Below are 144179 nucleotides of genomic sequence, written 5' to 3'. Positions count from 1 at the left end.
AAGGGGCTCCACGGTGATGGAGGTTTACTGCACCTAAAAGATCAGACAACATCTAGGACAGGGGTCTTCAACCCGCGGCTCTAGAGCCACTAGGGCGGCTCTTTAGCGCCGCCCTAGTGGCTCCTGGAGCTTTTTCAAAAATGTTTGACCTTTTTGTTCCCTTTTTATTTCTTTTTTTTCCTCTTTCTTTTTCCTTTTTTTCTCTTTTTTTCTTCCTTTTTCCTTTCCTTCGAAATTTCCTCTTGAAATTTTGACTTTTTTCTCGAAATTTTGACTTTTTTTTCTCGAAGTGCATAATGAAAATAAATCTCCCCCCAGTTCTAACTAATATAGAAACATGCAGCACGTGTTTCTTCATTCTAATTCTGATACAAGACTTTTCATTTTTTGTGGCTCCAGAAATATTAGTTTTTATGTGTTTTTGGTCCAATATGGATCTAAAACATTTTGGTTTGCCGACCGCTGGACTAGGACGTGGCCTCAGGTTTCTGTTCTGATAAAGCTTTTTCTGGGGCTGCTGAATAAAGCGCAGGAATATTCCCCTCCTCGTTAGCGGATGTTTCCCCTTGATCAAAACCTTTAGAACCTCCTGAGATTCCTGTGATTCCTCTGATTTCTGTGATTTGATTCCTGTGGTTTGATCTGTGTGGTTTTTATCTGATATACAGACTTTACAATCCGCTGGTTTTTAGAAGCTAAAACAACCGTTCCAGGTTGTTTTATAATCCGTCGGTTCAGCAGCTTCTGTCATGAATCTGCTGCAGACAAGCATGTGATGAACGTGTGAATTCATGTCCCCATCGGCCTCCATTCATCATCACGTCCTGCCGGCTAACGCTAACGCTAACGCTTCTTTACTGGCACATTAGGACGTGTTGACAAATCAGTCAGTGGAGAATAATGGATAAAACAAGATACTGACACACACAACGCTAATGTCAACACGACAGCAATGTCAACATAATAAATGTCAGTTCCTGGAACGTTTCTTGCCTAAAACAAGCAAAAGTAAGTGCATGTGACGTAATAAAACAAGAGAAATCAAAGGTTTAAATGTTGTTAATGTCCATTTTAGACTAAACGTGACCCAACTGAGGCTTTTAGCTCCTTATTCAGTCTTTTACAGTTTTCTCACCCACAAATATTCCTCTGCTTGCGATAGATGAGGTTGTGGTTGGTTGACCATCACATAGATGAAAGTCGAACCAATAATTCCTGCATTACAATCAAATATCCATTTGTGTTTGAGCCGAACCGCCCAGGAAGCAGCTAACGCCTCGCTGTAGCCCCTAGCGGCTAATGGGAGGCTGGACGATCAGAGCTAACGCTGTAGCGCCTAGCGGCTAACGGGGGGCGTGGAGGATCAGAGCTAACGCTGTAGCGCCTTGTGGCTAACGGGGGGATCAGAGCTAGCGCTGAGCGATGGAAGACGACACGGCGTCTCGTTAGCTCCAGAGGTGAGAAGGTTTCAGGCTGAAGTGCTAAATGAAGCTGCAGTCGACGCCTCCGGCTAAAAACTATTAATATCAGACCTTTAGATGTTTCTGAGACGACTGAACCCCCGACCGCTAACGGAAGAAAATGGTTAGATAGATGGATGTTTTCTTCACCAGGAGAATTTTACAAGAGAAACTGAAAATTACAGTCAACAATGAAAACAAATGAGAAAACCAGTTGAAGGAAAGTTTATCTGTTCAACACAAGGTCATTCAAAGTATTTTACATCAACATTAAAAGCAGCAATACACAATTAAACAGTAACAAATAAAAAGGGCAGTAGATCCAGCAGGTTCATCTCATTCTTACAATGGTAATAATTACGTTTCTATACGGTCAAAACGTACAAAGGCCTGGACAAATACAGGATTACTAAAGTAATCTGTAACGATTGCTACGGTGAATTAAACCAGTTTGACAATTCTACGTCACCATGCCTGTTTCCAGGTTTTATTTCCATAACTTCACGCGGTATTTGAAGAGTATTTAATTTAAGAGTGTGCAACCGTCCTCCTGCTTGCTCAGACGACCGGCCCCGAAGAAGAGACGTCTGCGACCCCAAAACATGCTGAAAGTGTCAATAACATTCATTGATTGAGCAGCACATGCATCTTTGAGCTGTTGATCTGTTTAGCATCATCATTTTTAAGAACAAAAAGGTACTAAAGTAAAAACACGGTTCTGTCTTTTCTTACTCTCTGGTGCTAAACCACCTCCTACACTGCAAAAACTCTAAATCTTACCAAGATTTCTGATAGTTTTCTGATAGTTCCTACTTTCTGCTATAACTTCTGAATGGTTTGATATAAAGAGTCATGGTGGTTCATCGGACTCGGTTTTGAGTCCTTGAACATAATTGGTGAAAATTGCACGTGTGAGGGCCCGTTCATCGCTGCTTGCAGCTTTAATTATTATTGTTATTTACTGTTTAATTGTGTCTTGCTGCTTTTAATGTTGATGTAAAACACTTTGAATGACCTTGTGCTGAATTGTGCTGAACAGATAAACCTGCCTTCAATTGGTTTTCTCATTGTTTTCATTATTAGCTTTTATAAACTAGTGCATTTAGGATTCTGAATGAAACAAAATACATAAATAAATCCATATGAGAAGTTGCCTGAGTGTAAAGAAAATAACTGTACACAAACATACAGCATATTCCACATGTCATTACTAAATATCATTCCATACAGTATATAAGCACATACACTTGAATGACAATTCGGACTAGTCACAATGTAATTATGACTAGTCACAATGTAATTCTGACTAGTCAGAATGTAATTGTGACTAGTCAGAATGTAATTCTGACTAGTCACAATGTAATTCTGACTAGTCACAATGTAATTCTGACTAGTCACAATGTAATTATGACTAGTCACAATGTAATTATGACTAGTCACAATGTAATTATGACTAGTCACAATGTAATTATGACTAGTCAGAATGTAATTATGACTAGTCACAATGTAATTATGACTAGTCACAATGTAATTATGACTAGTCAGAATGTAATTATGACTAGTCACAATGTAATTATGACTAGTCACAATGTAATTATGACTAGTCACAATGTAATTATGACTAGTCACAATGTAATTATGACTAGTCACAATGTAATTATGACTAGTCAGAATGTAATTCTGACTAGTCACAATGTAATTATGACTAGTCAGAATGTAATTATGACTAGTCAGAATGTAATTATGACTAGTCAGAATGCAGTTGTAGAAATCTGCAATGTTAATTCCGGATAGCCATTAAATGTTAAAACGGGTTGCCATAAAGGCTGCCCTGTTTCCCAGAACAGACTGAAACATCTGGTAAACATGAGTTTCTGCAGAAACATGACGTTTCAGGGTGAAGGAAACACGACAGGGGCGACGGTGAAGGAAAAACAAAGAGGTTAAATCAAGTTGAACCGTTGGATTTCAGCGGTTTCAGTGTTTGCAACACGAGAGGAAAAGGGAATAAATGTGATGAATAATAGATGCAGCTTTTCCAGAAACGTGTCGTTTGTCCCGTTGGTGACCCGTGTTGGTGACCGGTGTTGGTGACCCGTGTTGGTGACCCGTGTTGGTGACCCGTGTTGGTGACCCGAGTTTGACCTCGGGGTCGCCGGGTCGTCCACTTTAATATTTTAACATAAACCCCCAACGAAGCACTTTACCCCCATGAATTATTAACAGTAAGAGAAACGGCTGATTAAATATTTACAGGTGGACGATGTTGGACCCGCTGAGATGCTAACTGAGATGCTAACACGACAGGACGAGGACGGAGAGGTCGGAGAGGAAACTACGTCTCTGTAAAACAGCTGGAAACGATTCTGAGGAAACAGAGTTATCACCCGCGACGGCCCGCCGGTTACACTGCAAAACTCCAAATCTTACCAGGAATATTTGTCTTATTTCTAGTTAAAATGTCTCATTTTTTTATTACACTTAAAACAAGAGTCGTTACCAGAAAAATAACTTGTTATTTGACAATTTTCACCTGTTTCAATTTTTTTTTCACTTGAAATAAGTAGAAAAATCTGCCAGTGGGACAAGATTTATCTTCTCATTACAAGCAAAAAAATCTTGCTCAACTGGCAGATTTTTCTACTTATTTCAAGTGAAAAAAAAAAAAAATAAAAATTAAGAAGAAAATTAAAATTATATATATATATATATATATATATATATATATATATATATATATATATATATATATATATATATATATATATATATATATAGTGTTTTCCTGAACATAAATGTTCCTCTTAGTTCATATTTCTAACTTTGCTTTGGAAGAGTTTCTGAATGCTGTCAAACATAAATTGTGCTGTTTTAAGGTCCAGTAAATCTCTGACGAATAATCTATTTGTTGGTTCTCGATAATCTGCTTTGTTTATAACTCTAATGGCTCTTTTTTGTAAGATAAAAATGGTTCTGATCAATATTCCTATTGATTTAGAAACCTTTGCCTTTAAATGATATGATTTGATTTGTCATATGAACCTAAAAACAGAAAAAGCAGTGTGAGGAAAGGCCAGTGTTCCGGGTTTCTGGTGTAATTTATTCAGATATTCAGATTACAGGTTGTGATAATGAAGTGGAGAGGTGGGAGTTCAGAACCGGAGAGTCACAACGACCCGGGAGTCGGTAGATAATTAGACCTCATACCGGCGGCGTAAATGAGAATTATGATCCGCTGTCACCGCTTCTCCGAGTGGAAAGAAAAGGAAAGAAAAGAGGTTGAGATTTCTGGAAGTGAGTGATTTCCGGGCCTTCGCTCTGCAATTACCCAGTCTCGTTATCAATTACCGAGTCTCGTTATCAATCACCCGCCGTGGCAGGAGCTAATTCCTTCTTCATCAATTACCTGCAACACTTCTGGACAGCGATCAGACGACGGCGGCTCTTAAACCTTCTGCTTCGAGTCGTCGACACTAATGGATTTAAAAACTTCCCTCACGCTGGAGTTTCTGCTCAAGAGCCAGTTCCAGTTAGTGGAGGATAATTTAGATAATCAAGTCAAAAAGCAGCGACAGGGTCTGATCGGCATCCAGATACAACCACCGTCTGGTCGCTAACGGCTCCGTGAGGACCAGAACCAGGACCAGAACCAGAACCAGAACCAGAACCAGGAACCAGTGTTGGGACTAACGCGTTAGTTGTATCTTTTTCGTGTGTGCGTGCGTGCATGCATGCGTTTTTTCGTGCGTGCGTGCGTGTGCGCGTGCATGCGTGCGTGCATGCGAGTGTGCATTTTTTCGTGTGTGCGTGCGTGTGTGCATGCGATCGTGCGTTCTTTAGTGCATATTTTCGTGCGTGCATGCGCTTTTTCGTGCGTTTTTTTCATGTGTGCATGCGAGCGTGCGTTCTTTAGTGTGTTTTTTTGTGCGTGCGTGCGTTTTTTTGTGCGTTTTTTCATGCGTGAGTTTTTTTCTTGCGTTTTTCGTACGTGTGTGCGTTTTTTTCGTGTGTTCTTTTGTGAGTTTTTGCCGTGCGTTTTCGACATTTTTACTTTTTTCTCGACATTTCCACTTTCAGCTTCAGTCCTCAACGTCCTCAACGTCCACAACGTGCGTGCGTGTGTGCATGCGAGCGTGCGTTTTTTCCGTGCGTGCGTGTGTGCGTGCGTGCATGCAAGCGTGCGTTCTTTAGTGCGTTTTTTCGTGCGTGCGTGCGTTTTTTCGTGTTTCGTTGTTATATCATTGCTGTCTATTGTTCTCTATTATATTGTAGTATTATAGTAAAGTAATGATAATGTAATACTATACATTATAATTACTATTATTACATACTGTACATACATAGTAACAACTTAATGCTGGCGTTTGTTTTATTTTCAAGTAGGTATGTGTGTTTTATAAGTAAGTTTATTGAAACTCTTGTTATATGTAAGAATTTGTATTCTGTTTTTTACTTTTATTGTACTCTTTTTCTGCATGTTTGAAATAAAATCTTCAAATCAAATCAGATTATTTCCTCCTCTCTTTATCAGATCGTTGTTGAGCAGCGGTTCGTTGGGTCTCGTTCCTGCTGAATTACATTTCACATCCAATCCAATCCAATCCACTTTATTTGTATAGCACATTTTAAAAACAACAAGGTTAACAAAGTGCTGCACAATGAGTAAAATAAAACATGATAAAAATAGTAAAAAGCTAAAAACAGAGTAAAATAGATAAGAGCACATAAAAGCACGACATAAAAGACAGGACAGAGACCACACAACTCTCACGCTGGATTAAAAGCCAAGGAATAAAAATAAGACGAGATTTAAAAATTTCTACTGTGGGGGCCATTTTAATGTGGGGAGGTAGCTCGTTCCAAAGCTTAGGGGCTATAACTGAAAAGGCACGGTCGCCCCTGGTTTTTTGCCTTGTTTTCGGAACAACGAGACGCGACTGAGTAGAAGACCTCAAAGACCTCGAGGGAGTGTACACATGTAGGAGGTCCGAGATGTACTTTGGTGCCAACCCATTTAGTGACTTAAAAACAAACAATAGTATTTTAAAATTAATTCTAAAAGAGAGCCAGTGAAGGGAGGCCAGAACGGGGGTGATGTGGTCATGCTTGAGGGTTCCTGTTAAAAGACGAGCAGCCGCGTTTTGGACTAACTGTAAGCGAGCAAGTGAGGTCTGGTTGACACCAGTATAGAGGGCATTACAGTAGTCCAAACGGGTTGAGATAAAAGCATGAATTACTCGTTCAAAATCATTAAAAGATAAAACAGATTTAATTTTAGATAAAAGCCTCAGATGATAAAAACTGGATTTTACTACAGAATTAATTTGCTTGTCCAGTTTAAGATCATTGTCAATTTTGACGCCGAGGTTGGTGACTGTGGTTTTTAGGTAAATGTGTAGGGAACCCAGATCAATGGGAGGGCCATCACAGGCCCGATTGGGTCCAAACACCATGACCTCAGTTTTACCTTCATTTAAATTTAAAAAGTTTAATGCCATCCAGGCCTTAATGTCCTTTAGGCACTCTAGCAGAGGCATCAGGGAGCTGTTGTCATTTCTTTTGAGGGGCAGGTAGATTTGAGAGTCATCTGCATAAAAATGGTAAGAGATGCCATGCTTTTTAAAAATCAGTCCAAGAGGGAGAAGGTATAAAGAAAAGAGGATGGGTCCAAGAATTGAACCCTGGGGGACTCCACAAGATAAAGGGACAGAAGACGATTGGGAGTCACCAAGTCTGACTGAGAAGCATCTCTGGGACAGATATGACCTGAACCATTCCAAGGCAGTTTCTCTGATACCAACACAATGCTCTAACCGAGAAATGAGAGTTGTGTGATCAACTGTATCAAAGGCAGCAGTAAGGTCTAAAAGCATAAGAATCACAGAATCACCAGAGTCAATAGTTAAAAAGATGTAATTAAAAACTCTTAACAGTGCAGACTCAGTACTGTGGAAAGCTTTAAACCCAGATTGAAACATCTCAAGGATGCCATGCATGTCTAAAAAGGACTGTAATTGTAAAAGTACAGCTTTTTCTAAAATTTTCGACATAAAAGGGAGCTTTGAAATGGGTCTATAATTTGATAAAACTGAAGTGTCTAAATTTGGCTTTTTAATCAGGGGTTCCACAGCAGCTTCTTTAAATTGCGCCGGGACAACACCTGAAGCAAGGCTACTATTAATAATTTTTTGGACATTTGGTCCAATAGTCTCCCAAATCTCTTTAAAAAGACGAGGAGGGACAATGTCAGTGGGGCAGGATGAAGGTTTGAGTTGGGTGACAATTTTAGTTAAAAATGACAACGACACAGGCTCAAACTGATTAAAAACAGATGAACAAGTGACGGCTATGGAAGGGTCGAAAGAGGGGGATGAGATATGGGCTCTGATAGTAGCAACCTTGTCAATAAAATAGCGGAGAAACTTTTCGCACATCGTATCAATAATTTACCACTTTCCACAGAGACATTTATGACGTCTCCGTTTGGTGGATATTATATTCCTCATTTCCTAAAAAGACGAGCCCCAGAAGAGTTTGTGAATAAATGAACTCGTCATCTCTCATCACGCGTGCGTGCATGCGAGCGTGCGTTTTTTCGTGCGTGCGTGTGTGCGTGTGTGCGTGCGTGCATGCGAGCGTGCGTTTTTCGTGTGTGCGTGCGAGCGTGCGTTTTTTCGTGCGTGCGTGCGTGCGTGCGTGCGAGCGTGCCCTTTTTTTCGTGCGTGCGTGTGTGCGTGCGTGCATGCGTGCGTGCGAGCATGCGAGCGTGCGTTTTTCCGTGCGTGCGTGCGTGCGTGCGTGCGTGCGTGCGTGCGTGCGTGCGTGCGTGCGTGCGTGCGTGCGTGCGTGCGTGCGTGCGTGCGTGCGTGCGTGCGTGCGTGCGTGCGTGCGTGCGTGACATTTTTACTTTTTTCTCGACATTTCCACTTTCAGCTTCAGTCCTTTCGGGGTATGTATATGTAAGAATTTGTATTCTGTTTTTTACTTTTATTGTACTCTTTTTCTGCATGTTCGAAATAAAATCTTCAAATCAAGTCAAACCAGAATACCTCCTTCTTTCTCCATCAGATCTTTGTTGAGCAGCGGATCGTTGGGTCTCGTTCTCCCTGAATTACATTTCACATCGTATCAATAATTTACAACTTTCCACAGAGACATTTATGGACGTCTCCGTTCTGATATTATATTCCTCATTTCCCCAGAAGAGTTTGTGAATAGATGAACTCGTCATCTTCATCTCTATTTCTGTTCTCTCGTTCCAGTGATTATCCGTCTCTGTTTGGGTTTGACGTTTCTAATCAATCAAATCACATATTTCTTTACTTATTGATGTTCTGGGATGAACTTCCAATTAGATATTCCAGTCCCGTTAATTAATGTTTCTGCCTGGTGAAACATTGATAATAAAAGATTTAAAGTCTTTCCTGAAGAACCAGACGGTTTTTCAGCAGATCAGATCAGATCAGAGTTTAGTTTAGCGTTTGTTAATCAGAGACTATTCCTAAGGTTCTAATCATCCCTGAATCCCTACTATGTACCAAAACTCCAGGATTCAGGATTGTTTGTCTTTGTCTTGGGTCAAGGGAGAAAAGAAGGAATGAAGGAAGGAAGTAGGAAAGGGAGTAAGGAAGGGAGGAAAGATGGAAGGAAGGAAAGAAGGGAGAAAAGATGGATGGAAGGAAGGAAGGAAGGAAGGAAGGAAGGAAGGAAGGAAGGAAGGAAGGAAGGAAGGAAGGAAGGAAGGAAGGAAGGAAGGAAGGAAGGAAGATAGAAAGAAATAAATATTCCTGGTAAGATTGTGAGTTTTTGCAGTGTGTTACAGATTGATTTGTTCCTGTTAGAGATTGATTTGTTCCAGTCCAGATTATCGTTGTTCCTCGTAGGTTTTTATCAGACGGAGAGTTAAAACCTGAAACTGGATCGGTCTCAACGAGTTTTATCCTGAGCCGGTTTAGCCGCTAAAGCGGCGCTGCAAACTTTCTATCGTCTTATCTCCAGCCGCCTGTTGTTCTGCGATAATATCAGAAACAGAAAGGGAATCTGTGCAGCGTTGGGAGGATTTCCCAGCCTGTCTGAGTATCTTTAGTATCTTTAGTATCTTTGGTCGGTGGAAACGGTTCGGTGGAGAGAAGTTTGGTCCGGAGGAAAAACCTCCCTCCTCCTCCTCCAGGTCCCGCTGGGATTAATCCGTCCTCGATAACGGGAATGAATTTATTCTAATCTCCTTATCTGCGACTGCGTTTGGCTCGTAGGGAAGAGACACATTTCCACCTTTATACACACCAGATTCAATTCACCGAGTCAACACGGTTGTTTAAAGTTGTTAATTAAAAACACACACATGTGGAGTCGTCTTGAGCCGTCTGTCCTCCGAGGGAAAGTCACCTCTGCATGGAGGTGGTCGTCATGGAAACGCTGCTGCTGCTGCTGCTGCTGCTGCTGCGTTTTTGCATGCGTTTTTTCGTGCGTTTGTGCGTTTTTTCGTACGATTTTTCTTAAATGTTTTCGTGCATTTTTTCATACGTTTTTTCGTATGTTTTTTCATACGTTTTTTCGTACGTTTTTTCGTGCGTTTTTCGTACGTTTTTTCGTACGATTATTCGTGCGTTTTTTCGTGCGTTTTTTCGCACGTTTTTTCGTGCGTTTTTTGGTCCGTTTTTTCGTACGATTTTTCGTACGTTTTTTTGTGCGTTTTTTCGTACCTTTTTTCGTACCTTTTTTCTGTATGTATGTCAAACCATTCAAAAGTTATGGCAGAGAAAAGTATTCTAGGGGGCGCTGTTGAGCCATTTTGCCACCCCTATTAATACAAACCATGAAATATCAAATTTATCACCAGGCCTGGTTTGCATGCAAAATTTGGTGACTTTTGGAGAACTATCAAATATGAACCAATCAGATGAAGGGGGGCGCGCTTTTTGGCGTCTAGCGTCGCCACGGTAACGCTTTTGAAAGAGAAAAGTAATGCACGTCGTCGCAGGATGGAGACGCACATTTTGATGTATAACACACCTGGGTGCACGTTACAGTTCGGGCCGTACTAACTGCCGAAGAAATGGCATTAAATTGCGCCAAAATTACGCGATTAAATCAAAATGTTCAAAATGGTCGACTTCCTGTTGGGTTTAGGCCATGGCGCCAAGAGACTTTTCTTTAAGTTGCGACATGATACAGGTGTGTACCGATTTTCGTGCATGTACGTCAAACCGTATTGTGGGGCTTGAGGCACAAAGTTTTCTAGGGGGCGCTGTTGAGCCGTTAGGCCACGCCCATTAATGCAAACCATTAAATATCACATTTATCACCAGGCCTGGCTTGGTACAAAATTTGGTGACACTGTAAGTGCTTGGGCCCTAATGAAATAAAATGATAAGAAAAGAGGTTAAATAATAAAAAGCACAAGTTGTTAAAAAATTAAAGGCAGTAGAGTCAAGTATTTAATTTAGGAGTACGCTTCAGTAAACAGTAATGTTTTAGCCCTGATTTAAAGCAGCCAAACCTCCGCTACAAGTCAAACATGCGTTTAATCCGCCTGTAAATTCAACGGTAAAGGATAAGCGTCGTTATCAGCAGAGCTGACACTTTTACAAAGACGTCGGAGAATGAAAACCTCTCTCTTAGAGAGGAAAGGTGTGACAGAAAACCATCGGAGCCTCGTTTATTCCTTTAATAGACTCGCCTGAACTCCAGATTAAAATGTCAGTTTCGTGAAGGGAAACCTCAACACGACCCTTGAATGTGAATTAATGAGATATTTAACTGTGATTCCCTCTCTTTCCCTCTCGGGCTGGTGATTCAGCTAAGCTGTAACCAACATCTCGTGCATGCATGCGAGCGTGCGTTCTTTAGTGCGTTTTTTCGTGCGTGTGTGTGTGTGTGTGTACGAGCGTGCGTGCGTGCGTGTGTGCGTGCTTTCTTTAGTGTGTTTTTTCGTGCGTGTGTGCGTGCGTGCGTGCGTGCATGCGTGCGTACGAGCGTGCTTTCTTTAGTGTGTTTTTTCGTGCGTGTGTGTGTGTGTGCGTATGTGCGTGCGTGCGTACGAGCGTGCGTGCATGCATGCGTGCATGCATGCGAGCGTGCTTTCTTTAGTGCGTTTTTTCGTGCGTTTTTTCACGCATGAGTTTTTTCTTGCGTTTTTAGTGCGGGCGTTCTTTTGTGCGTTTTTTCGTGTGTTTTTTCGTGTGTTCATGCGTGCGTGTGCGTTCTTTAGTGCGTTTTTTCGTGCGTTTTTTCGTGCGTGTGTGTGTGTGCGTACGAGCGTGCGTGCGTGCGTGCGTGCGTGCGTGCGTGCGTGCATGCGTGCGTGCATGCGAGCGTGCTTTCTTTAGTGCGTTTTTTCGTGCGTTTTTTCACGCATGAGTTTTTTCTTGCGTTTTTTCGTGCGGGCGTTCTTTAGTGCGTTTTTTCTTGCGTTTTTTTCATGCGTGTGCGTTCTTTAGTGCGTTTTTTCGTGCGTTCTTTAGTGCGTTTTTTCGTGCGTGTGTGTGTGTGTGCGTGCGTGCGTGCGAGCGTGCGTTTTTTCGTGCGTGCGTGCGTGCGTGCGAGCGTGCGAGCGTGCGTGCGTGCGTGCGAGCATGCGTTCTTCACTGTGTTTTTTCGTGCATGAGTTTTTCTTGCGTTTTTTCGTGCGGACGTTCTTTCGTGCGTTTTTTCGTGCGTTTTCGACATTTTTACTTTTTTCTCGGCATTTCCACTTTTTCCGTGCTTGCATTTTTTTTCGTGGAACCAGGAACCAGAAACCAGGACCTTCAACAGTCCTCTCGGGGTACCAGGGGCTTCGGACGTCTTAATTCTTACTATTTATGATATCAATATTTTCAGATATGCGTTTTTATTCATTAGATAAATTCAAGTGAAGGGAATATTCCTGGACAGTTCAAGACTTACTATAAATCAAATTCACAGGTTTGTTCTTATTCAACTGGACGCAGAGCTTCATCCTCCTAAATTTCCGGTCAATGTTCGATGAGATACAAGTCAAACATGCGTTTAATCCGTCTGTAAATTCAACGGTTAAAGATAAGCGTCGTTATCAGCAGAGCTGACACTTTTACAAAGACATCGAATGAAAACCTCTCTTTTAGAGAGGAAAGGTGTAACAGAAAACCATTGGAGCCTCGTTTATTCCCGTTTATTCCCTTAATAGACCCTCGGGCTGAACTCCAGATTAAAATGTCAGTTTCGTGAAGGGAAACCTCAACACGACCCTTGAATGTGAATTAATGAGATATTTAACTGTGGTTTCCTCTCAGGCCTGGTGATTCTGCTAAGCTGCGAACCAACATCTCTGTCTATTCAACATCTCTGTCTATTCATCTCCGTTTGACACTAAGCAGGAAGTTCAGGAGAAACGTCTAAACCCGCGACCGAAGGTCAACATCGTTTCTGTTCCGGTCAAGCTAACGCTGAACTGACGGCTCTGTTGACAGTCCGGCGTTGAGCTTAGAGGATTAATTAGAAAACTGTCCCGCGCTGGTTGAGCTTTTTATTGTCCGGCTGTCGGACAAATCTCTCTTTTATTTTGACAGTGAAGTCGTAAATACTTGGTTAAAGAAGTAGCAGCGTTTCTGCTGCGCTGGATATCAGAGGGAGAAGATGAACCCTAAACTCGGCTTTGAAAGCAGAAACTGATGATGTGAATGAATGATGAATGAATGAATAAATAAATAAATAAATAAATAAATAAATAAATAAATAAATAAATAAATAAATAAATAAATAAATAAATAAATAAATAAATTAATAAATTAATAAATAAAAATAAAATAAATAAATAAATAAATAATGACAGAAAGATGTTCAGAATTAAAGAAGACGTCCATCGTGTGGCCTTGATGACCGAACCTCTTCCGAGTCTGAAGCTTTATTCTTCCGTATAAACTTTGGCGCGTAACTAGTCCCGCAGCTTTGAGAAAACGCGAAAAGTAAAAACGTAGAAACGTGCGCCTTAAGCGTGGATCGAGTAGTATGACTTTTATTAGCGATTGGTGCGCACCTTTTCGCGCAACGTGCGAAAACATGCGCTTTTGGCGCCATCTGGAACGCATTAGGAGAACTTTGGAGCCTCACCACTCACACACCGTTACTCGAAAAATTCTGAAAAATTCTGTGTGTGGGGCGGAATGTAACACTGTGGATGGGAGGAGGAAAAAAAAAGCCCAAAATCACCTTTTTTCTGAGTCACGTAACTTTCTCATACTTGCACGTAGAAATGTCATTCAAACTTCAAAACGGAGGAAAACTTCTCTTCTCTCCCTCCAAACACCAAACAGTTTTTTCCTAAAATGTACACTTTTCAAGATATGAGCACTCAAGCGAGGACTGGAAATCACTTTTTTGTCAAATCTAGAGTGCGGGAAACAGTGAAAAAATAACCTGAATTTTTATTTGTAACTCGAGCTCACGGCCAAACCGTAAAAGCTGGACAAATTATTTTTGGTCAGAATGTTGTAATAGGTGTTGGGATTCATGAAATGTGACTTTGACTTTGAATCTGCTGGGTTCTGTGTCTCTCACAATGTTTTAGTTTTTCTGCTACGAGCTACAGTTTTCTCACAAATCAGAGTTATTTGAGACCTTGTCAGAAGCCAAAATCTGGGCTTTTCTCACAGCCAAACCGGAAGGTTCTAAAGTCGAGGTTCTTGTTGCCGGGGCAACCAGAGCTCAGCTGCTGACTCATTCAGCCAGAACTGGTCACATGACTCAATCAGAACAGACTTCATATACTTTAACCTGGAAAATGGAGAAATCTGAACCCTGACCTTTTGACCTTAGATGATCAACAGTCCTGCTGGGAATAGGTTCATGGTGTATATATATATATATATATATACATAGTGTAATGAGCTTGACATAATTTGGGAGACGAAGCTTCAAAGTCAGTTTTTAAGCTTAAAAAGAACAAATCTCTCCAACAGGACGACTTGATTAACCAGAGTGAGACACCTGCGTCTCTGAACGTCCCATTAATCTCGTTACCGTCCCGTCCTCCTCCTCTCTGTTAAATATAAAAAAGAATGGAGTCGTTGAGTTTCTTTGGCGTATAAAAGATACGAGCTCGTCATTAAAACCCTTGTAAGCCTTTAGAGCTGAAGAGGTGATTTCACGCCTGGTTGGAGCTAACGCTGAAAAACCCCCACACATACCGCCCCCCACCGGTGATGCTAACCCGCTAACCCTCCCCCCCACATGGATGGATGAGGTGTCTGAGCTAATGAAGCAGCTGGATCTCTGATAGAAGGAGGTGGAGGAGAAACCAGGAGAGACCAGGCTGCTCTTGAAGCTCTTGAAAAGTCAAAATTTTGTGAAAAAAGTCAAAATGTTAAAAAGTTTAAATGTCGAGGAAAAAGTCGAAATGTCGAGAAAAAAGTCAAACTTTTGTGAAAAAGTCAAAATGTCGAGAAAAAAGTTGAAATGTCGAGGAAAAAGTCAAAATTTTGTGAAAAAGTCAAAATGTCGAGAAAAAAGTTGAAATGTCGAGGAAAAAGTCAAAATTTTGTGAAAAAAGTCAAAATGTTGAGAAAAAATGTCAAAATGTCGAGAAGAAAGTTTAAATGTCGAGAAAAAAGTCAAAATTTTGTGAAAAAAGTCGAAATGTTAAGAAAAAAAGTCAAAATTTTGTGAAAAAAGTTGAAATGTTAAGAAAAAAGTTTAAATGTCGAGGAAAAAGTCAAAATGTCGAGAAAGAAGTCGAAATGTCGAGAAAAAAGTCAAAATTTTGTGAAAAAGTCAAAATGTCGAGAAAAAAGTTGAAATGTCGAGGAAAAAGTCAAAATGTTAAGAAAAAAAGTCAAAAAAAGTCAAAAAAAACTGATGCTAACAGCAGGTTACAGACACACAGACATGTACACACACATAGTCACACACACATAGTCACGCACGCACGCACGCACGCACGCACGCACGCACGCACGCACGCACGCACGCACGCACGCACACACACACACACACACACACACACACACACACACACACACACACACACACACACACACACACAATTCAATTCAATTTTCAATTCAATTTTATTTATATAGCGTCTAATACAACAAAAGTTTTCCAGAGATCCAGAACATAAACATAAACATAAACATAAACCCTCAAGCAATTATTACATAAACAATGGCAGGTAAAAACTCCCCTAGTGGGAGAAAAACCTTAAACCAAACAGTGGCAAGGAAAAACTCCCCTTTAGGAGGAAGAAACCTTGAGCAGGACCAGGCTCATCAGGGGGGACCCTCCTGCCGAGGGCCAGACTGGTGGGTCAGGGACGGCAACAGCACAGCAGGCAGGTGGAAGCAGCAACGGGATGACCGGGGGTGGGGACCGCAGGCAGGTGGAAGCAGCAGCGGGATGACCGGGGGTGGGGACCGCAGGCAGGTGGAAGCAGCAGCGGGATAACCAGGGGTGGGGACCGCAGGCCAGCACGCAGCTCCCGAAGCTCCGGCCCAATCAGCAAGTCCCAGGTTGGGGTGCAGGGTCGGGGAAAGGTTGAGAAGGGGCAGGGCCAGGGAGAGGAGTCTTGACGGACAAATCTCTCCCCCGCCTGCCCGGGCCGTTACCCTGACCGGGCCGTTACCCTGACCGGGCCGTCACCCTGACCGGACCGTTACCCTGACCGGGCCGTTACCCTGACCGTTACCCTGACCGGGCCGTTACCCTGACCGGGCCGTTACCCTGACCGGGCCGTTACCCTGACCGGACCGTTACCCTGACCGGGCCGTTACCCTGCCCCTCTCACTCCCACGCTGCAGGATCCGGTGTTGTGCATTCAGAGATGCTCTTCACCGTCAGAGGATGCTGCACCGTGTACAAAAGAGAAAAAAGAGAAGAAAAGGGGTGGGCAGCACAAGAAACTACAGGAGCCACTCTAACACACTAGAGTTTACACTACCTAGGAAACTCTAGGATACTCTGGATACTCTAGGAACTACGAGTAAACCTGCACTCTGAGAACGGAGAGCTCTTCCAGGAACATAAGGCCCTATCAGGTCTTGTAAATACTGCGGAGCTAAGCCGTTTTGGGCTTTATATGCAAGTAATAAAATAAAAAATAAAAATATAAAAACACATAGCCACACCTAGCCTAGCCTAGCCTAGCCTAGCTTAGCTCAGACTGTGATTGGATCTCCAGACTTGAACGGTTGCTGCTCGTGTTTCTGCCGGTTTCGTGTCTGTTCTGGTTTTTATTTTTTGCAGATTTCCAGTGTTCGACGTGAGGCCCCTATGTGTGTTCTGGATTAGCAGCTGATGTGATGTCACCCCTCCTTAAATGGGTCAAATATTCAGCTGCTGATTTTCCCTCCGGTTTGTTTGGGGCTGCAGTTTAAAAAAGGCCCCGTTGTTTCTGTTTACCTCCGACTTCCTGCTCATTCATCAACCGTTTTCCACAGAATCTGCTTCTAAATCAGACTCTAATGATGCAAACGCGCCGGAAAAGTCCCCTACAGAACATCTGCGGCTCCGTAACCGTGAAGACATTTAGCTTGTGATTAATGTGTATTCCTAGAGCCGCGGCGCTCCTTTAGCTCCTTTAGCTCCGTTAGCGCCGTTAGCCGCCGACCGCCAGGCGAGATGTTCAATCAACTATGCATGACTCCACCTTAATGGGTTTTTACCGGAGGCTTGTGTTGGTTATTAGAGAACCGGCTCATGTGGAACAACCTTGGCCTCCTGGGAGGAGAATTACACCAGTTCAGAGGAGAAACCCACATCATGGCACCAAGAGCCTTTTCCTTCTTCCCTCACACCTCCTTTAGTTTAAAATGAGCCAACTGTGAGATCTAAAAGGGGCATTTTCCACCTGCTCTTTGATTTTCAAATGTCTTTTCTTTTGGCTTCATAGCAGTAAACTAAAACCTTCGCTCAACTCTCCCATCCCTCATGTCTTTAATAATACAAACACCATGGAGTAATCAGGGTTAATGCCTTGCTCAGGGGAACAAGGAGGTTATTCTTGGTCTCCATTCCGGGGCTTGAACCTGGATCCTCCAGACCCAAGTCCAGACCCAAGTCCACCTCTGTAACCACTAGACTATCACTCTAAAACGTCTTAGATTAACAATCATGAGGGGTTTGTACAAATACTTACATTACTTTTTTACATGTTTGGTAGAATCTGATCTCACAAAAATCCGTGAAATGCCCACGACCTCTCACCACTATTTTCTGTGGTATATACACGGAAAATTGTATAATTCCGTGTGGGCACCACGGATATTGTACCATGCAAAGTCAAGGGGAGGTTGGAAGGTAGATACATTTAATTTTTTTTTATTTATTTATTTAAGATTTTGCCTTCGATACATATGTGCAGTGAGAGAGAGACAGGAAATAGGGGGAAGAGAGAAGCGGAATGACATGAAGTTAAAGCTGACATTTTTGCAGAGCAATTGTTGAGATTTTGGTTATTTGTTTAGTTGTTGCCGCTGGTTTTTTTTCCTCAGGGAGCTGGTTATTTTTGGAAAAAAATATGTTGAAAGTAATGCATATTGTATTGTACAGTAAAAATGGAAAAAAAAGAAATGTGTTGCACACATGAAGCAAGCCCACTCACATCACTGGAAACATGTGGGGATTAAAGGAGTCATGTTTGTAGAGCAAATGTTCAGATTTTGGCTCCTGTTTGTTGTTGTTTCAATCTCTGGGAGCTGGTCAGGTTGAAAATCTATTTTTACACAGATGGACAGTTTTTTCGCACATATGTTCAATATATGAAATAAATTGCAGTCGCATTTGAATGCAAAAGATGTGTCTGTGTTGGGGTTGGGGGGGGCTCGAAAATTCTGTTACGTACAAAAGGGGGGCCTAGCAAAAAAAGTTTGGGAACCACTGCATTACAGTATATTAGAGAAATGTTGTGTTGGGTTTGGGCTGGAACCAGATACCAGACGACAAACATGCCATCAAACACAGAAAATTAGCTTTTTATTTTCATATGTCCTGTTTAAAATGACCCACACACATTTGAATCCACTAAATCTTCATTATTTGTGCAGCGGGACAGAAACGTGAAGGTTTCTAGTTAGCATGACGGCCGTCGCCGCTAATCAAACCTTCTGATTGTTTCCAACCGGCTCATCAGTAAATAAACAAAGTGGTTTTAATTAATTCCGTCCTGCAGCTTGTGTCTAATTAGGCTAACGAGCAGGAAGGTTATCAGCTCTTCATGATCGTTATCAGACACGGAGATACAGCTTTATTTACTCCCCACGTCCCCGTCAGCGCTAGAATTATTATTATTTACCTCTTTACTCAATAAAACCGGCTCCTGGATGAAAAAGAGCATTTAATCTGCCCCGTTCACGCAAATAATTAAACCAAAAACACGTATTAAATAATAAAATAGAGCTAAAAACAGCTGCAGGCCAACGCAACGCTGATTAGCATTGAATTAAATCGTATTTTATTCTTCATTAAATATCCAAACGGCCACGGGGAAGGTTTATCTGCTTTATCTGCTTTATCTGGTTTATTAAGTACAATATTCAACAACAAGGTTCTTTACAGAGACGTTAAAACTTTATCAGAGCAGAAAATAAAAGCAAAAACAAGTTCTTCATTAGATTTTCTGATAGATTTAACAATCTTATTTTAACACAATCACTGATTTAACTTCTTTAGATTCTTTATCCAGATACACTTTTGTTTCTGATGGCTCGATTTTGTAAAATAAAACTGGATTATTGGAAGTTTTACATGTAGTTCCTACAATTTCACTAATTTTTTTGTTTTAATCTTCAGGTTTTCAAGGTTTTTTCAGGTTTTTTTCAGGTTTTTTCAGGTTTTCAGGGTTTTTTTTGTTTTAATCTTCAGGTTTTCAGGTTTTCTTCAGGTTTTCAAGTTTATTTAGTTTTTTTCAGGTTTAAGGTTTTTTTCATTTTAATCTTGAGGTTTTCAGGGTTTTTTCGGGTTTTATTTCAAGTTTTTTCAGGTTTTTTCAGGGTTTCAGGTTTTTTTTTCATGTTTCCTCTAGTCCAGGTTTCCTCGCCTTTTTTTCTTGACATTTCGCCTTTTTTTCCTTTTTTCGTGCGTGCGTTTTTTTCGTGCAAGCGTGCGTTTTGCGTGCGAGCGTGTGTTTTTGCGTGCGTGCGTTTAATCAAATATCCAAACGGCCACGAGGAAGGTTTATCTGGTTTATCTGGTTTATAAAGTACAATATTCAACAACGAGGTTCTTTACAGAGACGTTAAAACTTTATCAGAGCAGAAAATAAAAGCAGAAACAAGTTCTTCATTAGATCTGATGTTTTTAACAATCTCCTTTAAACACAATCACTCATTTATCTTCTTTAGATTCTTTATCCAGATACACTTTTGTTTCTGATGGCTCGGTTTTGTAAAATAAAACTGGATTATTGGAAGTTTTACATGTAGTTCCTACGATTTCTTCGCCATAAGTCAGATATGTAACAATCAAAGAGTTATATCATTAATTATATGATGAATATAATGCATGTTGTTACTCCAGGAGACGTCTTTTTTCAACGTCTTTAATAATAAATGAATAAATAAGATGCCCAAACTCAAGTGTTTTATTGTTGAGAAAAGCATTTGTAATGTATTTATTCATTTCTAAACAGGGACAGAGCAGAATAAAACATGAATCTTGTACAACAAGAGAATGTGCGTCGTGTCGTGTTCTAGCACAGGGATCAGCAACCCGCGGCTCTAGAGCTGCATGCGGCTCTTTAGCGCCGCCCTAGTGGCTCCTGGAGATTTTTCAAAATGTTTGACCTTTTTTTTCCTTTTTTCTTCCTTTTTTTCTTCTTTTTTTCTTCCTTTTTTCTTTTTCTCTTTTTTTCTTCCTTTTTCTTTTCCTTTTTAATCTCGACATTTCAACCCTTTTCTTGAAATTTTGACTTTTTTCTCAACATTTCGACTTTTTTCTTGACTTTTTTCTCAAGATTGTGCTTCAACATTAATCTCGACATTTCGCATTTTTTCTCGAAATTTCAACTTTTTAATCTCCCCCAGTTCTAACTAATATAGAAACATGCAGCATGTGTTCCTTCATTCTAATTCTGATACAAGACTTTTCATTTTTTGCGGCTCCAGACATTTTAGTTTTTTGTGTTTTTGGTCCAATATGGATCTAAACATGTCTGGTTGCCGACCGCTGCTCTAGCAGATTCCTGTTTTCCACCTGTAGTCGTGGGGCAGGTTGATGGAACGGCACGTAGAAAATTAGTGTAGGAGAAAAATAAATACATAAAAAGGGAAAATAAAATAAATTATTAGGTAAAACAACAGAACATGGCCAATAATGTGAAAGATTCGTGTTTGTTTGTCTAGAGAACCAAAAGAAAACTAGTGGAATAGAATCACAGGTTAATACAACTTTTAATGTGTCAAGTACAAGGTTTTCCGGCCGTTTCCAAGGCTTGATATTCCAAATTCTGCAAAGTGGAAGAGAGAAACTGTCCAGCTCGGTTAAATTGTTATGTTTTGTAGCTGGACATAAAGACCGGGGTCCCGGTCCGACGTCCGTCTGACAAAAGTGGAGAGAAAAATACACGTTCCACACTCATCATTTTCCCCTTTTCAAGACAAGACGACAGAAACCTCCCGGCTGCTTTTATGGCTTTTATCCTGCCATTTGTTCCGACGTTAACGTCTCCCTCACTCTCAGAGGTCGTGGAGGTCGTGGTGAAAGTGGCCATTAGTGAATCTGAGAGACGGAGAAACATTTACACCCACGGGTTTGTTCATGTGATCCGTGAGTCTGAATTCAGGTCTGAACCAGAACAGAACAGTCCAGGGTTCAGTTATTAGAGCAGATAACTGATAACAGATAACTGACCTGCAGGAGACGTTAACAAGTGTTCACTACATTCATGCTCCTGGAATTATTATCATTATTGAAATCACTACTCTAGTGATATTGTAGAGAACGGACACTCAGATCTCTGGTAGGAGGTAAAAATACCAGTTTAGAGTCCTGTATGGGCTACAGGTGTAGATTATTCACAGTTGGACTAGGACAGAAAACTCAAGTGGAGGACCAAACAAGCCAAGCTGCCAGGAACTACTTTAGTTTTCTGTTTCCACTGCAGCAGAACTGAAAACACTAAACTAAACTAAACACTTAGGACCAATAAGCCGTTATTGTTGGGTGGTTACATTTTTCTAAATTAAAGGAGCTTGAGGCCGGATTGAGGCAGGATTTATGAAAATAATTTGTATACGTTTGAAGTTTTCTAGTAATAATGTCAGATGAAGCGTTCCAAACCCAAAAGAATGTTTCCTCTAGTGTATCTCTCCTTTGCCTTGAACAGGCTGTTGCTGCAAAATGTGCTGCAATTCGGTTCCGAATTTCCCGCGCTGTCCTGCGGATGTGACGTCACATGACGCTGCATGCACGTTCTCCCCGTTCTCCCGTGCCGGCTTCACTGTTGGCTGCAGTACCCCCAACGGCCGTCGTGGTGAAGGGTGGCGCTAGAGAGTCTCATTTCTTAAAAGGAGCCTCAAGCTCCTTTAAAGGACCAAAATATGATTTTCTACCTTTCTGTTTTCCCCCGTTGTACCAAGCTCGAACCTGACCGTGCAACGGACGTGAACGGACGAGAACGGACAAGAACAGACGAGAAAGCAAGCACCAACTTAGTTAAGGTGTCATGAGGAGGGAAGGAGAATACGTGGTTTAATACCAGGAACTTGATAAAAAATCTCAAGACGCATCATAAAGCTGAGGATACGGAGGTTGCTAATGCTACTGCTGATGTTACTGTTACTTTTTTTCAGTTTTCTAGAATGCATTTACCAATTTTATTTCTTTGTAGACGGTCGTTTATTTTTATTAACTGACTACTATTCTATATTTTCTCAGGAAAAATATCACTGCTAAAAAAGATGATAGAATATATTTATTGGGAGAATTTCAGTTTTGAATACGAGGATAGTGACAAAGTAAAACAGTTAAAAAAGAAGCCTTTCTGTGTGGAGTTTGCATGTTCTCCCCGTGTTCCCTTGGGTAGCTAATGTTCTCTACCCTCACAAAAACATGCAACAGTCCTGGGCTCTACTGCCCCCTCTGGCCAACCGGGGAACAGATGGGGTGGAGGATCCGGCCGGAATAACGTGATCCTTCCACGCGCTACGTCCGGCCGGAGAAACCCCACCCTGTCTGGTGGAAAGATGCTGCTCACTCCTCAGGATAAGGAGGAGACCTGAGCTCAGTGCAGGGCCCTCCCGGGGTTGGTAGAGGGAGCAATGCACAGGACTGTTAGGTAGGAGCACGGGGTGATAAAATGGGGAAAAAAATCGGGATAAAAATATATTAAAAAAAAAAAAAAAAAAAAAAAAAGAAGTGCTGACTTTTTCGGCACACTGGCGTAAATATCCGCGCCAATTTTTAAAAATAAATACACTTAATTGTACTGGAAAAATCTCTAAATCACAAAGAAACTCTCGGATGTAATAAGAAAGATTTTACTTTTAATTAAATTTCCTATAAAAAAAACATACTTGTTTCTGTTTATCTTTGTAAAATGATATTAAAAGTATCTTATACATAATTTGAAAAAAAACGAGAAATTTCAAGAAAAGATCCTGAAGAAATATATTTTACATAATTAGAGTGTAAACAAAGTGCATATTTCCTTTAAAATTAACTAAACTGATATTGGTAAAAAACAATAGTAAAAAAAAAAAAAAAAAAAGAAAAAAAAAGAATTAGAAAAAAAAATTTCGCACCGTTTTTGTTATTTTGAGCGTGCGGCCCGCGAGAAAAGAATTTGTCAAATCCGGCCCGCCAAAAAAAATGAGTTTGACACCCCTGACCTAAGCCGTTATATATAGCCGTTAGCATAGCAGAGCGCTAACCCGTTACCTAGCGCTGGATGAGCAGCCACTGTCAGCTGGAGACGATACGATGCTTCATTGATGTTTTATATGTTTGATATTAAATGTAGAATTTTTATTTACAAAGAAAGATATTTTTTTGTTTAAAACAGTTATTCTACTCATTTTATTCATTTTTATTGAATTTATCTGTTCCAAATAAAACCTTTATCTTCCAATTCATTGCATTTTACATTGCATTTTCAGCCGAGTTATTTTAGTGGCAGAAGCATCGTATCGGTACTCGGTATCGGCGAGTACACAAATGAAAATACTAGTACTTGGTATCGGGGCATCGCTAGTGAATAGAGTTGACTTTCAAAATAAAAGCGCCATAAGTGAGCTCTGAAAAACCTCAAACGGGGAGAAACCGTCCCAGAAACTCCCTCTTTACTTCCAAACATGCTCTAAAAACCAGAGCCGTTTGAAACGTATTATCTGCAGAACTGTGAGGATTTAATCACGTGTTGTAGAGTCAGCAACACATTTAATTATCCATAAGGACATAAACGTCTCTGGAAACAGACGTTCTGCTCTCCCTCACCGTTTCTCCCTCATCGTTTTTTCTGTGAGGGGTGAAATCTAGTTCACAAACGTTGAGAAATTACACAAAAAGATAATTGACACATTTATTCTGGCACCGTTTCAACTCTTCCCTCCCCGGCGGTTTCAGCTAATGAGAAAACAAGAGGTTGTTGACACGATGGAGCGATTTAACGCTGAAGGTGAAGGTGAAGGTGAATGTGACCTTCAAACGGCCACTTCAGTCAGAGCAGAGAATAAATGTGCTGTAGAAAATAAATGTGTTGTAGAAAATAAATGTGTTGTAGAGGTGAATGTGTTGAATGTGTTGGAAAACGAATCTCCAGACTCACCGTGACGTCTGCACAGAGAGGTTTTATTCCTAATTTAGAGGTGGAAAATAAAGCCTTATTTCAGACCTTTTCACTGAGAAAAATACATATAACATATAAGTTAATATAACAATATCTTTTAAAATGTAATGAATTATGATTTGACATTTGGAAAGGAATAGAATGAAGTTTGAATAGAATTACAGGTAATTACAGGCACTACCTGTAAACCCTTGATTTGATTTGAAGATTTTATTTCGAACGTGCATGTTAAAAAAGAGTACAAAATAGTAAAAAAAAAAAAAACAGAATACAAAGAGTGCCGCCCTAGTGGCTCCTGGAGCTTTTTCAAAAATGTTTGACCTTTTTTTTTTGTCTTTTTTTCTTCTTTTCTTTTTTATTCTTTTCCATTTTTTTCTCTTTTTCTCTTTTTTTTGCTTTTTTTCTTCTTTTTTTCTTTTTTCTTTTTTTCTTCTTTTTTACTTTTTTCTTTTTTCTTCTTTTTTCCTCGAATCTCGACATTTCAACTTTTTCTCGTAATTTTAAATTTTTTCTCAACATTTCGATTTTTTTCTCAACATTTCGACTTTTTTCTCGACATTTTGACTTTTTTCTCGACATTTCGACTTTTTTCTCAAAGTGCATAATGAAAAAATAAATCTCCCCCCAGTTATAACTAATTATAATATATATAATATATATAATTATAACTACATTCTAATTCTGATACAAGACTTTTCATTTTTTGCGGCTCCAGACATATTAGTTTTTTGTGTTTTTGGTCCAATATGGATCTAAAACATTTTGGGTTGCCGACCCCTGGACTAGAGACACAAACAACAACCAGTCCAGGTCCCTGAGACTGAACCAAAGCTAGGCTAGGCTAGGCTATGCTAGGCTAGGCTCCTGAATCAAAGCTAGGCTAGACTAGGCTAGGCTAGATTAGGCTAGGCTCCTGAATCAAAGCTAGGCTATGCTAGGCTAGGCTAGGCTAGGCTAGGCTAGGCTACTGAATCAAAGCTAGGCTACTGCCATTATCTTTCCCCCAAGGACAGTCTTTCTCCCAAACCGTCTCTATCGGGAGTAACACGGTCTGTAACCAGCAGAAAATGATCCATCCACTCATTTTTGGCATTTTTAACCAACAATTGTGGAGGCGGGTGAGCAGGTGAAGAGCTTTTCCAGGGACACCGTGATCCTGGTAGGTGTCTAGGTGTCTAAGGTGAGCAGGTAAAGAGCTTTTCCAGGGAGTTTTCCAGAGTTCTGCTCTCAACTGGAGAGGAAAGAAGAAGCAGGAACCTGCAGATCAAATACATCCTTGATATCAGAAAAACTAGAGTATTGCTTGGTCATTATAAATGTCTTTAAGATAGTGTAACTCCTTTATGTTCCCATTGGGGAGCAGAGACACGTCTTCCAACCAATCAGGAGGCTTTATTATCAAATATTGGAGAAAAAGTGAGAGATATGGCCGTCTGTTTATGCTAATCGCCCAAAATCACCAGATGAGAAATAATAGGACCAAAACATAATGATTTTGTGTTTGACAACCGCTATTTTGTGTTATTTTATAACTTTACTTTCTTTTTTTAAATTACCTTTATTGGAAAATGTTTTCTTTAGTTTTTCTTTTTACTTTGTCTGCATATATTTATATATATATATATATATATATATATTTATTTTATTAACATATATATGTATATATATATATATATATATATATATATATATATATATATATATATATATATATATATATATATATATATATATATACACACCGGTATGCATTTTAATATGTAATGTGTATCATATATTTATTTTATTATTATTATTTTTTGTTATATTTTTTTATTTATTTATTTATTTATTTTTTGTTGGTTTGGTTTGTTTTTTTAAATTAATATTACATTAACTGAAATTTGATTTCTTAGGAAAAAGGAGATATAAAATAAGCTTATTCTTCTTTCCCTTTCATTCAAGGAAAGAGATTTGCTGAAATAAAGAAAATGAGAGACTTTCTAAAAGCTGCAAACATTTATATATATATATATATATATATATATATATATATATATATATATATATATATATATATATATATATATATATATATCTTTGCAGCAGCTGCAGGAGCGCGTGCTAGTCGTAGCTGTGATTTATTTATTTTATTTGTGATTTATTAGCCACCGCTCGCCGCTACTGTACTACATTTGAAAGGTACATATTGTTCTTTCGCCTGCTATTGATTTTTCCTGCAGTTTAAATGGATGGCTTTGTTTGGCAGTGAAAAAGTGAACACTTTCACCTCGCGATACAGAAGTGTTTAACAGTCCTAAATCTATATTTCATTAAAAGGATGACACATTGCAGCCCTTTGCTCCGCGGTTAGCGCCCGAGCTATAGATCTGAAACCGTTAGAGTCGTGTAAGGTGATACTTTACCTTCTCCTTTCATTAGAAACGTAATGAACATCAGGGTTTATATGAATCTTTATCACTCCCAACGCGTTAGAGAGAAAATTCATCGTCATAATCGCGATGCAGAGCAGAAAAACACCGTTTAGAAATGTTCTTACACCAGACGATTTATGTTCTGGAACAGAAGTGAAGAAGCTCTGGAATCTATCTCACTTAGATGAATCTATCTCACTTACAGCTCAGAGTTCCCTCTTTTTCTCCTGATAACAGCACGGAGAGCAACAATTTTTCCATTTTTCTTTCCCCACTTAGCGTCCAGCTCACGTCGCCAGAGACAAACACAGACCTAACAAGCTGCAGTAGCAGGAGTCAAGAATCAGCCCCGATAAATAACCTTTACCCCAAAACACGTGTAGCATCGAGTCAAGAATCAGCCCAATAAATAACCTTTACCCCAAAACACGTGTATTAAAAACCTTTACCCCAAAACACGTGTATAAAAACCTTTACCCCAAAACACGTGTATAAAAACCTTTACCCCAAAACACGTGTATAAAAAACCTTTACCCCAAAACACGTGTATAAATAACCTTTACCCCAAAACACGTGTATAAAAAACCTTTACCCCAAAACACGTGTATAAAAACCTTTACCCCAAAACACGTGTAGCATCGAGTCAAGAATCAGCCCAATAAATAACCTTTACCCCAAAACACGTGTAGCATCAGGTCAAGAATCAGCCCAGATAAATAACCTTTACCCCAAAACACGTGTATTAAAAACCTTTACCCCAAAACACGTGTATAAAAACCTTTACCCCAAAACACGTGTATAAAAACCTTTACCCCAAAACACGTGTATAAAAAACCTTTACCCCAAAACACGTGTATAAATAACCTTTACCCCAAAACACGTGTATAAAAAACCTTTACCCCAAAACACGTGTATAAATAACCTTTACCCCAAAACACGTGTATAAAAAACCTTTACCCCAAAACACGTGTATAAAAAACCTTTACCCCAAAACACGTGTATAAATAACCTTTACCCCAAAACACGTGTTTAAAAAACCTTTACCCCAAAACACGTGTAGCAGGAGTCAAGAATCAGCCCCGATAAATAACCTTTACCCCAAAACATGTGTTTAAAAAACCTTTACCCCAAAACACGTGTATAAAAAACCTTTACCCCAAAACACGTGTATAAATAACCTTTACCCCAAAACACGTGTATAAAAAACCTTTACCCCAAAACATGTGTTTAAAAAACCTTTACCCCAAAACACGTGTATAAAAAACCTTTACCCCAAAACATGTGTTTAAAAAACCTTTACCCCAAAACACGTGTAGCATCAGGTCAAGAATCAGCCCAATAAATAACCTTTACCCCAAAACACGTGTATTAAAAACCTTTACCCCAAAACACGTGTATAAAAACCTTTACCCCAAAACACGTGTATAAAAACCTTTACCCCAAAACACGTGTATAAAAAACCTTTACCCCAAAACACGTGTATAAATAACCTTTACCCCAAAACACGTGTATAAAAAACCTTTACCCCAAAACACGTGTATAAAAACCTTTACCCCAAAACACGTGTAGCATCGAGTCAAGAATCAGCCCAATAAATAACCTTTACCCCAAAACACGTGTAGCATCAGGTCAAGAATCAGCCCAGATAAATAACCTTTACCCCAAAACACGTGTATTAAAAACCTTTACCCCAAAACACGTGTATAAAAACCTTTACCCCAAAACACGTGTATAAAAACCTTTACCCCAAAACACGTGTATAAAAAACCTTTACCCCAAAACACGTGTATAAATAACCTTTACCCCAAAACACGTGTATAAAAAACCTTTACCCCAAAACACGTGTATAAATAACCTTTACCCCAAAACACGTGTATAAAAAACCTTTACCCCAAAACACGTGTATAAAAACCTTTACCCCAAAACACGTGTATAAAAAACCTTTACCCCAAAACACGTGTATAAAAACCTTTACCCCAAAACACGTGTATAAAAAACCTTTACCCCAAAACACGTGTATAAATAACCTTTACCCCAAAACACGTGTATAAAAAACCTTTACCCCAAAACACGTGTATAAATAACCTTTACCCCAAAACACGTGTTTAAAAAACCTTTACCCCAAAACACGTGTAGCAGGAGTCAAGAATCAGCCCCGATAAATAACCTTTACCCCAAAACATGTGTTTAAAAAACCTTTACCCCAAAACACGTGTATAAAAAACCTTTACCCCAAAACACGTGTATAAATAACCTTTACCCCAAAACACGTGTATAAAAAACCTTTACCCCAAAACATGTGTTTAAAAAACCTTTACCCCAAAACACGTGTATAAAAAACCTTTACCCCAAAACATGTGTTTAAAAAACCTTTACCCCAAAACACGTGTAGCATCAGGTCAAGAATCAGCCCAATAAATAACCTTTACCCCAAAACACGTGTATAAAAAACCTTTACCCCAAAACACGTGTAAAAAAAAACTTAACCCCAAAACACGTGTAACATCGAGTCAAGAATCAGCCCAGATAAATAACCTTTACCCAAAACACGTGTAGCAGGAGTCAAGAATCAGCCCAAGAAATAACCTTTACGCCAAAACATGTGTATAAAAACCTTTACCCCAAAACACGTGTATAAAAACCTTTACCCCAAAACACGTGTAGCATCGAGTCAAGAATCAGCCCAGATAAATAACCTTTACGCCAAAACATGTGTATAAAAACCTTTACCCCAAAACACGTGTATAAATAACCTTTACCCCAAAACACGTGTATAAAAAACCTTTACCCCAAAACACGTGTATAAATAACCTTTACCCTAAAACACGTGTATAAAAAACCTTTACCCCAAAACACGTGTATAAAAAACCTTTACCCCAAAACACGTGTTTAAAAAACCTTTACCCCAAAACACGTGTATAAAAAACCTTTACCCCAAAACACGTGTATAAAAAACCTTTACCCCAAAACACGTGTAAAAAAAAACTTAACCCCAAAACACGTGTAACATCGAGTCAAGAATCAGCCCAGATAAATAACCTTTACCCAAAACACGTGTAGCAGGAGTCAAGAATCAGCCCAAGAAATAACCTTTACGCCAAAACATGTGTATAAAAACCTTTACCCCAAAACATGTGTTTAAAAAACCTTTACCCCAAAACACGTGTAGCATCAGGTCAAGAATCAGCCCAATAAATAACCTTTACCCCAAAACACGTGTATAAAAAACCTTTACCCCAAAACACGTGTAAAAAAAAACTTAACCCCAAAACACGTGTAACATCGAGTCAAGAATCAGCCCAGATAAATAACCTTTACGCCAAAACATGTGTATAAAAACCTTTACCCCAAAACACGTGTATAAATAACCTTTACCCCAAAACACGTGTATTAAAAACCTTTACCCCAAAACACGTGTATAAAAAACCTTTACCCCAAAACACGTGTATAAATAACCTTTACCCCAAAACACGTGTATAAAAAACCTTTACCCCAAAACATGTGTTTAAAAAACCTTTACCCCAAAACACGTGTAGCATCAGGTCAAGAATCAGCCCAATAAATAACCTTTACCCCAAAACACGTGTATAAAAAACCTTTACCCCAAAACACGTGTTTAAAAAACCTTTACCCCAAAACACGTGTATAAAAACCTTTACCCCAAAACACGTGTATAAAAACCTTTACCCCAAAACACGTGTAGCATCGAGTCAAGAATCAGCCCAGATAAATAACCTTTACGCCAAAACATGTGTATAAAAACCTTTACCCCAAAACACGTGTATAAATAACCTTTACCCCAAAACACGTGTATAAAAAACCTTTACCCCAAAACACGTGTATAAAAAACCTTTACCCCAAAACATGTGTTTAAAAATCCTTTACCCCAAAACACGTGTATAAAAACCTTTACCCCAAAACACGTGTATAAATAACCTTTACCCCAAAACACGTGCTTAAAAAACCTTTACCCCAAAACACGTGTAGCATCGAGTCAAGAATCAGCCCAGATAAAAAACCTTTACCACAAAACACGTGTATAAAAAACCTTTACCCTAAAACACGTGTAGCATCGAGCTGGAAAACGTTTTATTATTATTCCTTCCGTTCTCACCCCAAACCAGAACCTGGAGTTGAAGCAGAGAAGCTAAATTAATGGAAGTTTCTGTAAAAGGTTTCAGTTTATGGAACAATCTGGGAATGCAAGTCAAACATTACATTTAAAAGAAGAATAAAAGCCAGTTTGATGAAGAAATATCACAAGTTTTCTTTTTTTTCCTTTCTCTCTTTTTAGCTCCATTGTCATATTTTTTTTCTTTGAATCAAAAAAGAATTCAACTGTCTGTGTTTGACGACAGCTATTTTGTGTTATTTTTTGTGTTGTTTTTTTTTCTTATATTTATTGGAAAATGTTTTTTTGTTGTTTGTTTGTTTTATAATTGTTTTACATTTTTTTATGTATTTATTAGACAATTATTATATTTAAAAAAAAAATGTCCACAGGGAAACGAACAAGTGGTTTTGTTTTTTGTTTGTTTGTTTCTCTTGTCTTAATTACGTTCATTGGAAACATTTTTTTTTATTTTCTTATTACTTTGTCTGCATATATATTAATGGTATGTATGTATATATATATATAGCTGCTCTGCTACGCATATATAACGTATAGAACGTATATATATAAATAAATATTTTATATTTATCTATTTATCTTTTTGTTAGTTTTTTTTTTAATTACGTATATTGGAAAGTGTTTTTTTTAAATTGCATAATTTGTCATTTGTTTTTTTTATTATTATATTAATTGAAATGTGATTTCTTAGGAAAAAGGGACAGATAGAATCAGCTTAGTCTTCTTTCTGTTCCCTAATCCCTGTAATTATATTGAACTGTTAATGAATAAAGTAATAAATTCCCGATCGTCTCACACGTGAACTGAGGGTTTTGTTTCAGGAAACAGAACCAGTCGTTTCTCCGTCTGTCCGTCTCCGGAGGGTAAACACGTCTGACATTTCTGATGACCTTATCGTCTAATCAGCTGCTTGTTTTGCTGACGGAGACGGAGAAGCGTGAGATTCTCATTTCATCGTTTACAGCGATGCCGGTTAGCGAGTTAGCGCGGCGTCCTTGTTCCTGGAGGTCAGACGAAGCTCCGGTTCAAACGGGACAAACAAAGGAGAGACACTGATCTGAAACGGACACTTTCACATTAGAAAGCATTTAATTCCTTTTACCAACCGTTCAAACGTGGCTCAAACACAGAAATGTGTTTATTTGTTTGATTAAAAGGCTAGTCTTCCTGGAGTCCAGACAATAAAATACAAAATCAAACATACAATCTTAATTCATAAAGTACATAAAATAAAAAATACAAATCAAATTACAAATAATAAATTAAAGCTGGAGCAGCGATGAACGGGCCCTCGCACTCATGCCCCCCGGGTTCCCCCCACATTCCCAGGTAGCGTCGCCACCCGTCCCGTAAAATACGGAATTGTCCTTTATTTGAGAAAAAAATGTTGCCTTTATTTGTTATGACTTTGGTGATTATGGCTCACAGTTTATGAAAACCCCAAATAAAAAATAAATTAGAGAATATTTTATGAAATCAATAAACAATTCCATCATCAAAATTATAACAAATAAAGGTTTAACATATCTTGCTTTGCATGTAATAAGACTAGGTAATATATAAGTTTAAGTTTAAGTTGAATTATTGAAATAAATTAACTTTTACACCATATTCTAGTTGAATTATTGAAATAAATTAACTTTTACACCATATTCTAGTTGAATTATTGAAATAAATTAACTTTTACACCATATTCTAGTTGAATTATTGAAATAAATTAACTTTTACACCATATTCTAGTTGAATTATTGAAATAAATTTACTTTTACACCATATTCTAGTTGAATTATTGAAATAAATTAACTTTTACACCATATTCTTCACCTGTAGGTTTATATTATACATCTGGGTTGATGTGGACATACGTAGCATAGCATGCTATTTCAGTTGCAGTTGCAGTCATGCAAGTTCAATGCTATTAAAGCACTTTAAACTTTAAATCAAAGCATTTCGTGTTTTCAAATAAAATAAACACATTTTTATGCAGTTTATACGTTTTGGGGCTTTTTTTGGCTCCTGCGCTGCTGAAATCGGGGCGTCGCTTATTTCTATTTCTGAAAGGTGGCGACCTTATTCCCAGGTCAATAATACTATAAAAAAATGCCTTTGCTGTTCACATAAAACTCAACTTATCATCATAAGCAAATCAGAAATGACACCACCCACGACTCTCTGTAAAACTATTCAAAAGTTATAGCAGAAAGTAGGAACTATCAAATATGGACCAATCAGATGAAGGGGGGGCGCTTTTTGGCGTCTAGCGTCGCCACGGTAACGCTTTTGAAAGAGAAAAGTAATGCGCGTCGTCGCAGGATGGAGATGCACATTTTGATGTATAACACACCTGGGTGCACATTACGGTTCGGGCCGTATTAACTGCAGAAGGAATGGCATAAATTGCGCCAAAATTACGCGATTAATTCAAAATGGCCGACTTCCTGTTTGGTTTCGGCCATGTCTCCAGGAGACTTTTCTTTAAGTTGTGACAATATACAGGTGTGTACCGATTTTCGTGTTCCGAGTTTTCAGAAATGATGGTTTTTGGAGACTTTGAGCTTCGTTTTCGTGTAAACGAACGGACAAAACGAATGAAAACACCACCGTTTTTGCTACGTGTAAACGGGGCCTGAGTGAAAGAAAGACTGAGTGACAGCGTAAACTTTCAGTTTTTCAGTTTGAGCAACTGGAAAACATCTAAAATTATGATTATTATGAATGAATGAATGAAAAAAATAAGAATTAAATCAATAAACAAATGCTTAGTATTGTCAAGAAAAAACGAAAAAAACGGATGCTGCAAACAAAGGTCTTATTAGTTTGTGATAAATAATTGTCTCTCTGTGGGAAGTTTCCATTATTGTTTCTTTGCCTCTTAATTATGTTCCGAGGTTAATAATGATCCTTTTTTTTTAAACGTATTACGTTTCATCCACTTCAGCAGCGTTTTCTGCCCCGACTCGTCATCTCTCATTAGTTAATGAATAGTGATTGGTATGAAATGACTTCAGCCGCTCCGCTAGCCGCTCCGCTAGCCGTCCATTAGCCGTTAATCAGCAGCAGACGAACAAAAACAAACCTCTGTCCGTCGTCCTCCAGATCTCCCCCTTCCTAAAAACACAATCCCTCGTTTGCATAATTAATTATTTAAGGGCCAACGGAGGCCGATGTTTGCTCACCATCAACATTCATTTATGCAGGACGTTAACCGGTGCAAACCCTTTAATTTATTCATTCACCTGCTCTTTTCTGTAATTAAAGACCAGGTTTCAGGTGGAACTCGTTTCCTCTTCAGTTTATGAACCGACATCAGACAGAAGTTCAACAAAAGCAGTCGGTTAAACTTTAACCTCGGCGATTAAAGTGTGTCCAGCAAAGACTCATCACTTTTCCTTACTTATATTTTAGTGGTTAGAACCGTGATCTGGTATAAACTCTCATCCGAAGACATAAATACACTGCAAAACTCACAATCTTACCAGGAATATTTGTCTTATTTCTAGTTCAAATGTCAAATTTTTAGTCAAAAAATCTAATTACACTTAAAACAAGAGTCATTACCAGAAAAATAACTTGTTATTTGACAATTTTCACCTGTTTCAAGTAAATTTTCACTTGAAATAAGTAGAAAAATCTGCCAGTGGAACAAGATTTATCTTCTCATTACAAGCAAAAAAATATTTTTTAAATTGTTGTTTTTTCTTGTCTTGTTTTAAGTGTAATGAGATTTTCTTAGACATTTTAACTAGAAATAAAACAAATATTCTTGTTAAGATTTTGAGTTTTTGCAGTGTAGAAGGTTCCCCCCTCAATAATAATAAAATGTTCAATAATAAAAAAAAATGTCAATAATAAGAAAAAAGAAATAAGAAAAGAAATAAAATGTAGTTGTGATGATGGTTTGATAATAATAGCAATGAAACAACAACAACAGTAATAAATAATGATAATATTCACAATCATGATTATAGTAGTAATAATAATATATAATAGATAGTAATAATATATTTAATATATGATCACATAACAATATAAAAATAGTAATATATACTAGATATAATATATAATAACACGATATATAATATATGATCATATACTAGTATAATCATAATTGATAATAATAATCAAAAATGTTTGACCTTTTTTCTTATTTTTCTTCTTTTTTTCCATCTTTTTTCTTTTTTCCTTTTTTCTCTTTTTTTCTTCCTTTTTCCTTTCCTTTTTAATCTTGAAATTTCGACTTTTTTCTCATTTAGACTTTTTTCTCAAGATTGTACTTCAATATTAATCTTGAAATTTCGACTTTTTTCTCGAAGCGCATATTTGATAATAATAATTGATAATAATAATAACAATATAGTAAGAGTTATAAGTGGCAACAAATGAAACAAAATAAATTTTTAAAACAGGATCATTATTTACCTCTTTCTTTAAATTCTAAGGAACATAATTAAGAGGCAACAGAAACAATAATGGAAACTGAGATAATTATTTATCACAAACTAGACCTTTGATGCAGTCGTGGTTTTTACCTGTTGAACCGAAGAATAATCAAATCAAACCAACATATTTTAGAGTCGTCTTCGTTAACGGCTTAATTAAAATCCTGCAGAACTTCGGGGGATAATGAAACGACTGCAGAATCGTAAATAATGACAAACTAAAACATTGATTTGAGCTAATGAAACAGCGAACCTTGATTTTAACGAATGGAGGGATAAATGGAGCACAAACAGTCGTTTTTATTGTCCTACTGTTAAACAGTTTAAGTGGAAATGATCAGGTTAATTTATTGTATCTATTTACTTTCTGGATTCCTGCTTGTAAAAGCTAATTAAAGCTAATTAAAGCCGTACAGGATGTATGAATATGTTTCTGTCTGTATTTGTTCATCAGTTTGATCCAGTTTGTCGTGTTTCATCAAATCATTAAACTGAACCTGCGACGGTGAAGTTTAGATCCATCTGTTCTGATTAAACCTGATTAAATCCTCAGATATTCAGATGTTGCTGCTAAAACAGCCAGGAATCTGTTGTGATTAAACCTGATTAAACATGATTTAAATGTTCAGATGTTGCTGCTAAAACAGCCGGACAGGAATCAGTTGTGATTAAACCTGATTAAACATGATTTAAATGTTCAGATGTTGCTGCTAAAACAGACAGGAATCGGTCCCCGGACCAACGGGAGTCTGGGATCAGTCAGGAGTCGGGACGACTAATGATTCTCTCCTGAATTCTTGGCTCAGAGTCGTTAGCAGAGATAATTATTCACTGCCGTTGCCGTGACGCCGTTGCCTCGACGCCGTTGCCGTGACGCAGTAGCCGCGACGCCATTGCCGCGATGCCGTTGCCTCGACGCCGTAGCCTCGACGCCGTTGCCGCGACACTGTTGCCTCGACGCCGTTGCCTCGACGCCGTTGCCGCGACGCCGTTGCCGCGACGCTGTTGCCATGACGCCGTTGCCTCGACGCCGTTGCCATGACGCCGTTGCCTCGACGCCGTTGCCGTGACGCCGTTGCCGTGACGCCGTTGCCTCGACGCCGTTGCCGCGACGCCGTTGCCGCGACGCCGTTGCCGCGACGCTGTTGCCATGACGCCGTTGCCGCGACGCCGTTGCCGCGACGCCATTGCCGCGATGCCGTTGCCTCGACGCCGTAGCCGTGACACCGTTGCCGCGACGCCGTTGCCGCGACGCCGTTGCCGCGACGCCGTTGCCGCGACGCCATTGCCGCAACGCCGTAACCGTGACGCCGTTGCCGCGACGCCGTTGCCGCGACGCCGTTGCCGCGACGCCGTTGCCGCGACGCCGTTGCTTCGTCGCCGTTGCCGCGACGCCGTAGCCGTGACGCCGTTGCCGTGACGCCGTTGCCTCGACGCCGTTGCTGCGATGCCGTTACCCTGACGCTGTTGCCATGACGCTGTTGCCGCGACGCCATTGCCTCGACGCCGTTGCCGTGACGCCGTTGCCTCGACGCCGTTGCTGCGATGCCGTTACCCTGACGCTGTTGCCATGACGCTGTTGCCGCGACGCCATTGCCTCGACGCCGTTGCCCTGACGCCATTGCCTCGATGCCGTTGCCGCGATGCCGTTACCCTGACGCTGTTGCCATGACGCTGTTGCCCTGACGCTGTTGCCCTGACGCTGTTGCCCTGACGCTGTTGCCGCGACGCCATTGCCTCGACGCCGTTGCCGTGACGCCGTTGCTGCGACGCCGTTGCCCTGACGCCATTGCCTCGATGCCGTTGCCTCGATGCCGTTGCCGCGATGCCGTTACCCTGACGCTGTTGCCATGACGCCGTTGCCTCGACGCCGTTGCCGTGACGCCGTTGCCTCGACGCCGTTGCCGCGACGCCGTTGCCGCGACGCTGTTGCCATGACGCCGTTTCCGCGACGCCGTTGCCGCGACGCCATTGCCGCGATGCCGTTGCCTCGACGCCGTAGCCGTGACACCGTTGCCGCGACACCGTTGCCGCGACGCTGTTGCCGCGACGCCGTTGCCGCGACGCCATTGCCGCAACGCCGTAACCGTGACGCCGTTGCCGTGACGCCGTTGCCGCGACGCCGTTGCCGCGACGCCGTTGCCGCGACGCCGTTGCTTCGTCGCCGTTGCCGCGACGCCGTAGCCGTGACGCCGTTGCCGTGACGCCGTTGCCTCGACGCCGTTGCTGCGATGCCGTTACCCTGACGCTGTTGCCATGACGCTGTTGCCGCGACGCCATTGCCTCGACGCCGTTGCCGTGACGCCGTTGCCTCGACGCCGTTGCTGCGATGCCGTTACCCTGACGCTGTTGCCATGACGCTGTTGCCGCGACGCCATTGCCTCGACGCCGTTGCCGTGACGCCGTTGCCTCGACGCCGTTGCTGCGACGCCGTTGCCCTGACGCCATTGCCGCGATGCCGTTGCCGCGATGCCGTTACCCTGACGCTGTTGCCATGACGCTGTTGCCCTGACGCTGTTGCCCTGACGCTGTTGCCCTGACGCTGTTGCCGCGACGCCATTGCCTCGACGCCGTTGCCGTGACGCCGTTGCTGCGACGCCGTTGCCCTGACGCCATTGCCTCGATGCCGTTGCCTCGATGCCGTTGCCGCGATGCCGTTACCCTGACGCTGTTGCCATGACGCTGTTGCCCTGACGCTGTTGCCCTGACGCCGTTGCCGCGACGCCATTGCCTCGACGCCGTTGCCGCGACGCCATTGCCGCGACGCCGTTGCCTCGACGCCGTTGCTGCGACGCCGTTGCCCTGACGCCATTGCCTCGATGCCGTTGCCGCGATGCCGTTACCTTGACGCTGTTGCCATGACGCTGTTGCCCTGACGCTGTTGCCATGACGCCGTTGCCTCGACGCCGTTGCCCTGATGCCGTTGCCCTGACGCTGTTGCCGTGACGCCGTTGCCTCGACGCCGTTACCTCGACGCCGTTGCCGCGACGCCATTGCCGCGACGCCGTTGCCGCGACGCCATTGCCGCGACGCCGTTGCCGCGACGCCATTGCCGCGACGCCGTTGCCGCGACGCCGTTGCCTCGTCGCTGTTGCCGCGACGCCGTAGCCGTGACGCCGTTGCCCTGACGCCGTTGCCTCGACGCCGTTGCCTCGACGCCGTTGCCTCGACGCCGTTACCCTGACGCCGTTACCCTGACGCCGTTGCCATGACGCCGTTGCCCTGACGCCGTTGCCTCGACGCCGTTACCCTGACGCCGTTGCCATGACGCCGTTGCCTCGACGCCGTTACCCTGACGCCGTTGCCGAGTTCATGTAAAAGATCCTTATTAAAGTAAATAACGCATTTGTTTTGGTCCTTCTGCAGAGCTAAGTGCTACTTTAGCTGACGAGTTTCCCAGATGAAGGTTTGACGTTCCGATCATATAATCCATCTGGTTTGGGTTTCCTGCTCATGTAAACATCCAATTAAATCTGCTTTTCCTTCAGCGCCGTGTTGATCTATCGTTACGGAGCAGATGCTGCTGAATATCTGAAGATCTGAATATTTGAATATCTGAATATCTGAGGTCTGGGATTTGGTCCAAATCCGTCCTCTGATGGTTGGAGACCAGAGAACGGAAGGAGGAGGAGGTGAAGTCTCCTCTCTGATGTTTCCCAGTGGGAGGAGTTGGTTCGGCTCATCAGAGAGTCTGGATCTCTGTTTATGACCCAGCAGGTTCCCCAGGTTCTCCGGAGATCGGGTCAGGGTCTCACCTGGACCCAGCAGGTTCCCGAGGTTCTGGAGACAGAAAAACCCACGAAGGAGGAAAATCTGGAGGAGGCTGAAGTTACTGTCTGGACCAGCATCTCCAGGAGGAAACAAGGAAACCAGGAAACCCAGGAAGATGGTAGAACATTTGGTGTCGTTTTGGTCAACGAAAATAAAGAAACATTTTAGCAGATTTTTTATTTTGTAATCAACATTTTAGTCTGGATTTTTATTTGTCGACGATACTGCATTCTATATCTTATTATCGTTATGGTTTTCCTGGTTTCCCTGGTTTTCCAACATCCCCTGATCTTCTCCCTGAGAGTCGGCAGGAATCTCTAAAGCTAAAAGCTTCTGTCTCCTCTGTTTTTACCCAGAATCCTCGTCTGCCGGTGATTAAATGGCTCAGCGGCTTTAAAAATGAGAATCATATTACTTTTTATTAATAGACTTCTTCTACTCCGCAGTCCGGAGAGAAAGAACGACATCTCTGTAAAATGAGAGGAGGATGAAAGGATGAATAACCAACTTCTCAATTCTGTTTTCAAATTATTTCATCAAATTGCCAATTAAGGGAACGATCGGGGGGTTTGAATCCCGTCCCTCCTCTTCATCGCTGCTCTTCCTCTTCCTCTTCCTCACCACTCGTTTTCCTCCTCATCGTTTTCCTGGACGACCTTCATCCTCGACTCTGTTCATTAACTCTGAATTAGACTTTGGTAATAAAATATTTACCTGCACATGCAGAACTAAATATTAGCTGCTGACGGTGGAGAGGAGAGATAAAGAGAGATAAAGAGATAAAGATGTCTTCTTCTTCCATCCATCCCTCCATCTGTCCCTCCATCCATCTCTATCCTCCTCCTCCTCTTCCCCTCACGGCAATTATATTAAATGGATGGGAGAAGTGACTCAGGTAATATCTGATGCTTTGGCAATTGGCATACATGCTTCTACTGCTACATTTTTTTAATTATTTTAAATGATTTTCAACGATTCTAAAAGATTTTAAAAAATGTTTTTGATTTTAGACGATTTTTAACGATTCTAAATAATTTTAGACCATTTCAAACGATTTTCAATGATTCTAAACGATTTAAAAAATTTTCTTATTTTAAGTGATTTTCAAATATTCTAAACAATTTTCAAAGATTTAAATTTCTTTTTTATTTTCAACGATTTTCAACGATTCTAAACTGTTTTAGACGATATTAAACGATTTTTCAACGATTTTAAACCATTCTTTACGATTTTCAACGATTCTAAATGATTTTAAATGATTTAAAACAATTTTTAATGATTTTCAACGATTTTCAACGATTCTAAACGATTTAAAACCATTTTTTATGATTTTAAACGATTTTCAACGATTCTAAATGATTTAAAACGATTTTTTATGATTTTAAACGATTTTCAACGATTCTAAACGATTTTAAACAAATAATTTGTCATTTCGTAGCCATCCATTTCAAAATCAGTACCCCGATTCTAAATAATTTTAGACCATTTTAAACCATTTTCAATGATTCTAAACGATTTAAAATATTTTCTTATTTTAAGCGATTTTCAAAGATTCTAAACGATTTTGAAAGATTTAAAACAATTTCTTTTGATTTTCAACAATTTTCAACAATTCTAAACGATTTTAGACGATATTAAACGATTTTAAACAATTCTTTATGATTTTAAACGATTTTCAACGATTATAAACAATTTAAAACGATGATTTTAAACGATTATAAACAATTTAAAATGATGATTTTAAACGATTTTCAACGATTCAAAACGATTTTCAAAGATTTAAAACGTTTTTATTTTCAACGATTTTCAATGATTCTAAATGATTTTAGACGATATTAAACAATTTTTCAACGATTTTAAACAATTCTTTATGATTTTAAACAATTTTTAATGCTTTTAAACGATTCTAAACGATTTAAAACGATTTTTAATGATTTTCAACGATTTTCAACGATTCTAAACGATTTAAAACGATTTTTTATGATTTTAAATGATTTTCAACGATTCTAAACGATTTAAAACGATTTTTTATGATTTTAAACGATTTTCAACGATTCTAAACTATTTTAAACAATTAATTTGTAATTTCGTAGCCATCCATTTCAAAGTCAGTTCCCCTGTCATTGTTAAACCGAGTTTCAGATATTCAATTATATTAAATGGATGTGACTCAGGTAATATTTGATGCTTTGGTAATTAGCATAAATGCTTCTACTGAAGTGAATTATTGATATTTTATCTTGAGCGTTTATGTCCTGATTGATTTGGTCCTCAGTGTAGTAAACTTAAACGTTATTTATTTAGCAGTAGTAGTAATAGTAACGGCAGTCGTCGACCATGTTGTGGAAGAAGTTGTTTTCAGGATCAATGTCATTTCCAAAGTCAGATTGGTGATGGTCGTTGTGTTGGAATGTATTTAGCTCGATCCCTCCGTGATCTGCAGATAAAGTTAAATAACTAGGAGAGATAAAGACGTCGTCTTCACCCCCCCCCCCCCACGGCCCGGGAGGAAGAGGAGGAGAAAAACCTGTTTATGGAGGCAATAACGATGATTAGTTTCTCTTTATTTCAGGATGCCTCCCTCCCTCACGTCCAGGAGAAACTCGGCCGGTCGGAGTCGCCGTGTCGTTTCCTCCTGATTACTGATTCAGACGATGCAGGAACTTCTTCTTCTCTAATCCCTCCAATGTCAGAGAAGCATCAGCACATTCCTGTCCTACAGTCAGCAGAAAAACAGATGCATCTTGGGAGTTTAGGGGGCGGGGCTTAATCCCCCGGGGGTCACTCGTCTATCTCAGCAGTTTCTGCAGAGCGGTGGAGCGAATCGTTCTTGGGGAGATGGAGGGATGGAGGGATGAGGGAGGATGCTGCATCCATGGACCCCACCCCCTCTCCACCATTTATTTATCTATTTTATCAGAAGCTGCAGCCGCCGAGCTGCCAAGAAGTCAAACCATCCATGGACCCCAATATCTCTCTAACTCCGTCTCTGCCCTCCTCCCCCACCCCATCTCCACCGCCCCCTCGTCACCAACATCTTTCTAACTCCGTCTCTCCACCCTGTGATTTTATCAGGAGTTGTTGTCGGACCCAGATGCAGGAGAGCAGGAGGCAGGAGTTCTGAAAAACTGTGATTTATTAACTCAAAGAAAAGCACTGAAACCTGAAAATGTAATAAATTCTCAATAATGTAATAAGGTATTATATTATCCGTAAAAATGTTGTTACAATATCAGTCAGGATATTTTATTAGTGCCACGGCTTGCGCCAAGTGGCACGCCTCCTCCATAGCTATGCAATAGCTAATGGGGAGATCATTTCCCCATGTATTTGTATGGCCCCATTCAAAGCGAATGGAAAAATTTAGAGGAAAAAAGACAAAATTCACCTTTTTTCTGAGTCACCTATCTTTCTCACACTTGCACGTAGAAATGTCATACAAACTTCAAAACGGAGGAAAACTTATCTTCTCTCTCCAAACCTGAAGCTGTTTTTTCCTAAAATGTACACTTTTCAAGATATGAGCGCTCAAGCGAGGACTGGAAATCACTTTTTTGTCAAATCTAGAGTGGAGCTCTAATTTTTTAGAGTGGCAGAGACACTAAAATATTTACCTTAATTTTTATTTGTAACTCGAGCTCACGGCCAAACCGTGAAAGCTAGAAAGATAATTTTTGGTCAGAATGTAGAAATATATGTTGGGATTCATAAAATGTGACTTCGACAGGCGGGGTATGCACAAAATTTAAACAGCGAAGGCTAAAGCTTCGCCAATTCCTGCCTCGGTCTCCATTGACTGTAATGTAATAAAAAGTTTTCTTCAAAATAATCTCACTTTTTTTTTTAGAACTGCAGTTACTAACACATTTTAAGGAATATCTGAATAAAATTAAGATTGTCAGAATCTGCCGTGTTCTGTGTCTCTCACAATGTCTGCTAGGAGCTACGGTTTTCTCACAAAACATTATTTGAGAACTTGTCACAAGGCAAAAGCTGGGGTTTTCTCAAAGCGAACCCGGAACATTCTTCATTTCGAGGTTGTTGTTGCCCCTACCAACCAGAGCTCAGCTGTACTGATTAGACTGAGCCAGAACTGGTCACATGACTCAGTCAGTACAGACTTCATATACTTTACCTGGAAAATGGAGGAATCTGAACCCTGACCTTTTGACCTTACATGATCCCCAGTCCTGCTGGGAACCGGTTCATGGGATATATATGTATATTATTATTATTATACATATAAATATTTACATTTGTATATTATATATACAAATTAGCCCCGCCCCTAATTCTGATTGGCCGATACGTTATAGTCCAATATCTTTTGAATGGTTTGACATACAGAGTCATGGGTGGTGTCATTGGACTCGGTATTGAGTCCTTGACGTTCATTCGGGCAAATTAGCCCCGCCCCTTCTTCTGATTGGCCGATATGTGAATCGTTCACCTTTATTGCTTGCAAAATGTAGACAAATGTGCAGCAGCCCACCGTGGCACTCTCAAAATGTCTGCGAGGAAATTGTCTAGTTATTATTATTATTATTATTAGTATTGGTGAAGTTATTACCTTATTGGGTTCTATTATATTTTCGATTGAGTTATGTGCACATTTTATTACATTTTCAGGAAATGATGACATTATAGGGTTTATAAACTCCTCCTGTTCCAGACTCTCCACCATCTTGAGTCTCTCGTCACAGCTTATGCAGATGATTCCCAGATCTACGTTGAACTCTCATGATTAGGATCCTTTTTTTATTTTCTAATCTACATTTTAGTCTGGTTTTTATTCGTCTACGATATTGCAATATATATGTAATTATCGTTATTGTCATATCACCAGCATTTTCGTTGCGTCTTGTCACAGATTACTTTTGTAATCCTGTATTTGACCCGGTCTTTGTACATTTTGACCGCATAGAAACGTAATTATTGCCATTTTAAGAATGAGATGAACCTGCTGGATCTACTGCCCTTACTGACTAACAACTGCAGCTTTTTATTAATTTACCTTGTTTCTTATCATTTTATTTGTTATTTAGTGTTTAATTGTGTCTTGCTGCTTTTAATGTTGATGTAAAGAACTTTGAATGACCTTGTGTTGGATTGTGCTGCACAAATAAACTTGTCTTTACCTAAAAGGTTCACAAGTGTTTTTAAAGTACGATTTCAGACCAGAAACCCTGACAAATCAGAACCATAAAACCCAGAAACAGGAATCGTGGACAAGTTTCACGCTTAGGAATAAAACAGACGTCTGACACTTATTTATTCCTACATCATCGTCTTTAAAAGCAGCTCCATGTGTCACTTTTACCATCCTTTATCATAAATGTATTTGCTGAAGTGGTTTTTCCTCCGAAGACTTTGAACAAAGAACTAATGTCTGAATCTGAGGAATATAATATAATATAATATAATATAATATAATATAATATAATATAATATAATATAATTAATATAATATAATATAATTCATATAATTAATATAATATAATATAATTAATATAATATAATATAATTAATATAATATAAAATAATATAATTAATATAATATCATATAATATAATATCATATAAAATAATATAATTAATATAATATAATATAATATAAAATAATATAATTAATATAATATAATATAATATAATATAAAATAATATAATTAATATAATATAATATAATTTAATTAATATAATATAATATAATATAATATAATATAATATAATATAATAAAATATAATATGATATAATATAATATAATATAACCTTCACCTGGTTGAGACGCGACAGTTAAATATTCAGGAGGACGGAGAGACGGAGAGACGGAGAGAATCAGCATCTTAGCAGAAACCAGCGGATGGAGAGATAAAAAGGGCTTTTTAAAACATGCAGTAATCTGAGTGTAATCCCAGCAGATCCTGCATGAGGAAGAAAAACTAATCCCATGTAATGATAGTTGATCCTGCAAAGGTCCAGTCAGGAGCGAGGGGGGAGGAGGAGACGGAGGAGGAGACGGAGAGATGGAACGAGGAAACCTAAGTACGTCTTCATAACTTTCACCCTGAAACTAAATAATGTGCCGCGTTGGCAGAAACCGAAACATGAATCTGTTTCATTTTTAACACGGATTAGCGTTGATCCTCGTATCGCAGGATTATCCATTCAGGGACGAGCTGGAACTAACTGATTAGACGACAAGAAACACAAGTGCAGCGTTCATAGAACACCAGTATCAATAACTTGTGTCTACGATGAATCAATGCTGCACTTCTGTTTTAATATGGAACTTTACAATCCAAAACTCCATTATATCAGTGTGTGGCAGGGTGGAGAGGCTGATTGGGCACACCTGTGTCCAATCAGCCTCTCCACCCTGCCTGCCTTCATAAGGAGCAGCTGCAGCAGCAAGGGCTGCTGGGAGAAGCTGCAGGAGGTGACGGTGTGTCTGGGTGAAAGAAGAGAATAAAGAGTTCCTGCTAAACCCTGTGTCCTGATTTACAGTTTTCATAAAAAAAGAAGTGAAACTGAAAAAAAATATTTGAAACTGAAAAAAAAGAAGTGAAACTGAAAAAAAGATCTGAAACTGAAAAAAAGATCTGAAACTGAAAAAAAAGAAGTGAAACTGAAAAAAAGAGATGTGAAACTGAAATAAAAAGTTCTGAAACTGAAAAAAAGATCTGATACCAAAAAAAAAATTGAAACTGTAAAAAAGGTTTTTTTCAGGTTCAAATTTTATTTTCAAATTAGCAAAACTTTTGGCCTTGATTTGGCTCCATATGGACGGCCTGTAGTTCTGGACTCCTCTGAATCTCCTCTGGAGATTTACACTTTTCATTAAATGGCATAAACACCATTTGGTTATTTTTTCAGTCTTTATTTTCAGATTTCCACCACATGTTAAGGTGAGAAACCCTGTCCTCCGAGTCATAGATGATAACGGGACTGAGATCTAATTAACCCTCCAGCAGTAATTATTCCCACCGGCGGCTCGTTTATCGATGACGGAAACCCAGAGAGTTTCTGCTGGGACGAATCCTCCTCCCCGAGACGAGCGGTTAAACTCTAACTCTAACACGCAACACGCACCCTCGCACGGCAAAATGTCAAGAAAAAAGGCGAGGAAACCTGGACTAGAGTAAACCTGAAAAAAACCCTGAAACCCTGAAAAAACTTGAAAAAACTTGAAAAAACCCTGAAAAATAACCTGAAAAAACCTGAAAAAAACCTGAAGATTAAAACAAAAAAACCCCTAAAAACCTGAAAAAAATGAAAAAAAAACCTGAAAAAACTCTGAAAACCTGAAGATTAAAATGAAAAAAAACCTTAAACCTGGAAAAAAAACAGAAAAAACTTGAAAACCTGAAAATCTAAAAAACTCTAACTCCGCTTCAATCAGCTCTGGAGAGATGGATTTAACGTCAAGATGGTTTTTCCTGAAGACGTGCGTCCGCCGCCTAAAGAACAAGGAGACGAGGCTCGTCCGGGACCCGTAAAACAACAGCATGTGCTCCATTAGCGGGGATTTCATTAGCATCTGTCCTGTCGGTCAGCCCCCGTAGCACTCGCCGTACTACACTGGCGCCCAACGTGGGGCCCGACAGGATGGAGGCGCTGGCCCAGGAGCTGGCAGACTTGGCGGCCCTGATCCGGAGCCAGGCGGAGCGGCAGACTGCAGGGTGGGGTCGCCCGCCTGCTCTGCTCGCGGAGGACCGGCCGTTCACCTTCACCTACTGAAGGGAGAAAAAATATGTTTTGTGTCCTGAGGATGTCCTGAATTCCCAAAACACAGTCTGCACCTGCTGTTTAGTATTATTGTAACTGCTTGTTCACACGGGAAGCTCAGTCCCGTGTGAACCGAGCCTTAGCGTGTGAACCGAGGGGCTTATTGTGAGAGCTTGCGGGCGGGCTTGAGTGAAAGGTATAAAAGACAGAGAGCCGGAAGTTCCAGTGAGAGTCTGCTGTGGGTCTATTGCACAACGCCCAGCCGGGGTTTTTGATGGCTGCCTCTGCTTGGACTGTCCGGCTCTCCCAGTCCTCTGTGTTAAGGTAAGAGTTTAGGCCAAGCCCCTTGTGATTGTATGTTGCTCTGTCATTTGCGGGGGATAACTTGACACAGAGTTATCCTAGCAAAGGGCAGGTGTGTGTGAGTTTTTTTGTGTGAACTGCTTGTTTGCTAATAAATGTTTTCATATCTTATAGCAAAAGCGAGTGTGTGTCTGATTCATTTTTGCACAGCCGACCGCTCTAGAACCTAATTGAGATTTCTCCCAAAACACCTACCCGGATGTGCGGCGAGTGGCGCACAGGTGACGCGGCTGGAACAGCTGATGGTGCACAGGTGTGTCTAATCACTCTCTGTGTATTTCAGTCGTGTGCGGGCCCTGGAGGCGGCAGAGGAAGGAGGCAGAGCGGAGCTCTGCTGCAGGAACAGAGCTGAAAGTGCTGTGGGAGATCTGTGGCTGAATCCGAGTGATTTCTCCTGGAAACCCGGCGTCTGCTGTCCCGTCTGGTGACCCCGTAGCAGCGAGCCTCGCTACACAGTACAATCTACAGTCGTCTGCAAACGCCACTAGACGGGAAACAAAGGGACGGTTTTCTACATAAGAGAATCAGCGCCAGGCAGGAGAAAAATAAAAATAATAGTTTAGAGGAGGAAGATTTATTTGTATTATGCACTTTGAGAAAAAAGTGGAAATGTTGCAAAAAAAGTTGAAATGTCAAGAAAAAAGGCACAATTTCGACTTTATTCACTTTATTCGACTTGTTTCTCGACATTTTGACTCTTTTCTCGACATTACGCAGTAATCTGTGTGTAATCCCAGCAGATACTGCATGAGGAAGAAAAACTAATCCATGTAATGATAGTTGATCCTGCAAAGGTCCAGTCAGGAACGAGTAAGTAAGTAAGTCCTCATAACTTTCACCCTGAAACTAAATGTGCCGCGTTGGCAGAATCCCAGACGGCTTGGTGACGAATCTGTTTCATTTTTAACGGCGGATTAATGTTGATCCCTCGTATCGCAGGATTATCCACTCAGAGACGAGTGCATGAGTGTCTGTTCTGAAATACATCCAGATTCTCTAACAGCTGCATGTATTCATGTATTCATGTGTTCATGTGACCTCATATGTCATCTTTATATCTTTATAAAGCTGATCCTCCTCTCAGCAGCCGCTGCATCCCCAGCGTTTCCTCCTCCAGCCGTTTTCTTCTTCTCTTTAATTTCCTGCTGCGTCCTGTCTAGGCCTGTGTGGAAAAAAACTATTTTCCGATTCTAAATCGATTCTCGTATCTTTTCCTAAAAATCGATTCATATGTCTAAAGATCAATTTTTTTCTCATCATTACAACTTTTGTTTTTTTTTTAGTTTATGCCCAAAAGAGGAATGTTTTGTTGGACACCAGAATAACTGGTGCCATGTTTTAGCCTTTAAATATGTTTAAAGGTATGAAAACATTAAAAGGTAAGGGCAGTAGATCCAGCAGCTTCTATACGGTTATCTATACATATAAAGAGTTCACGGAACACCACCACCCGCTTCATGTGTCTAACCGTTTTTCCCCACTCAGCGACACACCCGTTGAGAAACCGACCCTGGTGATTGGAGACTCTATTGTGAGACATGTGAGGCCGACTCCAGAGACCATAGTTAGGTGTATCCCGGGGGCCAGAGCGGGCGACATAGAAGCAAATTTGAAGCTACTGGCAAAGGGTTATCGTAAATATGGTAAAGTTATCATCAATGTCGGAGCAAATGACTCCCGTCTTCGCCAGTCGGAAGTCACTAAAATGAATATTGTCTCAGTGTGTAACTACGCCAAAAGTATGTCGGACTCCGTAGGTTTCTCTGGCCCCCTCCCCAATCTGACCAGCGATGACATGTTTAGTCGCATGCTCTAGCTCCGTCGCTGGTTGTATCGGTGGTGTTCAGAAAACGATGTGGACTTTATTGTCAATTGGGAAACGTTCTGGGGAAAGCCCGGTCTGATTAGAAGGGACGGCATTCATCCCACCCGGGATGGTGCTGCTCTTGTCTCTAGTAATTTGGCCTGTTTCATTAGACCCTCTCCCTGACATCGCAGGGTCCAGGCCAGGATGCAGAACTGTAGTTTAACACACTTCTCTGCTGCTTCTCGAGGACCAACGCCTGCCAACAAAACTGTAGGATTACATGATGTAACTGGTAACTCTAACCAGGTACCTAGCAAAATAGAAGTGGTCTCTGGCGTTGCAAAAACATTATAGAGCGAGTTCAAGAAACATGACCAAGACAAACAATTATGCAAAAAGGAACATTTTATTCTAACATCAAACTTGTTATAATAATACTATGCAGTACATAATTATATTTATGTTTTACACTGAACACAAGCTACTGCAGATACAGACAGGATGGTCGGCAACATATACAAATATGACAGTAGTTGTTGGCACGGATGATTTCTGGTAAAAAAACGGTGAAATAAATACATGTAACTCACAGTTACTAACCCTAACCCATTCGGGTAAAAAGGTAAAAAGGCTAATTAATCAACAGAAAATTCAAATCAAAAGTCGTTATTGGGGAAAAAAAGGCCAAATAAACGTGATATTTCATCAAATATCACAATGTATCACCACCTGGAGAGAATGGAGCTTTAATGTTTTCTGGGCAGTCGGGCAGAACGATCGCCCCTTGAAGGAGGAGAGGAAATGTCGTCTCTTGTCGTCTATCAGTTAGTTTCCTTTATGGATGTTGTAATAATAAATCAGTTCCCTGGCAGCTGCTCTGCAGGTCCCGGCGTCTCCAAACGTCTCCCAACGTCTCCAGAGTCTCCAAACGTCTCCAGAGTCTCCAAATGTCTCCAAACGTCTCCAAACGTCTCCAGCGTCTCCAGGTTCAAACATCAAACCTCTCACCTGTTAGATCTTTTGAGGACGTATGAAATATGATCAGTGTAAAGCAGAAGGAATAATGATTTTTGAGGCATCGCTGGGATTGAGATTGATCTCCCCACGGCTCTAAACGCTTCAGGGAGGATTTAAACACAGTTGGTCCAGACTGGAGGAGATAACAGAGAGCTGGAGCTCCCCCTGCTGGAGAACAGCTGTAATCACCTCAGAGATAATCACATCAGCCCTGGATCACGGTCACAAAGCAGTGTTATTAGTGTTTATTATAAAAATGTTGAACTGAAGATGAACTGAAATGAGAACAGAGAAGAAGAAATCAAGTCCTGGTCAGATTTTAGGATAGATGGTGTAGAAGCTAAGCCAACGCTTTCAGAGCTAGTAGCTCTTCATGCTAAACTAGCAGCTGAGACCTGGAGGAGAGAAGAGAAGAACTGAAAAAAAAAAGATTTTTTTTTTAAATTTTTTTTTTATTGTCATCGAATTATGGAATCATTTTTCAAAATGTTTCAAAATATGCCTATTTGTGGAAAGAATATGTAGTATTTAGTTCCATAAAAGCTTGTTATTAGTTTTCTTCCTAATTGTCCTTGTGGTCAAGAACCCCCAACACTAAAATGGTTTGGCCGCTGATCAAAATTTGATGTTATCATTTAATTCAACCATTAGAATGGTCAAAATGTCCGGTCAGCACAAGTCTGGTGCTCAGAAAAGAAGAGAAAAGAGAAGAAGAAAATAGAGGCCTCAGAGATTCTCTACACTAATATTTTAAAAAGGTGGTGACGGTGAAGCTGGAAGTAATAAAGTCAAGGTAGAGCAAGGTAAGAAACAGTTACAACGTTTACCAACCTTGTAACTTAACCTAACTGGCTAGCTCTAATGCTAACGTCCATTAGCTTGTATAAAAACCTGAAGAGCAGAGGAAGAGGAGAAGGAGAGGAGAGGGAGAGGAGAGGAAGAGGAGAGGAAGAGGAGAAGTAGAGATCGGGGCGCAGGGGGCCCATCTTAGATTATTTTGTCCGGGCCCCGGCAGGACTGTCAGCTGGCCTGACTGGGGCCCAACATGAGTTTCTGAAGGGGCTGGACGGCCTGTAGTTGTGGACTCATCACTCCTCCTCTGGAGATTTACAGTTTTCATTAAATGACATAAACACCATTTGGTTATTTTGTCAGTCTTTATTTTCAGATTTCCATCATGTTCAGGTGAGAAACCCTGTCCTCCGAGTCATAGATGATAATGGGACGGAGATCTAATTAACCCTCCAGCAGTAATTATTCCCACCGGCGGCTCGTTTATCGATGACGGAAACCCAGAGAGTTTCTGATGAATCCTCCTCCCCGAGACGAGCGGTTAAACTCTAACTCTAACACGCAAAACGCACGCAAAACGCACGCACACACGCAAAACGCACGAAAAAAAGCACGAAAAAAAGCACGAAAAAATGCACGAAAAAATGCACGCTCGCACGAAAAAAGGAAAAAAAGGCAAAATGTCAAGAAAAAAAGGCGAGGAAACCTGGACTAGAGTAAACCTGAAAAAACCCTGAAACCCTGAAAAAAACTGAAAAACCCAGAAAACCTGAAGATTAAAATGCAAAAACCCAGAAAACCTGAAGATTAAAACGAAAAATAACCTGAAAACCTGAAAAAAACCTGAAAAAACCTGAAAAAAAACTGAAGATTAAAACAAAAAAAACCCCTGAAAACCTGAAAAAAACTGAAAAAAAAAACGTAAAAAACTTGAAAAAAAACTGAAAAAACCCTGAAAACCTGAAGATTAAAATGAAAAAAAAACCTTAAACCTGGAAATAAAAACTGAAAAAACTTGAAAACCTGAAAATCCAAAAAACTCTAACTCCACTTCAATCTGCTCTGCAGAGATGGATTTAACGTCCAGATGGTTTTTCCTGAAGACGAACGTCGGCCGCCTAAAGAACAAGGGGCTCGTCCGGGACCCGTAAACAACAGCATGTGCTCCATTAGCGGGGATTTCATTAGCATCTGAGGCTAAGTGGACGTGACCAGCGACTGCTTTAACTCCACAAATGAAATGCATTATTCCCCCTGAGAGAGAGAGAGAGAGAGAGAGAGAGAGAGAGAGAGAGAGAGAGAGAAAGAGAGAGAGTTCACCGCTACGAAGTGTTTGCTTGTGGGTTCAGCAGGAAAAATGAACTGTATTGATTTCTGGAGGGAAGTGAAAGAAGAAATGTGCGGCGGAACGAGAAAGAAAAGAGAAAGAACACTCTGGAATCAGATGGAGTTATGGATCGTTGTGAGTTACGGCCGTGGCGTCCCGGACTGGGGAGTCGTGAATTGATGCCGTTTAAACGGCCGTCAGAGGGGGATTCTGCTGGGATTGGTGGGCTGTGATTGGTCGATGTGCAGATGGATGGCAGGTTGTTAACAGAATCTACGCAGACGGAAGGTAAAAGGCCGTGACTGATCTGCCTCTGGGGACAGGAAGTGGCTGTTCGGTCACATGACCTCACTGTTACAGATGTTAGAGTCACATGACCTCACTGTTACAGACGTTAGAGTCACATGACCTCACTGTTACAGACGTTAGACTCGGAGCACGAGGACGTCACTGGAAAACCTGTCAAGTTTTGGATTTAAAAATACAGGAAATGATCCGCCGCTGTCCCACCAGCCCAAACAAGGTCCAGTATCTTACATTTTTAGATAGATTTACGAGAAATCCAAAATAACTAGCTGTCAACCACTTACAAACTACAATTATGCGCTCATTCAATAACCATGTCTGCCTCATTCTGCTGCACCTTTCACTTTTTTTAAATTGTATTTATGTTAATAAGAGCTGTCATTTTCCTATTTGCCTATTTACTGTACAGTGTGAGCGAAAATAACTGAGTCAAATTCCATGTCTTGTTTCACGAGACTTGGCCAAATAAACATGATTCTGATGCTGATGACCTGACAGTTGTACCTTTGTTGACACTGAAATGCTGTGGACATTCCTATGTATGTAATTCCTGTAATAAAGCCTAAATGAAAACACAAAAGGGAATTAAAGCACACATATCTATTTTAAATATGTTCAGTTTATATTCACATTGATTGTCTTCAAGTGAAACATTTACATTTTATTTTAATTCATCATTTTCACTCATGCGGGTCTCTGGCGCCGCCCTGGTGGTGCTAACAGACATCGTTTATTCCCCCATGAGAAACACTAAAAATGCAGATATAAATCTTTCAGAACTTGTAACTGAGCCTCGTCCTGCTCCCCTTTAGAAAAGTTAATTTGGTTTTCCATTTTTAGAGATATTTACACAAAGTCTTCACTTTTTTGGCAGAAATGTCTTCTCTCTTGTTACATCCATCAATCTGTGATTTGCTTTTCCGTTTTTACCGTTGTTGCCGCTAATCTCGCGAGAACGGTGACAATTCAGTTTGCAGTTTAAAAATTATATAAAAAAAAAAAAAATATAATATATATATAAAAAATATATATGATATATTAAAATATATATGATATTGTCAAGCCCTTGTCAGGCTGGTGTGGTGAGGACCTAGATGCAGGAGAGAGAGGGAGGCCGGAGGCAGGAGCTCCCAAAAAAAACAAGGGTCCACTCCAAAGAAGGCAAGAATCAAAAACAAAGTGCTGCCCAGCAGGACCAAAAACTCAAAGAAACAGGGACCAAAAACCCGGAGGAAAACCGTGGCAGGAAACATGGAGGTAGAAACAGTACGGACCGACAGGGAACAAGGGATTGACCAGACCAGATATACTCAGGGGACAACGAGACACCACGAGACACAGGTGCAGACACAATCAGGGCAGATGGGACACGGGCGGGAGAAACAGAAACTGAAAGACTCGGGGAGGGAAGTGTCAAACCCTGACACATATATAGATAGACTGTTTTACTTGGTTAATTGTCTGTTTTACTTGATTAATTGTTTAATCTTTTGTATTGTGTTTTATTGTATTTTTGTGTATTTATATAACTTTGTTTTTTTTTTTCATCTTAGCTCCCTCCCCTTACCCCCCTAGGCTGCACTTGTAAATAAGAAATTTGTTGTTAAATTGCTTGCCTGGTTAAATAAAGGTTAAATAAAAAATAAAAATAAAAAATATATATTATATATTAAAAATGCATATATTAGGCTTTTAACAAAACGGTATTAACCATTAATATATATACGGATAAAAAATAAATAAATAAATAAATAAATAAATAAATAAATAAATACATAAATACATAAATACATAAATACATAAATAAATAAATAAAAACAGGAGACTCGGTTACTGACGTTGAAAAACATCAGAGAGCGGGTTCAAGAAACACATGACCAAAACAAACAATTATGCAAAAAGGAACATTTTATTCTAACATCAAACTTGTTATAATAATACTATGCAGTACATAATGATCTTTATGTTTTACACTGAACACAAGCTACTGCAGATACATACAGGATGGTCGGCAACATATAAAAATATGACAGTAGTTGTTGGCACGGATGATTTCTGGTAAAAAAATGGTGAAATAAATACATGTAACTCACAGTGACATCGACGTTTTACATTCAGCTTGAGACATGAAACGAGCGGACGCTAACACTTCTCTCAAACATCACACTTTAAACAACCTTTAAAGGTCAGGCCCATACAAAAAAGGTTCAGTCAGATAAATCTGAAGGTTGACACTTGAGGAACTAATGAAGCTCCTCTGATATTAATCTGGGTTAGTTTAGTGTTATTAAAACTGTTTTTCAGCTGTTGCATGAATGATATGACTGTAGTTCTGCAACATATTAATACTAGTATTATATTGAGATTCAACAGCAAGTATTGCAGCTAATGATGCTGTAAGGACCAATCACCTCCCAGAATACTTTGCAAAAACATCGTGGCGCAGAATTAGCAATTAATTCCAGGGCAGCAAACAGAGACGGATGAAATCGGTTTTATTTTTTCCCACATTCTGTTTTAATTTTTTCCATTTTTCGATCTATTCTGGTTTTTAATTTTTGAGAATTATTTTTTTTTTACCATTTTATGCAAATGTAACTCCAAAACGGTATATAATGCAATGAAATATACATTAATCAATTAATTAAATTAAAATTAAATTAATTAAATTAATTCAAATTTAATTTGGTTTTTAGCATTTTATGCAAATGTAACCCCAAGACAGTCTATAAAGTAATGAAATATAGACAATTTATGGAATTATAACTGAAAATATTACCGTTTTCATACCTTTAAACATATTTAAAGGTAAAACCATGGCACCAGTTATTCTGGTGTCCAACAAAACATTCCTTTTTTTGGGCATAAACAAAAAACCAAAGGTTGTAATGAAATGATGAAAAAAAATCGATCTTTAGACGTACGAATCTCCGGCAGATTTAGCCCTCCGGCGTTTTGAGACGCGTCCCGGACGAGCCCCGTTCGATTAAAGTCAATCTCTGTGACACTCGCTAACAGCCTCGCTAACAGCCTCGCTAACAGCCTCGCTAACAGCCTCGCTAACGGCTTCGCTAACAGCCACGCTAACAGCCTCGCTAACGGCCTCGCTAACAGCCTCGCTAACAGCCCTCGCTAACAGCCTCGCTAACAGCCTCGCTAACAGCCTCGCTAACAGTTTCGCTAACAGCCTCGCTAACAGCCTCGCTAACAGCCTCGCTAACAGCCTCCGCGCGGAAAAAAGAGCACTTTGCGATGTCATCACTTGTTCTCCGAGACAGCACGATTAGAGGACGAGACAACGCCTGAACGGATAAGACGGACAGCTGAGTTTTAGTTTCTTTTCAGCAGGAAGCGGGACGCGACTTTCAGACCGGAGGAACCGGAGGAACCGGAGGAAGTGGTGCATATTTTTTTAACAACGACAGCAACTTTGTAAAAAGCTGGTGGAGGTTGATTCGAGGTTGTCGATTAAAGTGCACTTGCCAACAACAAACCGGTGCAAAGGTTAAAATATAGTTCTCTATATGTACATAACTACAGAGGCGGCCGCGGCTGCCGCGCCGCTAGCTGGAGGCGACGCCTTCGCAAACGAGGGACGAACGGCGCGAGGCTACAGCACAGAAATGACGAGAAGGTTTGATGGTGAGCTGAAAGGACGACTGAAGCCGTGACACCGTGACTTTCACCGTTACAAATATCATTTTAAAGGATGTTAATTTTTCCTTGATGGTTCAGAAGGGTCCAGGAAGAAAGTGATGGTCGCTAAGCCGCCATATTGTCATGATTGGTGATGGAAAGCGCCTGGCTGTCGGCCTGCTACATAATTCATCAACAACATTAGGCCCCGTTTACACGTAGCAAAATTAATTGGCTATACAATGTGCCAGTCAGTGGTGTAAAGTAACGAAGTACAAGTACTTCGTTATTGTACTTAAGTAAGATTTTTGAGAATTTGTACTTTTATTGATACTTTCACTTTGTACTTTTACTTTTACTTCGTTACATTTTCAAGGAAAAAATCGTACTTTTAATCCGCTATATTTAAAATTGGACACGTCGTTACTCGCTACAAATTAAAGTCTTACATTAAATGAAAATGTAGCCGTGAGAACAGACAGCAGGGGCTGATTTATGATTCCGCGTTACACCGGCGCACAGCTACGGCGTAGGGTACGCAGCGACACACACCCTACGCCGTGTCCTACGGCGTAGGGTGTGTGTCGATTTAACGCGGAACCATAAGGCGGACGGGAAGGAAGGGGGGCGCGTGAATTGCCCGTGATTGCCCGGGGCGGCTCCGTGACGAGACACCTGGGGCGGACGGGGAGACTCGGCCTCCCCGAGAAGGAGACGCATCTCCCGGGAGAGTTGCGCTGCAGAGGGGGGCCGGAAAGGCCGGAGGAACCGCCGTCGCGTCGAGGACCGATGAAGACTGAAGCCTGAATTATCGGTCGGCGTTAAATCGCTGCGTACCCTACGCCGTAAGGTACGGCGTAGGGTACGCGGCGACACGCACCGTACGGTGCGTGTCGCCGCGTACCCTACGCCGTAGGCTCTGCGTTGGTGTAACGCGGAACCATAAATCAGCCTTGAGCGGCAGCCGACGCTCAAGCCGACGAAATTAAAATGGGGTAATGGAAACAAACGCCAAAGGGGTCAGAATAATATCACCATTATTTAGAGTTGTAAGCAAATTCTTGGATTCTTCATTTCTTTGCAATCCTTTTGAAAATAATTTTGTAATCTGAATTTTGTACTTTGTACTTTTTACTTTTGTACTTAAGTACATTTTACACCATGTACTTTTGGTACTTTATTATATTTAATTTGAGGTACTTTATTATATTTAATTTGAGGTACTTTTATACTTTTACTTAAGTAATTTTCAAGCAGAAAATTTGTACTTTTACTTAAGTACAATATTTTTGTACTTTTTCCACCTCTGGTGCCAGTCATCAGGGCGATCGCTTTTTTTCATGACAAAAGCCGGACGTGCGCGTCATTTCCATACAGGCGCTCATTCGCTATGAGGTCGGTGGAGGGGACAGGAAGCTCCTGATTGGTCGGATGAGCTGTTAATCAAGGTAGAGGTGTAGGCTCCATTATGAGACCGCAGTCTCCCGTCTGCAAACGTGTAGAGCGGAGTTACATACGTAAACATGTGAACATGTGGTCATATGATGACGATCACAATGAAGCAGCGGCTGTTTGTGGATATTTACTGGTATAATCAGGTATTTCTGGATATTTACTGGTATAATAATGTATTTAGGACTAAATACTTTACTGGCTTGGATCTACTGGAGCTTTTTGGCTGTAACCTACGACGGAGTATTAGGGCCAAACTAAGACAAAAAAAATGGAAATTACGAGAATAAATTCATAATAATATGAGAATAAAGTCGTAAAATTACGAGAATAAAGACATAATATTACCAAAACAAAGTCGTAATATTTTGAGAATAAAGTCGTAATATTTTGAGAATAAAGTCGTAATATTACAAGAATAAAGTCGTAAAATTACGAGAATAAAGACATAATATTACCAAAATAAAGTCGTAATATTTTGAGAATAAAGTCGTAATATTACGAGAATAAAGTTGTAATATTAAATATATTATAAATATATAAATATAACATCACAAGATGCTAAATATTCCTCATTTTAACACAGGGAGAAGATGCTCTTCCTGTTAGAATTCTCATAAATTACGACTTTATTCTCGTAATGTTACAACTTTATTCTCGCAACATTATGACTTTATTCTCGTAATTTCCTATAATTGTTTTTGTCTTAGTTTGGCCCTAATACTCCGTCGTAGTAACCAGACCATTTTGTGGGAATATTTTTGCCTGGAGGAGTTCTATGAGGCTTCATCGGTGAGTTGCGTCATCTGCGCAAATATTTGCTTGTTTGTCATGCCGATACGTACCAGCTGCTATGATTATAACCTGAAATCATTTATATTGCTGGAATCACAAGAATCTTAGCTTCCTAAGCAAGATTTGTAAGGTTTGTACAAGATTTGTAAATGACGTGGTTTTGTAAATTTTGGACTGAGTGTGCACGGAATATGGACTGGACGGCCCGCGGGCAACGGGTTAAAAACACTTGTCATGAGGGTGCAGCGTATTTTTATCCCCAAGCTGGCAGAAATCCGATCCGTATTTCCAAAACAAAGTTGGTTCAGCAGCAGCTACAACCAATAGCTACAACCGCGAAAGCTGTTATTTATTTATCGTAAAATGGTTAAAAAGTGGCACCTGCTACCCAGAGAGAATCACAGGAAAACATTTCCTCCCAAAACCAACCGTAAATTGTGAAAAATGTCTGCTTTGGATAAATGTGGATGGCCGAACCGTCCACCGTGCTATCAACTAAACACATCAAAATATCAAATTTTTAGCCGAAAACCTGTTTTTTAATCTCACTCCACAGTACCTGAAGTATTTTTATTTATATCTAGTTGCTGTTGATTTTCTTTGCTACAATAATTGGAAATAAAGTTATGTAAAACCCTGTTTTTACAACGGAAGTGGACGGGAGAGACGACTGTTTTGTCCGACCTAGCAACGGGGACGACGTAGCAACGGGGGCGACCTAGCAACGGGGGCGACCTAGCAACGGGGGCGACCTAGCAACGGGGGGACCTAGCAACGGGGTGACCTAGCAACGGGGGGACCTAGCAACGGGGGCGACCTAGCAACTGGGGCGACCTAGCAACTGGGGCGACCTAGCAACGGGGGCGACCTAGCAACGGGGGCGACCTAGCAACCGGGGCGACCTAGCAACCGGGGCGACCTAGCAACCGGGGCGACCTAGCAACCGGGGCGGGGCTTGACAAAGGGTTCAATTCTTCAAATGATTCGATTTTTTAAAGCGTTACAGTGGATCAGCTCAGTTGTTGGACTCTGACTAGATGATGGTTGTGATGGTTTGAGAAACCTTGAATTAGCTGACTAGCTCTTAGCGTGGTGGCGTCTCTACAGGTGGAGGTGACGGAGGAAGTAAATAGGTGGCGCTGCAGAGCGATGCTCGGAAGACGAAAGCATGTTTGCTCGGGGACGAATCTGATCTGAAAGTAGTTCCGTTATTAAGAAGTGGTCGCTTGTGGAAACTTGTTTCTAAGCCCCGCCCCTCAACAGGAGTCGTTCAGTTACAGATTCAGTTACAGATAAGCAACAATGAAAATCCACCAGGCTGTGAACGCGTCAAAGAAAAAGAAAGCCGAACTTTACTGGATCAAACAGTACAGAGGAATTATTGCACAACTTTGTTGCTGCAGCTCGGTTGTTTTCGTCTTAATAAGAACAACCACCTCACGTCCAGGCGGCGCTAGTTTAAGGTGGAGTTAGAGGTGGAGAAGATCTGTCCAAACAGAATTGAAGAAAGCACGAGATTATCCCACTAAATAAACCTCCAGTGACGCTAACAGGCTGCGTGGAAGTCACTACGGTGTAGAAGAGAAGAATAACGGTCGTGATCTCTGATCTTTTCAGATCCACCTTTAATTTTTCACATCTCCTGGAACTGAGCGGGTTCGGTTTAAATAACTACACGGGTTTAACGAGTTTGTCTTCAGTCGACAATCCAGGACTTCAACTGTTGGAGTGAAACAAGACTAAACTCTGATGTTTTCACAGACTCATTCAATAATGGTTCCTTGATTCTTCCTCCTACAGGAGATCCTTCAGACCTTTTTGGGAGATCCTTCAGACGTCTACGTGAGCTATCTTAGATCTCTACAGGAGTTTCTTCAGACCTGTACAAGAGATCCTTCAGATAACTACGGGAGATTCTTGAGTTCACTACAAGAGATCGACCAGAACTCTACCGGAGATCGTTAAGACCTGCACAGGAGTTCCTACGGACGTTTACAGGAAATCACTACAGGAAATCCATCAGATCACTACGGGAGATCCTTCAAATCTGTACGGCAGATCCTTCAGACATCTAAAGTGGGTCCTTTAGATCTGAAGAAGATCCATCAGACCCCTACAGGAGCTCTTTTAGATCTATACAGATCTATGCAGTTCCTTCAGACGTCTATGGGAGATCCTTCAGACATCAATCCTTCAGACATCAATCCGACCTCTACAGGACCTTCAGACCTGCACAGGAGTTCCTTCAGACATTTACGGGAGATCACTACAGGAGATTCTTCAGACGTCTACAGTTCCTTCAAATCTGCACAGGAGATCACTACAGGAGATCCTTCAGACCTCTACGGTAGATCCTTTAGTCGTCTACGGGACTCTACAGTTCCTTAAAACCACTACAGGAGATCTTTCAAACCTCTACGGTAGATCCTTCAGACCTCTACGTGACTTTATTTCTGCCTACAGCAATAACTCTCTCTATAATCAACCTTTAAGAGACTTAAATCATTACTACTGACACAATTACTTTCCCGCCGTGTCTAGACCTCCATGACGGCTGTTCGGGGGTAAACTGGTCTGGAAAGGTCCAGGCTGAGGGTGGCTGGACCTCACATCACCTCCATGACATCTGTCCGGGGGTAAACTGTTCAAATATCTCACGGGTTGGCCAGTCCCCGTTAAAGAGGTTGCCATGGAAACCACACCCGAAACAGGGATGGATCAGGACAAAATGTTACGGCTCGCTAATTAGGATCGAAGGCTAACGAGCCAAATGTGGTGACGGAGGTACGGTGGGCGTGTCCCGGTTTGCTCCGCCCATTCGTCTGTTTATGGGCGGAGTCAGCTCCGGCCGCTATAGTACGCGGGTTCGTCCTGTGTACGAGGCGCGATTGGTTCTCGTTAGCCGCTAAGTTCTGACACCGAAGAATCTGAGATGTTTCAATATAAACGTTTGCTGAAGCAAAGACAACGAGTTTGGTTGAGTTGACACTAAAACGCGAGTGAAGCGACATTTTTACGCTACTTGGCGGTCGCACGACTACGGGAGATTATTAGGGCCACGCAGGAGAAAAAATATTTGAGAAGGGAAGACTTTTTATTATTGTGCAATTCGAGAAAAAAGTTGAAATGTTGAGATTAATGTGGAAATACAATTTTGAGGAAAAAAGTCGAAATGTCGAGAATAAAGTAAAGATTTTGCGACATAAAGTCGAAATTTTGAGAATAAAGTTGAAATGTCGAGATTAATGTTGAAATACAATTTTAAGGAAAAAAGTCGAAATTTCGTGAATAAAGTAAAAATTTCGTGAATAAAGTCGAAATTTCGCCTTTTTTCCTAACATTTCAACTTTATTCACAAAATTTTGACTGTTTTGCTCGACATTTCGACTTTTTCTCGACATTTTGACTTCTTTTTTTGACATTCCGACTTTTTCTCAACATTTCGACTTTTTTCTCGAAATTTTGACATTTTTCTCAACATTTCGACTTTTTTCTCGACATTTCAACTTTTTTCTCGACATTTCGACTTTTTCTCGACATTTCGACTTTTTTCTCGACATTTTGACTTTTTTCTCAAATTGCATAATGACAAAAAAATCCTCCTCCTCTAAAATATTATTTTTATTATTTTTCTCCTGCCTAGCGCTAACACTTCCGTAACACGTCTTGCCTACACCGGCTAACACTTTCATTTTCATTAAATGGATAATTATTCACATTTACATGAACGACATATACTGTTAGATACATAAAAATAAATAATTTTAAACAATATATTTGTTATTCTTTTCTCGATATAAAGAAACTGCTTGTTTTTTTGTTGTTTTTTACAATAAAACTCTTCATGTACAGTTTTAATCCTTAAGGATTAAAAGTCCGCCGGCGACTCCGCCGGTCTAAAGGGACAGGAAGTAAATGCTTTAGCTTTAGCATCCGTTCGTGTTCCGGCTGATTCTTTTGGTAAGGCTGACGAAAACATCTACAATCAAAGCTGTCGTCGTCGTCGCTCCGTCTCGCAGGGCGACTCGTCCGCCTCCGCTAGCGGCAGCCGACGGTCGCTAGCCCAGGATTCAATACTTTACAAGTTCTGTACAGGCTAGCGGGAGCAGCTCGTCCTCCCGGTTAGCTCCGGTTAGCCCCGGTTAGCCCCGGTTAGCCCGGCTAGGACCTTCATTTGAAGTAGTTGAGCCCGGCCACCAGGAAGAACTTCTCCAGGAACAGCTCCGAGTCCAGCACGGCGATGTGCGCGGCGCGGCCGATCAGCGTGTTAGCCGTGTTGGGCAGCGCGTGGAACACGTTCTGCCGGATTAGCCGGCACTCCTTAGCGTCGACTAGCGGCTGCAGCAGGTTGTTGATCATCTCGGTGTAGACCGGACCTTCGGAAATGAGGGAAGACACGGTCAGTACCAAGTAAAACACTTTCTTTTTTGGTATATATTTATTTATTTATCTATCTATTTTATTATTATATATTATTATTTTATAATTATTATTATTTATCATGTTTATGAAAAGGATAAAATATATAAATTAAAATAAATAAATACAAAAAATATAAAGAAGTAGAAGTACCAACATAGTATTAACCATTTATATAGCAGACAAAGTAAAAAATGAATAAATGAATTAATTCATAAATTCATAAATTCATAAAAATAAAAGTATCAGTATCAGGCCAAAGCCCGGGAATGAGCTGCTTTCAAAATAAAAGCCTGAAGACATAACGCTGGCACCAGGGTTCAGTCAAAAATAAATAAAAAAAAATAAAAAATGAATAAATAAAGAAATACATAAAGAAATAAATAAAGAAATATAAAGAAATAAATTTTTAAAAAATACACCAAAAATAAATTAAATAGAAATAAAATAAAATAAAGCCTGAAAATACAATGCTGGCATCAGAGATCAGTAACAGACTGAAGCCCGGGAACTAGCTACTTTCAAAATAAAAGCCTGGAATCATAACGCTGCCATCAGAGGTGTGTGACAGGTGTGTGACAGGTGTGTGAGTGTGTGTGTCCTCACCTGTCCCGCGGTCCTTCATTGCCGTCCTGCACATCTCTATCCGGGCCGAGTGGAAGGGAACGTAGCGGTCCTGAGGAGACGCTACCAGAACCACGTTCCTGAAGAACTGGAGACCTGGAGACACCACCAGTCATGAGAGTGTGTTTGAGAGAATAAGTGTGTGTTTGGTGTTTTGTGTTTCCTGTTATTTCCTCTGTGAGGTTAATCAACATTTTTGAATTAGGTTTGTGCTTATGAAACCATTAGAAACAGAATTAAGTCAGAGAGCTGACTGTGTTTTAGACATGCTTATCACATGTTACCAGTCACAACAGCCACTCCCTAAACTACTCAGTGGTTTGGGCTGTTCCACAACTGTTTCATGATCAGTTGGACAATTCTGTTGGAAAACCCCCAACAGAAAGGATGTCTGTTTGCTCTGCATAACATAGATTAGTTGCTCTTCAACTAAAATGTCCTGTTTATCTGTTTGTTTCCTCCCATTGTCCATCCACTGTCTATCATTGTCTTAATATGGTCATGTTCCTGTCAGTTTTACCAATAAATACCTGATGCAAAGGAGGAGCCAGCAAGCATTTGTCGAGAGCATCTAAGAGGGCCATGTTGCTCTGCAGGGCTACGACTTTGCTTCCCTTCTGCGCAGAAGGCCTGAAAAATCATTTCTAAAAGTCTCTGTGGCTTTCCTAAGTTATTATGTTGATTTAGGAACCTAACATCCTCGTCGCCACCAACACTCAGAGACGAGTCTGAGTGGGAGTTGAGGGTTCGACGCTGCCACTGCGGCTCCTACCTGGTTTCTGGCTCAGCAGGTACAGGAAGGTTTTCCTCGGGTCCTCGTGGTCCCTGAACGTCAGTTGGAGTAGAGAACCGGACTTCTTCAACTTCTGCATCAACCACAGACCTACACACACACACACACACACAAAAAATTCCATGATCATGTATCCACTCATTCCTCTTTAAATTAATTCCGGTCTTTCTTTCTGCTCGTTCCCTCCCCGTCTGTCTCCATGATCTTATATTCCTGCTGGGCTGGTTTTCCAAACAAAGTTTCCAGATGCAGCAGCAGTAAACGCTGGTCAAGAGCAGAGACATTTATTTAAGAAATAGAAATCATTAAAAGAACAGATGGAAACAGGAAACATCAAAATGGTGATTTTTTCAAAGTTGTAGTGGCTAAGTTAGTGTTTCTTCCGGTAGTTTAACTTCCGGTCCCCCCCCTATCCAATCAGAACCTTCCCAACCCCCAGACCTGGAGAGGAATTGGAGAAAGACCATCAAACGTGTTTCCATGTAAACCTCAATTCAGGATTACTATTTCCATGTAAACTCCAAGGAAAATAGTTTAATTCTGAATTATTTAATTTGAATAATTAATTCCGAATTAAAAAAACATCATGTAACCGTGGCCCATGTGGCCAAAAAGCTCCCAACCGTCACAGAAACAGGAGCTGAGACATGGAAATGCAGATTCAGAGTTACAGGTTCCCTCCTCACCTGTGCTAACCAGCGCGCTGCTGTTGTACAGCGTCCCCAGGTGAGGCCCGGACAGAGACAGGAAGGTGTGCAGTCTGGACAGGTAGCAGCGGAACCGCGGCCTCGTTAGCACCGAGCGGATGATGATGTTCCCCAGGGAGTGTCCGATGAAGCTGTTGAAAGGACAGAGAGACGAGTGGGTGAGAGACGAGACAGAGAGAGACGAGACGGTGACCCGGGTGGGCGGCTGGAGGGAGGAAGACGCCTCCGGCGCCGGCCGACCTCCGACCCCTGAAAAGGCTGAATATAGACTCCCCTCTAGCAGGAAGTGAAGTCACAACCAATCATTTCACTGTTACTGCAAGTGGCTCAAAACAAAGCTGCTATGAAACGCATGACCGTCTCTCCCGGTCGATGAAGGATATCTGTACTCACATATTTCCATAGAATTATTAACACTCAGACTCCTACATTTCTCTATAATAATACACATATATATATATATATATATATATATATATATATATAGGGCTGGGGATCGATTCAAATGTCAAGAATCGATTCAATTCCAATTCTTAAGATTCAGAATCGATTATCACGCTTTGATTCGATCCAATATTGATTTGGGTTAGTGTTATTAAAACTGTTTTTTGAGCTGTTGCATGAATGATATGACTGTAGTTCTGCAACATATTAATACTGGTATTATTGTTATTATTGTTATTATTGTCTATTTTGGTTTTTAATTTTTGAGAATTTGGTTTTTAGCATTTTTTGCAAATGTAACCCCAAAAAAGTATATAAAGTAATGAAATATAGACAATGTATGCAATTATAACACTTTAATGTTTTCATACCTTTAAACATATTTAAAGGCAAAAACATGACACCAGTTATTCTGGTGTCCAACAAAACATTACTTTTTTGGGGATAACCAAAAAAAATAACCAAAAGTTGTAACGTAATGATGAAAAAAAAAAATACATACATAAATAAAAGAACCCCCCCCCCCCAAAAAAAAAATAAATAAAAAAAATCGATCTTTAGACATATCAATCGATTTTTAGGAATTAATATGAGAATCGATTAAGAATTGGGAAATCGATTTTTTCAACACAGGCCAGAGTTCCCGGGTCAGGGTTGGGGTTTAGCCTCACCTGTGCTATATGTAAAGTAAATATGGACATATGTAACTATGTATATTCATGATATGCAGTAGTTGTGAATATGTGTTAAGACAGGATATTGAAATGAACTGAGGATTGTTAATTACTGAGAAGGGAGATATTAGGTTTAAATAAGTAAATCAGCATACGCTTCTTTCTACTCCTTTTCGGACGTGGTAATATTGTTTTATTTTTTCATTTTGACTTGTGTGTTGCTTTTATGTTTTCTTATGTTCGGAAAAAAGTTTGTCCGTTTGTTCGTTCGTTCGTTCCTTCGTTCGTTCGTTCGTTCGTTCATATGACAGTACTTTATTCCCTCAGTCTGACTCTATGCAGATGACAGAACTGTATACATCAGTTGATGTTGGTAAACCTTCCAGGTGAGATTGTGTTGTATTTATTAATTTTTTTGTTATTATTTTGTATTTTCTTATTTTATCTCATCCTAATTTTTGTATTTTCTATGGCCTATGATATGATATTGTGAGGAAGGGACATATTATTCTGCTGTTGTTCTTTATTTCTGGATGAGACTGTTAAATGTTTTTGCTTTTTTTTAAATATATTTTGACACTTTTAATTTGATGATTTGTTGTTGTTGGAGATAAAGCCAACAATAAATAACGATAAAAATAATTAAATATTTATTTTTTGCTCTGTCTTATATGTATGTTGTGTTTCTGTATGTTTTATTCTGTAAAGCACTTAGAGGTGGTCTATATAAGTCTATATAAATAAAGTACATTTACATTTACATTACATTGAGAATCTGCTACAACATGTGACGGTGAAGGGAGAAAAAATAAATTTTGTGTCCTGAAAATGCCCTGGATTCCCAAAACACAGCTTTAGTCTTTAGTCAGCCACGCACCTGCTGTTTATTATAACAAATGCTTGTTTTTCTGTGAGAAAGAGCCTGGCTCACACGGGATTTTGGTCCCGTGTGAACCAAGACTTATTTTGAGAATTTGCGGGCGGGGGGGCGAATAGGCCTCCCCCCCCGCAAGGTGCTGAGGTAAAGGTATAAAGACGCGATAGCCGGAAGTTCGGATTTAGAGTCTGCTGTGGGTCTAGTGCAGGACACCCGGCGCGGGTTTTTCCTTGGCTTACTCTGTATCAGGACTGTTCCGGCTCTCCAGTCCTGTGTCGAGGTAAGAGTATGAGGCCTTGAACCTTTGTAATTGTGTGTGATGAATATTGCTCTGCCATTTGCGGGGGATGACTTGACCCGTTATCCTAGCAAACGGGTAGTTTTGTGGATGTCTTCTATGCAAATGCTTGCTTTTCTTGCTGGTAATAAAGATCCATATGTCATTATATCAAAAGCGAGGTGTTTGTGTGATTCATTTTGGTACAGCCGACCACTTCTAGAACCTAATTGAGATTTCTCCCAAAACAGACGGAAATTGAACATTTGTGGAAGGATTGCTGCGACTCGACAGCGTGTTAGAGGACAAACGTAGCGTAGCCGCTAACATCAGGGGGACGTTACATTCATCAATCTGGGCCGTTAGTTTAGTTTAATTACTGCACTAGTGCAGCAGCTCGTCCCTCGTTCCCCAACACTTTGCTGCTCCTTCATCCGTCTCCTCATCCGTCTCCTCATCCATCTCCTCATCCCTTTATCCCGGCAGAGTAAATATTAAAGTGATGCTGAAGGAAGCAGAAGCTGCAGCTGCAGCTCATCGATCTCCGGAGAAAACGCCTCAAAGACACTCGAGAAACTCGGCTTGAAAACTCAATCAGGAGTAAATCGGAGCATCGGGGGCGATTAAGCTGCAGAAACGATGAATCTGCCTGGAATTAGGATGTGGAACAGCTACCAGAGAAGCTCAGGGCTGCAGACGAGCACAAGAAACTACAGGAACGATGGCCCACAATGCACTGCAGGCTTGGCTGTGGTGGTGACGCCAGCCGGTCCTGGTCCGGGCGTTACCGTGGTGACGCTCTCATCCGTCTTTGGTGGGGCGGGTTTTGGTGTCGATAGATCCCCAAGATATACTTCCTCACCTCAACGCCAATCCAAGTATTTATTTAAAACAGAATACCAGGAGCTGCTGACACAACCACCGTTGCTCTTGCAATGGGTGCAACAATAATCTCAAAAGGAAAAAATACAGGCACCAAAAAAAAAACCTTTATTTGGACTGGGTTACACACTAAAAAACACCAACACGTGTCGGCTTACACCTTCCTCAGGTTGTAAGCCGACACGTGTTGGTGTTTTTTAGAATGTAACCCAGTCCAAATAAAGGTTTTTTTTTTAACTTTTTTCAAGCCACCAGAGTGCCTGCATTTTTTCTTTTTAGTCCAAGTATTTATTTATTTATGTATTTATTTATTTTGTTTTTATTTATCTATTTATTTATTTATTTATTTATCTATTTAGGTATTTATTTATTTAGGTATTTATTTATTTATCCATCTATCTATTTATTTAGGTAAGTGTTTATTTATTTAGGTATTTATGTATTTATTTATTTATATGTGTGCTGTGTAGGTATTAAAATGACCAGATGTTTTTAACCAGAACTGTGAGTTTTTCTATGTTAAATGCTGATTTTATTATGTAAAGAACTATGTATGAAAAGTGCCAAATAAATAAGGTTTGATTTGATTTGATTAGTTTTGATTTGCTGCCCCCTGCTGGCCGCAGGGAGAACTGCAGCAGCTGGTCTTTTTATGTTTTCATTTATTTACTTAGGTATTTAGGTATATATCTATTTTTTTTTTCATTTAGGTATTTTTTTATTTATTCATTTAGGTATTTATTTATTTTGGTATTTATGTATGTATCTATTTATTTATCTTATTTTATTTTTTTATTTAGCTGGTCTCTGCCGCCCCCTGCTGGCCACAGCAGGAACTGCAGGAGTCTCTTCCTGCTCCAACAACAACCAGAGCTGCTCAAGGGTTCGGGGCAGTGGGAATCGTACCTGATCCTCCCCACCGTCAGGTTGTAGAGCAACGCTAGGCTCAAGGGTTCAGGGCAGTGGGAATCGTACCTGATCCTCCCCACCGTCAGGTTGTACAGCAACGCTAGGCTCAAGGGTTCAGGGCAGTGGGAATCGTACCTGATCCTGCCCACCGTCAGGTTGTACAGCTGGATGTGCTGGATAATCTCGTCCAGCAGTCGGTCCGTCATGGAGTCGAAGTCGGCGAAGGTGTCGGCCTGAAAACGGGGAAACGGGGGTTAGCTAGGTTAGCTAGCTTAGCTAGCTTAGCTAGGTTAGCTAGGTTAGCTAGCTTAGAGGGACCTGGTTCCAGGTCCTAGACCCGTACCTGGTTCCTCTCAGACATGAGGAAGTCCAGTCTGGACTGGGGGAGTCCTGGTTCTAGACCGGTTTAGACCGGTTTAGACTGGTTTAGACCGGTTTAAACCTGGTTCGAGACCGGTTTAGACTGGTTTAGACCGGTTAAGACCTGGTTCTGGTTCTGTACCTGGTTCCTCTCAGACATGAGGAAGTCCAGTCTGGACTGGGGGAGTCCCAGCTCGATGAAGGTTTTCACCAGACGGAGATCTGCGCTGTTTCCTGCAAACGAGACAGACATGAACTCAGCTAGCAACGGTTTTAGCTAGCTGTCAATCAACAAGAATGAAGATAGAGAGAAAAACAGTCATGTGGGCAACACTAAGTACCCAGTCAATATTCAGCCGAACCGCCGGCTTCCTCACCGACACGCACACGCACACGCACACGCACACACACACACACACACACACACACACACACACACACACACACACAGACACACACACACACACACACAGACACACACGCACACGCACGCACACACACACACACACACACACACACACACACACACAGACACACACGCACACGCACACGCACACGCACACACACCCCTCACCGTCCAGCCCGTGCACACACACCACCAGGTGGATTCCGTCGTCGAACTCCTCGTCGTCCTCCTCGGGGGGGAAGTACGGCAGATCGGAGGCTAGCAGGGGCAGGTCGCTGTACCAGCTAGCCTGGAAGCTAAGCTCCGTTAGCAGGTCGGCCTTGGCCTGGTAGAAGCTGGACACCAGAGATGAGAGACGTGACAGTCGTCAAAACCCCAACCCTCTAACCGTAACCCTAACACTAACTAACTCTAACTAACCCTAACCTCTCTCTAACCTCTAACCCCCTAACCCTAACCCTGGAAGTTCAGCTCCGTTAGCAGGTCCGCCTTGGCCTGGTAGAAGCTGGACACCAGAGATGAGAGACGGGACAGTCGTCAAAACCCCAACCCTAACCCTAACTAAAAAAATAAAGTCAAAATTACACTGGGCAAGACCTAGTGGCAACCTTAAAAACTCAACCATTTCACCATGATTTGGGCACTGGACAAGCCTTGATCTGATCAACCCAGGGGGAAACCAACGACCAGGACGTCTGGGGAGTAAGAGGCCGAAACCACATGAGGTCTGCTTTTGCAGAACCTGAGCTAATGTTGCTGTTGTGGTCTTGCAGTAGCATTAGCAACCTCCGTATTCTCAGCCTTATGATGCGTCTTGAGATGTTTTATCAAGTTGCTGGTATTAAACGACGTATTCTCCTTTCCTGCTCTTGACACTTTAGCATTAGCACGTAGCTTCAGTCTGCCTTGCTTCTGTCGTCGTCCTTTATTCTGAAATATGTCCACACTGCTGACGTCCCGCTGCATTAATTATCGCTACTCTCTTCTCATCACCACGCTGACTGCAGGTCAACATCTCCCCCTAGAGTCACTAATCAGTAACTACAACAACAATGAAGTATCGTAATGGAAAATTTTGGTATAACACTGTCTGTTGCCTGTTTTCAAGTGAACATTCCGATGCCGAGGTCACGCGCTTTGACACAGTACGGTTGCCAGGGTGACGGGTGATGTTTTGTCTAGTTTCCCAGCTTTCCAACTATAAGATAACTTTTCTTTAAGCACGTTCAGCTCACTCAGGACTGACGGTTCATGTGACCAGTTGGACTGTGTGGCTCCATTCAATTGAATGTTTTTCCTCTTTTCATTAAATCATCAGAAAGACAGCTGAGGTGTCCTGACATTATTTTTGAACAACAATTTTTGCCACCACAATTTGGCGACCACGAAGGGACTCCATCTGTGAGCGGATTTTCCCTTCTCTCCTCCGGAATCGAAGGTGTTTTAAGCATGCAACAACCTCGTACTCCCCCATCAAGTGAAGGTCGAGTGAGGGCCTCTCGTCCGGAGGGGGGTTGGGAAGGTCCCCGCACCGACTGGGGTCGAGCGAACCTGGTGGCTTCAGAAACACCTTGCTGTTCTTTCGGGTGAGTTGGAAAGAAAACGTCCAAAATAAGCTGCGCGCTAACGTCTCCTCTCTGCCTATTCAGCTGATGTTGCCAGTTGCCGGTGCGTGGTATTGGAGAATTATTGCGAGTACGAGTTTATGAGAGCAGTATCGGCCCCGATACCGATACCAGTATCGGTATCGGGGCGTCCCTGGTCAAGACTCTGAAGGTACGAGTCCTGCCGTCTTCACAGCTTTAGCTACGACAGACGAGCTGCTTGTGTTCCTGTATCTGAGCACAGGTTCCTGCTGCTACTGGTGGGTGGAGGACGGTTCCCAGCGGCTTCTCCGGTTCATCCTGGAGTCAGTTCCGACTCCCGTGGCTCACAGCTGGTGGTGATGGATCCTCTGCACTCTCTTTGATGGGGTTTAATTAACTCGAGGCGTTTCACCTTGTCTCCACTTTCTCGCTTTCTCGTTTTTTTATGCTCGAGTTTCTAAGAATAAGTGACTTCCAGCTCAAGTCAACATTCATGAAACTTCCTGTTTGACCTTATTTCTTGCAGTTGGTTTGGGTTTAGTTTTCGCTCGTTAAAAGTTTCTCCTTTGGGAGACGTGCAAATCTCCAGGAATATAACTCTCTGAGATCAAAGAAAGAACTGCACACCCTAACCCCAACACCTAACCCTAACCCTAACCCCAACACCTAACCCTAACCCTAACCCCCTAACCCTAACCCCCTAACCCTAACCCTAACCCCCTAACCCTAACCCCCTAACCCTAACCCTAACCCCCTAACCCTAACCCCTAACCCTAACCCTAACCCTAACCCCCTAACCCTAACCCTAACCCCCTAACCCTAACCCCCTAACCCTAACCCTAACCCTAACCCCTAACCCTAACCCTAACCCTAACCCCTAACCCCTAACCCTAACCCCTAACCCTAACCCTAACCCCTAACCCTAACCCTAACCCCCTAACCCTATCCCTGACCCTAATCCTACAAACAAAGGATTCCACACAGGATCAACAGTAAAACATAACTATTCAAAATATAAAACATAAAAAACCCAAGCATCATTAACTTATACACAAGACACGACCACAACACGCAGAATAAAACCACAAGCGCGAGGCTCCGCCCACAACGAACCAACGGACCAATCACAGAGGATTTCAAATATTTAGATTTGACACCCTAACAAAGAAGCCAAAACATGACCCCCAGTCACCGTACAGACAAAAAAGAATTCTTCAGAAATCCTGGGGTCGTGCGGTGTACGGGGCACAGGATTTTTTTGTCATGGGTGAAGAGGACAATCCTTCCACCTTCCTGGCAGAGTGGGGGAACTGTGCGGTGTCAACAATAAGCTGACATTTGAGAGTAACACCAACTTAATTTACAAGAAAAGTCAGCAGTGTTTGTACCGTCTTAGAAAACTGTCCTAATTCCATGTTGATTCATCCTTGATGTCCATGTTTTATCACTCTTTCATTGAGTATTCACTTTTTCTTTCATTTGTTGGTTTTCATCACTAAGGGTAAAGCAGAAAACTGTTCTTACCAAGGTGTTAATGTCTGTAGTAAAATAATTGGCTCTGCTCAGGAGACTATACAGGACCTGTAGAACAAACAGCTGTATAGGAAAGAAAAACTCTCCTATGAGACTGTTCTCGTCCTCTACACCCAGAGTTTCAGTTTCCCCCATCGGGTACATTGCTCAGACTTCCACTTCTCAAAACTAACAGATATAAACATTCTTTTATACCTTCTACATCTCCTTCTCAATTCCATGAGGAAAAGGCAGCTGTTGTGGTGCTTGGATTTTTAGATTTTTACATTTAAAGTCCTTTTTTTTTTTTTTTTCACTATGTGTATATGTCTACATATTGCTGCATGATTAATTGCCCCATTGGGGACAAATAAAAGTTATTGATTATTGATTGATTGATTATTGAACAACCCTCCTGTGCTGGACTCCTGCGTCTCCACATCACCAGACTCTCCGAGGGAACCGGAACGCCAGCAAACCCAGAGGACAACACAACACGCCGACCCAGGACCAGCAAACAACCACCACCAGAGGGCGCCAAAACACCGCGAAAACCCACAGAAGAATGACCACACCACCTCAAGATGCTCAAATTGTTCTATCTTACAGACAAAATAAAAATCGCAAAGCCCTTTTAGTAAAGGCCAAATTACCGAGTCTCCAGATAAAGAGCAGCGTTCAATTGTTGGACACTTGATTTTGCCAGAAGTTTGTCAGATGAGATGATTTTTCAGATTCCACATGTTTTTTTTATTTTAAATGATTTTCAACGATTTTCAATGATTTAAAAAAATTTATGATTCTAAACGATTTTCAACGATTTTCAACAATTCTAAGCGATTTGAAACTATTTAAAACATTTTTTATGATTTTAAACGATTTTCAACGATTTGCCGCTTTTAATGTTGACGTAAAACACCTTGTGTTTAAATGCGCTACACAAATAAACTTGCCTTGCCTAACAATATTTAGCTTGATTTACAGCAAATCATCAGATTTAGACAATTAAACAAACAAAAAACACCAAAAAGCCAAACTCACTTGAGCATGCGTTGGTTGGTCTCGTCGTCCATGTTCAGCGGGCTGAGCGACGACGAGGAGATGATGCCGAAGGAGCCCAGGGGCTGATGGGTAATGGGCGAGCTAGCCTGGCGCGCCGACATCCCGCCGCCGACGGAGGGCGAGTCTCTCAGGACGGACGAGAACGGCAGGCAGGTGGGAGCGCAGGACGCCGACATGTTCACCACCTCCACCATCTTCCTGTTGACGAAGGCCAGGCCGGCGTTGGGGACCCGGGGGGGCTTCGGGGGGCCCAGGGGCCCCTCCAGGGGCTTCGCTTGGCCCTCCAGGGGCTGGACGACGGACGACGTCCCGGCCGGCGCCGTCGGCCCCGAGAGGCCGCCCGGCCTCCGTCTCAGGTCGTCGGACGGCGAGGGTTTGAGGGGGATTTGTGATACCTGGGAGGGAATTCATGAAAATCCTGCACTTGGTGACAAGTTTTTGATATTTGGCATGTTAGTTATGGACATAAGGTTTTCAAAAACCACCACAAACAAATTGGGAAAATGGCCCCCTATTGGCCGGTTTAAAGAAAAACTTTATTCTCGAAAATTTGAGTTTATTCACGAAATTTCGACTTTTTTCTCAACATTTCGACTTTTTTCTCAAAATTGTATTTCAACTTTATTCACAAAGTTTTGACTTTATTCACGAAATTTTGACTTTATTCACAAAATTGTATTTCAACTTTATTCAAAAAATTTCGACTTTTTTTCGAAATTGTATTTCAACTTTATTCTCAAAATTTCAACTTTATTCTTGAAATTGTATTTCAACATTAATCTCGAAATTTTGACTTTTTTCTCAACATTTCGACTTTTTTCTCAAAATTGTATTTCAACATTATTCTCAAAATTTTGACTTCATTCACGAAATTTGGACTTTTTTCTCGACATTTTGACTTTTTTCTCGAAGTGCAATAAAAAAAATCTTCCCTTCTCAAATATTTTTTCTCCTGCCTGGCCCTAATTCTCTTTCGTAAGAAACAAAAACCACTGCAAACAAATATGGACGCCCCCTAGTGGCCGGTTAGCACAAAATTCAAAATAAAAAATTAATAAAATCCTATTGTTTCACTGTGACTTAGTTCTGAGGTTTTGTTCATCTTAAGCCTGAATGAATGAATGAATGAATGAATGAATGAATGAATGAATGAATGAATGAATGAATGAATGAATGAATGAATGAATGAAGCCACTGTTCTCACCCATTGAGATTATTGACACTACAGTGATAGTGACCTGCCCAATAAACAGAAAACTGCTTCCTTGAGGGTGAAAATAGGATCTAGATCCTCTATAATCTTTCTATGTGGCTTTATTCAAGAGATATGGAGTTTTTTGGGCAAAACATGACCTTGAAAATTAGATTTGACCTTCAACGTGACCTTGAAATAGGAAATGTATCTCAGAATTGAATTCCTACCACCAAAAAAGTAGAGAAAGTGACAACATACAACAATCTAGGACTAAGAGAAGCTGAGATATGACCTTTGGTCTTTTCGGCGGGAGACATTTTGAATTTTCTGCAAACCGGCCACTAGGGGGATAATTAGTGATGCACCGATTGTTCGGTAACCGAAATTGTTGGGCCGAAACAGGCAAAAAAACACTTTTGGTGTTCGGTGGAATAAGTGGGGAAAAAAACCGAACAATTAATAACGGCGTTGTAATATAAGGAAACAGACTGGCCGCTCCGTAACTGTTGCACCAAAAATATAAATCATTGGCCAACCAAAAAGTAACCACATAAGAATTTTACCAACATTCACCAGGAGGTGGAACCAAAACAACATAATGCTGGAAATTAAAACATGTTCAGTTTTTTATGTTCAATAAATATTTTCTACCTTGTAATTTTGTAAAAGATTTTTTTCTTTGAAAAGCCTAAATCAAATGTATTTGATTTATGCAATGGTGAAAAAATTGGCAAAATAAATGAAAAACTGCTAAAGAACCATGTTCGGTATTCGGCCAAGTGTTTATTATTATTTTCGGTTTCGGCCACAAATTTTCATTTCGGTGCATCACTATGGATAATAATAATGATTATAATAATAACAATGATTGCTCTGAAAACAGAAAGTGAAAAGATGCCGACAAAACCAATTTCGGTTGTCATTTCATCTCATGCATGCGTATTGTTATTGTTATTGGTATTAACACTATACATCTAATATAGACACCTACACACACATGTGTACATTCTCTGTTTGCTTATTCTGCTTCTATAAATGTGTCCATTACCTTTGCTTTGGCCTCGTCTGTGATGCTAACGCCTTCCCGCTCCGCTGCACCTTCATGGTTTCTGTAGCTACAGGGAGAATCTTCCGATTCAACAACATCGTCTGCTGAGGTTTGAAGGGTCTCTAGCTCCAAGGAATCCAACACTTTTGACGCATCGCTTAACACCGACTTGATTGTCTCTGCTAGCTCCTGCGGTGAGTCGAGCTTTTCAGAGCCGGCGTTCTCCTGGACGATGCTCCTAAGACTCCGGTCGACGTTAGAAACCTCCGACTGGTCCGAGTTCGAGTCGTGGTGCCGCACCGAGCTCCTCCGATCCGTCTCCTGCTTCAGGAACTCGTGTCCGGCCTCGTCGTCCTCTGGGCTGCTGATCTGCGGCGCCGAGACGGACTTGGTTAGCTTGCTGAGCTGCTGCCGGTCCTCCTCGTAGGGCAGGGAGCTGATCAGGATCAGAATCAGAATCAGAATGAGGATCAGAATCAGCAGCTGCTAAACACTCGCTAACAAGCGAAGACGTGGGTTGTGCAGAACTGCGGCAGTAAATCCTCATCAGAGCTCCACTCTTAAAAAAATAACGGATAAAAAAATTGTTCTAAATCGTTAAAAATTATTGAAAATCGTTTAAAATCATTAAAAATTGTATTAAATCGTTTAAAGTCGTTTAGAATACTTGAAAATCATTAAAAATCATAAAAACATTGTTTTAAATCGTTGAAAATTACTTAAAATCGTGTAAAATGGTTTAGAATCGTTCAAAATCGTTTAAATTAAAAAGAAATGAAATCGTTGAAAATCATTTAAAATCGTTTGAAATCATAAAAAATTGTATTAAATCGTTTAAAGTCGTTTAGAATTGTTGAAAATCATTTAAAATTGTCTAAAATTGTTTAGAATTGTTGAAAATCGTTTAAAATAAAAACAAATGTTTTAAATCGTTGAAATCGTTTAGAATCATTGAAAATTGTTTAAAATCATAAAAAAATGTTTTAAATCGTTTAGAATCGTTGAAAATCATTACATCAACATTAAAAGCGGCAAGATACAATTAAACAGTAAATAACAAATAAAATGAAATAAAATGATAAGAAAAGAGGTAAAATAACAAAAAGCAAAAGTTGTTAAAAAGTAAGGGCTGCCAAAATGGCCGCCGTGTCCCAGAATGCACCTTGGCGACCAAGCCCTATAACAAATATACAATTTTGGTGCCCGAGTGGGAGCTGAGGGAGGACGAGGACCTGATGGATGTGAGCGAGGCCTGGATCCCGCCACCGCTGGGCAGGCTGCTGCTGTTGCTCTCCATCTGCAACCCCTCCAGGCAGCTACGATGCACCGATCGGTGGACGATCTGTTTGGGGATTTCACGCTCGCTGGAAAAGTCCAGCGAGGGCCGGGCTAGCAGCGCGGCGGCGTCCGCCGGCCACGCCACCGAGCTGGGCTCGCTCTCGATGCCCGAGTCGGAGATCAGGGACGACGAGCGCTTCATGATCTTGGAGCCCACGAGGCCGCCGTGGGGGAAGGACTCGGGCCGGAGGTCGCCCTGGAACAGGATAAGTTTATTAGCATAGCACAATTCAACACAATTCAAGGTGATTTACATCAACTTCAAAAGCAGCAAATCATTGAAAATCGTTGAAAATCGTTGAAAATCGTTGAAAATCGTTGAAAATCCTTAAAAATTGTATTAAATAATTTAAAATCGTTTGGAATTGTTGAAAATCGTTTAAAATAAGAAACAAATTAATTGTTGACAATCGTTTAGAATTGTTGAAAATCATTTAAAATCATAAATAAATAGTTTTAAATCGTTGAAAATCGTTTCAAATCATTAAAAATTGTATTAAATCGTTTACAATCGTTTAGAATTTGTTGAAAATTGTTTAAAATAAAAAAATGTAATCATTGACAATTGTTTACAATCGTTTACAATCGTTCAAAATCCTAAAAAATTGTTTTAAATCATTGAAAATCGTTGAAAATCATAAAAAATTGTATTAAATCGTTTAAAGTCGTTTAGAATTGTTGAAAATCATTTAAAATCCTCTAAAATTGTTTAGAATCGTTGAAAATCATTTAAAATAAAAAATTGTTTTAAATCGTTGACAATCGTTTAGAATCCTTGAAAATTGTTTAAAATCATACAAAAAAATGTTAAATTGTTTAAAATCGTTTAGAATTGTTGAAAATAACTTAAAATTGTCTAAAATTGTTTAAATTAGGTGAAAATCGTTACATCAACATTAAAAGCGGCAAGACACAATTAAAACATAAATAACGAATACAATTAAATAAAATGATAAGAAAATAGGTAAAATAATAAAAAGCACAAGTTGTTTAAAAGTAAGGGCAGTAGATCCAGCAGGTTAACGTCTACAGAAGAGAATCAGGGCCAGGCAGGAGAAAAAATATTTGAGAGGGGAAGATTTTTTTTATTGTGCACTTTGATAAAAAAGTCAAAATGTCGAGAAAAAAGTAGAAATTTCGAGAAAAAGGTCGAAATGTCAAGATTAATGTTGAAATACAATTTCAAGAATAAAGTCGAAATTTCGCCTTTTTTCTCAACATTTCAAGTGTTTTTCTCAACATTTCGAGACAAACTTCGCACTAACTAACTAACTAATTAGAACTAACTAATAACTAATAACTAACTAATGATCAGAGTAAAATTTTTAGAAAAAAGTTGAAATGTTGAGAAATTTGGCCTTTTTTCTCAACATTTCGACTTTTTTCTCGAAGTGCATAATGAAAAAAGAATCTTTCTCCTCTAAAATATTATTTTAATTTTTCTCCTGCCCGGCCCTGATTCTCTTCCATAAACATCTCATTCTTACAAAGGCTAGAATTCTGTTTCTATACGGTGAAAACGTACAAAGACCGGGTCGTCCAGGGACTGATTCAGCGGTACGACACCGTCGTCCTCGTTGGGCTCGGTCTCCGTTTCCCCACCAGGTCCAACGGGTCCAACGGTGGACGGATCCGCCTCACAGAGTTTACCGTCTTCAACCAGAGAGAGTTCAGGACCGGGTCCGGTCTCTGGGAGGTTCTGGTTGGTCTTGAGAGAGGGGACTCGGCCTCCGTCGGCCTCCGGGGAATCCGGCGCTGGCGCTGGAGATCTGGGCCGATCCGGGACCTGATCCTGGACCTGATCCTGGACCTCAGGAACCGGTTCAAGTACCGGCACTCGGGATTCTGGAAAAACCAGGACATTTACACATTTACAGCAAGTTCAGGACCAAAGTTGTGAACGTTGTGTTAGGTCCCTAAATAAATTAATAACTTAGGAAAGACACAGAGACTGTTAGAAATTATTTTTCAGGCCTTCTGCAGAAGGGAAGCAAAGTCGGAGCTTGCAGAGCAACATGGCCCTCTCGGATGCTCTCGACAAACGCTTGCCGGCTCCTCCTTTGCATCAGGTATTTATTGGTAAAACTGACAGGAACATGACCATTTTAAGACAACCAATGGTAGACAGTGGATGGACAATGGGAGGAAACAAACAGATAGACCTAATAAACCTGATTCTAATAGTTTCATAAGGACAAACTAGTTCAAAAAGGTTGATTAACCTCACACGTTGTGTTTCTGTAAAAGGTATCAGTTTTAGTCGAGGAACAATGAGTGCGTTTACATGGGAAGTTTAATTAGGGCCCGAGCACTGACAGTGCTAGGGCCCTAATGTATCTGTAGGAGTTGTTATTATTTTCCTCGTTCTCGTTTTTATTTTTCTTCCGATTAAATGAAGGCCTTTTTTCCCCCTAAACGTGCCCCAAAAGTCACTAAATTTTGCACCAAGCCAGACCTGGTGATAAATGTGATATTTAATGGTTTGCATTAATGGGCGTGGCCTAACGGCTCAACAGCGCCCCCTAGAAAACTTTGTTCCTCAAGCCCCACAATACGGTTTGTCGTACATGCACGAAAATCACTACACACCAGCGGGTTGTCCACGTATCGGTCCTCAAAGATGATTAAATAATAAAGAATATAAACCTTTAATGAGAGGGTTATCCACGTATCGGTCCTCAAAGATGATTGGATTAAATAAAGAATAAATAAATAATAAAGAATATAAACCTTTAATGAGAGGTTTCTCCACGTATCGATCCTCAAAGATGATTGGAATGGAATAATAAAGAATATAAACCTTTAATGAGAGGTTTCTCCACGTATCGGTCCTCAAAGATGATTAAATAATAAAGAATATAAACCTTTAATGAGAGGTTTCTCCACGTATCGATCCTCAAAGATGATCGGTAAACTGTTCACGTCTCCGTCGATGTCCAGACACTCGATGGGTAACGGGGGCATGTTGGTCAAGTAGTCGGAGCCGCGGATTTCTGCAGCGATCTGGGCGTGTCTGTTGATGCTGCAGGGAGAAAAAACATAATCAATAACCATCCAATAACCCGTTAACCACCCAGACCGGTTCCTCTCAGCAGGACTGGGACTTACAGATCCTCCTGGAACGTCAGAGACTTATCTTTGGAGTGTTCGGTGAAGAAATACGCCTCAGAGAACCTCCGGACCTGGAGGAAACACACACAGAGGAAACAAATGTTTAACTTGGACCTTTTTGTTGAGGGAAAAAACAACGACAAAGATCATGTGATGATAACTGTTCTGAACCCCCAGAACGTTTTTTGTAACCTCCCAACATGAGACCCAAACGTGTTACTGCCTTCTTTGGTCTTAAGAACGAAGGATCAGTGACGATGGGAAGATCTAGGAGAGCAGAGGTTTGGTCCGTTTCAGTTCAGTTATTCACCTAGTTGGAAATTAAAAGTATTAAAGAGATTTTGATGAGTTTTTCCACAACAGTGAAGTTTCAGCATGAGACCAAGACTTCTAATTAAATTCAATACTGAGGTGAAGGTGATCGTTTCGCCTTTAAACACGTTCAAACAAAATGACTCCAGTTAGAAACAGTCTCATCTGAGACTGATGAGCAAATCACTAACGACTGTGTTCTGGATTAATCAGAGCATTGATTGATCTCCACAGGAGGGATGGAGGCGTGACCGCCCCCCGGTGGTCGTTCACGGTGGTTATTTTCAACTAACTGAGATGGAACGATGTAACGAGGTTGAGTTTCTCAAACAGAGACGTCTTGAAGCCTATAGATCAGGGATCGGCAACCCGCGGCTCTTTAGCGCCGCCCTAGTGGCTCCTGGAGATTTTTCAAAAATGTTTGAACTTCTTTTTCCCTTTTTTCTTATTTTTCTCTTTTTTTTTCTTTTTCCCTCTCTTTTTTTCCTTTTTTTCTCTTTTCTTCTTTTTTTCCTTTTTTTTCTTCCTTTTTCCTTTCCTTTTTAATCTCGACATTTCGACTTTTTTCATGAAATTTTGAGTATTTCCTTGACATTTCGTTTTTTTTCTCAACATTTTGACTTTTTTCTTGACATTGTGCATTTCGCCATGTGTCTTCATTCTAATTCTGATACAAGACTTTTCATGTTTTGCGGCTGCAGACATATTTGTTTTTTTGTGTTTGTGGTCCAATATGGATCTAAAACATTTTGGGTTTAGACCCCTGATCTAGACGTCCCTCGTCGGTTCTTCTCGACCTCATCTGCGTTGTGTTTCTGATATTTCTATGTACTTAATTTCTACGCCGGGGAAATACACGAAGCAAAGCTTGAAGATACAAAAGTCTTGACGCTTGGTCCGACTTCAAGGCAGGATTTGTTGTAGAAATTAAAGTGATGAGGACACTGAACTGTATGATTTGACCGTTTAAAGCAGCACAATGTAACTTTTCCACCTTAATATCATATTTCATCATCATCATTGTGATGGAACATCAACTTCCAACAGGTTTAATGAACCTCTATCATGGTCTGAGGGGTCTGTATCGCCTTCACTGGCACTATGTAACTTTGAGGAGCATGGTAGGAACCCTGCCACACTAAAAAATTTTCCTTTTTTTTCCAAGTATCTGATATAACAGAGTAAAAGAGTGAAAGAGTCGTCGGCTCGCTTGGATCGCGGCTGTGACTACAAACATAACCTTCCACAGTAAACCACAAACACTCACACAGACCGGGGTCGATCATTCATACAGGTTTTATTCCCCACTTCTCCAGCTAAACGCAGTTGCTGGCCAGCTCTCTGCGGTGCATTTAACCCCAATCTTCAGATAAAACTAGTTTGTTGAGGAAAAAATATTAACTGTATTTGTAGCTGCAGAGGAAAAAAATAATCTCACGAGGAAAACAAAAATATTGCTCACGCCTCGGAGCCTCTTCAGCATAATATAGCAGTCAAAAAAAAAGAAAAGAGAAGTAAGAGGGATACAAAACATGTACTGTATGTTGTACTATTATACTAATTTATTGAAACACATGGCGAGTCAAACATTTACCAAAGCAGCTGCCAAACACTCCTAAACAAGGTAGTGAGACGGTGGTTGTGCAGAACTGCAGCAGTAAATCCTTCTAAAGAGTGGAGCTCCGACTAGGAGCTCCACTCTTCAGTAGGGATTTCATATGGATCCAGAACGTTAATAATCATTATTTTCTCCATATACCGCTCCCTGGCTTCCTTGTTTAAGGTATCCCGGTAAATTCCAGTTCCTTTCCAGCAGTTTAACATCTTTTTTTTTGCGTTCCGTCTGTTCACTTGGTGAAACAGAAAAGTAGTCCGTCCCGTCTTCATTCGCTATCAATGAAGACGATTCCGCGATTGTCGATAGGCCAGGAAGATCCCCACTCCAATTAGGAGAAATCCTGCTATCATAAATCCAATTATGAAGGCGTCCTCAACATCCTCGACAGATAAGATTTTGAGACACATCGGCCGCCAGTTTTTGTACGCGTCCATCGTGTAACCAGCAAAAAATGTCCCGTCGGGGCAGGAGGGCTCCCTTACCCCCTGACTTCTTGTTGCAAACATTTGGTCAATGGTACTGAGGGTCCAGTTAATCAATTCCATGATTGTAGAGTTTGGGAGGAGTGAAAAGGAGAGACTCTGAAGACGAGACAGGACAAAAGCAGCAGCAGGACAGATAGGGAGGGAGAGAGCAGAAAAGCGTCCACCTTCACTGAGAGCCGGAAGAAGAATCAACTTTTTTCTCAAAATTTCAACTTTTTTCTCGACTTTTTTCTCAAAGTTTCGACTTTCTTCTGCAAATTTCAACATTTTGCTTAAAATTTCGACTTTTTTCTCAACTTTTTTCTCAAAATTTCAACTTTTTTCTCAAAATTTCTACTCTTTTCTCAAAATTTCAACTTTTTTCTCGACTTTTTTCTCAAAATTCCGACATTCTTCTCAAACTGATGATGATTTCCTTCTTGGGTGTCATGTTGGGAGGAAAAAACATCCTGTGTTTAGTAGATCTGAAACAAACAAACACCCAACAAACCGTCTGGTCAGTAGAGATTTCCTTCCTCTACTGAGCAGCCACCGCTGGTTTATACTTTAATCAGGAATAACCATCTACCGTATCCGTCCACGGACAACAAACGTTGGGTTTTCCTGCGTAAATACCTGTGTACCGGATGTATTTCCTTCCTAAACTCCACAAACTCCCCCTGGTCCTGATTGTGACACGTGTTTCTGCTCCAACGTGGAGCTGTTTTTACCGTCTCCTCGTAAAGAAAACCTTTATCCAAATGTACTCGTTAGCCTGTAAAACCTGCTAGCCCGCGGCGGCGGCTAACCGGCCCCATGGGGGTTCTGGGGGACCGGCCGGTTCTGGACCCTCGTAAAGACGTGAAGGCCACGTTTCCACAGAGCTGGTATTTACAAAAACAGATATTTCCCCTCTACGTTTATAAAAGTCCCATCATTTCCAGGAACCTGCATAAATATCTGTTAAGGTGCTATGAGCAGCCAAACCTACAGGGGGCAGTGTAACGAGAAGATAAAGTCATGCTAGCCAATCAGAATCCTGGAAAAAAACATCAACAAATGACACGAGTAACTTCCAGTTACTTCCAAGATGAACGAGTCTTTGGTTTGGAGTGACAGAGAAGTGGAGTTACTTTTAAGTGTGTCTTTAGAATATATGGAATTTGTGAAAACATAAAATGGAATTTGAGGAAAAATAAAACGGAATTCGTGAAAAAATAAAATGGAATTTGGGGAAAAATAAAACGGAATTCGTGAAAAAATAAAATGGAATTTGGGGAAAAATAAAATGGAATTTGGGGAAAAATAACATGGAATTTTGTGAAAAATAAAACGGAATTTGGGGAAAAATAAAATGGAATTTTCTGAAAAATAAAACGGAATTTGTGGAAAAATAAAACGGAATTCGTGAAAAAATAAAATGGAATTTGGGGAAAAATAAAACGGAATTTGGGGAAAAATAAAACGGAATTTGGGGAAAAATAAAAATGGAATTTGGGGAAAAATAAAACGGAATTTGGGGAAAAATAACATGGAATTTGAGGAAAAATAAAATGGAATTTGTGGAAAAATAAAATGGAATTTGAGGAAAAATAAAATGGAATTTGTGGAAAAATAAAATGGAATTTGGGGAAAAATAAAATGGAATTTGTGGAAAAATAAAATGGAATTTTCTGAAAAATAAAACGGAATTTGTGGAAAAATAAAACGGAATTCGTGAAAAAATAAAATGGAATTTGGGGAAAAAATAAAATGGAATTTCGGGAAAAATAAAATGGAATTTGGGGAAAAATAAAATGGAATTTGGGGAAAAATAAAATGGAATTTGGGGAAAAATAAAATGGAATTTGGGGAAAAATAAAATGGAATTTGGGGAAAAATAAAATGGAATTTGGGGAAAAATAAAATGGAATTTGTGGAAAAATAAAACGGAATTCGTGAAAAAATAAAATGGAATTTCGGGAAAAAATAAAACGGAATTTCGGGAAAAATAAAATGGAATTTGTGGAAAAATAAAACGGAATTTGGGGAAAAATAACATGGAATTTGGGGAAAAATAACATGGAATTTGTGGAAAAATAAAATGGAATTTGTGGAAAAATATAAAACGGAATTTGTGGAAAAATAAAACGGAATTCGTGAAAAAATAAAAACGGAATTTGGGGAAAAATAAAACGGAATTTGGGGAAAAATAACATGGAATTAGGGGAAAAATAACATGGAATTTGGGGAAAAACAGGTAAAATACAAGAAAATATTGACGGTTACAAACTAATTGTAAACACAGGTGTCACTCATGACGCTGGTGACGTTTCTGTCTCATAATGTGACGTTCTGAAGAATAAATGTCCGTTTCTCTCCGTTTACAAGCAAACGTGAAGACGGAGGTTTTAAAAATCTACACTTTGGCCGGAGTTTTCAGAAATGATGGTTTTTGGAGACTTTGAGCTTCGTTTTGGTGTAAACGAACGACCAAAACGCATGAAAACACCAGCGTTTCTGATACGTGGAAACGGAGTCTCAGACTAGATTTTGCAAGTACAGTCAAGTTAATTGTGTTAAGTTTACTCTATTTATCAAAATTAAGTTGACTTTAAAAATAAAAAAAAAATAAAAAGAGAAAAAAGGTAAAAAAATAAAAATAAAAAAATAAATAAGTAAAAAAAAAGGTAAAAAAAAGGAAAAAAAGAGAAAAAAAATAAAAAAATTAAGTTGACTTTACTTGCAAGTGAAAGACTAGTCTTTCTTGATCTACATAAAAATCTCATGCGAAAAAGTTGGATCAATCTGCCCAATAGATTAAAACTGTTAAAGGAAAAGTAAATATGTAGTTTGTGTGTAAATGTAAAGATTACTGGGATTAATTACAGAAAAACTGCTGGTTCAGGAAAAAATGCACAATGTCTTGTTTTTTGAACAAATGCAGATTAAGTTCAAAACTAGATGTTTTCATGTAAAACAACAAACAGGAAGTGGGGGTTCTGGTTCTGGTTCAGGTTCTGGGGGTTCTGATGGTTCTGGCCCGGTTCTACTCACCCGGAGCGTGTGGTGCTCCAGCGCCAGGTAGGACAGGAAGTGCTGGTTCTGCACGGCGGCCGACAGGAAGTGGCTCCACAGGCTAGCTAGCCGCGAGCTGAGCCGGCTAACGTCCCGGCTCATCTGCTCCGCCACCAGCTCGGGCCCGTCCTGCAGCTGAGACACGGTTCTGGTGAGACCGGGTTCTGGACCAGAGCGGTTCTGGACTGAACATGAGGACTAGAACCGGACCAGAGCGGTTCTGGTTCTGGTTCTGGTTCTGGTTCTGGTTCTTACCTGCAGCTCGATGGCCAGCTGGTTCAGAGTTTCCTCCACCGGCAGCAGCTCTGGGGAAACATTAGCATTAGAGCGTTAGCGTCTCCGAGACAGGAAGTGGTTCACCTTCAGAGCGTCATCCAATTCTATCCATTCTATCTCACCTATTTAATAACACTAACCCAGGGGTCGGCAACCCGCGGCTCTAGAGCCGTACGCGGCTCTTTAGCGCCGCCCTAGTGGCTCCTGGAGCTTTTTAGAAAATGTTTGACCTTTTTTTCCCTTTTTTTCTTCTTTTTTTCTCTTTTTTCCTTTTCTTTCTTTCTTTCTTTCTTTCTTTCTTTCTTTCTTTCTTTCTTTCTTTCTTTCTTTCTTTCTTTCTTTCTTTCTTTCTTTCTTTCTTTCTTTCTTTCTTACTTTTTCCTTTCCTTTTTAATCTTGACATTTCGACTTTTGTCTCAACATTTCGACTTTTTTTTTTTTCGACCAAAACAGAACCAGCCAACGTTAGCGCCAGGATGAACCCCCAAAGGCCCAGAGAGCCGGGGCAGAGAGGGAGAGAGGGCTCCTTCATAACAGGAACTTTCTCTGGGAGTAGGGGCTCGTATCCTACGGGTTCTGAGTTAATAATCCTGCTTTTGCATCCAACTCTCCATTACCTCTTTTCCATCAAACCAGTTCCATGCTGGTTCTGGTTCTGGTTCTGGACACCAGGTAACACCAACTCTTTGCTGGACCAGAAGAACCGGTTCCCCTAAGGACGTAGCTCCCCTTTAGCACCCGAGCTGTGGAAAAACAAACCAGTTTGGTTCCCAAGTTGAACGAGTTGTGAACCAGAACCAGCTCTGGAACCAGTTTGGTGGAAAAGGGGTACATGTTGATCCTTTTCTACGTCCCGAGGGTCCCCAGGGTGCCAGGGGTCTCCAGGGTACCAGGGGTCTCCAGGGTGCCAGGGGTCTCCAGGGTACCAGGGGTCTCCAGGGTACCAGGGGTACCAGGGGTCTCCAGGGTACCAGGGGTCTCCAGGGTACCAGGGCTCTGCCGGGGTGGATCCCAGCCGTTACCCAGAGTTCACCACCCCATGGCAGCTTACTCTCTATTGGCTCTGCTCAGCTCCCATCATGCACTGCTTCTCTAAAGCTTCCCAGGGCCCAGTCAGACCCCAGACCCACTCAGGTCGGCCCCCCACCACGGGGGGGCCATGGACGCAGCGTCTGGCGTCTCTAACCAGCTACATCCTCCTCCCACGATGGCTAACATCCATCACCAAGGCCCCGGGGGACGGATCACCAGGACAGTCGGTCCACTTCTATTATTTACTTCCTCTTCTCTTGTTCATCCTTGCTAGAATAACACCCTGAATAATGTTGTTCTGCAGCAAATATTAGAAATGTATCCTTCAATCCAATCAGAATGTGACCGTGATGTGGAGACGCTCCTTCTGTGGCTTTCTGCTCATTATTCCCCCCCACTCCAACCAGGAGGAGGCCACGCCCCCTGGAAGCACCCCAGGGTGCTCCTGACAGATCTGCTCATCGTTTCTGGATAAGGAGAGACAAGAGTCCTCCCTTCCTTCCTTCCTTCCTTCCTGTATCATCTGCAGGAACTTCATCTTCACCCCACCGTCCAAAAACCTGCATGTTGGTCGGCGGGTCTAATGAGCATCTTTTTTATATTTATTTTACAAACAGACAAACAAAGCAGTACAAAAACAAAACAACTAAATCAATGTATTTACTCAGATTTCTTCTTCTATGTGGGTTTGTATGAGTGTGATGGTTTTATAGAATGATGGTGATGAAGGAGAGAGAGAGCAGCAAAAAATACATAAATAAATAGGATGAAGGAAAATAAATAAATAAATAAATAAATAAATAAATAAATAAGGAAACAAATAAATAAATAAAAATGAATAAATAAATAAATAGGACGACGGAAAAATAATTATAAATAAATAAGGAGAAATGCTAAATAAATTAAAAATAAATAAATAAATAAATAGGATAAATTAAATAAATAAATAAGGAAAAATTCTAAATAAATAAATAACAATAAATAAATAAATAGGATAAAAATAAATAAATAAAGAAACAAACATATAAATAAATAAAAATACAAATAAATAAAATAACTAAATAGGATATATTAAAAAAAGAAATTAAATAAATGAATAAATAAATAGTAAAAATGCTAAATAAATAAGTAAAAATAAATAGGATCAATTTTAAAAAAATAAGGAAAAATAATAAATAAATAAATAAATAAGTAAATAAATAAATAAATAAATAAATATGATACATTGAATAAAAATAAATGAACAAGGAAAAATGATAAATAAAAAGGATAAATAAAAAAATGAAAAAATAAGCTAATAAATAAATAAGGAAAAATGATGAATAAAGAAATGATGAATAAATAATAATTTTATTATTTAATATTATATTTATAAATAATTGATAAGATAAATTAAAAGAAAAATTTATGAATAAATAAAAATAAATAAGGAAAAATGATGAATAAATAATGAATAAATGATAATTAAGAACCAGGACTGAAAGCGTCACCTGTCTCCAGCGGGATGGGCTTTAACTGAGGAATCTCCTTCATCAGGGCCGAGCAGTACGAGTGTAAACCCCGGTGGGCGACCAGCAGGAGGCGACAGAGACGCCGGTGCCACGTCTGCGCTCGCTGCAGGCAGTTCTCACTGGGAACGTAAAAACTTCCCTAAAAACAAGAGACAAACGTCAGCGCTCTCTGCAGGCAGTTTTCACTGGGAACGTAGAAACTTCCCTAAAAAACAGAGGAAACAAACACAGTTCTCACTGGGAACGTAGAAACTTCCCTAGAAAACAAGAATAAACAAACGTCAGCGCTCTCTGCAGACAGTTCTCGCTGGGAACGTAGAAACTTCCCTAAAAACCAGAGGAAACAAACACAGTTCTCGCTGGGAACGTAGAAACTTCCCTAAAAACCAGAGGAAACAAACGCAGTTCTCACTGGGAACGTAGAAACTTCCCTAAAAAACCAAGAATAGACAAACGTCAGCGCTCTCTGCAGGCAGTTTGCGTGCGAGCGTGCGGGCTGGTGGGCGTTCGTTTTGCGTGCGTTTTGCGTGCGTTCGTTCTTTCGTGCGTTTTCAACATTTCGACTTTTTTCTCAAAATTTCAACTTTTTCATCCAAATTTCAACTTTGTTCTCTAAATTTCAACTTTTCTCTCAACTTTTTTCTCTAAATTTTTTCACTGGGAACGTAGAAACTTCCCTAAAAAACCAAGAATAGACAAACGTCAGCGCTCTCTTTGAAATTATTTATTTATTTATTTATTTATTTATTTTTATGTATTTATCTTTTTCCTTATTTATTTATATTTATCCTATTCATTTATTTATTTATATTTTATTTATGTATAATCTATTTATTTATTTATTTATTTATTTATTTATTTTTATTTATTTATCTTTTTCCTTATTTATTTATATTTTATTTATGTATTATCTTTTTTTATTTCTTTATTTCTTTATTTTTCTTTCCTTTTTTATTTATTTTTACTTTTTCCTTATTTATCGATTTGTATTCTTTGATTTCTTTTTTTTTTTCATTTATTTATTTATTTATTTATTTAATTATTTATTTATTTATTTATTCTTTTCCTTATTTATTGATTTATATTTATCGTATTTATTTATGTATTTATTTATGTATTTATTTTTATTTTTTTATGTATTGATCTATTTATTTATTTATTTATTTATTTATTTATTTATTTTTCTTTCCTTTTTTATTTATTTTTACTTTCTCCTTATTTATTGATTTTTATTCCTTGATTTTTTATTTATATTTCCCTTATTTATTTATTTATTCTTTATTTATTTATTCTTTATTTATTTATTCTTTTCCTTATTTATTGATTTTTTATTCATATTTTCCCTCATTTATTTATTTATAAAATTGTATTCATATTTTCCCTTATTTATTTATTTATTTATTTATTTATTTATTTATTTATTTATTTATTTATTTATTTATTTATTTATTTATTTATGTATTTATGTATTTATGTATTTATTTATTTATTTATATTTTAAGAAACGTCCCTAAAAAAACCAGAGGAAACACAAGAGAGACGTCAGCGACACGAGTCCGTCCTAATGAAGGACCTGAACACATTCTTCACTTTACGGCCTCAGCAGCAGAAGTGCAGGTTAAAACCAGCTCATCCTTCACGTGTAAAGTCATAATAATTATCCGGGTGATGAAATACGACCCCAGAGCAGATTCGACACGTCAACGCGGCTCATTCCTCACAACGACCTCTGACCTTCAAGTTCAAGTTCAAACGGAATCCCGGAGTAGTTTCTGGTCCGAGGAGAAATAAAGGACGTGCAGAGTGTAGCATGTTCAGATGTTCAGATACAACTGCCCAGTGTGTTTTCTCTTGTTTTTTTGTGTAAAATCACAATATAAACCCTCCAACTGTAGCTGATCTAGTAGGTGAATACGACTCTACAACATCGTCTTTACCAGACCCTTAAACCGTCTAGTAGGTGGATACAACTCTACAACATCCGGCCAATACCAAGTACCCCCTTAAAGCTGCAGCAAAGACATCAGCAGTCAGAGCAACCGTTGCTGCACATCAATGTGGAAAGGTTAACTATACTACCAAACAGTTTCTGGTTCAAAGTTGTACAATGAGAGAGATAATTCACTAGTGGGAACATTCAGGACTGATGCCAACGTCCCCAGGAGTGGACGTCCCAGCAAGGTGGAGGCTCAAGGTGGTCAGTAGTGTGTGAGGAAAGAAACGGTGGCGTCTCGGTCTCCAGCTGTAATTAGCACCATGATCCCACTAGGGGGTGATTTAAAAGTGCAGTAAAAGTACTGGACCTATGGTAAAAACTGGACTGTGGCAGGGTGGAGGAGCAGCCCACTCAGCCGATTGGGCACACCTGTGCCCACACCTGTGCCCAATCGGCCTCTCCACCTGCCTGCCTTCATAAAGAGCAGCTGCAGCAGCAAGGGCTGCTGGGAGAAGGTGCTGAAGGTGACGCCACGTCTGTCTTGGGTGAAAGAAGAGAATAAAGAGTTCCTGCACTAAACCCTGTGTCCTCTGTCCTGTCGGTCGGTCCCCATAGCACTAGCCGTGCTACATGGACCTATGGTACAAACTGGACCTATGGTAGTACTGGTCCTAAGGTAGTCTTTACCAGACCCTTAAACCTTTAGACCCTTAAACTGTATTGGACCTACGCCTATTGAACAGATCCAGCAGGGGGTCCCACCCCCAGCCGGGTCGTGGTGCCGTCGGGCCCCCAGTTCAGAAATGCCTCGGTAGCGTAGAGGATGTTACTGTAATTAGCCTGCGGCTAGGTTAGCCTGTGCCCTGTCATCACACCTGACTGCTCTGTAATAACGCTCCGCAGGAATCAGGAAGGAACACCTGAACACCTGCAGGACTTTCAGACTCCGCTTTACGGAGACGCTGCTGGAATCGGTGCCGTGGTCGATGCAACGGTGAAAAACGGACATTTCTCCGTATGAACTAGTGATTATCGTTGACTCGGGAGAGACGGGGAGGTTCTGTTTTTAGCTCCGGTTCATCCTGTCCCCTCCTCCACAAAACCTGTTTACACTAAAGACGGTCAACTCAGCTGATTTTCCCTCCTGTAGTATCATTATTATTATCATTCCAGCAAAAAGTCAGTATATTTATATCCAACGTCACTGGAAAGGAGACCCCATGTTCTCCAGGTTTCTCCTGATTTATGACGACTCTCAGTTAAATTTACATTACAAACATTTAGGATTAACAGCTGCTAAAGAAATGCTTGCTCTTCGATGGAAACCACCACATCATCTAAATGTGCGATGGTAACATGCGTTTTGCAAGCGTTTTTTCGTGCGTTTTTGCGTTTTTTCGTGCGTTTTTGCGTGCATGGGTTCGTTTTGCGTGCGTTTTGCGTCCGTTCGTGCGTCCGTTCGTGCGTCCGTTCGTGCGTCCGTTCGTGCGTCCGTTCGTGCGTTCGTGCGTTTTTGCATGCGTGCGTGCGTTTGGCGTGCGTTTTGCGTCCGTTCGTGCGTTTTTTCGTGCATTCGTGCGTTCGTTTTGCGTTCGTTTTTTCATGTGTTTTTGCGTTTTGCATGCGTTTTGCGTGCGTTTTGCGTGCGTTTTGCATGCGTTTTGCGTGTGTTTTGCGTGCGTTTTGCGTCCGTTTTGCGTGCGTGCGTGCGTTTTGCGTGCGTTTTTTTGTGCGTTTTTTTGTGCGTTCGGGCGTTTTTGCGTGCGTGCGTTTTGCGTGCATTTCGCGTGCGTTTTGCGTCCGTTCGTGTGTTTTTTCGTGCATTCGTGCGTGCGTTTTGCGTGCGATTTCTTGTGCGTTCGTGCGTTTTTGCGTGCGTGCGTTTTGCGTGCGTTTTGCGTGCGTTTTGCGTCCGTTCGTGCGTTTTTTCGTGCGTTTTTGCGTGCGTGCGTTTTGCGTGCGTTTTGCGTGTGTTTTTTCGTGCGTTTTTGCGTGCGTTTTGCGTGTGTTTTGCGTGCGTTCGTGTGTTTTTTCGTGCGTTCGTGTGTTTTTGCATGCGTGCGTGCGTTTTGCATGCGTTTTTTCCGTGCGTTTTTTCGTGCGTGCGTGCGTTTTGCGTGCGAGCGTGCGTTTTTCCGTGCGTTCGTTCTTTCGTGCGTTTTCGACATTTCCACTTTTTTCCTCAAAATTTCACCTTTTTTCTCAAAATTTCACCTTTTTTCCTCATGTCCTCATGTCCTACTGTCATACTGAAACCAACATGTCACTGCTTTCATCTGTTTATGGACATTTTACATCTGGAACTTTCAGTGGCAAGAGTTCATGGAACTGAATATTGACTGAACATTTATCTTTTTTTTTTCTTTCCCTGTTTTCTTGTCTTGTCTGTTTTGTCCTGTTGTGTTATTGTTGTCTTGTTGGATCACTAATGGGTCATTAAGATGGAAACCACAAAAGACATTTTTCACTATTCAACTCATCTTTCAACCTTTTAAGTTCAACAAACTGATAAATTATACAGTTAAGGGTCTAAAGGTCTAGTAAAGACCTTCTAAAGGTCTGGTAAAGTTACAGTTAAAGGGTTTTTCCTACAATTGCGTCCATAATTGTTCGATTTTAACTGTATGCATCCACAAAATAATAAAAAACAGTTGATCACCAAAGAAAAAGAGTTTAATCTCAGCTCCACGTCAACCAAACAGGAAGTGGGAGAATATTAAAGGGGTAAAAGTGCTGAAACTGAAAAGAAGCTGCGAGTAACGAGGTCTAAATAAAGACAGGTGAGGGGGCGTTAGCGCTGCGTTAGCGCTGCGTTAGCGCCGCCGGCGGCTACGCGGGACGTGGCGCTCGTGAACAGAACAACTCATTACCGCCATCAAAGGGAAGTCTCCTAACCCGCTACCCCGCTAACGCTGAGCTTATTAAAGCTCCCGCTCCCCCCGCTAACGCTGAGCTTATTAAAGCTCCCAGCCGGGGGTCGCAGGGAAACCAGGAGGTGGAGCTAGCAGAGCGACCAGGACGCCGGGGGGGATCGTTAAGATTTACGGCGCTGAGCGACGTCCGCAGGTACGAGAGAGGGAAGTTGTAAACGTCAGGGAAACCTGGAGCCGGCGGCTCTAACGGCTGGACAGGAGAGGATGTTCCATCAGATACACGCTGACCTCCTGGCCCCTAACAGAGCCAGAAAAACAACCAAACATATTTTTAGTCCAGGGGCCAGAGCCCAAAATTTCACTTGTCAGCACCACTCAAGGTGACCAAACTTGCTTATAATCTTTGAACATATCCATGTCTGTAGATGATATTCTGGTATGAAAACCTTCCTGAGTGGCAGCTGATCAGAGTTATCAGCTCATGAAGTTACCACCCCCTTCAGAAAATTACATTTCAGATGCTGCTGCATATCCTGGTTTAGACTCATGTTCAGGAAATCTGTCAATGTTTCACTATATTGTCTTTGGTGTCATTTTAAGCATTCATTCAAGCTAAGATGTGAATCTTTCTAACCAACATAGAGTTCACTGCAGCCCTTTAAACTATAAAAAAAAGTCCCCTAATCTTTTATCCCTGTGTAATCTAGGAACAACAGAGACACAAAATACAAAAACTGGAATACTCAGAGGACCATAAATTCAGGAAATGTATAATATAGCCCTACTACCGTATATTGTTGTTATCGGTCATTGTGAGCCTTAAAATAGAAGAGCATCATTAGGGGACTATGAAACTATAACAGCCACTAGGCTAGTGGCTAGGCTAATGGCTAGGCTAATGGCTAGGCTAATGGCTAGGCTAATGGCTAGGTTAGGTTAATGTCACAAACTGGTCTTTATCTGCAAATACACGACATAAAGGACATAACAATGAGATAAAGAACCAGCTTAGTTTTATAAACAACATTAGAGACACAAAATACAAAAAATACAAAAATACAAAAACTGGAATACCATAAGGATTCAGGAAATCTATAATACACCCAATTTAGAATCATCAATTAACCTGAAGTGGGTGGGTAACTTCATGAGCTGGTAACTATGATACACTCAGGAAGGTTATCAGACCAGAATATAATCTATAGACATGGATCTAAGTAAGTTTGGTCACCTTGAGTATGAACGTGAACTGTTGAGGGGTGAAGTATATTTTGTGTCCTGGAATGCCCTGGAGTCAACTTTTCATATTAATTATGCTCATGTATTATACTCGTCTGTGAATTGGGACATCTTCAGGCCAGAGGTGGAATGAAGGGAGAAAAAATAAATTTTGTGTCCTGAAAATGCCCTGGATTCCCAAAACACAGCTTTAGTTTTAGTCAGCCTCGCACCTGCTGTTTATCATAACAAATGCCTGTTCTTCTGTGAGAAAGAGCCTGGTTCTTACGGGATTTCGGTCCCGTGTGAGCCGAGACTTATTTTGAGAGTTTGCGGAGGGGGGGGGGGGTAGCCCCCCCCCCCCGTCCGCAAGGTGCTGAGGTAAAGGTATAAAGACGCGGTAGCCGGAAGTTCGGATTTAGAGTCTGCCGTGGGTCAGGCAGGACGCCCGGCGCGGTTTTTTCCTTTACTCTGTATCAGGACTGTTCCGGCTCTCCAGTCCTGTGTCGAGGTAAGATAGGCCTTAAAAAACCTTTGTAGTTGTGTATGAAGAATATTGCTCTGCCATTTGCGGGGGATAACTCGACACTTTATCCTAGGAAACTGGTAGTTTTGTGGATGTCTTCTATGTAAATGCTTGCTTTTTGCTAATAAATGTATTCATATCTTATAGCAAAGGCGAGGTGTGTGTGTGTGATTCATTTTGGTACAGCCGACCACTTCTAGAACCTAATTGAGATTTCTCCCAAAACAACTGTTCATTTTTAAACTATGTGAACTGAACTTTGGACTAGTTCATGAGAAGTAAGAACATTGCCTGTCATCCACGTCTCCCCCACTTTTCAGTTCAGAATCAAACCAACCAGCACCTCAATGTTCCTCCTTAACAAGGAAAACATTGATTCTGCAGCGATAGCTCCACTCACCTCCATGTTCCTCCTTAACAAGGAAAACATTCATTCTGCAGCGATAGCTCCACTCACCTCGGAGATGACGGGTTTGCAGTATCCGGCTCCGAACACCAGGTTCTCCACGGTGACGGCAGAGGCGTCTGCAGAACTCTCCGGGGAACCTTTACCCAGCCAGGAACCTTTAGCGGTCCGAGCGAAGCTGGAGACAGAGAAGGAGAGAGAGAGAGGAAAAGTTCAAGGACAAGTTCAAGGTCAAACCATGAGTGTGAGGGAAGACGGACAGGGAGCTGAGAGAGCAGAGCTGCTAACGCGTTAGCGTCAGCGCTGGAGTCGACTCAGTAACTCATATATGAATGTTTACAGAGTTCCAACGCTGGAACTTCCAGGTCCCTCGAGGAAAAGAGTTGCAGTTCCCAGAACGACCACTAGGGGCTAAAATAAGGGATTAGTGGACCTTTGTTCATAGAGTGAAACAGTTTATTGAACGGTAAAGGATGCCTAGGTTGTGATGTAGTTTAGTTGTGATGGACTGGATATTTGAAGGTCAGTAACGGGTCGATCCAGAGGCCGAGGTATTTGAATGAGGCCGTCGTTAAAAAGAAAACTGAGATCTGGGTTATTTCCAAGGCCTAATCTGGTACCAAACATTGAACATGATTTATTTTTGTTTAACAAGAGTTTCTTTGATGATAGCCAATTCTGAACAGTAGAAGATTCACTTTGTAGGGATCTCTCGATTACTGTTGTGTTATTACCGGATGTATATAGTACTGTGTCGTCTGCGTATAAATGTATTTGACAGTTGGAGCAGGTTTTTGGGAGGTCATTTATTCTACCCTCCAGGCATTTTTGTTGTTTATATTGGCAGGTAGCACCCTTTAATGCCTTTTATTTGTTGCATGCTTTTATTTTGACAACCACCGGTCTATGGGAAGTAGGAGAAACAGGAAGTTGGTAGAGAAAAGCACATGTTGAGCAAAGCAGATCAGGAAAGTTCTTCCAGCTGCGTGGTGCTGTTGAAAGCATTGTCTGGGAGTTATCTAAGTTGACATGCATTTTGTTCAGGAATATTGAAGAGTATTTTCATGACTCTGTGAAAGAAAAGTGTTTTATTTTAATTTTAGTGTGGGACTCTGAAATGTTATTTTATTCAGTCAGTGTAACTTTCAGCCAGTTTGTAAGCTAATTTGGATGACCATTTATTCATTATCTTTTGTTTACTGTAATGTAAAGCTGAAAATACCTGTGTACTTTGTTTTTCTTTACCGATTTGAACAATGTATGGCAAACAGAGATTTTACTTTTTTCTTATGTTACAGTTTCACTCCAATTTTGCATCTGCATGTTTCTTGAGTCTGCATTAAATTCCGGAGCTAAAGGCTATATCCTGACTCTCATGTCTTTTGTAAATGGAGTTTGGCTTGCTGTCTACTTTTAGTCATCACACTTAAAGGAGGACAGTATATCATTAATAAAAATAGTGGTCCAAGGAATGAGCCTTGTGGTACTCCTTTCTCAACAATTGTATATTTGGATTGGATTCCATTAAGGCTAACGCACTGACGTCTGTTATGGAGATATGAGATGAACCAAAGAAGAGTTTCTAGAGATACCGAGTGAGTAAAGTTTGTCCAGTAGAAGGAAGTGGGGATTTATTCAGAAATCAGTGGGGATTGTGCCGGTAGAGATCTGAGCCTTTGGAAGATTAAGGTCCATTAGATGTGAAGTATTTTCAACGGTACCTGATGAGTGGCTGGTGTTTTTATAAACAGTGTGTGTTCTCTGTAGTACTAGTACCGGGAGGTGTTGAGATGAGGGAGGTGTGGTTATCAGCAAGTGTGTGTGTAGCGGTAAATCTGTGAACTTCTCTCAGAGCTGCTCCTCAGCCAATGTCCTTGATGTTATCAGACGGCCCGGTCAGTTCTGAAACAGGTCCACAGATGTTCCTGAGAGGGGAGGGCTAGTGGGGGCAGAGCCACCTTGTTTACATTCCACCAGGGAGATTGTGACCAGAGCGATCGGCCAAAACCGCCCTGTCAAGGTCAGATTATAGAATCAACAATTGTATTGAAAAACAGACAGACTCAGTAATTTTCCGTCTGCCTTCAGTCTCTGGTTCGTCGACGACTTACGCGTTTGTCGGTAGACCAGGAATCCTCCTCCTCCGATTAGGAGAAATCCTGCTATCATAAATCCAATTATGAAGCATCTTTAATGTCCTCGACAGACAGAATCGCCAAACACAACGGTTTCCAGGAATCCATTGTGTATCCAGCAAAAACATCCCATCGGGGCAGGAGGGCTCCCTTACCCCCTGACTTCTCATCGCAAAAATGTGGTCAATTGTGCTGAGAGACCAGACCAGACCAGACCAGACATTATTCTCGACATCTCGGTGTCATAACTTCCTCGAAGTTATGCACCCACAAATCAAATAGTACGCACAAATCAGATAATACTTACACACAAATCAAGTAAGGAAGGAGGAAATAAGTGATCCCATCAACGTGGGCCAACTGGCGGCGGCTTTTTTTCTTTTCCGTTTTTTTTTTCTCTTTTTTTCGTTTTTTCTTCTTTTTTCCTTTTTTTCCCTTTTTCCTTTCCTTTTTAATCTCAACATTTCAACTTTTTTCTCGAGATTTAGATTTTTTAATCTCGACATTTCGACTTTTTTCCCGACATTTTGACTTTTTTCTTGAAATTTCCACGTTTTTCTCGACTTTTTTCTTGAAATGTCTTTTCTTTTTTTTTCTACATTTTGACTTTTTTCTCGAAATTTTGACTTTTTCTTGACATTTTGACTTTTTTCTTGAAATTTCAACTTTTTTCTCGATATTTCGACTTTTTTCTCAAAATTTCAACTTTTTTCTCAACATTTTTGACTTTTTTCTCAACATTTTTGACTTTTTTCTCAACATTTTGACTTTTTTTCTCTACATTTTGCCTTTTTTTTCGACATTTTGACTTTTTTCTCAAAATTTTCACTTTTTAATCTTGGCATTTCGACTTTTTTTCTCAGAATTTCAACTTTTTTCTCTACATTTTGACTTTTTTCTCGACATTTGGACTTTTTTCTCAACATTTTGACTTTTTCTCTCTACATTTTGCCTTTTTTTTTTCGACATTTTGACTTTTTTCTCAAAATTTTCACTTTTTTCTCAAAATTTTCACTTTTTTCTCTACATTTTGACTTTTTTTTTCTGAACACGAGACAGGTCAAAAGCATTAGCAGGGAAGATAGATAAGGGAGAGGAGCAGAAAAGCGTCCGCCTTCGTCGAGAGCCGGAAGAGAGCGTGTGTTGTGTGTTCTCTGTAGTACTTGTACCGGGTTGTGTGTTCTCTGTAGTACTTGTGTGTTCTCTGTAGTACTTGTGTGTTCTCTGTAGTACTTGTGTGTTCTCTGTAGTACTTGTACCGGGTTGTGTGTTCTCTGTAGTACTTGTGTGTTCTCTGTAGTACTTGTGTGTTCTCTGTAGTACTTGTGTGTTCTCTGTAGTACTTGTACCGGGTTGTGTGTTCTCTGTAGTACTTGTACCGGGTTGTGTGTTCTCTGTAGTACTTGTACCGGGTTGTGTAGTACTAGTACCTGATGAGCGGCTGGTGCAGGGCGACCACGGATCCGTGTACGGACACGGAGATGACGGACAGGTGGAAGTAGTCGAACATGACGGGGACGTGGTGGTGGAGACCTCGCCGGGGGTGGAAGTGGAGGCTCAGGGTCCGAGAGCTGATCAGAGGAACGGTGGCTAACTCTGCTAACCTGGGGGAAAACAGAAAGATGATCAGGGGAACGGTGGCTAACTCTGCTAGCCTGGGGGAAAACAGAGAACTGATCAGGGGAACGGTGGCTAACTCTGCTAGCCTGAGGGGAAAACAGGGAGACGTTAAAATAATGAGACTGATCAGAGGAACGGTGGCTAACTCTGCTAGCCTGGGGGAAAACAGGGAGACGTTAAAATAATGAGACTGATCAGAGGAACGGTGGCTAACTCTGCTAGCCTGGGGGAAACAGAGAACTGATCAGGGGAACGGTGGCTAACTCTGCTAGCCTGAGGAAACAGAGAGACAATCAGGTGGAATGACATTAAAACAATGAGAGTGAAAAACACTTAGATGGAAAATACTAGAGACATTTCTCACAATTCAACTCATCTTTCAAGCTTTTAAGCTCAACAACACTGATAAAGTCTGGTAAAGATGGTCTAAGATCTTTTTTCTCGACATTTCGACTTTTTTGTTGAAATTTCAACTTTTTTCTCGACATTTCGACTTTTTTGTTGAAAATTCGATTTTTTTCTTGACATTTCGACTTTTTTCTCAAAATTTTGACTTTTTTCTCGAAATTGTACTACAACATTAATCTTGACATTTCAACTTTTTTCTTGACATTTCGACTTTTTTGTTGAAATTTTGAATTTTTTCTGGACATTTCGACTTTTTTCTCGACATTTCGACTTCCGGTAAAGATGGTTTAAGGGTCTAAATTTATTTTTATATTTTTGTTAACAATTAATTACCATGTTTATGGTAAACGTTGATCTCCAGGGAGGAGCTAACGTTAGCGGGGAGGAGCTAATGATGGATGGATGGATGGAGGAGTTCCTGTCTCGACATGCGGAGCTACATCTGGAGAGATGGACTATTGTTTTACACAGTGGGGATAATTTTACTGGATAATGGCCCGGTTTCACAGACAAGGCTTATATCAAGCCAGGAGTAGGCCTAAGTCAGACTAGTAAAGCTAGGTCATTTAAGTGGCTTGCATGAGCGTGGCTTATATTTGTCTTAGTTAGTCCCAGACTGTGGAGTCCTGGAGTAAGCTTAAAGGAGAACACCTCATTAGCTTAAGTGGGAGCACAGTCTGTTAGCCTAATGGTGTTCATAAAAACCTGGAATGGAATTGAGGACAGTTTTGCTGGAGGGAATTTTGACACCAAACATGGCTGAAGCTAAAAGAACACGCTCAAAGAACTATACTGAGTATGAAAAAACTCTACTTAAACAAATTGTGGGAAATCATGCTGTTATTGAAAGTAAAGGTCATAGTGCTGCTATTGAACATAAGAAGAGGAGTGCTTGGGCTGCCATTTGCAGTGAATTCAACTCAAATGAACATGCAACCACAAGAGCGGCCACTGCAGGTGAGATGTGATATAGTTTTGTGACATTGTTTATATTGAATGATATCTGCCTTCATAGACTCTGTGGAAGAACATCAAATTAGATTTGAAAAAAAGGAATGCCGAGGCCAGAAGAGAAAGATTTACTACTGGTGGTGGACCCCCACCAAGTAAAGACAAGACCGATGAATTGGCTGACTTGTTGACTGGAATAATAGAGGACCAGCAACCTCTGGATGGTATACCGGATGATGACCATTTGGACAGTGGACATGAAGAAATGAGCACAAATGGTAAATATACCATATAAAGTAAATTAGTTACCTCCTTCTGTACATGATTATTCCACCCGTCTGTGTCTATCTTTATTTGTATTTCATTCCAAGGACCATGTGAGTTTTTGTATCTAACAGTGTTCTTTTCCCAGAGGAAATGATTCTAACCCTGGTGGAAGAGCCAGTGCACAGTGACTGTGCACCCTCCACATCTGGCATGGCATCCCAGAGAAAAGATGCTGCCAAAACCTTCCAGCAGAGACCAAAAAGGATGTCCATGCATGAAAAATTAGCCTTAGAATTTCATGAGCAGAAAATGAAATATCTGAAAGAAGAGCATGACATGCAAATGAGAATTCTACAGGTCGAATTGGATATGAAATTAGAAGAGAGAGCTGTTCAAAGAAAGATGCATGAGATAGCTATGTAATGTAATGAAATATGTTATGTGAAAATAAATGTTTTCTCACTTGACAAGAGTGTGAGTATTGTAGTCACCACAACCTACATTTTAGAACAGCCTTGGTTGAGTTTCTCATTTAATTTTCCAGCACACTATTTATATATGTTGTACACAACAAACACTATTAAGGCAAAAACAAGCCATAATCAATACATTCCATGGTTAAATGTATCTTTTTTCTAACTGAAGTGCTGCAATGTGAAAGCAGCTCTGAGTGCAAGTCCTCGTTGGTTATTTTCTGCCACCGGCATGGGCACATCTGGATCATTCTGGTCTTCCATTCGAGGGTCAGGACAATTATACTGCTTTAGTTAGTTGTGCATCTTCAGGTAGTTGTGCAGAACAGATGTAGCAATGATCACCTTGCAGCATCTTCTTGCCTCAAAACGAAGTGTATTGCGTAAACACTGGAATCGATTTTTCCACACCCCAAACATACGCTCGACCATCCCTCTAGTGTGAATATGAGCTCCGTTGTATCTTTGCTGCTCAATTGTTGTGGGATGTGGCCAAGGTGTGAATAAATAGGAACTCTGAGCATATCCACTGTCACCAATTAGTATTCCACTATGTTGCCCTCTCTCAAAGTGAGCACACAATGAAGAGTTGTGAAAAATCCTTGAATCATGTGTTGCTCCTTTCCAACGGGCAACAATGTTTGAAAACTCTAAATTGGGAGTGCATGCAGCCTGAACATTGATGGAAAACCAGTTCTTACGGTTCCTGTACTCCTCAGCATCAGGAGTTGATGGACACTTGATTTCAACATGACATCCCTCTATACAGCCAATAACTCCTGGGAAGTTCCCATATTCGTAGAATCCCGATTTATAGTTGGTTTGCTCAGCAACATCAGGGAACTTAATGTACAGATTTTATCAGTTCACAAATGGCACTGCGGACATTGTGAACTATTCTACACACTGTTGCTTTGCTGACACCACACAAATCACCAGTTTCACAATGAAAGGTTCCAGATGCCAAGAATCTCAAAGTGATCAGAACTTGGAGAGAACTGGGTACAGGCCTTCCTCTTTGAGACATGGAGGAAAGTCTAGGCTCAAGCAAAGTAATTATCTCCAGTACATCTTCTTTGTACGAAAGCGGTCTCGGAAAGTTATTTCATCAAACTGATTCAATGGATTACTCCTATCCACTCCAAGTATTTGTCTGGCTGGCCTCTGTAGCGAATATTGGTCTTCATTTAGATATTCCAAATACTCCATGCTCCCAAACCATCTGTGCTCCCTTTCACAAACAGTACTAAGCTGAAGTTAAACCTGCCTCTTTGCAGGATTAATATAAACTTAAATTTAGTCCTAGAGTAGCTCTAATCCACCCTCTTGCAATTGGCTTTGTTAAATCCAGAACAGACTAAATCTATGACTATTTTAAGATATGTCTGTGCAAGTGACTTAAAGTTAAGCCAGCTCAAACAGCATTTTAGTCTGAGACTAGGCTTAAGCCTTGTCTGTGAAACCGGGCCAATATGTATTTCTGATTCATTAAAAACTACATTAAATAGATTGGTATTCCTCTTTCACATTTACATTAATGGTAACTGTTTTATAAAAGCAATACATCACTTTGCCGCTCAGCTGCGATATAATGAGCGTATACCACGGCCTGTCGGGATGTATCGCTTAAATATTCATATTTAATTTATATATATTTATATATATAGTCTTATACTGCAGCTATCAAATAAAGTTGGTCTAGGAAAATAATCTTTTACATTCTTCTTCCCACAAACATCAGGATTTGCTTCACTTGGACTCTGCTGTTTCTCTCTTTAATTTCTAAAGTGGTCACGTATCTCTGATTCTAACTCCACCCACGTATTTGTAATAAACCTAAGTGATGCAGCGGGACGGAGTATGGAAGTAAAACCATAAAATACCAGCCAGGTGATGAATGTCGTCCCTCTTTGTGTTTTTGTGGATTAAAGGAGGCAGAGATGGATGTTGGGATTATTCTGACCTGAAAACTGACTTTGGTTTACAGTTTTAAGCTTTTATTGTGAAACTGCAGCAACTGGGTTTTTATTTACAGTCAAATCTGAAACAATTTATTTATATCTCCCCAGCATGAACACGCACACACACACACACACACACACATGAACTTACTGCAGTTCGTTGTCGGTGAAATGAAGATCCAGCTTCAACTGAAAGTCGACTTCACTCAAGGCCTCCTCCATCTGCAAGAGATCAGATCATTCATTCATTAGTTCATCCGTTCATCCATCCATTCATCCAAAGATGGACTAATTCTTTTGAAAGACAAAAGCAGAACAATGAAATACAGCATAACAGTAACTTGTATCTAACTTTGACGTACAGAAATATAAACTCTACAAAAACTCCTGCAACTGTTCTCCTGATCATTCCTATTGAATATTGATGCCCAGCTGGATCAGCTGAACCTCCGGTTCACGGCCCGGGAGCTACTTCCTGTTTATATCTGGAGCTGCTAGCGGCGGCCGCTGAGCTATGGAAGGTTAATGAGTGGAAATCCCTCAGTAGCTGGAAATCTGATCCACCTCAAACCTCAAACCTCCTGCCTCCATCTCCCACTCCGGCGTTAAATTAATCTTCTAAAATTAGCAGTCCGGTGGGATGCTAGCTGGTAGCGCCGCAGCCCGTTAGCTGGAGCCCCCTCCCGTGTAGATAACAGAGCGTCTGCTGCATGTTCCTGCACGTTTTACCCCGCTGGAAGGTGTTGCACCGACGTTGGGAGGTGTTGCACCAACGTTGGAAGGTGTTGCACCAACGCTGGAAGGTGTTGCACCAACGCTGGAAGCTGTTGCACCGACGTTGGAAGGTGTTGCACCAACGTTGGCCATTGGGAGTCGTGTCGACAACTCTGCAGGGTGAATTATTGAAGATGAGTAGAGGCGCCTTTGGCAAAAGACTGAGATCATCCATGAACTCTCCCATGTCCCGGTTTGAGCCTCAGAGTTCCAGACCCCCCAGGCCGCCAGCTGGAGGTCTTCCCCCTCCAGTGTGTCCCTGGTTTCCCCCGAGGGATCGTCCCAAGTGGATGTTCCTGGTACAATTCCCCTGGGAGGCACCGGAAACCAGAACTACCGACTGAACTAGTCGCTCCATCTCTGTTACCCGTTTTCCACCAAACCGGTTCCAGACTGGTTCTGGGCCAGTGCTGAGTTTGGAACTGGGTTATCTGTTTCCACGGACAAAGAACAGGTTCCAAGGTAGCACCAACTCTTTGCTGGTCCTTTTAGAGTCTCCAAATGGCCCTTTTTTGAAAGGTCTAGACACAATCTTACAAAAACATGTGTAAAATACAATTTTCTTTTGGTATTGTTATCAAATTTGAACTTGCACTAGATAAGGCTCCAGGCTGTAGTACCATTGTGTTTTCCAGCTAATAAGTCACAGATTCATCTGCAGAAATCTGGTTAAAAAACAAATAAAAACCTTTTATTTCAGTGTGTTCAAACTGAGATTACTGAATTCTAGTAGCAGTTACAGATTCTGACAGTTGGGGTAAAAACCTTTAAAAAGAGACCGAAAACTCCATGAACTTCAAACGGTTCAAGAAAAGCTTTTAATTTACTTTGGGTTTAACTTGGATAGGCGTTTTAGGCGACTTTTACAGGAGTGGAAACAGGCTAAACGAACGTTCCTCACCCTCTCTGCGTCCAGCAGCAGATGCTCTAGTGCTGTTCACTAGTGTTTGTGCATGAGACTACCGTTCCTCACCCTCTCTGCGTCCAGCAGCAGATGCACCTTGAAGATCATGCAGTCGTTCACCACGATCTCCTCGTTCCTGTACAGGATCTGGAAGATCCGGCTGAAGGCGGCGCCGTCGTGGACGCCGGCGGCGCCGGAGCTGCTCTGTCCTGGAACGGGACGGACGACAACAACCATGAATTGGATTATTGATCTCAACAACTGTTCAGCTCAGATTTGAACAGTTGTCCACAGGAATATTTGACTATTGGAAGGAGGAGCAGGAACCATGTTGGACCCGACACCAGAACCACGTCTGGCGTCACGTCTCAAATGAATGATGAGAACGAGTCGTGGGAAGTTTGCAGGGTCTCATGTTCAGATGTGCACGGCCATGAAGATTGTAGGTTTATTTAAAAGGTCTATGACCGAAACGTTGGCGTAATAAATAAGTGAACAGTGAGAAGTAGGTGTGCGGGAGTTTTTCTAGTTAGGTTTATTTAATCTGCATTGATTGCTGATATATTTGACAAATCTCATCAACTACATCTGTGAAAAAGAAAAGGGATTATGGTTAGGGATAGGGGTTAGGGATTGGGGGTTAGGGATAGGGGTTAGGGATTGGGGTTAGGGATTGGGGTTAGGGATAGGGGTTAGGGATAGGGGTTAGGGATTGGGGGTTAGGGATTGGGGGTTAGGGATAGGGGTTAGGGATTGGGGTTAGGGATTGGGGGTTAGGGATTGGGGGTTAGGGATAGGGGTTAGGGATTGGGGTTAGGGATTGGGGGTTAGGGATTGGGGGTTAGGGATTGGGGGTTAGGGATAGGGGTTAGGGATTGGGGTTAGGGATAGGGGGTTAGGGATTAAGGTTAGGGATTGAGGTTAGGGATAGGGGGTTAGGGATAGGGGGTTAGGGATTGGGGGTTAGGGATTGGGGTTAGGATAGGGGGTTAGGGATAGGGGGTTAGGGATTGGGGGTTAGGGATTGGGGTTAGGATAGGGGGTTAGGGATAGGGGGTTAGGGATTGGGGGTTAGGGATAGGGGGTTAGGGATTGGGTGTTAGGGATAGGGGGTTAGGGATTGGGGGTTAAGGATTGGGTTAGGGATTGGGGTTGGGGATTGGGGGTTAGGGATTGGGGGTTAGGGAGTGGGGGTTAGGGATTGGGGGTTAGGGATTGGGGGTAGGGATAGGGGGTTAGGGATTGGGGTTAGGGATGGGGGTTAGGGATTGGGGTTAGGGATTGGGGGTTAGGGATTGGGGGTTAGGGATTGGGGGTTAGGGATAGGGGTTAGGGATTGGGGTTAGGGATTGGGGTTAGGGATAGGGGTTAGGGATAGGGGTTAGGGATTGGGGGTTAGGGATTGGGGGTTAGGGATAGGGGTTAGGGATTGGGGTTAGGGATTGGGGGTTAGGGATTGGGGGTTAGGGATAGGGGTTAGGGATTGGGGTTAGGGATTGGGGGTTAGGGATTGGGGGTTAGGGATTGGGGGTTAGGGATAGGGGTTAGGGATTGGGGTTAGGGATAGGGGGTTAGGGATTAAGGTTAGGGATTGAGGTTAGGGATAGGGGGTTAGGGATAGGGGGTTAGGGATTGGGGGTTAGGGATTGGGGTTAGGATAGGGGGTTAGGGATAGGGGGTTAGGGATTGGGGTTAGGATAGGGGGTTAGGGATAGGGGGTTAGGGATTGGGGGTTAGGGATAGGGGGTTAGGGATTGGGTGTTAGGGATAGGGGGTTAGGGATTGGGGGTTAAGGATTGGGTTAGGGATTGGGGTTGGGGATTGGGGGTTAGGGATTGGGGGTTAGGGAGTGGGGGTTAGGGATTGGGGGTTAGGGATTGGGGGTAGGGATAGGGGGTTAGGGATTGGGGTTAGGGATGGGGGTTAGGGATAGGGGTTAGGGATTGGGGTTAGGGATTGGGGTTAGGGATAGGGGTTAGGGATAGGGGTTAGGGATTGGGGGTTAGGGATTGGGGGTTAGGGATAGGGGTTAGGGATTGGGGTTAGGGATTGGGGGTTAGGGATTGGGGGTTAGGGATAGGGGTTAGGGATTGGGGTTAGGGATTGGGGGTTAGGGATTGGGGGTTAGGGATTGGGGGTTAGGGATAGGGGTTAGGGATTGGGGTTAGGGATAGGGGGTTAGGGATTAAGGTTAGGGATTGAGGTTAGGGATAGGGGGTTAGGGATAGGGGGTTAGGGATTGGGGGTTAGGGATTGGGGTTAGGATAGGGGGTTAGGGATTGGGGGTTAGGGATTGGGGTTAGGATAGGGGGTTAGGGATTGGGGTTAGGGATTGGGGGTTAGGGATTGGGGGTTAGGGATTGGGGGTTAGGGATAGGGGTTAGGGATTGGGGTTAGGGATTGGGGTTAGGGATAGGGGTTAGGGATAGGGGTTAGGGATTGGGGGTTAGGGATTGGGGGTTAGGGATAGGGGTTAGGGATTGGGGTTAGGGATTGGGGGTTAGGGATTGGGGGTTAGGGATAGGGGTTAGGGATTGGGGTTAGGGATTGGGGGTTAGGGATTGGGGGTTAGGGATTGGGGGTTAGGGATAGGGGTTAGGGATTGGGGTTAGGGATAGGGGGTTAGGGATTAAGGTTAGGGATTGAGGTTAGGGATAGGGGGTTAGGGATTGGGGGTTAAGGATTGGGGTTAGGGATTGGAGTTAGGGATTGGGGGTTAGGGATTGGGGGTTAGGGATTGGGGTTAGGGATTGGGGTTAGGGATTGGAGTTAGGGATTGGGGGTTAAGGATTGGGGTTAGGGATTGGAGTTAGGGATTGGGGGTTAGGGATTGGGGGTTAGGGATTGGGGTTAGGATAGGGGGTTAGGGATTGGGGGTTAGGGATTGGGGTTAGGGATTGGAGTTAGGGATTGGGGGTTAGGGATTGGGGGTTAGGGATTGGGGTTAGGATAGGGGGTTAGGGATTGGGGGTTAGGGATTGGGGTTAGGATAGGGGATTAGGGATAGGGGGTTAGGGATTGGGGGTTAGGGATAGGGGGTTAGGGATTGGGTGTTAGGGATAGGGGGTTAGGGATTGGGGGTAAAGGATTGGGTTAGGGATTGGGGTTGGGGATTGGGGGTTAGGGATTGGGGGTTAGGGAGTGGGGGTTAGGGATTGGGGGTTAGGGATTGGGGGTAGGGATAGGGGGTTAGGGATTGGGGTTAGGGATGGGGGTTAGGGATTGGGGTTAGGGATTGGGGGTTAGGGATTGGGGGTTAGGGATAGGGGTTAGGGATTGGGGTTAGGGATTGGGGTTAGGGATAGGGGTTAGGGATAGGGGTTAGGGATTGGGGGTTAGGGATTGGGGGTTAGGGATAGGGGGTTAGGGATTGGGGGTTAGGGATAGGGGTTAGGGATTGGGGTTAGGGATTGGGGTTAGGGATAGGGGTTAGGGATAGGGGTTAGGGATTGGGGGTTAGGGATTGGGGGTTAGGGATAGGGGTTAGGGATTGGGGTTAGGGATTGGGGGTTAGGGATTGGGGGTTAGGGATAGGGGTTAGGGATTGGGGTTAGGGATTGGGGGTTAGGGATTGGGGGTTAGGGATTGGGGGTTAGGGATAGGGGTTAGGGATTGGGGTTAGGGATAGGGGGTTAGGGATTAAGGTTAGGGATTGAGGTTAGGGATAGGGGGTTAGGGATAGGGGGTTAGGGATAGGGGGTTAGGGATTGGGGGTTAGGGATTGGGGTTAGGATAGGGGGTTAGGGATTGGGGGTTAGGGATTGGGGTTAGGATAGGGGGTTAGGGATAGGGGGTTAGGGATTGGGGGTTAGGGATAGGGGGTTAGGGATTGGGTGTTAGGGATAGGGGGTTAGGGATTGGGGGTTAAGGATTGGGTTAGGGATTGGGGTTGGGGATTGGGGGTTAGGGATTGGGGGTTAGGGAGTGGGGGTTAGGGATTGGGGGTTAGGGATTGGGGGTAGGGATAGGGGGTTAGGGATTGGGGTTAGGGATGGGGGTTAGGGATTGGGGTTAGGGATTGGGGGTTAGGGATTGGGGGTTAGGGATAGGGGTTAGGGATTGGGGTTAGGGATTGGGGTTAGGGATAGGGGTTAGGGATAGGGGTTAGGGATTGGGGTTAGGGATAGGGGTTAGGGATAGGGGGTTAGGGATTGGGGGTTAGGGATAGGGGGTTAGGGATTGGGTGTTAGGGATAGGGGGTTAGGGATTGGGGGTTAAGGATTGGGTTAGGGATTGGGGTTGGGGATTGGGGGTTAGGGATTGGGGGTTAGGGAGTGGGGGTTAGGGATTGGGGGTTAGGGATTGGGGGTAGGGATAGGGGGTTAGGGATTGGGGTTAGGGATGGGGGTTAGGGATTGGGGGTTAGGGAGTGGGGGTTAGGGATTGGGGGTTAGGGATTGGGGGTTAGGGAGTGGGGGTTAGGGATTGGGGGTTAGGGATTGGGGGTTAGGGATTGGAGTTAGGGATAGGGGGTTAGGGATAGGGGGTTAGGGATTGGGGTTAGGGATTGGAGTTAGGGATAGGGGTTTAGGGATTGGAGTTAGGGATAGGGGGTTAGGGATTATGGTTAGGGATTGGGGTTAGGGATTGGGGGTTAGGGGTAGGGGGTTAGGGATTGGGGTTAGGGATTGGGGGTTAGGGATAGGGGGTTAGGGATTGGGGGTTAGGGATTGGGGGTTAGGGATAGGGGTTTAGGGATTGGGGGTTAGGGATAGGGGGTTAGGGATTGGAGTTAGGGATAGGGGTTTAGGGATTGGAGTTAGGGATAGGGGGTTAGGGATTATGGTTAGGGATTGGGGTTAGGGATTGGGGGTTAGGGGTAGGGGGTTAGGGATTGGGGTTAGGGATTGGGGGTTAGGGATAGGGGGTTAGGGATTGGGGGTTAGGGATTGGGGGTTAGGGATAGGGGGTTAGGGATAGGAGGTTATGGATTGGGGTTATGGATTGGGGGTTAGGGATTGGGGTTAGGGATTGGGGTTAGGGATTGGGGGTTAGGGATTGGGGTTAGGGATTGGGGTTAGAGATTGGGGGTTAGGGATTGGGGTTAGGGATTGGGGGTTAGGGATAGGGGGTTAGGGATTGGGGGTTAGGGATTGGGGGTTAGGGATTGGGGTTAGGGATTGGGGGTTAGGGGTTGGGGTTAGGGATTGGGGGTTAGGGATAGGGGGTTAGGGATTGGGGGTTAGGGATAGGGGGTTAGGGATTGGAGTTAGGGATAGGGGGTTAGGGATTGGGGGTTAGGGATTGGGGGTTAGGGATTGGGGTTAGGGATAGTTAGGGATAAGGGTTTAGGGATTGGGGGTTCCAGCTCCAGCCTTGTCAGGTTTTTTCCCTGCTGAGATTCTCTTTTCTTTGTCTCCATCTCTGCAGGCTCCTACTGATTATTCCGTCAGAACTAGCAACATCAAGCCCAGCAGGACTGAAGTGAGAGGAGCCCGACTCGTCGGAGCCCCTGGTACCCCTGCTGACCGACTTCCAGATATTATTCAGTGAAATGATTGAAGTGTTTGTCCGGCGACGGGCCGACCGTCACCCCTGGGTGACTCGATAGGTCGACCTGGAGTCGTGATAAGATCAATACTTTACTGATCAATAACAGACAACAGAGTTGTTTACACACAGATGGAAACAGGAAAGAACAAAAAGGTGGTTTTTCTACGACGAGGCTGAAACTAATGTTTGATTCTGGATCTCATAATTACTCAACGGCTCTTATTCAGCTCTTACATTTTTGAGCTTGAGGTCGTTTAAACGACGTGATTAATCAAAACAAAAGACAAGAAAGATGGACAATTCATTCAAAACTGCACCTTTTAATGACCTTTAATGACCCTTACTGCCCAACGCCATGTTGTTTACTCTCAGCAGAGATAGGAAGAAAGAAGATGCCACACTCTGCTGAAAAAGACTGTGTTATTAACGTCCTTAAAATCTGGGAAGGAGGCGTGCAGCACCCTATAATGTAATAATTTCCTATAATGTAATAATTTCACCCTATAATGTAATAATTTCCTATAATGTAATAATTTCACCCTATAATGTAATCATTTCCTATAATGTAATCATTCCCTATAATGTAATCATTTCCTATAATGTAATCATTTCCTATAATGTAATCATTTCCTATAATGTAATCATTCCCTATAATGTAATCATTTCCTGAAAATGTAATAAAATTTGCACTTAACTCAATCAAAAATGTAATAAAATCCAATAATGTAATAACTTCACCAATAATGTAATAACTTCATCAATAATGTAATAAAATATCCTGACTGATATTGTAATAACATTTTTACAGATAATGTAATACCTTATTACGTTATTGGGAATTTATTACATTTTCACGTGGGTCTTTTTTTTTTCAAAACTGATAATGTAATACTTGACAAATAATGTAATATATAAGTTAATTTTCAGTCTAGAGTTCTACATTTTGTGTTTTAAGTATCTAAGAATGTTTTATACGCTGGATTTGAAACACCAGAATGATTATTGGGTTAAATTACAGACTTTGAGTTCCATATAAAAAATTCCCAATAATGTAATAATGTATTACATTATCGGTAAAAATGTTATTACAATATCCGTCAGGATATTTTATTACATTATTGGTGAAGTTATTACATTATTGGTGAAGTTATTACATTATTGGTGAAGTTATTACATTATTGGGTTTTATTAAATTTTCAATTGAGTTAAGTGCAAATTGTATTACATTTTCAGGCGTTATTACATTTTCAGGAAATTATTACATTATAGGAAATTATTACATTATAGGAAATTATTACATTATAGGGTTAAATTATTACATTATAGGGTGAAATTATTATATTATAGGAAATTATTACATTATAGGAAATTATTACATTATAGGGTTAAATTATTACATTACATATGACATTTATTCTGCTGGCAAAAGTCGACAATTAAATTTGTTGGCGACTGTTTTTAATGGGAAATAATCCGGCTGTTATTGTCCTCTAAAGTGCTGGACATTCTAAATTCCTCTCAGGAAGATGATTTCTTGTTTTCGTCCCCCGGACGGCGACATGAACAGAACCAGAACATTTAATACCTGCGGTTTATTCTGAACCAGAACATTTAATACCTGTGGTTTGTTCCCAGAGAGGATTTCAGACACAGAGGTGATTGTGGTAATGGATTAATGTTCACAGTGGAAAACATCCCAACTGTTATTGGTGCCATGAGATGTTTGGTGGGGAGGCAACATTAAAAGCAGCAAGACGCAATTAAACAGTAAATAACAAATAAAATTAAATAAAATTATAAGAAAAGAGGTAAAATAATAAAAAGCAGCAGTTGTACAGGAGGTAAGTATTTCATTTAAGAGTAGTGTAGTCGCTATCTGTCCTCCAGGTGAATTATTAAAGGACTCAAAAGTATTAAACTGTATTAAACTGAATCAAATCAAACGACCACTGAGACGCAGAGGGAGTGAATTCACGCAGGATAAACTGACAAAAATAAAGTTTCTTGAAGTTTATTCCATTGGCAAACAAAGAACAACGGTCTCTCTTGCCTGGATTCTCTTCCATACTAAGCTACAATGCAATACTTTTTTGTTGAAATTTCGAATTTTTTCTTGACATTTCAACTTTTTTCTCAAAATTTTGACTTTTTTCTCGAAATTGTACTACAACATTAATCTCGACATTTCAACTTTTTTCTCGACATTTCGACTTTTTTCTCGACATTTTGACTTTTTTGTTGAAATTTCGCATTTTTTCTCGATATTTCGACTTTTTTGTTAAAATTTCGCATTTTTTCTCGAAATTGTACTACAACATTAAAGGAGCATGAGGCAGGATTGAGGCAGGATTTATGAAAAAAATTTTTTATACGTTTTAAGTTTTCTAGTAATAATGTCAGATGAAGCTCAAATTTATTTTGGATTTCATCTTTTCCACGTGAAGAACCGTGTCAGATAAAAGTCTGACTCAAACACGGAGCTTCTAAACCAGGGGTCGGCAACCCAAAATGTTGAAAGAGCCATATTGGACCAAAAACACAAAAAACTAATATGTCTGGAGCCGCAAAAAATGAAAAGTCTTGTATGTATAAGCCTTAGAATGAAGGCAAATGGCGAAAGGCAAAATGTCGAGAAAAAAGTCGAAATTTCGAGAAAAAAGATGAAATGTCGAGAAAAAAGTTGAAATATCGGGAAAAAAGTCGAAATGTCGAGAAAAAAGTCGAAATGTCGAGAAAAAAGTTGAAATATCGAGAAAAAAGTCGAAATGTCGAGAAAAAAGTCGAAATTTCGAGAAAAAAAGTCGAAATATCGAGAAAAAGGTTGAAATGTCGAGATTAAAAAGGAAAGGAAAAAGGAAGAAAAAAGAGGAAAAAAAGAAGGAAAAGAAAAAAAGAAGAAAAAATAAAAAATAAAAAAAAATAAAAAAGAGGAAAAAGAAGGAAAAAAAAGGTCAAACATCTTTGAAAAAGCTCCAGGAGCCACTAGGGCGGCGCTAAAGAGCCGCATGCGGCTCTAGAGCCGGGGGTTGCTGATCCCTGGTCTAGAAAGATAAAGATGTGCAGCGGTGACGGATGCAGCGCTGCTTCTCCAGCATCAGCACCAGAGATGGATGGATTATTATGTCCTGATCTAACTCACCTGGCATCATGGAAAACTACCATGCAGGTTTAGGACCTAAAAATAAACCAAATCTGATCAAATCTGATCAAATCTGATCAAATCTGCCTGAATTTACCACCGACCAACAGGACTGAAGGAGATGTTCATGGTTGTAAAGCTGCCAGTGCCTTTTGGACAAAAAACCTCCTTTCACCTTCAGAACGAACAGACTGGCAGAGTGACGTAACGCACACGCACGCACGCACGCACGCACGCACGCACGCACGCACGCACGCACGCACGCACACAGAGAGAGCTATAAATAGCGGTTATTTCTGCACATCAGTATTAGATGAAGCTGCTGCTGCTGATCCAGATTTAGACTCTGGTGAACTCAGACGCCCCGTCAGGATCATACCAGACCACCAGGAGAGGGTACTAGTACAAGGGAGGGTACTAGTACAAGAGTGTGTACTAGTACAAGAGTGTGTAATAGTACAAGAGTGTGTACTAGTACAAGAGTGTGTACTAGTACAACAGCGTGTACATGTACTCCAAATAATCTATCATATCTACCTCATTCTGCTGCTCCTCTCACACCTCTACAAAAAATGGTATATTTGTTATTAAGAGCCTTCATTACCAAGTCTACCTCATACAGCTGCAACTTTCACAATTGTATATATGTTAATAAGTGCCACATTTGTTATTTACTGTTGCTACTTTTTAAATCTGGTACAGTGGGAAAAATAACCAGAGTCAAATTCCTTGTCGGGCCAAAGTTCAAATTTGACCAATAAAACTGATTCTGATTCTGATTCTGATTCTTGTACAAGAGCGTGTACTCATGCAAGAGCATGAACTTGTACTAGAGCGTGTATGGTTCCCTAAACGGTTCCCTAGACGAGTTGGTTGATTCGTTTACACTCACTCGGTCTGGAGACGACGGCAGCCGTTGTGACTCACGTTTCGTACACAGTGTATCTCCTTTCTTCTGCTTTTAGGACGGTTACAAACGCCGGCACTCCGATTCACACTTCACGCTTCACGGCTCGGACGGCGGGAAACGCAAGGGATCCACTTCCATCAGTACAATTATAAAAACGACAAAAGACGAGGACTTTGTTTTGTTCTGAGTTTGATGTCAGAGATGCTTTAACGGCCAGAATCCCCGAGACGAGACGGAGCAGATGCCGAGCCCGGATATCCGTCAGGACAGAAGGAGACTCTCTCGGCTCCAGAGCTTCTTATTTTCTTGGCTTTTATTGTCGACTGCAGTGAAAGAATCTCTGAACCCGCCGGACCTTGGAAAGCAGAATATGCTGAATCTGCAGTTTTCAGTTTTGTTCTCCGTCGTTGCTTTAGTCTCGTTTGGCTTCGCCGGCATTTAGATCAGCTCTTGTCAAAAGTCCAATCAGGACGTGTGGAAACGACGAAGAAAAGCATCGTGGAGCGATTAGACGCAGATACATTCACGCGATGATGTCAAATCGTGTTCATTAGTCGGTACGTTTACATGAACTAACAGGAAGTGGAATTGTTGCCTTTAATCCGACCGATACCAAAGTTTAAAAAGCTGTGTACAGTAATCTCTGGCTGTAACACGGTTCATCTTTCACGTCTCGCTGCTTCACGGATTTACATTGTACATCGTGTTCTGCATTCTGATTGGCTGAACAGTCTCCCCACTTCTTCACTTCCTGTGTCAATAACGTTGGTTGCTTAGCAACAAGCTGAGAACGGCCAATGAGCTTCAGCAGCAGCTCAAGAACCTTTGATGAATCGTTCATTACAGTCTCAGATATAATCCATGGTGTCGGTTTAGAAGAAGAAAAAGAGCGACAACAACGACCTATAACTATTTTCTTCTCTGGTAAAAACACTCCTGCACCTTTAGAGGCTTTAGGAGAAAAAGACGCTACAGAGTCGGGATGCAGCGGCTCAGAAGAGCAGGGAAATACACTATTTGTCCTACTGTACTTATTGTACTTTTCATTTTCTCCTATTCAGATCTAATAACTTGGGTCTCGGTGGGGCTGATCTGAGTTTGAAGCATTGTATAATAATTGTAAAAAAAATAAAGGTTGCTACTTCAATTCAATTCAATTCAATTCAATTTTATTTATATAGCGTCTAATACAACAGTTGTCTCTAGACGCTTTCCAGAACCAGAACATAAACATAAACCCCCGAGCAATTATTACATAAACAATGGAGGTAAAAACTAGTAGGAGAAAAACCTTAAGACAAACAGTGGCAAGGAATTTCACTTATCGCGGGTTCTTTTTGGAACGTAACCCGTGCGAAGAACGAGAGATTACTTTTTACACCTTAACGCTTTTGAGATGGAGCTGTTGGGGCCAGATATCGGGTCCTAATCGAGTTATTCCAGCATTTTACCAACCCACGCTTAGCCGAGCTAGCTACCGAGCTAGCCACCCCCCGGTACTTCCCCGTCTGGAAGTGATGACGCCACGTAAACCAGAATATCAACACAATAGGAGAAGAACAAAGAACTAAAGCTTTTTCCTATTGATTTTATTCATGGTTGATTTTAACTTCTTTTTTTATTTTTTTACCTTGTCTGCACACATATTAATGATTGATACCATGTAGGTAAAAACCAAAGTCATATATATGTGCATTATTGCTATATTTAATATATATATATACATATATACGCATACATACGCATACACATATACATACATAAATATATACATACAAACCCAGTGAGTTTTTTTTTTTTATTGATTTTAACTTCAAGCACTTTGAGATTTGTTTTTAATGAAAAGTGCACTAGAAATAAAATATATTATTATATTTATTATTAACTAACCGGAAGAACACAAACGCAGAAGTGAGTGTGGCGCCACCTAGCGTCGCGGAGTGGAACTGTGGTGGAAATCTGAAAATAAAGACCGACAAAATAACCAAATGGTCTTTTTGTCATTGAATGAAAACCTTGCGAGGGATCAGCATCCAATCACAACACAGTATAACTGCATACTGATCTGTGCTCAAAGGTGAAGGAGTGTTTTATAAAGTTAAACAACCAACAAAGAGCAGAAGATAAGACGATTGCATTTCCAAGACTCGGACGGTGAGTTTATTCAAAGTACAAGTCTGAAATATTTCCATTATAGAACTTCACCTCACTCAATAATGGACCGTCTTCTCGTCCAGGTTTACATGGATTTCTGGGAAACTCCAGTTTAATCCTCAGCTGGATTAAAGCAGCTGGATTTAGATGTGCAGGGAACCAGACTGATAATATTTGGAACAACGATGGAACAACCTCGGTAAATCAGACTCCTCTCTGTCTGGTTTTAAATCCTTCTCTCCTCGGCTTTTAACACTTAGCTAGACAGTTGACTTTATTTTACCCTTTTATTCTTTATTTTATTCTTTTATCTTTTATTTTATCCTATTTTATTGATTGATTGTATGACTGTTACCTTTTAACTTATTTTATTTAACATTTCATGTTAAATAATGGCTGTTTTGTCTTGTTATTTATTCTGTACAGCTCTTTGTTCGGCTGTGGTTGTTTTAAACGTGCTTAACAAATAAAACTGGATTGGATTTTATATATTTGACCAAAATGAGCTTTTCTGTTCCTGCTTTCACCTCCAGCTCTTTAATCCCAGCAGACAGTTTTCTGCTCTCAACCGTTAACCGGCAGCAGCAGGTTTGGTTGCAGAGCAAACAGTAGTTTTTCCAAATGTTGAAGGTACTTGAACGCATCACGGTTGCAGAACTAACGGTAGTTTTTCCGGATGTTGAAGGTACTTGAACTCATCACAGCAGAGCTGCAGAATTCTACAATCTGTTACAGACTGTCGACTGTCTCCAACACTCTGCAACACAAACCGTTCGGAGAAACCACCGTCCTCCAAAACCCTTAAGAAACACCCAGATATGAAGTGTGTGTGTGTGTGTGTGTGTGTGTGTGTGTGTGTGTGTGTGTGTGTGTGTGTGTGTGTGTGTGTGTGTGCGTGTGTGCGCGTGCGTGTGCGTGTGTGTGTGTGTGTGTGTGATCGTCACCTGTATCATCCTGACCCGTCACCGTCACCCGGTGTGGAACCCGAGGTGAAACTTTCAGTCCAGCTCTGATCTGGTAGAACCTGCAGAGACGGAAACACAAACGCTTCAGAAACTCGACACGTTCATGCGCAGAGATGTCGGTTCGATGATGTAGTTATTCACCAGCGTCTGTGACGTGGTGGCAGACAGGAAGTGATCTCACTCTTTAACCTACTAAGACCTGGGGCAGTTTTCTTATTCTTGCTTTGGGCCCCAGAAAGAAATCAAACATCATAACACAGACGACAAAACATGTGAAACTACAACTCCCAGCATGCATCGGGTTGGGATTGGAGTTAGGGATTGGGGTTAGGGATTGGGTTTACACAACTACCAGAGCTCTTGGAGGCGCCCCAACAGTTTCACTTTTAAACACTGCCAAACACCAGATACGTACACCATAAACGGGTTCACCGCCGTCCAGCAAGTACCAATACATTCATGTGTCCGTCCCATGCTGTTTTGCAACAGACAATCAGGTCTGCAGAGAGTATAATTGGGACTAACCTCCCATCTATCCAGGACCTGGACCAGGAAACAGGACCAGGACCAGGACCAGGACCAGACCATCACACCCAGGACACAGACTGTTCCAACTCCTCCCCTCTGGACGGCGCTACGGGGCACTGGACGCTAAAACCTCCCGACACAAGGCCAGTTTCTTCCCCAAGCTGTTGCTCTGATGAACTCTCACAATTAATAGAATCTCGGAGAAACCAATCACCGTGCAATAACAATAATAACAATAACTAGACAATTTCCTCGCAGAAATTTCGAGAGTGCCACGGCGGGCTGCTGCACATTTGTGTACATTATTGCATTTTCCAAGCAATAAAGGTGAAGGACTCACATATCGGCCAATCAGAAGTAGGGGCGGGTCTAATTTGCACCAATGAAGGTCAAGGACCCAATACCAAGTCCTTTGACACCACCCATGACTTTCTATGTCAAACCATTCAAAAGATATTGCACTATAACATATCGGCCAATCAGAAGAAGGGGCGGGGCTAATTTGTATATATAATATACAAATGTAAATATTTATATGTATAATAATAATAATATACATATATATCCCATGAACCTGTTCCCAGCAGGACTGGGGATCATGTAAGGTCAAAAGGTTCAGATTTCTCCATTTTCCAGGTTAAAGTATATGAAGTCTGTACTGACTGGGTCATGTGACTAGTTCTGGCTCAGTCTAATGAGTCAACAGCTGAGCTCTGGTTGCCCCGGCAACAAGAACCTCGACTTCAGAACATTCCGGGTTGGCTGTGAGAAAACCCCAGCTTTTGCCTTGTGAAAGTTCTCAAATAACTCTGATTTGTGAGAAAACCGTAGCTCCTAGCAGAAAGATAAAGACATCGTGAGAGACACAGAACCCGGCACATTCTGAAAATCTTAATTTTATTCAGAAATTCCTTAAGATGTGTTAGTAACGGCAGTACGAAAACAAAGTGAGATTTTTTTTAAGAAAACTTTTTATTACATTACAGTGAATGGAGACCGAGGCAGGAATTGGCGTGGCCGTTAGCCCCCCCGGTTAAATTTTGTGCATACCCCGCCTGTGAAAGTCACATTTTATGAATCCCAACACCTATGTCTACATTTTGACAAAAAAATATTTGTCCAGCTTTCACGGTTTGGCCGTGAGCTCGAGTTACAAATAAAAAATCAAGTTATTTTTTCACTCTGTCTGCCACTCTAAAAAAAAAAACAACTCCACTCTAATATTGACAAAAAATTGATTTCCAGTCTTCGCTTGAGCGCTTATATCTTGAAAAGTGTACATTTTAGGAAAAAACTGTTTGGAGAGAGAAGAGAAGTTTTCCTCCGTTTTGAAGTTTGAATGACATTTCTACGTGCAAGTATGAGAAAGATACGTGACTCAGAAAAAAGGTGAATTTGCATTTTTTTTTAACCTCCTTCCACCCAGACTGTGACATTCTGCTCCATTCAAGTACATGGGAAAATCTCCCCATTTGTTTGGAAATTTGGAAATGTGTTTGCACTTCGTGCAAAAACTATTTGTGCCATCGATCTGAAAATCCACAGGACTGTAGTTAAATTCAGGGCCTACAACTTTCTAAATTGGTTCAGAATTTTTCGAGTAATGGTGTGTGAGTGGTGAGGCCCCAAATTTCTCCCAATGCATTCCGGATGGCGCTAAAAGCGCACGTTTTTGCACGTTGCGCAAAAACGTGCACGCCAATCGCTAATAAAAGTCATAGCACATGATTCCCGCTTAAGGCGCACGTTTCTACGTTTTTATCTTTCCCGTTTTCTCAAAGCTGCGGGACTAGTTACGCGCCAAAGTTTTGTCCGGAAAATGAATAAGATGAAATGCACACAATAACAATAGTGCCTCTGGCTGCTCCTCCATTGCTATTGCATAGCTATGGAGGAGGTGTGCCACTTGGCGCAGCCGTGGCACTAATAATAACACAATCATATGCTGTAACAACGCCCCTCCCAATAATAATCATATACCTCATACTGCTGCACCTCTCACTTTTTTAATTGTATATATGTAAGTGCCACATTGTTTATTTACTGTACATTTTATTTACTGTTGATACAGTACTTTTAAATCTGGGTGCAGTGAGCGAAATAACCGGAATCAAATTCCTTGTTGGGCCAATGTTCAAACTTGACGAATAAAGATGATTCTGATTCTGATTCCGATTCTGATCAGATTATCCTTTAAGGAAAAATGTATTCTCTCAAATATGGATAATTTTCATGCTCAAGGTCACTTTGATTCAAATTAAAGGCAGGTTTGTCTGAAGGACGATCTCTGGGGAGGACTGAGACCAGCCTGCACAATCATGACATCAGATCAGCGAGTTGGACATAACAAACATAAATAAAGGCCTGGCAGCAGAAAGAGGGAAAAAACAAATAAAGCATATTAAAGGGAATGATTTGTTTGCTGAAAACCGCCTAAATCAGCAGCTCCATTAGCTCCATTAGCTCCATTAGCTCCAGCAGAGAGCTGCTCTGCATTCCCGTCTCGGTAAAAAGCCTCATTAGTCTCTGCGTCGGCCCCTCAGGCTGATGATGCAACTCTCAGATCTCACATCTTTCTTGGAGAGCAAATGTCAAGAGGACGAAAGGACTAATTAGCATTTTGTTAAAACAATTACGATGTCGTTGACACGCAGACGAGCTGCTAAATTTAGCATGGGAGCTAATCTCAGAGTGTGTAATTGAAAGATGCTGAGACTCTCGGGGGAGTTTTTTATGCGAGTGGGATGTAGATTAAATTAGTGCTTTTAATGCAATCATTGCTCAAGCGGGCCCGAGGGTGCTCGGGTGCTCGGCTGCCCCGGCGCAGCCGTCACGCTGGGGGATTAGCTCTGACGTTAGCGGATCTGGGATCTCTCAGACTGGAAGGAAGACGTTACTCTGTCGGTTCCAGCTGGAGGGATGGATGGAGAACTAACTAAACTCAGAGAAGAGAGTTCTGGAGCTCCGTCTCGGCCCCCAGGGCTGCATCGCTCCGCTAAAACGTTTAATTTAGCATTTTAGCAGCATTTTAGACGAGACAATGCAAAATAATGAACACTACATTAATCAGTGTAAATACAGCAGGTTTTAGCAGAAATGCTAATTTCGCCTTTGCAGCGCGTACCGCAGATCCAAGCAGTTAACGGCGCGTTTAAACCCGATGTCTCTACAACGACAAACAGCTGATGATCAAGGCTTATGTATCCATTACCTTACGATGGAGTTAATTTTATAAAGTTAATTTTTCTTGCTGTGGTTTAAATGTCTCTGTTACAGCTGAGCTAGTGCCGTTGCTATGTTCAGCTTAGCTAATGGTGTTGCTACACGCTACTGTTCTTTGTATAGTCCTGGATGTGAGAAACTTTCAAACGTCTTATCAGCTTCGTTGTGTTTATTTTATAACATTCCTCCTCAGGGGATTTCCTTTGCACAAACTTTGCAAACTGCAAATTTGTCGTCCTATTCGGACATTGTAAAACTCTTTGTTGTTGTAAACGTCATCAGATCGGCTGCTTTGAACTATTATTTTCAGGACGCGATCAAAACCGATAGGGGCGTTATCGTCTGATATCGATCAGTTGCCGATTGATCGGTGCATCTCTATTGCTGAGGACGTTTCCATCCTCCATCCAGGAGGAAACCACAGTTCAAATAAAAAGAAGGAATGAAAACGCAGTCCAGCAGCGTCGGCTGGTTTCACTAACCGTTCATGTGAGACGCTCATTAACAGATTCTCAGAGAGAAACTTTGGACGGCCGACGCTGGAACAGCTGATTAACCAGAAAGATGCTGCTGGTGCAGCTCTGATGAGAACTAGACTCACTTCCTGTCTGCCATGAAACTAGTTAGCTTTAAAAACTCACTTCCTGTCTGCCATGAAGCTAGTGTTGAGGTATTGTGACACCGTTGCTGACGTGAAACTCCAGCTTCCTCCCCCTGCAGGGCCGACACCTTTGAACTCGCTTCAACAAAGACTTGAACCACGGGGATGCCATATGATGAAGTTCCTGACTGACTGATATGCCCGATAACGGCATTTGGCCACAGATCACATCTGAATGTAAATTGCTTTTTGTCTCTCACTTGGCTTGTTTATTCCTGTCTTTTGTGCTTTGAACTTTCTGTATAAAAAGTAATGATTCCAACCACTCTGGGTCAGCACACCAACCCAGACACGCTCTGTAGGTCTGCTCACCGCCGGCTACTGAATAAAACTCTCTACACCACAGACTAAAACTCTCTACACCACAGACTAAAACTCTCTACACCACAGACTAAAACTCTCTACACCACAGACTAAAACTCTCTACACCACAGACTAAAACTCTCTACACCACAGACTAAAACTCTCTACACCACAGACTAAAACTCTCTACACCACAGACTAAAACTCTCTACACCACAGACTAAAACTCTCTACACCACAGCGGACTAAAACTCTCTACACCACAGACTAAAACTCTCTACACCACAGACTAAAACTCTCTACACCACAGACTAAAACTCTCTACAACACAGACTAAAACTCTCTCCACCACAGACTAAAACTCTCTACACCACAGACTAAAACTCTCTACACCACAGACTAAAACTCTCTACACCACAGACTAAAACTCTCTACACCACAGACTAAAACTCTCTACACCACAGACTAAAACTCTCTACACCACAGACTAAAACTCTCTACACCACAGACTAAAACTCTCTACACCACAGACTAAAACTCTCTACACCACAGACTAAAACTCTTTACACCACAGACTAAAACTCTCTACACCACAGAATAAAACTCTCTACACCACAGACTAAAACTCTCTACACCACAGATAAAACTCTCTACACCACAGACTAAAACTCTCTACACCACAGACTAAAACTCTCTACACCACAGACTAAAACTCTCTACACCACAGACTAAAACTCTCTACACCACAGACTAAAACTCTCTACACCACAGACTAAAACTCTCTACACCACAGATAAAACTCTCTACACCACAGACTAAAACTAAATACACCAGAGACTAAAACTCACTACACCACAGCGACTTCTGAACTGGATTTGATAATATTCTTCAACACTAGTTACCTTTAAAAACTCACTTCCTGTCTGCCATGAAGCTACTTAACTTTAAAAACTAATCTTCCACACGTCACCCAAGCATGAGTCAGTTATTTCCTGCAGTACATTTCTTTATCTCTCTGCTCAGATCCACGACTGGGGAAATGTGTATTTCACCGTCTACTTCTGCTGCAGGTCTTTAAAATAGCGGTTATATTTATAAATAACCGGCGTGAACTTCTTACCCTCTCTGAAACAGATCCACGTTGTGAAACTTGTGCAGCTCCAGAGAAAACTCCACGGTTCCCTGAACTTCAGACATGATCCCAGCCCAGTCATCACCTGGAGAAAACAGAGGAAATAAACGTTATAATAAACGTTACATATGAACTTCAGACATGATCTGTTCCCCGTCATCACCTGCAGAAAGAGGAAATAAATAAATGTGAAATACGAGACATGAGAGAGGAAATAAACATGTCATATGAGACTCCAGGGACTAGCGGTGATGCTAAAACCAGCTGCTGGCACGACTCATGGAGCTAGCGTCGCCACCCGTCCCTTGAAATACGGAATTGTTCCGTAATTGGGAATTAAAAGTTCCGTATTGAACCAATACAGACACATATTATGCTCTTATTTATTGATGTCATAATCTACAGGTGAAGGTCGGAAAATTTGAATATATTGCAAAACTTCATTCGTAGTAAATTCAACTAAAGGTGAAACAAATAATTTTGGTTATTATGGCTCACAGTTTATGAAAACCCCAAATAAAAAATAAATCAGAGAATATTTTATGAAATCAATAAACAATTCCATCGTCAAAATTATAACAAATAAAGGTTCAACATATCTTGCTTTGCATGTAATGAGACTATGTAATATGTTAGTTTCACCTTTTAAGTTGAATTATTGAAATAAAATAACTTTTACACCGTATTCTAGTTGAATTATTGAAATAAATTAACTTTTACACCATATTCTAGTTGAATTATTGAAATAAATTAACTTTTACACCATATTCTTTATTTATTTTTTTTTTTATTTTATTAGTTTGCACACAATAAAATTAACACTTGCAATCAAAATAGTAAAACAAATGTGACAGGAGAGGTCAAAAAGCCAGCAGGCTTATGCAACGGACCTCCCCTCAATTTAGGAAGTAAAACAGTAATTACAAAAAATCAAAAAACAAAAACAACAAGACGAAGACCATAAACAAAAACAAAGAATGTTTGACTACATGGTTATAGATCATCAACACACACAAAAAAAAAACAAACAAACAAACACAAAAAAAAAAAAAAAAAAAACAAAGAAAACTTGCCATTTTTTAAATGTGAATTAAATGAGATGATAAATTTCTTTTAAAAATCTCTAGAGAAGCAGAGCTTTTGATAATGTGAGATTTGGAGTTCCATATCTGCACACCGCGATATCTGAGGGAAAACTGGCCGTGTTTAGTTTTATAAAAAGGAAGATGAAAATGATTAACCTGTCTAGTTTTATATGAATGTATTTGAGAATTATAAGTGAAAAAATTACAAAACGATAGTGGTAAAGAAAAAGGCAAAAACATATGTTTGTATAAAAACACACATATCTGATGAATATTTATGTCAAATACTGAAAGAAGTTTGAGTTTTCTGAACAAAGGAGTAGAAGGTTCCGTAGAGTTAGAAAAAGTTGCCAGTCTTACAAATCGTTTTTGCAAAAAATAAAGTTGACGAAGACTGGAAGGGTATGTATTTGCCCAAACAATATTACCATAAATCAAATAAGGATAAATCATAGAATAATACAGAGTTAATAAGCAAGAAATATTAACGAGATTCTGCAGTTTGCTGATGATTCCCAATGACTTCACAGTTTTATTATGAATGAAATTTATATGTTTTTTCCAATTCAATTTCTCATCAACCAAAATACCCAAAAATCGAGTATGTGAGACTTGGGAAATTTCATTTCCATCTACTGCTACTCTAATATAATCTTTAAGATATTTCCTACCCCTACCTGCAAATATGATAAAATTTGATTTTTTGATATTTAATGCAAGCTTGTTGAGTTGGAACCATTTTGAGATTCTCATAATTTCTTCATTTGTATTATTAATTAGAGTATGTAAATCAGTATGTGATAAAATCATATTGGTATCATCAGCAAATAAAATGGGAAAAGAAAATTTACAAACTGATGAAAAATCATTTATGTAAATAAGAAATAATAAGGGTCCTAAGATAGATCCTTGCGGAACACCGCATGATATCTGAGTTATATTTGAGGCACAACCATTTATAACTACATATTGTTCCCTCTCACTCATATAATTTGCAAACCATTTGAGTATATTTCCTTGGAAGCCATAATGTTTCATTTTAGCTAACAAAATGTCATAATTAACTGTGTCAAATGCTTTACTGAGATCTAAAAAAATACCAAGTGCAAATTTGTTGTCATTTATAGCTGTATGTACTTTGTCTGTGAGTTGCAATAATGCCATAAAGGTGGAGTGGCCTTTTCTAAATCCATACTGATGCTCGTATAGTATGTTGTGCTCATCTAGATGTTTTAAAATTCTATTATAAATTAATTTCTCCAAAATTTTAGAAAAACAAGGTAAGATAGACACAGGACGATAATTTGTAAAATTTCCTGAATCACCAGTTTTAAATAAAGGTGTAATTTTTGCTTTTTTAAAATCCTTTGGAACAATACCAGTTTCCATGGATAGACCTAAAACATGAGTGAGAGGTTCGAGTATGAAACTAGATATCTCTTTTACCAGTGAACTACTAATTTCATCATGGCCAGCAGAGATCTAGTTGAATTATTGAAATAAATTAACTTTTACACCATATTCTAGTTGAATTATTGAAATAAATTAACTTTTACACCCTATTCTAGTTGAATTATTGAAATAAATTAACTTTTACACCATATTCTAGTTGAATTATTGAAATGAACTTTTACACCATATTCTAGTTGAATTATTGAAATAAATTAACTTTTACACCATATTCTAGTTGAATTATTGAAATAAATTAACTTTTACACCATATTCTAGTTGAATTATTGAAATAAATTAACTTTTACACCATATTCTAGTTGAATTATTGGAATAAATTAACTTTTACACCATATTCTAGTTGAATTATTGAAATAAATTAACTTTTACACCATATTCTAGTTGAATTATTGAAATAAATTAACTTTTACACCATATTCTAGTTGAATTATTGAAATAAATTAACTTTTACACCGTATTCTAGTTGAATTATTGAAATAAATTAACTTTTACACCGTATTCTAGTTGAATTATTGAAATAAATTAACTTTTACACCATATTCTAGTTGAATTATTGAAATAAATTAACTTTTACACCGTATTCTAGTTGAATTATTGAAATAAATTAACTTTTACACCATATTCTAGTTGAATTATTGAAATAAATTAACTTTTACACCATATTCTAGTTGAATTATTGGAATAAATTAACTTTTACACCATATTCTAGTTGAATTATTGAAATAAATTAACTTTTACACCATATTCTAGTTGAATTATTGAAATAAATTAACTTTTACACCATATTCTTCACCTGTATCTATATTCTACATCTGGGCTGATGTGGACATACAGAGCATAGGAGGATATTTCAGTTGCTAGTATGGTTGGCTGTCTGTACAGTCCTGCAAGTTCAATGCTATTAAAGCACTTTAAATCAAAGCGTTTTGTTTTTTCATATAAGATAAATACATTTCTATGCATTTTAGAAATTTTGGGTGATGTCCTTTTTTTGGCTCCTGCGCTGCTGAAATCGGGGCGTCCCTTATTTCTATTTCTGAAAGGTGGAAACCCTACATGGAGCCGAGACCGGACTGCCAGTCCAGGACAGGAACCCGGGTCTGATCATAGTCCTGGAAAAAAGCCCTCCAGCTTTTTAATTAGTTTAGTTTAGTTAATTATGGCCCGAGCACGGACAGTGAAGGCCCTATTGTATCTGTAGGAATTTTCTCGTTCTTCTTCCGACTAAATGAGGGGCCTTTTTTCCCCTAAACGTGCCCCAAAAGTCACCAAATTTTGCACCAAGCCAGACCTGGTGATAAATGTGATATTTAATGGTTTGCATTAATGGGCGTGGCCTAACGGCTCAACAGCGCCCCCTAGAAAACTTTGTGCCTCAAGCCCCACAATACGGTTTGACGTACATAAACGATAATCGGTACACACCTGTATCATGTCACAACTTAAAGAAAAGTCTCTTGGTGCCATGGCCCAAACCCAACAGGAAGTCGGACATTTTGAACATTTTGAATTAATTGCGTAATTTTGGTGTAATTTATGCCATTCCTTCAGCAGTTAATACGGGCCGAACCGTAACGTGCACCCAGGTGTGTTATACATCAAAATGTGCGTCTCCATCCTGCGACCACACGCATTACTTTTCTCTTTCAAAAGCGTTACCGTGGCGACGCTAGACGCCAAAAAGCGCGCCCCCTTCATCTGGTTGGTTCATATTTGATAGTTCTTATTTTCTGCCAGAACTTTTGAATGGTTTGACGTAAAGAGTCATGGTGGTTCATCGGACTCGGTTTTGAGTCCTTGACCTTTATTGGTGAAAATTGCACGCGCGAGGGCCCGTTCAACACAAATAACCCAAAGTACAGGTGTAAATCGTCAGTGTAATACAAAAAATATGTAATTATTCTAGATATTTCTGGGTATTTCTGAATATTCTGAATATTTTTGGATATTTCTGGATATTTCTGAATATTTCTGAATATTCTGGATATTCTGGATATTTTCTGGATATTTTCTGAATATTCTGAATATTTCTGGATATTTCTGAATATTTATGAATATTCTGGATATTTTCTGAATATTTCTGGATATTTCTGGATATTTCTGGATATTCTGAATATTTATGAATATTCTGGATATTCTGGATATTTTCTGAATATGTATGAATATTCTGGATATTCTGAATATTTATGAATATTCTGGATATTTTCTGGATATTTTCTGGATATTTCTGGATATTCTGAATATTCTGGATATTCTGAATATTTATGAATATTCTGGATATTTTCTGGATATTTCCTGAATATTTCTGAATATTTATGGATATTTATGGATATTCTCGATATTCTGGATATTTTCTGAATATTTCTGGATATTCTGGATATTTCTGAATATTTATGAATATTCAGGATATTCTGAATATTTATGAATATTCAGGATATTCTGAATATTTATGAATATTCTGGATATTTTCTGAATATTTCTGGATATTTCTGGATATTTCTGAATATTTCTGAATATTTCCGAATATTTCTGGATATTTCTGGATATTCTGAATATTTATGAATATTCTGGATATTTTCTTGATATTTCTGAATATTTATGAATATTCTGGATATTCTGAATATTTATGAATATTCTGGATATTTTCTGGATATTTTCTGAATATTTCTGGATATTTCTGGATATTTCTGAATATTTATGGATATTTATGGATATTTCTGAATATTCTGAATATTTCTGGATATTTCTGGATATTTATGAATATTTATGAATATTCTCGATATTCTGTATATTTTCTGTATATTACTGGATATTCTGGATATTTTCTGAATATTTCTGGATATTTCTGGATATTTTCTGAATATTTCTGGATATTTCTGAATATTTCTGAATATTCTGGATATTCTGGATATTTTCTGGATATTTTCTGAATATTCTGAATATTTCTGGATATTTCTGAATATTTATGAATATTCTGGATATTTTCTGGATATTTTCTGAATATTTCTGGATATTTCTGGATATTTATGAATATGTATGGATATTTATGGATATTTCTGAATAATCTGAATATTTCTGGATATTTCTGGATATTTATGAATATTTATGAATATTCTCGATATTCTGTATATTTTCTGCATATTTATGAATACTTTCTTGATATTCTGTATATTTCTGAATACTATCTGCATACTCTGTATATTTAGCAGAGCGTTAAAGCCTTCTGCATCTCTGCCACTAATCCACTCTCTGCTGCTGCTGCTTCTCTCAGAGCTTATATTCTTATATTCTTCCTCTTACACCAAATCATTAAACACTAATCGTTACAAACCAAACATCTGCTGTCTGGTGACTGTTTCATGCACAAACACACACACACACTAAAACACAGACACACACACTAAAACACACACACATTAATCCCACCCTAGGGAGAAGCTGCTAGCTGCTAGCTCAGCTGGGAACCTTTGGTAACATCTCTGATCTCTGATCTCAGATCTCTGATCTCTGATCTCTGATCTCTGATCTCTGATCTCAGATCTCAGATCTCAGATCTCAGATCTCTGATCTCTGATCTCGGTTCAGGAAGGAACCAGATCCGACATGTTTCCTCCGGCGTTTCCAGCTCAACATCAGCTGGAAGCTAGTGCACGTGTGCAGAAATTAATCCATCTATTACCGTCCTAGTCCCTCAGGACTAACAACTAAAATAACTCAGAGAGGAACCTGACACTTCATTAACCCCGATTACAGCAGATACTTCATCTCTAACTGGATGTTTTGGTGTAACGTCGTAATAATAGTCGTAGGACTGAAAGTGGATCTGAGTAGCAGACACCAAAACCTCCGATGAAGAACAACGACACAAATAAAAATAAATAAAAGAAATAAATAATAGATTAAAATATATATGATATATATTATATACTAAAAATGCATATATATGCCTTAGGTTTTTACCAACATGGTATAGGGCTTGGTCGCCAAGGTGCATTCTGGGATGCGGCGGCCATGTTGGCAGCCTCGTGAGTGTAAACAAACAGCAGTGTGGTAGCATCAAGTGAACAGACGGAACGCAAAAAAACATGTTAAAATGCTGGAAAAAACTGGAATTTACCGGGACCTTAAACAAGGAAGCCAGGGACCGAAGAACGATGAAGAATGACGAAAGAGGCAGTACGTCTGAATACGGTGGTACAAAGAGCAGCTAAGCTAGCAGCTAAGGTAGCTTCCAACATGGCGGCTCCGCCAGATGATGACGTCACGACGACCGAGCCCTAACCATTAATATATATGCAGACCAAAAAAGGACGGCTGATGATTAGCAGCTCCTCTTAAACCCTTGGAACCAGAGGGGGTACTTAGTTTTACCCACGACCTTATTTTCATGTTGGCTTAATCTTTGTTAAATAAAAAAGCGGAACGACGACGAAGGTTCATGTTGTTTATAAGAGGCCACGTTTTTCTAACTAGACAAACAGACAATATTTATCATGTTTATACACAGAAACTGGACATGGGGAAATGGAACTTTCCTTTTCCCCATGACTGTATTATATTTTAAATTAATTTAACAGAATTCCTCCACAGAAACCCTGCAGTTCAGCAATCATGTGATGTTATAATCTAACTGTTATAATCTAACTGTTATAATCTAACTGCTAAACCCTCGAGGTTGTTCCAGGATTCATGACATCACTGTAAATCCCTGCCAGGGGGAGACGGGAGAAATTTAGCCTGACTTTTGGAGCTGACGTTGATGCAAAATGAGGTTATATTGTGATCGGCTTCGTCTTCTGAGAGCAAAAACACAGTGTGAACCGTGAGCTACAACCGTTAGCCTTCAGCTCATCACAGAGACAAGAAATCACCGCGGAGAAAAGAAACAGTACAAGGAAGTGTAGGGAAGAGAATCAGAGCCAGACAGGAGAAAAATATTGGTGAGAGGAAGAGTTTTTCTTTATTGTGCACTTCGGGAAAAAGTAGAAATGCTGAGATTAATGTTGAAATACAATTTCAAGAATAAAGTCGAAATTTCGAGAATGAAGACTTTATTCGAGATTTTGACTTTTTTCTCTAAATTGTACTTCAACATTATTCCCCACATTTCAACTTTTTTCTCGAAGTGCAGAATGGAATAGTGCAAATGTAATTAGCGATAACAAGAATGTAGACAAATAGACCATAACGTCAATAACATTCTCAACATTAACTTCACTAAACTGGAGACGTTTCGGCCATGTTTGTTTTTGCACAGCCCGTCACCGGATATGGCTGATCATTTTCAGTTTTGGAATGCTTTTCTACTTTCTTAACCTCTCTCTTTTAATTCCAGATGTTCTCCATGCGTCGCTGGTTTGATCCAGAAAATGATTAATCACCATGGATACAGAGATAACGCTGTTAACCCTGTTAGCTCAGCATGGAAACAGAATATTCACAATGTTTCAGTAAATGGAATATTAGCAATAACCTGAATTTAGACTGATGGAAACGTAGTCAGTGTTTGTGTTCACGACTCTGAGGGAGTTTTTCTGCAGCTGGAGGTTTAAACGGGTTAATCTCATGACCGGGTCTCGTGGTTCCTGCTGTCTAGTGAATCTGCTGGTCACATGACAGCAGGAACCCCCCCCCCCAGGTCACATGACAGCTGTGTCATGTGACCACCCCAGAGCTGGAGTCAGAGAGCAGCTCTGTATTCATGTAGAAAACTCTTCAGACTGGAACAAATACGGAAGAGTATCAAAGCCAGGCAGGAGAGAAATAAAAATAATATTTTAGAGGAGGAAGATTTTTTTTTTCATTATGCAAAATGTCAAGATTCATTTTGAAGTACAATTTCGAGGAAAAAAGTTGAAATGTCAAGAAAAAAGTCGAAATATCGATAAAAAAGTCGAAATGTCGATAAAAAAGTCGAAATGTCGATAAAAAAGTTGAAATGTCGAGAAAAAAGCTGCAGTAACACTGGTGAACAAGCTGTAGTTTGCACAAAAGTTGCACAAGTCACTTTTCGGAGCACGATGTATTTTACAATGTTTTTATCTTATTGCTCTTATCCATTCCTAACTTGGAGGAAATTTTGCTCTTGGTGTTTTAATTCTTTTTTAGCCTCATGTCTTTCATTTCTTATATTTATTTCATGAACTGCAGCACTTTCTGTCGAGCCGAAGCTGTCTCTTGTTTTATGTGTATGTGTTCGTGTTTGTTTTCTGTTGCTTGTTTAACTCTCGACTGCAAAACCAGTTTACCCTTGGGTATCAATAAAGTAACCTGAACCTGAACCTGAAAAGTCGGAATGTCGATAAAAAAGTTGAAATATCGAGAAAAGAGTTGAAATGTCGAGAAAAAAGTCGAAATGTTGAGAAAAAAGTGGAAATATCGAGAAAAAAGTCGAAATGTTGAGAAAAAAGTCAAAATTTCGTGAATAAAATTGAAATGTTGAGGAAAAAGGAGAAATTTCAACTTTTTTCATGAAATTTCGACATTATGCTTGAAATTGTATTTCAACATTAATCTCAACATTTCTCGGAATTTCGACTTTTTTCTCGTCATTTCAACTTTTTGCACAATAAAAAAAAATCTTCCCCTCCCAAATATTCTTTCTCCTGCATGGCCCTAATTGGAGTTGAGCGGAGATGAGCGGACATTCATGTGGAAACTCTTCAGACTGGAACATCTACGGAAGAGTATCAGGTTCAGGCAGGAGAAAAATAATATTTTAAAGTCGAAATGTCGAGAAAAAAGTCAAATTGTTGAAAAAAATTTCAACTTTTTTCTTGACATTTCGACTTTTTTTTTCTCGACATTTCGACTTTTTTCTCGACATTTCGACTTTTTTCTTGACATTTTGACTTTTTTCTCGACATTTTGACTTTTTTCTTGACATTTTGACTTTTTTCTCAACATTTTATTTCAACATGAATCTTGACATTTCGATTTTTTGAACAGTAAAAAACAATCTTCCCCTCTCAAATATTGTCTTGGCCCTGATACTCTCTGGAAGCAGCACAGCTGCAGCAGAGCTCCGATCAGCCCGGGCCGAGTTCATTCATTAATCCCCGCTTTTACTTTGAAAGGACACAACCATCAAAAAATCCCCCGCTTATCTTTCTAGTGCGTCTCTTTGCTCGTTATTCACACACACAAATACTGGGATCATGAGCGGACATTCATGTGGAAACTCTTCAGACTGGAACATCTACGGAAGAGTATCAGGTTCAGGCAGGAAAAAAATAATATTTTAAAGTCGAAATGTCGAGAAAAAAGTCAAAATGGCGATTTATTTTGAAGTAAAATTTTGAGAAAAAAGTCGAAATGTTAAAAAAAAGCCAAAATTTCGACCTTTTTCTTGACATTTTGACTTATTTCTCGACATTTCGACTTTTTTCTCAACATTTTGACTTTTTACTCAACATTTTATTTCAACATTAATCTCGGCATTTTGATTTTTTGAACAGTAAAAAACAATCTTCCCCTCTCAAATATTGTCTTGGCCCTGATTTTCCGTAATCCTCCTTGTGGAAGTGAGTTGCAGCAGCTCAGACTGGAACATCTACGGAACAGTATCAGGTTCAGGCAGGAAAAAAATAATATTTTAAAGTCGAAATGTCGAGAAAAAAGTCGAAATGTTGAAAAAAAGGCAAAATTTTGACTGTTTTCTTGACATTTTGACTTTTTTCTCGACATTTCGACTTTTTTCTCGACATTTCGACTTTTTTCTCGACATTTTGACTTTGTTTTCGACATTCTGACTTTTTTCTCAACATTTTATTCCAACATTAATCTCAACATTTCGTTTTTTTGAACGGTAAAAAACAATCTTCCCCTCTCAAATATTGTCTTGGCCCTGATACTCTCTGTTAGCAGCACAGCTGCAGCAGAGCTCCAATCAGCCCGGGCCGAGTTCATTCATTAATCCCCGCTTTTACTTTGAAAGGACACAGCCATCAAAAAATCCCCCGCTTATCTTTCTAGTGCGTCTCTTTCCTCGTTATTCACAGACACAAAGACTCGGATCATGAGCGGACATTAACACATTAACACATTAACCCTAAATCACCCCCCCCGGACCCTACAGCCCCCCCCGGTAAAACAGCCTCACCTTCGCGCTGATGCGGCGGCGTCTGCAGAGAGATGGAGGGATGAGGGACGCAGGGAGGACGGAGGGAGGGATGAGGGACGGTACCCGCCTTTGTCCCGCAGACAGAGAGATGATGCGGGATAAAGATGCGGTGAAAGCTGCGCGGCAGCTGCAATGTTTACTCCGGTTCTGCTGCTGCTGCTGTTGCCATGGTTACTCCTCCAGCCGACCCTCCGCGCTGCAGTCTCTCTCTCCCTCCCTCCCTTTCTCTCTCTCTCTGTTTCTCTTCAGATTTAATTTAGTCTGTGCTGCAGCGTCTCTCTTTCCAACAGTCCGGTCCGGTTCCGCCCTGGTCCTGGTCCTGGTCCAGGATCTGGTTTTGGTTCCTGTTCTGGTTCCAGGATCAGCATCAGCTGCAGGTTCGGGTTTTCTCTGATTCTCTGCAGCACCGGAGGGTTTGGTGTCCGGCTGTGACGTCACAACCCCCCCCCCCTCATCAGATGACCATGATAGAACCAGAGAGAGAGAGAGAGAGAGAGTTATTATGCAAACAGAGGAGTCACGTGACCGACGCGGTTCAGAGCGTGAAGATTAATTTCTGTTAAATAGAGACTCAGTTTCTCTGAGAGGAAACACAGAAACCTCAGAAACAAGGATTAGAACCTGCAGGGACTGGACAGAGACTTGCAGGACACCCTTAGTCCTACAGGGCCCCCCATAAGGGGCCCAACACACTCAGTGCGTTTACTGGGGTCTTTTTTTATTCATTTTTAAATGTTTTAATTCATTTACTTTCTTTTTTTTTATTTATTTTTTTTATTTTTTAATTCATTTACTTTCTTTGTTTAATTTTTTTATTTATTTTTTAATTCATTTATTTTCTTTTTTTTTAATTTTTTAATTTAATTTTGTAATTCATTTACTTTCTTTTTATTTTTTTTTATTTTTATTTTTTTTAATTCATTTATTTTCTTTTTTAAAATTTTTTAATTCATTTATTTTCTTTTTTTCATTTAATTTTTTTTATTTTATTTATTGTTTTCTACTGTATTTTATTTTATTTGTTTTATTTCATTTATTATATTTTTTTTATTTTATTATTTATTTTATTGTATATGTATTTATTTTTATTTTATTTATTTATTTATTTATTGTGAAGAAACACAGAAACATCAGAAACATTAGAACCTGCAGGGACTGGACAGAGAAATGCAGGGCCCCTCCTAGTCCTGCAGGGCCCCCCTAAGGGGCCCAACACACTGATGATGTTTTTTAATTCTGATTTTTTTTTCTTTCTTTTTTTCTTCATTAATTTAAATTTTTTCTTTTTTTTTTAATTAAATTAAATTTAATTTAATTTAATTTAATTTAATTTAATTTAATTTAAATTAATTTAATTATTTATTTTTAAATATGTCTTCATTTATTTATTTTTCTCTTTTTTTATTTTATTAATTTATCATTTTTTTATTTTTTTATTTTTTTTTATTTTTTTCTTTTTCTGAATGAGTGTATGATCGCGGAATTATTCTATTCTGATTTAAAATGAGAATAAACCAGCCACTTACTTCTGAATTAAGTTTAATTCAGAATGTCCATTTTCATTCAGAATCAGGTGTTTACATGGTAATTTTTACTCATTTTAAATTGGATTTAATTTTAATTCTGAATTAAAGAGGAATTAAACTTCCCATGTAAACGCACTGCGTGCTGCCATCTTGAAACTTTGTTTGGAAAACCAGCCCAGCGGAATATAAGCGTCATGGAGGGAACGAGCAGAAAGAAAGACCGGAATTAATTTAAAGAGGAATGAGTGTATACATTTTTTTATTGTATTTTATTTTATTACATTTTTTTTTTATTGTATTCATTGTTTTTACTTTATTTTATTTTGATTTATTTATTTTTATATTATTTATTACCCTACAATTGTTCATATTTTGTAACAGAACACGATAAATTAATTAAGTAATCGTCGTTTGTTCCAGGTTATTAAAATGCTGTCCTGGTTAAACGGACTCACTTGTACGATGGGGGGGCTAAGATTAATTAGCCACTGATCATAGTTGTGGGTGATGAATGAGCAGCTAACGATGCTAACAGACCGCTGCTCTAAGAGCTGCTAGCGATGCTAACGGGCCGCTGCTCTAAGAGCAGCTAGCGATGCTAACGCACCGCGGCTCTAAGAGCTGCTAGCGATGCTAACGGGCCGCTGCTCTAAGAGCTGCTAGCGATGCTTATGGACCGCTGCTCTACGAGCTGCTAGCGATGCTAACGGACCGCTGCTCTAAGAGCAGCTAGCGATGCTAACGGACCGCTGCTCTACGAGCTGCTAGCGATGCTAACGGGCCGCTGCTCTAAGAGCTGCTAACGATGCTAACGGACCGCTGCTCTAAGAGCAGCTAGCGATGCTAACGGACCGCTGCTCTAAGAGCTGCTAGCGATGCTAACGGACCGCTGCTCTACTAGCTGCTAGCGATGCTAACGGACCGCTGCTCTAGGAGCTGCTAACGATGCTAACGGACCGCTGCTCTACGAGCTGCTAGCGATGCTAACGGGCCGCTGCTCCGTCTCCGGCTGATGGAACGTTTGGCCTGAAGCTTCACCTTCCGCTAATAAACCCAAAGTCGACCGATCGTGGCGTTCTGCCACGAGAGTGACGCACTTTTGATTATTAGCAGGAAGATATTGATTTATTCCTCTCTCTCTCCTTCAGCAGACGACCACACAGCTTTGGAAGGAGCTGGTTTTTACACAGTTAGATGTTCGACTCGGGTTTGACTTGTTTAGGGTTAGGCTAAGGGGTAGGGTTTGAACTAGAGTTAGGGGTTAGTTAGAGAGTTAGAGAGTTAGAGTTAGGGGTTAGGGAAATCTAGTATGTAGGGGGTTAGATTTAGGGTTAGGGGTTAGGGAAATGTAGTGTGTAGAATGGTTAGGGAAAGGGGTAGGGGTTAGTTTAGGGGTTTAGGGGTTGGAGTTGGAGTTAGAGGTTTAGAGGTTAGGTTTAGGTTTAGGGTTAGGAAAATGTATCATGTAGAAGAGTCAGGGTTAGGGGTTAGTGGATAGGTTTAGGAGTTGGGGTTGGAGTTAGGGGTTTAGAGATTAGGTTTAGGGGTTAGGGGTTGGATTTGGATTAGGGGATCGGGTTGAGGTTAGAGTTAGGGAAATGTAGTATGTAGAATGATTAGGGAAAGGGGTAGGGGTTAGGTTTAGGGGTTGGGGTTGGAGTTGGAGTTAGGGGTTTAGAGGTTAGGTTTAGGGTTAGGGTATCATGTAGAATGGTTAGGGTTCAGGTTAGGGGTTAGGTGTTAGGTTTCGGGGTTGGGGTTGGGGTTAGGGAAATGTAGTATGTAGGGGTGTTAGGGTTAAGGCTGAAATATGGTTCTGCGTCAAAATGGCGCCGTGCCTACGGCGTGTGGTTTGGGTCGACACAGACCACACACCGTCACCTGCGCCGTCTCTGACGTCACCTCCCGAAAATTGTAACTACGCGTCGAGCGACGCAGACCACACGCAGACGGAGAGGCTGTGATTGGTTCACTTGGTAGCAACGCATTTCCAGTTTCCGGTTTGAAGCAGTCGTGAACTTTCAGCCTCTTTTCTTCGTGTATGTGTGATTTTTTTTGTTTTTGTTTTTTGCACAATAGTTGTCCTTATCTCTTTGATTCACTGTGACCGGAAAAAGTCGGATAAACCATTCAGAAAAAGATCGCTGACTAGCGGTCATGGGGGTACTGCACCGTGGAGAAATGGAGTGACGGAGAAGTCCGAAGGTTCACGACGGCGTCACGGCTGCGGCGTGTGCTCTGCGTCGGTTTGACGCAGAACCTTAATTCAGCCTTTAGGATTTAGGGTTAGAGAAATGTTTCACATAGAAGGGTTAGGGTCAAGGTTAGGGTTAGGGGTTAGGGTTAGGAAAATGTGTGTACAAGGTGCTCTCTCAGACATGCCATCTGTCCACAGATAGTTATTCAGCCGAAGGACGAGATGGTTTTGGTGCCACCTGAGATCCACTTCCTTCTCGTCCACCGTTTAAACACAAACCTTTGTTGGATCTCAACTCCAAGTCTTTGTTTAAAGCTTCTTAACTCTGAGAGGAGATGATGCTCGTCTTATATAAATGTATGGTGAAAGTGGAGGACTTTGCAGAAAGAATGGACAGTTAGGATGACTCATGGGTCTCCCAGAGCGGCTCGTAGAAACCCGATATAAACGGCCGGTTCACTCTCCATTACAGGGATAATCCATCTACAGGGACAATCTTTTGACAGGATTAAAAACAACATTTCTGTGGAAAAGCCTGAACTCTGTTCTGCTGTCTCACGGCTGGATGAAAGTCTGCCGGATTCCTGCTGCAGCGGCGGGGAACGCTTGTTCGTCTCTGTGGACTTTGAATGGGCGATGTCTTCCATTGCTGAATTGAATATTGGGATGTGTTGCCTCCATCAAAAGTTGGGTAATTTTTTTACCTGCTCAGTCACCTGCATGGCCCCCCCATACCGTTTTGGGGACAGATAATCGCAGTATTCTAGTCCTAATTCCGTTTTAGAGACCTAGACTGGTTTGTGATAATAATAATAATTGTTAATGTCATTTTGATGAGTGAAATTATGAGTTTATACATGTTGGTTCTGAATATGACCATGATTGTGAATATTATCATTATTACATTGCTATTATTTATGTGATGACATCTCATGGGATGTTATATTATAGTATTATTATATTGTTATATATTAAAGTATGGTGATATCATTTTGTTGTATGTTATAATATTATTATGTTATATTAGGATCATTATATCGTGCTATATTATATCACTCTATATGATAATTATCTATTTATTTATTTTTCAAATTAATTTGCCTGCAAACATGCACAAAAGAGAAAAAAAAAAAAAAGAGAAAAAAAAGAAAAAAAAGAAAAAAAAGAGAAAAAAAACGAAAAAAAGAGAAAAAAAGAAAAAAAAGAGAAAAAAAGCTTGTATTTGTAAATAAAAAGAGACCTGGACTGGTTGCTTTTTGTGTCTCTGCCGGTTCCAGTTTTGTCTGTTTGTTTTCTCTCTTGCAGATTCCAAAGACTTGTGTGACTAGAGATGGGAATTGATAAGATTTTTTCAATTCCGGTTCCATTTTCAATTCTTTATCGATTCTCATTTGGAAAAACGGAGAACAAACAGGTGGATTAGCTTCAACTTCACCTACAATTTAACACATTGACCTACCGAAAATCAGGCGCAAATGGGTGCAAACCTTTCACCACAAACTCAGTCACTGCTCGGTGACATTCGTCTATTCTGGCCCGGGTCATTCTCTCCCCTGCCTGGATGAAAGGACAAGCTAGCAGTAGCCTGGAGCTAGCGGTAGCCTGGAGCTAGCGGTAGCCTGGAGCTAGCGCTGCAGCCTCTGAGCCAGTCAGATTACGTCTCTCGTCATCGTCATCTAAATGTAATGCATGAGAAGGGATTCATTTACCGTTAGGAGTTAGTAATAGCAGGTTTTACAATAATGCAAATGGCGCTAACATGATAGGTTAGTGCTAGTTTGTAGGAAGCTGACGTTTCATTTTGACTTTATTTCTCCACATTTTGACATTTTTTCTCCACATTTTGACTTTTTTCTCCACATTTTGACTTTTTTCTCCACATTTTGACTTTATTTCTCCACATTTTGACTTTATTTCTTCACATTTTGACTTTTTTCTCCACATTCTGACTTTTTTCTCCACATTTTTACTTTTTTTATCCACATTTTGACATTTTTCTCCACATTTTGAAATTTTTTCTCCACATTTTTACTTTTTTCTCCACATTTTTACTTTTTTTATCCACATTTTGACATTTTTCTCCACATTTTGAAATTTTTTCTCCACATTTTGACTTTTTTCTCCACATTTTGACTTTTTTTTTCGACATTTCAACTTTTTTCTCCACATCTTGACTTTTTTCTCCACATTTTGACTTTTTTCTCAACATTTTGACTTTTTTCTCCACATTTTGACTTTTTTCTCCACATTTTGACTTTTTTCTCAACATTTTTACTTTTTTCTCAACATTTTGACTTCCTTTCTCGACATTTTGACTTTTTTCTCAACATTTTGACTTTTTTTCTCGACATTTCAACTGTTTTCTCAACATTTTGACTTTTTTCTCGACATTTTGACTTTTTTCTCAACATTTTGACTTTTTTCTCCACATTTTGACTTTATTTCTCCACATTTTGACATTTTTTCTCCACATTTTGACTTTTTTCTCCACATTTTGACTTTTTTCTCAACATTTTGACTTTTTTCTCCACATTTTGACTTTATTTCTTCACATTTTTACTTTTTTCTCCACATTTTGACTTTATTTCTCCACATTTTGACTTTATTTCTTCACATTTTGACTTTTTTCTCCACATTTTGACTTTTTTCTCCACATTTTTACTTTTTTTATCCACATTTTGACTTTTTTCTCCACATTTTTACTTTTTTTATCCACATTTTGACATTTTTCTCCACATTTTGAAATTTTTTCTCCACATTTTGACTTTTTTCTCCACATTTTGACTTTTTTTTTCGACATTTCAACTTTTTTCTCCACATTTTGACTTTTTTTCCACATTTTGACTTTTTTCTCAACATTTTGACTTTTTTCTCAACATTTTGACTTTTTTCTCCACATTTTGACTTTATTTCTCCACATTTTGACTTTTTTCTCCACATTTTGACTTTATTTCTCCACATTTTGACTTTATTTCTCCACATTTTGACTTTATTTCTTCACATTTTGACTTTTTTCTCCACATTTTGACTTTTTTCTCCACATTTTTACTTTTTTTATCCACATTTTGACATTTTTATCCACATTTTGAAATTTTTTCGCGACATTTTGACTTTTTTCTCCACATTTTGACTTTTTTCTTCGACATTTCAACTTTTTTCTCCACATTTTGACTTTTTTCTCCACATTTTGACTTTATTTCTCGACATTTTGACTTTTTTCTCCACATTTTGACTTTATTTCTCCACATTTTGACTTTATTTCTCCACATTTTGACTTTATTTCTTCACATTTTGACTTTTTTCTCCACATTTTGACTTTTTTCTCCACATTTTTACTTTTTTTATCCACATTTTGACATTTTTATCCACATTTTGAAATTTTTTCGCGACATTTTGACTTTTTTCTCCACATTTTGACTTTTTTTTTCGACATTTCAACTTTTTTCTCCACATTTTGACTTTATTTCTCGACATTTTGACTTTATTTCTCGACATTTTGACTTTATTTCTTCACATTTTGACTTTTTTCTCAAGATTTTGACTTTTTTCTCCACATTTTGACTTTTTTCTCTACATTTTGACTTTTTTCTCAACACTTTTACGTTTTTTCCACATTTTGACTTTTTTCTCCACATTTTGACTTTTGACGTGTGCCCGTTGTTTGCTTTCCTGTTTCTCTCATTTCAGACTTGCAGTATATGCCACCCCCAACCCCCTCATATATATATGTTTTTGCAGTAGCCTGGAGCTAGTGGTAGCCTGGAGCTAGCGCTGCAGCCTCTGAGCCAGTCAGATTACGTCTCTCGTCATCGTCATCTAAATGTAATGCATGAGAAGGGATTCATTTACCGTTAGGAGTTAGTAATAGCAGGTTTTACAATAATGCAAATGGCGCTAACATGATAGGTTAGTGCTAGTTTGTAGGAAGCTGACGTTTCATTTTGACTTTTTTCTCAACATTTTGACTTTTTTTCTCCACATTTTGACTTTATTTCTCCACATTTTGACATTTTTTCTTGACATTTTGACTTTTTTCTCCACATTTTGACATTTTTTCTTGACATTTTGACTTTTTTCTCCACATTTTGACTTTTTTCTCCACATTTTGACTTTATTTCTCCACATTTTTACATTTTTTCGCGACATTTTGACTTTTTTTTCGACATTTCAACTTTTTTCTCCACATTTTGACTTTTTTCTCCACATTTTGACTTTATTTCTCGACATTTTGACTTTATTTCTCCACATTTTGACTTTATTTCTTCACATTTTGACTTTTTTCTCCACATTTTGACTTTTTTCCCCACATTTTGACTTTTTTCTCAACATTTTTACTTTTTTCTCCACATTTTGACTTTTTTTTTTCGACATTTCAACGTTTTTTTTCCACATTTTTACTTTTTTCTCCACATTTTGACATTTTTTCGCGACTTTTTTCTCCACATTTTGACTTTTTTCTCAACATTTTGACTTTTTTCTCCACATTTTGACTTTTTTCTCCACATTTTGACTTTTTTTTTCGACATTTCAACGTTTTTTTTCCACATTTTTACTTTTTTCTCCACATTTTGACATTTTTTCGCGACTTTTTTCTCCACATTTTGACTTTTTTCTCAACATTTTGACTTTTTTCTCCACATTTTGACTTTTTTCTCCACATTTTGACTTTTTTTTTCGACATTTCAACGTTTTTTTTCCACATTTTGACTTTTTTCTCCACATTTTGACTTTTTTTCTCCACATTTTGACTTTATTTCTCCACATTTTGACATTTTTTCGCGACATTTTGACTTTTTTTCGACATTTCAACGTTTTTTTCCACATTTTGACTTTTTTCTCCACATTTTGACTTTTTTCTCAACATTTTGACTTTTTTCTCAACATTTTGACTTTTTTTCTCTACATTTTGACTTTTTTCTCAACATTTTGACTTTTTTTCTCAACATTTTGACTTTTTTTTTTCGACATTTCAACGTTTTTTTCCACATTTTGACTTTTTTCTCCACATTTTGACATTTTTTCTTGACATTTTGACTTTTTTCTCCACATTTTGACTTTTTTCTCCACATTTTGACTTTATTTCTCCACATTTTTACATTTTTTCGCGACATTTTGACTTTTTTTTCGACATTTCAACTTTTTTCTCCACATTTTGACTTTTTTCTCCACATTTTGACTTTATTTCTCGACATTTTGACTTTATTTCTCCACATTTTGACTTTATTTCTTCACATTTTGACTTTTTTCTCCACATTTTGACTTTTTTCTCCACATTTTTACTTTTTTTATCCACATTTTTACTTTTTTCTCCACATTTTGACTCTTGACGTGTGCCCGTTGTGTGCTTTCCTGTTTCTCTCATTTCAGACTTGCAGCATATCCCACCCCCAACCCCCTCATATATATATGTTTTTAAATAAGAAAGCTTCATACAGTGATGATAGAAGTGTCTTCTAGGCCTCTGGCCTGTTACTGCTGCTTCCTCTGAGTATTGAGATAAAAACCATCCAGAGACGGAGCAGCGGGGGCTGGTGAAGAGCTGGAGGACGTCCCTGGTGTGTGCAGGAAATATCCACAAATATCCACAAATATCCACTTCTCAAACCTCGGGGGAGGCAGCAGTTTGCTTCACGTCTTTCCCTCTAGGAACTATGTTAACACGAACAAACACCTGAATGCTGCAGACCAGCTAACCGCTAAAACATCTGCTTTTCTGCAGCTCTGCAGCTCTGCTGCTGCTCGTTTCATTGGTGAGGTTTCCCACCTGTAACTCAGTGAGGGCGGTATTTAGCTGGTATTTAATGGCATTGTGTAAAGGGTCCTAAATAGTCCTAAAGGGCTCACAGAACACCACCACCCGCTTCATGTGTCTAACAGATTTTCCCCACTCGGCGACACACCCGTTGAGAAACCGACCCTGGTGATCAGGCATGTGAAGCCGACTCCAGAGACCATAGTTAGGTGCATCCCGGGGGCCAGAGCGGGCGACATAGAAGCAAATTTGAAGCTACTGGCAAAGAGTAATCGTAAATATGGTAAAGTTATCATCAATGTCGGAGCTAATGACTCCCGTCTTCCCCAGTCGGAAGTCACTAAAATGAATATTGTCTCGGTGTGTAACTACGCCAAAACCATGTTGGACTCCGTAGGTTTCT

The 144179-nt window shown here is 40.4% G+C and overlaps 1 protein-coding gene across 1 annotated transcript; it reads right to left on the bottom strand.

The window, feature by feature from the left end:
- Positions 1 to 61767: 61767 nt before the first annotated feature.
- Positions 61768 to 134347, bottom strand: fam135b (family with sequence similarity 135 member B). Its single transcript, XM_061741680.1, has 24 exons — positions 134281 to 134347; positions 123613 to 123709; positions 117773 to 117837; positions 113681 to 113690; positions 105187 to 105316; positions 103591 to 103661; positions 99190 to 99363; positions 95676 to 95802; positions 88645 to 88804; positions 86102 to 86151; positions 85826 to 85981; positions 80393 to 80466; positions 80149 to 80306; positions 78810 to 79129; positions 77179 to 77480; positions 75947 to 76382; positions 73683 to 74098; positions 69712 to 69878; positions 69280 to 69371; positions 68913 to 69010; positions 64694 to 64845; positions 63987 to 64097; positions 63197 to 63310; positions 61768 to 62547 (listed from the first exon to the last, which is right to left on the bottom strand). The coding sequence occupies exons 2-24, from the start codon at positions 123687 to 123689 to the stop codon at positions 62342 to 62344; spliced, it is 3666 nt and encodes a 1221-aa protein (XP_061597664.1). The 5' UTR covers positions 123690 to 123709; positions 134281 to 134347; the 3' UTR covers positions 61768 to 62341.
- Positions 134348 to 144179: the final 9832 nt, after the last annotated feature.

Source organism: Cololabis saira, chromosome 15, assembly GCF_033807715.1.
Source record: "Cololabis saira isolate AMF1-May2022 chromosome 15, fColSai1.1, whole genome shotgun sequence".
Taxonomy (NCBI): Eukaryota; Metazoa; Chordata; class Actinopteri; order Beloniformes; family Belonidae; genus Cololabis; species Cololabis saira.
This window is presented reverse-complemented; position numbering and strand designations above follow the sequence as displayed.

What these genes read in the sequence shown, in the direction of transcription:
- fam135b (XM_061741680.1), bottom strand. Translation starts at nt 123,689, where the DNA reads ATGTCTGAAGTTCAGGGAACCGTGGAGTTTTCTCTGGAGCTGCACAAG. An exon ending in GTGGATCTGTTTCAGAGAGG is followed by an intron (nt 117,838 to 123,612) that starts GTAAGAAGTTCA and finishes CCGTCTCTGCAG; the next exon opens with GTTCTACCAGATCAGAGCTG. An exon ending in AGCTGGCCATCGAGCTGCAG is followed by an intron (nt 85,982 to 86,101) that starts GTAAGAACCAGA and finishes ACCGTGTCTCAG; the next exon opens with CTGCAGGACGGGCCCGAGCT.